This window comes from Megalops cyprinoides, chromosome 23 (assembly GCF_013368585.1).
Source record: "Megalops cyprinoides isolate fMegCyp1 chromosome 23, fMegCyp1.pri, whole genome shotgun sequence".
Taxonomy (NCBI): domain Eukaryota; kingdom Metazoa; phylum Chordata; class Actinopteri; order Elopiformes; family Megalopidae; genus Megalops; species Megalops cyprinoides.
Window position 1 is genome coordinate 18,375,945 of NC_050605.1, and position 122,728 is coordinate 18,498,672.

Here is a 122,728-nt window from a genome sequence, read left to right on the forward strand (position 1 = left end):
TCTAAGTGCAACAGACAGTATCAAACGATATGATTCAACTGACGCACAGCACAACAATTCTCGTTATCTTACTACTCAGTTCTGGCACAGAAATCCCTCGTACGAGGTCACTGTCAGGTGTGAGGTTTGCAGGAACAGTGCACTACGGTATTTCATTGCAGCACCTGTTAAAATCCTGTTGCTGACAGACGCCATCTGTAGACTAAGGCTTAATGAACAGTTAGAACGATCCCAAAGATTTTGTTTCAGAGTCAGATTGTGTCTGTCGCTCAGGACTGGGTAGTTACCGCCAAAGTGTTGACATAGCCGTGCGGGCACATGTCGTTCTCGGAAACACAGTGGGAGACCTCAGTCAGATTGCCGCTTGTGAGTCTCCGAGCTTCCTGAATGGTTAGGCACTGGTCCACAAACTCCAGGCACCTAAAGCTTACGAAGAACATGTTCTTGAACATGAAAACCGAAAGTGGCATTTTGTAAACATAAACCAGAAAACACCTGACCACGAGGACTGGCGCATTGACCAGGACGCCGGAGAGGAACCGAGACCAGATCCAGCGGTAACGCATCCGTGAAGCTGTCAGCTCGTGTAGCCACAGCACTGGGACAGCCAGAGCGAGGAAATAGACGGCGATGACCGTGTACTTCAAGTATACGGTTGGAATCTCGTTCTTCAACAGCATCTCGATCAAGGTGAAACTGTCCAACAGGTCTAGGAAGGTGCTCATGAAGCAACTTTGGGAATGGCAACGTGTCGCCCCGTGCAAGTCCTCAATGATAGAATTTATTAGGCAGTAGAGCAGAGGTGCTGGGAGCATCATTGTTATCTTAAAGCCGGTTACCCCCAAAGGCATCTTCAGCGCAATGAGGTCCAGGATGGAGGTTTCCAAAATGAGCACCATCTTAGGGGTACACGCTATGACGTAGATGAGCCAGGCCAGATAGGCGTAGGTGAACTCGCCGAGGTTGCTGCCAAATATGGAATTCTTTTGGTGAAAGCCGCAGGCGCGCTCCCGTTTGCACCTTGCGTTCTTCAGGAAGAAAATCCCCCAACCCGTCACGACCACCAGGTCGGTGGCTATCCACGAGCACCAGTACAAATCAGTGAACACGATAAGGTAGAAATCCAGTATGCCCCCTTGCAGGACCAGCACGAGAAAGCAGAGGATCTTGTAGACTAGATTACGCTTTGATCTCCGGACGAACAAGGGAGTGGTGTGCATAAATTCTCCCGATGACATGGTGTAGGCAGCTGCAGCAGCTTCGCGCGAAACCAGTGGCTCGGTGCTGCCTTCCTCTGGGTTCAAGCTGCCGGTGGAAGTCTGTGTATTTCTCCGGGACGAGCCGTTTCTGAGGAAGCTCTGCTCCTTCTCTGATGACGAGAAGACAGGCGACTCGGGGCAGATCACCGCTTCGGGCTGGGTGTCGTTGGCTCCGGAATTTTCGTTTACAGATGATGCGATCATTGTATATCTGCGTTCTCCTCTTCTCTCCCTTTTCCTACACTGATAGTGCTTCGAGGTGGAGCGGGGAAAAAGGATGCGTAAAACCCTGGCGTGGAATTTTCTTTTACGTTGGAATGGGGGTGTGCTGTCACACTTTCAAATATGTTTATACTTGGTCATGTTGGAATATATTTCATAAGTGTTACATTTGTTCTATTGCTTCGTTGTAGGCCTAATATCTAGTGGTTCGTATTAGAACGCGCGAGAATTCAAAATCCGTTTTTGATACAGTCCTGTGTGTCAAGACGGCACTTAAGTTGTTCGTAATGCAGGAACACATGTATAAAAATGATTTACTTCACCTCAGATAAGCAATACAGATTTCAGTTAAAAGGTAATATGAGAGCAAATATTGGCATCAAAAAGGCCCGACAGTTGTTTTTCCTTCCTGATAGTCACACGTGTAGTAAGACAAAGTAGGCTAAATCACTTTAACTGAATCAATCCAGCGGCATTTGTATGTTGATTGTACGTATAAATGAGTGGTTGTGGCTGAAACAGGACTCTTGGCGCATGCGAAGCCCTATTTCTGAGAGTTGATGGGATTGATATCCTTTCAAAACATTTTAAATGCGATAAAAAGTCCTGAAGAAATAATCCTGATCAAAGTCGAATTCCTCGTTTAGTTACAACAAAGTTCTACTTTTCGGAATTTAAAGTGATATACCAAGATTAGCATATTCTAATTATAAGCGCCACTCCGATCCCGCTGGCAACACACGTTGACCAATTCAATATCGTCCTAATTTGACAGGGAAAACGTTTGATATATTGTATATTAACCACGGCTGTTTTAATTTTACACATTGGGCTAAAAGTTATCATCGACTGTCCACTGTCAGCTTTGAGCTGAAGAGAACAGTTAAATTGCATTGCATAACCGGAGAGCCATAAAAACTTGTCACGATGTAAAAACTGTACTCTGTGATTGCCCCCCCCCCCCCCCCCCCCCCCCCCACCCCGAAGAGGTACAGTAAAAGAGTCCTGGCTAGCAATTCACCGATTATGCCTTTTTAATGATTCTGTTTAAGCTTTTTATGGAGTTTGTTTATTTTTTAAAGTCTGGATTGTATTATGTGCCCATTAATTTGGATCACAAAATGCGGGTGTCCAGGTTGAAACCTGTCACGTGAAATATTTACATGGATTCCTCATATTTAGCAACAGCAAATAAATTGTGTCAGTTCATTGTGGTGTGTACATGTGATTGATACTGAATTGCTATGCACTTTTTTTATCCATGCTACCACACAGATTGTGGGTATCAGTGATCACTGGGAAGCATCAGATCTGACACTAATGACAAAGAATGTAACAGTAACACGTGTGTCATCTATTAATGTTGCCAGCAATAAGATAATTTATGCTGTAATAACATTAAGGTTGATTGTTTCGTACTGGCGAAGGACCTTCACTCAGGACAGCAGTTACATGGGAAAATGAAACTATAATTCAATTTCTATTTCTTTTTTTTTTTTTTTTCTTTTTTTGACAGGGACAAGCTCCCCACTACAACATTTACCATCATAATTTCCTACGAGCTGAGCTGAGCTTTATAGATGCGCATTTGCCGCCATTTTTGCAGATATCAGTCATTAAATTATGCCAGCATGCTCGCAGATGACATGGGAAAGTAAATTCTCACAGTTTAAAGCCTGCAATGGGTTACATCTCTCTGTTTGCTTAGATACACTTTTCCTAAAATAAAAAAAATAATAATAAAAAAAAAAAACAGTCAGTTATTTCAGCTTTCAAACGGACACCCCCCACTCAAGAAGTGGTACATCCCACCAGGCATCGCGTGGCTTTAGAATTTTTTCCATCCATAATGTTCTTTATCACTCAGCAAAATGGGAAAGGTACAAGAAAAGCATACAGGCATTGCAATGTGAGAGACCAGATTGCAGAGATATCATAACACGGAGAGCCAGAATCAGAATAGTAAGTCTCTCAGAGTAGGTGCTACATTTTCTCCTGCCTCACTCCTTCAATCTGGTATCTTATTGACTGGTTCAAAGTGGGACAGCTGCTCCATACTGATAGTCACTCCAAGCCCCACAAAAACTGGCTGCAACCCAAAGTATGTGTCATGAGCAACAGTCTGAATGCAATCCTCTACTGATAAAGTCACTGTCTGGGATGGATCCTACAATATAGACCATCATGAGTGTGATACTCCAAGGCTGATTAAAAAAGCAAGGAGGAGAAGATGGTGTAGTAGGATTTTTAAAATGTTGTTTTGATCTGAGAGCACCCATAAACTGCATGTCAGTTTTAGATCCTAACACCTGATGCTAATGCTGTTGGTGTAGGAAATCAAAATCTAAACAAAGGTAAAAGGACAGTCTATCATACTCAGCCACATACTCTCATTCAATTATAATTAATAAAGCAGCCTGCATTTTCACGCTTGATTACTGAATTAACTTGGTGCTTAAATGGAATCAAAGTGGTTCCTGCAGGCTTACAGTTGGAAACAATGCCGTATTCTCCACTCATAGTCAAGATAATATCTAATAAATATTAGTTTTAACTCTCCACTTCTGGAACAAACTGCCATCTATATATAAACACCCCACAAAGCACAACCCGACTGTAACAACATTCACATTATGTCACAAAAACATATCTCCGCAAGCCAAGCCCCCCTCTAACTGAAACAGCTGTTGACTACATACTTACATCTGAAGTGCCATTTATGCTATCTGTCAGTTCATAATAAAAGACATAATAAGAGATTTTTCCCACTGTTATCAGTGAATCAACTGATCCAAACATTGATTTTGTCATACATTGTTAGATTGAGAATTATTGTGTTGATATTGATTGATTGATATTGATAATGATGCTATAAATCATTATGGAAACAAAGTTTTTTTTAAGACAGCAAAAAATGAGTTAAGTCTGCCTGCTGTAGGTGGACATAACCAGCATTTTCACTTGATGGGATTAGCTATGCAATTAGTCAATTCATTTTATTCTAGTTTTGGAATGCGTAGAAAGTGCTTCTGCATTCACAGAGGATCCTTAAATATATGATGGAGAACGGGAACATACTCAGTGCGCGTAATGACCCAGGGGATAACATATTCAGAAATAGGCAGATATTTATAATAATTCTTCAATTAAAATCCCCTTAAGTGAAAGGATAAGCGATAATACATGATCAAAACATGAGAGATTAGGATTCGCGCAAGTGTGTTAATTTATTAAAGACCGTAGCTAACCACGGTTCAGAGGATCTGAGACTAAAACCCCAGTAGGGCGTTTTTCAGATCGGTGATAACTTCAAACAGAGTATTCCTTAAAATAGGAGGCCTCCGGGGTTTTATGTATCTGACTGGAACCCTTTACATTGTTCATTTTAATAAATTTAGCTCAAGATTGTTTCCTCCTTCAGAATCTGATTTATTGATACCAAAATGAAAACCGTTTGGCTTGGCGTACAGTATTTATGAAATAATCAATAACTATCAATAACTACTTTGCTTCCAATCAAACTGCTTTTGATTAACTTCTGAAAATCTAATTCACGTTATGCTACCATGTAACAAAATCTATAGACATCGACATGCTTTAACAAATGTGTGTTCCAAACAATTGCTGCCTTTTCAAACAAATGTAAATGTGAAGGAGAGCCTTAGCTTGTCTTTCAAAAACAGAATGTTTTAATATCAATCCACTTTGAATCGATTATTTGCTGATCTACCTCAGTCAAATGCATTAAACAGTCAAGGGCGTAATTGCTGTCTGTAATTAAGACATTGTTCAATTGAACTGTAGTCAACCAGCCATTTTTATGAGCCTCACCTAACCAGTGAAACATAATTTTTATTAAGTACAGGTATGCGGTTACTACTAGAGTTGCACTGTTTAAATTAAAATAGTTTTTAAAATCTAATTATTGATCAGATTCACCATATTGAAACCCCAGCTTCAAAACTGCCTCCTAATTCCAAGACAACTGCCATAGCAAATCAGAAATTTTCTATTTCCCAATCTTAAATGACTTCTAGCTAATATGAGCAGCCTACTGTTTGGAGTCTTGCTTCAATACATGCAAAGTGCATAAAAGGGCTTGGATCTATGGACGTGTGCTGTCCAGTCTGAACATATTTGTAAATGTTTAAGTTGAGAAAACATCTTTTTTCCCGCTAGATGGCACTCAAGTTCTAGATTTTATCCTGTCGTCTGTTCGTTTCAGTTATTTTAATTTAGTCTTGCCTAATTCACCTCTGTGTAGATATTTTGCCATCATCCATATTCTGACATGACCTGATTCAATGATTATTTTTGTCTTTTCAATGATTCCCTAACATGTTTTGGTATGGGAAGACACAGACTGAATTTGTTCTGTTAGGCTCAAATTTCATTTGTTCATTTAATAAAATAATCGATATTTGTAATGAAATGCGAGACTGAATATTTGAATTCATTATTTTAACATGAAGGATCAAGATGCTACCAATATGTAACTCATTCATTGTCACACTAGTTAGCCCATGCAATACACAGAATGCATTTCTCCTCCAGATCTTCTTTTACAGGGTGAATGAAATCTCTTTGTCTCAATATCCATTTGGACCAACTCTGATAACAATGTGATTGTTAGTAACTATATGCTCACGGTGGTTGTGTGTGTACATGTGTGTCTGTGTGCACATATGTGCAACACATCCCCAAATGCCTGCCCATAATTAAACTGTTGCTGTTGAAAGAGACACCTCATTATTGCATCTTGGCTATTTGAAGCAGTCATTCCATTGCAATGAAAAGCACTCAAAACATCCGGGTTGAATATGATTAATATTCACACTTGTTACCTCAGAGGCATTTCAACACCTAGCTGTCAATTAATTGTTGAGGTAACAGAGACTCCGATCTCCCTTTTCCTCTCGGGCTCATACCCAAGATCAAATTACATTCTTACTAAATCTCTGCCTGTTTTTTCTCAGTGGATTGCAGGCTTGCTTCAGGACTGATTGAAGTGGTCCTGGATATGTTACTTTTGGGCACTAAGCATACCAAGTAATTCAGACTGCTTGGTACCATTTTAAGCAGTTTCTTGTTTGGAATTCCAGGGCTTATTATACAGTTGTCTAAATGCAGAGCACTGCTCCAGGTTGCTATAATGGGATAATCAGTGGTTTAGGCACATGCTGTGGAGGTTATCCAGATATTCTACAAGACTGAAGAGTTCCTTCTTCTTACCACAAGGGTGTGATTACTCACCTGCAAGCCACAGCACAGCTCCAAGTCTTTCACATGAAGAAAAGAATATACACTGTTCCCCATAATTATTTTTGTTTAAACATTCTTTCATCAGACTGTGCTAAAATAGATTTATAAATTGCCATATGAAGGTTTTGTCTGAATTAATCCTGGATTCTGTGCTGTCATTTTGCATATGCATAGGCTGCCTGAGCAGGTTGTAGTTCACCACAGGACCATACATACTAAGTCTTTTGCATGACCTAAGAGGCCCATACCCCACTGGTATCAGATCACAAATCTACAAGACTACATAACTGGTCCTTTTGCGGCAGTTACATGAAAGACATCTTCCACAGATAAGACACAGATGTCAAATGATATTGATGATATTGTATGTGTCATGTGAAATGTGAACTAGACCTTAGGACTAGTCCACATTTCACATGGACTAGACCTTACCTATTTGTGTGTTGCAGGATAGATGGACTATGGTTAAGAATACTTTCCATACCACCTACCTACCATTGCTGGATGTCTAACAAAGTGACTTCATTAAACCATTTTGTGGGAAATGTTGGCTAGCCTCTCCAGAGTAAGGTATTAATATGCTGAGTAACATGACATCATCTATGAGACACAAAACAAAATCACAGGAAAGCATTTTTTGTTGACTTGATGTGGTGAGTTACTTGTAAACACTTACCACTAGGTTACATTTGTGGAAAAACCTGCAAAAGAGCAGCTACATATTGGGGACATTATGTATAAATAGCTAATTTAATAAATATTAGTCCTGTTTGTTTATAGGTATCTCCTTATGTGCACCACTGAGCACAGAGAGGTTGCTTGTCCAAGTCAAAAACTTGCCCTGTAAAATTGCTATGCAATCCAGGTGTTATGTTTGCTTTCTGCATTGCAAAAAAACTGTACTCCTTATAACAAGTGCACAGTTAGCCATATTAATGAGCCAAATAGCATTTTATATACTTTTTTTCATCTGTGCCATTCAAAAACATTAATTTCATTTAAAAAAAATAATTAAGGGTTTTGAATCAGATAGATTGAACTAAGTAACACAAACAGTGGCAAATGTAATGTTTCAGGTCCAATCAAGCAACAAAACAGTTGGCTGGAACAGAAGAAGCAGCTGTAACAGAAGTGTTTTTCGGCCCACTTAGCTAAACAAACCTGTGGTCAAATTTATGAAGCATTCCTAGAAATGGTAGCAAATCTGTGAAGTGTAAATTAGAATGAGGGTGTGCAAACCAGGCAAGAGTTACAAACTCTGCTTGTGACCCACAGACTCATTTCTATGTACAAATCAGGCATATTCTATGACTGAGCACATGTAATGGTAAAAGTTATGGTGCAATGCTATACAACTACACAATGCATGAAGAAACTACCCCCTCCTCACCACTTACTCAACTCAGTTTCTGGTCTAGGCTGTGGTCATCTCCCACCTGGACCGCAGCAGCACCACCCTTTTTCTGCTGAATGTTTTGGACCTCTGACAACGATATTTCATTCACCAAGGAAAACATTCTGGTCTGTTAGTGTTTACAATGTTGGAAATTTTTTGTTACCATGTCATTAGAGCTGTCTTTTTTATGATTCTCAAATTACTTGCAACCCATTCAATTCTGATATTTGTTATTAATAGTTATTTCTTGACTTATTACATAGATCAGCAGTTACCTGTACCCGATGTTCAACTATATCTGTTGAACATCGGTATCTCTATCTGCCCAGTGTGAAATGCAAACATTTTCATCCAGGATGGATTTTCGTCCAATTCGAGGATGTGTCTCCATCTACTGTTACCTGGCTGTAAGTTTTGGGAACAAATGGAATAATTTTTAACTGTTTAAACGGTATGTTATTCTTAAACCAACACTCTGGTATTTTTAAATCATTAAAACAGATCTTATTTTTATGTCAATCCACACACAGGGTGTTGTTATTCAGAATATTTATGGAAGTAAATCATAAACTGATTCAATGTTTATTAAATCAAAACATATTTTAATTGTTTTATTTTTTTGATGATCTTTCTATATTTTAACCTGTTTTTCCAGAGATTATGAACGGTTTGATCCAAGGTAAGTACTGAAATGTCAACACACACATTCATGTAGGTGAGTTCATGTATCAAAGTAGACCTAAGAGATCCAATCGAAGATTTATCACACAGAGGTATGGCAAGTACAACAAAATCTATTTCAGGCACACAACTTGATTGTATCTTTAATCAAAGATTATATTCCGATTCAACTTGTCATTACGCTGCTTTTCCCTCAGGGGTAGAAGGTCATCCTCAGACGACATTTCCCACCGTCATCACTGTCGTCACTGTTTCCGTTTTCCCACTGTTTGTAGTGCAACGACAGCTCTGGTCTACAAAGCATCACGGGAATTGTAGTTTATCTGAAAATAGACGTTGGACTTCTATTACATTGTAGACTTTCTATCTCAAGATGTTGTCACATTGTCGCACAATTTGTATATTTGTTTATTAATATTTAAACGTATTTGTAAACTATATGGTGTATCTAAATTTCAAACAGTTTCATGCCATTAAATTATGTTTCCTCAATGACACTACGTTACCCATAATTCCTTAGTGACGTCAACCTGCGCACGCTCAGTGCGTTGTGAATAGTTGTACCCTCCCTCCTCCCTATTTCAATGTAAGATGGTGGCTAGAAGGCGCTGCTACTAAACACACAGAGGCTAAAAAGAAAAGGCAAGGCAATTTATCAACAAATCATTTCAGACCTGAAAGAACAAGACACAGGAAGATTTCAAAGTGCCTGCTTACACAGACCTTGGCGGTTTAGAAAGATAATAAATCCCCAGCCCCATTTGGTGTGACTATCCCGTGGAGAAGGAATACCAGCAGCAGAGACAGGGTGAGTATCCCACAAAACTATCGCCAGAAACTACAATCATAAAGGGGGATAGCAGGTGCTCCCTCTCTGTGTACGTAAAAATCCATATTTTAATTAAGAACACATCATTTCGCTTTGACACAAGTTGTAGGCAGGAGAAAAAGTCAAAATGTTGGCTGAGTCGAAGTGCCTCCTGGCTGTGATGGAGCCAGTTTGGAGGGAGAGTCGCAGGCTTTGCCGGGGCGCTATAGGCCGCGCTACCTCGAGTGCAAAACGCCTTGTTAGCAGGATTGCTAACTGCCTATCTGACATGTATTGGCGTGATTCTTGTTTAACGTCTGATCATCGCCTGTGGTAGGCTACTAAGCTAACTAACGTTACAAATGTTCAATTTTTGAAATGACAGGAAAAAAAGAGATCCGTGCCATAACAATATTAGTTGGCTAACGTTAGCTAGCCATTGTTTTTACTATCTGTTCAATTGTGTTGAGAGAGTTCGCCAAGTTAACTAGTTAACTAGATAGTCGGCTGTATGGCATATGAACTTGACCGGCTTTTTCGTATGACAAGTGTTTTTTTACGCTCAGATATGAACGACAGCAGCTAGATAGCTGGCTATGAACTTGGGCCATATAGGTAGCAGTACAACGTTAGCTAACAAAAATCAACATCCAACACTTGCGTAGTGCGAAATAAGCAAATAGCTTGCTAGCTAACATTATCAATTGAGTGACAGGCTGTCTAGTTAGCTGCTAAACTAGAGTGATCTGGAGTAACCGGGTAGTTGGTTACTTTACCATACACTAGATGTGAGAAGTTGGTGAGCTAACTAGGTAGAAGTGCTTGACTTGATAAACGCTAGCAAGCTAGCCGGCTAATGATGGCTACTCTGCCATTGGCCAGGGGCGCGATGAAAATACGTTTATCTGGCAGCCTAACAGTAGTGGGCAATAATGGGATATTCATTTTAGTTGACATTTTGTCTGGGTCTAGCGTGTTCGTGTGTTTAGCTTATAAACGATAATGTTTCTCTGAAACGTAGGGGAAAGACCAGCCAAACCTTATCTATCTAATAATAGCTAACTGGTTGGTATTTCCTCTTCCTCGTTGAAGCCTAGTTAGCAGGATAGCTGCCTAGCTGCATCAAGTCATTACGTTATGCTGATGTGGACGAAGCTAATCAATCCGCCAGATGGACTAACCTGGAGGGATTCATTTGAAACTAACACAGCTAGCTGGTTGCATTAAAACTAGCCAGCTGATTTCATGGATGAGCCAACGTTTGCTTTATAACGTAGCATGCTACACAACACAACTGAGACAGCTAGCGGGCTAGTTATCCGTTTGTGCTTGACTACATTTAGCTAACGAGATAAGTGAAAAGACCCACGTATCTGACGCCGCTTTCTTGGTTGTCAGTAAGATCTGCCTTGAGGGTACGTTGCTAACGTTTTTTAACCAGCTAGCTAGATAGCTTATCGCCTGAGTGTGTTTTACCTACGTTAGCTTGCTTGCTGGGTAGTCTGTAACTTACAATATAAAAGCATCTTGCTAACCAGAACACTGGCTTTATCAGACTTTATTTGGCTAATTAGCTTTTTAGCTAGGGATCCTAGCCTGGTAGCTAGTGCTGTACCTATGTAACTAGCCAACCTTAGATGGCTAACTGCGTGTATCTGGCCTTATTTTGAACGCTTGGGCAAAGTATTTCATCTGAATTGATCCAATGGTGATCCGATTCTGTACATTTTCAATGTACGCGTTATTTGTTGTAGTCCGATAAGGCCATCTGGGAAATGTGGCCCCAGTGTAGTGATAGCGCGTTCACTCAACTTTCCCGAAGGCAGCGATTCTGGCGGACTTGGCCGGTGTATGATAACACCCCCGAATCAGAAGTTGTCTGTCTTCCAGGCAAAAGAGATTTTTTTTTCAAGTGATATAAGAAGTAGGACATAGCTCAGTGTTGGAATTATTATGGTTGCCTTTCCTTGACGTTTTTCCAGATCATTAGGATATAGTTTCTGGAGGATGGGATGTGAAATGCGCCAGTGTATTCTGGATGGGGTCAGAGCTTGGTTCAGTTGTAGGGGTTCTGGCCCCCCCCCCCCCCCGACACCAATCATTTTTGTTTTGGCCGTCTTTCCTCTGAATCCATGTTCCATATTTCATTGTCTTTCTTCATCCATTATCAGATGAAGTACGCTTCAAATGAAGGACTGCACTTTAATTTTACCCATTATATTTATGTGTTCTTCCAAAGGTGTTACTAGAGGTGACTGATAAAATGTTTTATCAGGAGTCCTCTTAGGAAATGAATCCAGATCTATTATAAAGTAACTTCATGATCTGTACCCCTTATTTTTTAACATCAAAGCGCATTATTGCAGTATATTTTCCAGTGTTTATGTAATGACCTTTCTTCAGGTAACAAGTCTGTGGTATACTGCCATGAAGTTCCAGAAACATCCCTCACAACAGTATAACATTGCCTCAGGGATGAACTTTAGGGACAAGAAAGCTTCCTTTTTTTCTGCTTCTTTGTCTAATTGAAAATATTGAAGTTGCCCACCTGTTGCACCTAGTCTGATAGATTCTTGTGTAAAAATGCCACATCTTCTGCAGGTCCCTCCGGATGCCTCAGTGTCTGTAGGTCTTCACTCCTGCCAGGCAGTTAGCCACAAATGGACCAACTATCCTTTGTCTATACCACGTTCACAGTGGCAAATTTAACATGGAACACTGTGTTAGTGGACAGCAGGCTGGTGTAGGTTTGAGAGCAAAAGTACTTAGTATGTGGCTTTAGCTAGACTCTGGTAGCTTCTTTCAGGACCGCTGGAATAGTCCCTTCTGTTTCCTGCTGTACTCCTGGAAGACATGATGTCATTTGCAAAGGAATATGTCCTTCACTGGCTGTGCCACCATTTCATGACTTTCTTATTGTGGAGCAATGCACTTACGCTGCTTTCACATTCTGCATTATTTACGTTTGTATCCATGAACCCAGCTATAAAAGTTCAAGTTCAAGGGAGCAATTCCAAAGTGTGAAGTAGAATTCGGTGACCTGCAGCACTACCACTGACTGGTACTGTCTGGGTTGTTGAATTTTTATGCAAATGCATTTTCCTCAAGTGTGATGAGTTCTGTTGCTTCTTTCCCTTGGGTTTAAGAACAGCCAGTGTGAAATGTGGAGTGTGGGTGGAGTCTCAGTGAGAATGTTGTACCCCCCCCCCCCCCCCCCCATCACCTTGTGCTGGATCAGCTGAGAGTGATCCAGTGGCATTTAGTGAACCAGTGTAGCTTCACTTCCCCATGTACAAGTGAGTTACTGGTTTAAAGAGAGCTGCATATCTGCTTGATTGCGGTCGTCAAAGGACTTGACTTCAGCAGCCTTCCTTAGAATTAGGATATTGCTTTTAAGCCTCTGTGGTACAGCATATTTTTAAAGAAAGTGGTTTGAGAATCGAATGATCTGTATGTGACCAATTTGCATTGATGTGATCTGAAATGTTCTCACTCACTCTTCCCCCAGTCTTCAAACAAGAATATGACATGTGTTGTCATCACGTAGGGAAGGCTTACTGATAGCCTGGAAGACTCATGGTTGTTTACAGAAGGCTGCATGGCAAGGAAGGGCCAAGCCCAGCTTTCTGGTTTCTGCAATGGCAATGGTTTTTTGTGAAATGTTGTGATCTGAGATGAGTGCACACAAAGCTGATTCATATGTTAGTAACCAGGGACAGGAGCCACCGCTGGTACAGCACATTCATCCACTTTAGCTTTCGTTCAGGAAGTTAATGGAGCTACTGACGATGCAGCGTATCTCCGTGTCTGGAGGTAGACTTAAAAGTGGGCCGTATACTCTCACCTCTTGTATTATGTATTGCCATTATTGTTTGTTGTTTTGTTCGCAATAAAAAAAAATACAGTTGAGTCATATAAAGGCCACCACTGGAGATTTTCAGATGTCTGTCTGCAGTCAGAAAGACCTTTAATGTCTTAATTTTCTGTGCAGTGGCATATGAATAGATGGTATCAATAATGACTTCCTATACCTCAAATGGCTGTGGCAGTGTACAGTCCAGTCTGTTTTAAAGATTTTTGTTATTGGAGTTATTTACAGGTAATTTGTGCATAGAAATCCTTCCATCCACTGTTTGAGCTTGCTGAAGTCAGTCTAACTGAAGCCCTAAACCAAACTTTTCATTGGATGTACTCAACAAACGCCCCTCCTGTATTGATATGCTGTGGTATACGCTAGGTACGTTCCGTACCTGCAACCAATGTAATAATGATGAACTGGTGAAATCCACACCTTTACAGCGAAACCGATTTATCAGGCTATTTGCGCTGACTCACTTTGGTGGCGTTTTGTATATTGGTGAGGGGACTTTTAGTGTGGAATATCCCTTTGAGTCATGAAAAGAAATAACAGTACAGTAGATGCACGGTGCTGTCCAGCAGCCGTGTTAACAGGAAGAGAACTGATAAAAAGGCAAGAGTGAATAAGGCGGTATGGATTGTTGTGATCCTGTCCTAGCGGAAGCGCCACGCTGAGTAATCAGATTATGCGGTGTTGTATTTGCAAGTATGTGACCTCCGGTGGGGAGTCACTGGGATACCTGCCGTAACCTTGAGTGGCACTTGACACATTAGAAGCAAGAGGAATGCAAACGGGCTTTACACACGGGCTCCCTGAATGTTGACGGTGTGTGTATGCCTTTGTTGTTCGGTTCTTGGGATCCCTCTTGTCTGTTCCGTCACAGGTAACCATTTGTTTAGACTGTGACTAGCGATAGATAGGCTTGACAGGGTTCTGTTCTTTATTTTCAAGGTGTATCATCAGGGTTGTCTTTGGGACATGGTTCCTTGCTCCCCAGGAAAGCATGACATTTTGTCAGTTTGAGCACTTCAGATGAAAGAAGTAAACTATGTGTTTTCCATGTGAATCGGTCAAAAAAGGTTGAATACATAGCATCATGAGTTGTTTTTATTCAGGGTTCACATTATCAACAACTAAGTTACATATACACGTATTAACTAGTTTCTCCCCTTTGCTGATTTCCCTATATTTTTTTTTAACTGTGAGGTGTTTGTTCATTTTTACTTCTAAAAACATATAAATGTGTAAAAGTGTTGAACTGGTCTTCCAGTTGCTTTTATTTGTCTATATAAGACAGGCTGTATAATTTTATACTGCCTTGTACCTTGTCTGGTAAACTGTTGAAACTTGGTCATGCAACACTTCCAATATTGTGACGCCGTGTACGGCTTTCGCTTGTGTTGTACCCAGCTTCACTTGTAAGTCGCTTTGGATAACAGCGTCTGCCAAATGAATAAATGTCAATGTATAAATGTCATATTATGAATGTTTCTGTCAGCTGAGGTGTTTCATCCTGTGATTTATAGATTTATACCTACAGTCGCCTTGCAGTGTCAGTTAACTTGGCTTTCTCTTGAAAATAAACACGAGTATCTGCTCTAAGGAACTACATTTCCCAGATGTATATCAGTGGAAACCCCTTTACGTGCGAGTCATGTGTTTCTCTTAGCCTGTACGCTGAGGTAAGGTACCGGAAACCAGGCTGTTGGGAAGTGAAGAAGCCTGAGTAGAAATGGCAAAGAATGGACAAGTGCATAAGATGACGCAAGCTGTTATTTTCCTCCCCTGACCCATACTGACGTTTGTTTGATTTATTATTTATTGCCTTTCTCGTATGCTTTATTTGCGAGCCAGCAGGAGAAACATTTCCTTGAAATATTAGATTAGACAGTCTAAAGCTACACACATTTCTGATTAATTTGAGAAACATATGACTCACTTTTTAAATCGTCTGCCACTGATTGAACCCTGATGAAGAAAACGAGTTGTAAGATGTACTTCCTGAGTCTGTGTAGCAGAGCAGTTGTGAGGGCACTCTATCTATTCCTCATGCACTCTGTAATGGCCCCGTCGCTTGGCTTTATAATATGCCACCAGGGAATTTCCAGCTTTTTGTTTTTAACACATGTGAAATCTAACAGCAATACAAAACCAACAAGCTGTTTTTTTTTAAACCAGTGGTAATTTCTTTGTCAGACAGTGGGAGTTGTTAAGTTGATGTTTAACAATAAAAGTGCCTACCTGGAAAACCTTGCAGGTGAAACCTGTTCAGGTAGTTGGCCACTGTGATGATCATGATTTAGGATAAATGCTTTTTAATATGGACTTAATTCTTAAAATCTTAAATAATTTTAAGGTCTGATTTGTCCTATCACCCCTTTTGTAACAATGAATAATGAAGTGTGGACCGGCTCTAACTGCTCCGCATCAGGTCGTGGTTCCTTAGTGTCAGCAGAAAGGTTCACTGGCCCACTGAGGCCCTCTCCCCGGTATATAATTTGCAGAGACATTGGTCCAGTCTTACAGAAACACTACGGGGTCATTCTGTGTGAAGTGAGACTGACTTTGGCATGAGCCTTACGGATTTTCCCTGAGGTTTGCTCTGAAGAGATTCATACGTAGCCAACTTTTCCAATTCGCATTGTAATTGATTTTTTATGATATTTTTGAAAACTGACTACTTCAATTGTCCATGTTAATGTGCACCCTAGGCATCCTTTAAGGTAATGTACGATGCATTTACAGTTTGGTGTTATATAATTAATGTTTGTGTGCCCTGAAAAATGAATATGCAGTCATTTTCAGCAACCTTTAACCTTCAAATATGTACATATACATCAGCAAATTTGAGACTGCAGTTACTGGGTGAGGAGATTATCAAAGCTATTCAACATGAGAATATGATTGCCAGTACACTTTACATTTGCTCTTTTTAGATGCCTGTGAATTTACTTTGCAGATGTAATACGCACATGTGAAGCCATACCAGTGCCGTCCTCAGACGCATGGTAAGGCCTCCCTTTTAAAGGGTCTGCATTTGCCGGGGCTTGCTTCCGTCACTTCATAAGAATATCAGTAATCTTTAACAATGAAGAAGCTGGTCGAGCCGGATGGAGGAAATTTACTTTTACCTTGTATGTTGTGGAAAATTTTCTGTATTATTGCACAAGGACAAATCCTCTGATCTCTTCAAGGGCTGGTTTATACCAGCAATAGACACCCTGTGGTAATGATCTCCACATTACTAATGCATGTGCAGACCTTGAAGAAGACCTCAGAGGCCGTGTAAGGGTCGGTACTGTTTCACACAGAATTACCATTGGTCCCTCTGGGAGTCCCTGTGCAGCGCTGCTGGTTAGACAGGGTCCAGCCAGAAACGGGTCAACAAACCTGCACGGTCAGTTTTTTGTGGAGAGGGGAAGAGGTGTGTGTGTGTGTGTGTGTGTGTGTGTGTGTGTGTACACTCAGACAGGGAAAAGTGTTAGTCTTATGGGGAGTACGCCCTCCTTCAGCTGGTTCTTGCTTCATGCTCTGAATGTGTCTTATGTGGAGTGGACCAGCACTAGGCTGCAGTCTTATATGCATTTACAGCCAATAGACTGTGGAAAGCTTTGTCTTATAACTCTAATTCAGGAATTCAAAATCATTTCTAGAGGTGCACACAATTGCTGCTTACTATTGTTTTTTTTTTTTTTTGTAATCTCCTAGTCAATTGAATAACGTCAGCATTTGCTTGTCCTGGAATTTTGTTTTGATCTGTAGTTGGCTGTGGAATTGGAATTTCAAAACGTGAAATATCCGAAGAGTGTTTATGTAATTTCATGTATTCATATGCAGTTGTTAAACAGAGTTATGCCTCTAATTAAAAAAAAAAAAAAATAATGCTAAGTGTTAGGCTGCCATGTTGAATAAGCACTATTTGCATTCTTCATAGCACAGCATACCATAGCCCATAACCCTACAGAAAATAAAACACCGTGACAGAAAAGTACAAACAATTTTGACCCAACAAGAGGGCCGTGGTCTCAAAACTCCTCTTGCACCACAGCCCAGCACTTAAGCTAACCAGATTTCCTCCAGAAGAGCTGAATTTGTGCATTCCGTTATATGCTAGGTCAAAGGTCAGTCACTTGTATGAACCCCTGTCGTGTAAGTATGCACTCCCTTTGCAGATGGTCTCTGGTGTTGAGCAGCACCGAAACACTGCACAGCAGATAATCGGCACATTGATTTACTGTTTAACCAGTTCACCGGCACGGGAAAGCTTTGCCAAACCGCCGTCTGTTTGGTGGGTGTAGCTCCAGTAGTCCTGGTGCAGCGAATGGGCAGAGTGTGCAGCCGGTGGCATTATAGACCGGATGGTTTCATCTCGGCCAAGCTATCACTCCCATCACATGCCTTTGTGTGACTGTTTGCCAGCAGGCATGTGAACAGTAATCGGGGATGAACAACCTACTTGAAACAGTGACAGATACTTAGCTCTTCAAGCTTGTGTGCTGTTGCTTCTAAATTTCCCCAGTGGCTCCCAATTTGTGGGCTGCAGGAAAGCTGTGAATCTAATGCCATATTAGTTCATTTATAAGCAGTTAATGAAAAGGAAATAATGGAGAATGTTATGCAATTTTATTATAATGTTTGTAACACTACATGCTTTCTGTTAGATATATGACAGTAGGAACTCAACTGTTCAATAAATGGCATGTGGGTGTTTTTGAACAACTTTCTTTTTCCAGATCTTACTACATCAGTGTATATTTGGCTGGGTTTTCTAGAGTCTGCTGTAAAAATGTTTCTCCCTGAAACTTTCCATGAATCCTTTAACTGCTGCTTAAATCCAGGGACACAGAGCAACCTGTGGCACTGAGGAATGAACCCATCTTGAGCAAACTGATGGTAGCGGAGTGTTGCTTTTCTGTTTGGGAAGATACAGCTGAACACTGCGTCTCTGCACGCTGGCGCTGGAACTTCAGTTTTGATTGACAGCGCTCATTAACATTTTAACAAGTGACAAATGGAGGAAGAAAATGCATAAATGAATGATGAACACATCAGCAAGCCAATAAGATTGACCTGCTTACATTATTCATTCTTGTATTTGTAGGTGAATGTAAATGTGGTTGGGCTGATCTGTAAAGTTTGTAAAAAGTTAGTATCAGATGCTGTGTATTAACACAGCAGTTGTGAAAACGCCACTGCCCCCTAGTAGCCCTTTTTGCATGTTTCCTAAAAAAGGACCCCAACCTTGGGGCGGGGCTTTGCCTCTCTGACCTCTCGGCTGGGTGGAGGAAGGACCAATAGCGCTGAATGGAGACCAGGCGTGGGGAAGAGCCAGTGGCTATCTTGTGCCGTCTGTGCTTCCCTTTAAAGAGAGAATGAGGGCCGGCCCCTCCTCCCAAACCGTTCAGGGGACGGGGTATTTTTAGCCGGCACCCTTCCCCTCCTGGCACTTCCCTTGTGGAGGCTTTGTCCTCCAGGGTGGTGTGTGTGTGTGTGTGTGTTCAGGTGGTATTTACCGCTTAACTAGTTGGAACCATGGGAGGGTGTTATTAACCATTTAACCAGTTTGAACCATAGGACCAGGATCTATGGATCAGCAGTTAGTAAAACCCTGCTTTTTGCTGTTCTGAAACAGTGTGCTGCTCAGATGGAAGCGTTCCTACAATAGAAGTGCAGTGCAGAAGCCCAGCTGGAGTTGGCTGCACGCAGATTTGCTCCCTTTGATGGTGTGCACAACTTCTCACCACTTAACTAACTAGCCAGCTTGGTGGGAGGTGAAGAAATGGTGGCTATTTTTATTTATTTTTTAAAAAAAACTCCCACACAGTGTGAAATTTGTACACTGATATCTCCGCTGTGCTGTCCACTCTTGGCAATGGAAAAAACGAGGCCTATTGCCCTGAGTTAACCTCGCCACCCCTTTAAAGCAAACAATGGAAAGAGCAGACAGGCCGTTATCCTGAGTTTCTCTGTGTTTGGGTTTCCACAGTGGGAGAGGGAGTGGAGACATAACCGCACATGAAATCAGGCTTCAGTGAGGCCGAGTGGCAGCTCTAGGCTCCTTTTCAGTAATAGCAGTTTAACGTGATTGACCACACTCTTGGTTTTTTTTTATATACTTTTTGAAATCATCTGCATTTTATAGCATTTAATCTATGGTCCGTGCTGCCTTGGTTTAATAACTGCAGCAGACTTGTCAAAAATTAAACCCTTCAGACTATCATTGCACAATGAGCGAGTGCTTAAGGTATTCAAAATGGCACTTTAGGTCTTATCTATCTTTTTCTGATGTGCAGCGGTGTCTATTGAGACAAAAATAGACATGGGGGAAATTGTGCTACCCATTTTCAGTGGCCATAATCTGAGTGCCTACCCAAGCATTAACTAAAGTTACCTTGAATTACCCATTCCCCTGCCCCAATTAAAGGCCAGCTCTGAAGACACGTTTTTGTCTCACACAGCACAGTGACTCCGTGCTCCCCCACTGTCTTAGTTACCTCATTTCAGGCCTGGGCTCTCGCGTGGGGGGGCTGAATGAGCGCTTGATGAAGCGGAGCCAAATTGCCGCACACCCACTGTTTCAACGAGTGCGAAGAGAATTAATCAGCCTTTTAAGAGCGCCGATTATTTATGAATCGAGATCGGTGACTAAAAGTACCTCTACACGTGTAATTTTTTTTTTTCCCTCTTTCAGAGACGTCATATCAGGATCGGAAGCAAAATAGCCCGAGGCTTTGTGCGTTCTTATGCCGTGTCATTAGTCTGGATTGGCTCACAGTCATAGTTCGACCTTTCTTTGGAGTGTGTGGGTCGGGTTGATGCACTGATTTGCATCATATTGCCTACATCTTCTGGACTCCATCCACTAGCATCAGTCACCTCCTCTGATCCTCTTGTCATCACCGGGCATTCATTCCGTTGGCAGATGTATGCGTTCTGGGACGCTTGCATGGCTTGCCGTTGAATTTTTACAGGGGAAAAGCTGTTTGCACTGTCGAAACATGGAACTGTACTCTGAGCGTTTTGGTGAAGCTTGCCAGCCAGTTTTGGTGAAATCCATCAGCAATAGGCCCACCCTGCATACCACTGCAGTTCTACCAGATTAGTTCTGGGCAGCGGGCTATGGGTGTAAGGTGTGGGGCAGTTGTATCCATTTTTGCCATAAAAGCATCAGTAGACTTAAACCATGTACGGACACGGCCCAGGAATTGCTATATTGTGTGATATAGTCTTAAATGAAAATTACAGATTAAAACAAAACAAACTTGTGCAGGTTGCCTTGTGGTTAGCAGCTCCAAAGGGAAATCAGAAATATGTATGTTGGTGTTGAAATTTGTTCACCCTTATATTTAAGAGCATTGAGCTTTTTGGTTCTGTCTGCTGTATCACAGGTGACGTTGGAATTGCTTTGTCCTTGGAGCTGCTGCCGAGGCCCATGTGTTCTGATGACTCAGTAAGGGCTGCATTCAGTCTAACAGCAGTACACTTCGGCCTTGTCCTGGTTTAGCAAATTTTAGCAAGTGTTCCTTTTTTAATTGGTTTTTCGACAGATGCAGAGTATGGAAGGAAGCTGTCAGATGAGGAATAGGAATGTGAAAGTCGGCAAAGGAAAGTTTAAAAGAAGAGAACAACATTTTTCTGTTTCCTCAAACATTTTTTCATTTCATTTAATAATTAAGGTTCCGTTTCCTCAAATGTTTCCTCAGTTGACAATGCTACGTGTCCTTCATCGTTTCTTTTCCGCAGTAAGGGTTTCAGTTCTTTTTGTCTCATGTTTAAATTAATAAATATATTAATAAAATATATTAAAGTTCTGTTTATTAGAAAAAGTAGTAACAGAAAAGTTTGAAATTTATTGAGACTTTTGTCCCAGATTTCCTTCCTTGGCTGAAATCACTATATTGTGTAAGAAAGGAAAAAAAGGAACCCATGTTTAGATTCATCACACGTTGACAAGAGCAGCCTGCGTTGTGGTCAGGCTGAGGAAAAGCCGGAGCTTTGTAGCGGCCAGTCGGTGTCCAGGCGCTAGCGGAAACGCTCTAACTTCACCCTCTCTGTCCCGTCCCCCAGCCCTGCCACGCCCCGTGAGAAAGCCCGCCCCTTGCCACGCCGTAGGATGTCCCGCAGCCCCGAGGTGAAGGATGACCCCATGGAGTGCCCCCTCTGCATGGAGCCCCTGGAGATCGACGACATCAACTTCTTCCCCTGCACCTGCGGCTACCAGATCTGCCGCTTCTGCTGGCACCGAATCCGCACAGACGAGAACGGGCTGTGCCCCGCCTGCCGGAAGGTACCGCCCCTACGACACCGGTGTCGGGCTGTGAATGAACACCACTGTTCTGGGCGTGTTCTTTACGTTTACAGCCAGTAGCACTTACTTAAAGGTGGTATTTTCTAGTTCACCGCTTCAGCAGACCAGTGAGTGTGTCTCTCCGGCCTTTCCTGTTGACGTGACAGCTAAATATTTACAAAGTTATAAACAATGGCACGCTGTAGTAACTAACTGTAAACATCCAGTACATACCTTACCAAAACAGATTATTATTCGCAGCAGGGATTCACGCTGGTAATGAAGGTAAAATTAACTTTTAATGTGGGAGAGGCAACATCATCAAAGTCAGAGCCGTTCCGTTTCCTGCTCCCCAATGCTGACAAAGCACCACATCAGCTGTAGACTGTCCCTCTGTGTTCTCAGGACAGGGGTGTTAATATTCATTTACATTTACATTTACATTTATTTATTTAGCAGACGCTTTTATCCAAAGCGACTTACAAAAGTGATTCAGTATTAGATGATATTAATATTGTGCCAGATTTGATCAAGCTCTTTAATATTGCTATTAAGGGTGGGTGATACAGGGGAAAAAAGCTCTACCATGGGAGGGTCATGCTCCTATGCCTGCTGGTGGCAGTGGCTTATGTCAGATCACTTGAGTCTGAATCTGTTCCAAATCACGGAGGTTGAACCCTTTTTTGGAATGAGTATCTCCCCGGGGACCACAGCAGTTTTCCTGCTTCCCTCAGTGCTTCTTAGTGAAAGCGAATAAAGCAATACAGGACAAGAGCCCGTCGTACATTGTGCATATTGGCACGGCGAGGGGATGTTTTGGACAAGAAGAGACCAGGGCTTTGAGTGCTGTACAGCTTTATAAAACAGATCCATAGCTGGCTGAACTACAGGTTGGCTACTTAGTTACTTAAGTACTTGGAGAGGCCAAATGTAAAGTTTTGATTACATGAAACATCATTCTGCCAAAGAAAGTAGTTACCTAGTTTGTCACAGTACTGTTGCTATGGTAATGTTCCAAACATTATCTAGCTATGCTGCTAGATTTACGAGGTAGCAAGCCAGTGAGGGAGATAGCTAACAAAGTTGGCTTTTGAGAAGTCTTTATTTCTTAATGTTACAGTGTCAGTTGCTGGCTTACTACAGGAGCTCCTGACTGGTCTTTGTTGTAAACATTGCTTTGTACATTTCTATTTACAGCATAATTAGCTACTGAGACAAGAGTCCATGTCCTGGAAGTGCGTCTGTTTTTCTATCGGGGGGGTTCACCAGGTAGTGCACACATTTAGTCTCTAACAGACAAGGCAATACTCCTTTGTTTCTTGCTCTCAACTGATGCTTGCCAGTCGTTGGTCAGGTCTTTTGTCTTGTGGCCACTTAATGACAATATTTCCCTGGCTTGCAACCTGCTGGCAAGTTATGTTATGGATATCCTTATTATTGGCACAGCTAGGATGTGTTAGGCACGAAGCAAATTTATGTAGTCAGTAAAACTTGTTGTGAAATGAGGTCTCTTCTTACATTATGCAGTTAAGTAGCCAGCCTTGAGTTCAGCCAACTGTGGATTTATTTTTTGAGACTGCACTCTATGCACTAATAGTTATATTAAAATGATGTATGAATTTAGTGTACCGGTGCTGTATCCAGGACTGTTAGGCTGGATAACAAATTAGACCATTAGAAACAATGGATCTAATCAAATGTTTTGTAAGTTTAAAAAAAAAAAAAAAAGAAAACAAAACAAAAGTGGCCTCTCTGGTACCTCTCTCACTCAGCCTCAGCTAGCTTATACATGCTTCAGTTTGGCTAATACTGGTGTCATATGATTCTGGGTAGCAAGTGATTATAGGTAATTAAAAATGTTGCGGTGGAAATTATTATACCCCCGTCACCTGCCTGTCACCATTCAGTTTACAGCGGTTCGGCTTCCTTTTAGTAACACAATCCATCACCGTCGGTTGAAATATAATTACAGCTAAGTATTATATATTAACAGCATATTAGCTGGTTAGCAATCATACCTGGAATAGCTTTTCAGAAAAGTTTGAAGGGCAAGTGCCGTGGTTTGCAGGAAAAGGGTGTTGTGAAATGGTATTGGCGACTACATAAAAACCACCATATCCCCTACCCCTAATTGATATGGTAGCAGACTTTGAGAGCTACTACCATAAAAGATGAGTGGGGGAACCTGGACGCTGAACACTCATGGAATGAGTTCAGCGCTTTAAACTTCCACTGTGCACGTTTTCCCTCAGAATTCTGGCTAGTCAAACGTGATGAAGCGCTGCTGAAATGGTGCAGTAATTTTATCACATAGCAGAAGTGGTGCGGCAGTGGTGTGGCGTGGTGTTAGCCGGAGCCATGGCCCCCCTCCCGGAGTCCGCGCCTCTAACGCGGGTCGCCTTCCTTCCCTGTGGCGCAGCCTTACCCAGAAGACCCGGCAGTGTACAAGCCTCTCTCCCAGGAGGAGCTGCAGAGGATAAAGAACGAGAAGAAGCAGAAGCAGAACGAGCGCAAGCAGAAGATGACGGAGAACCGCAAGCACCTGGCCAGCGTGCGCGTGGTGCAGAGGAACCTGGTGTTCGTGGTGGGGCTGTCGCAGAGGCTGGCCGACCCCGAGGTGAGACCCCCCCCGCCCTTGCAAACGCTCCCTGGGCCGCTCGCTGGGATCAGAAAGAAACCCTGTGAAAGCGTTTGGTCGGACCCTACCGAGAATTTGTGACCCAGCCTTATAAGGCCTGTTGACTTGATGTCTGCTCTTTGGTTCATTTACTACATGTTCATATGGGGACTGACAAAATTAGAAGTTCATCTCGAGCGCTGATTAGATGTGCATGTCGTACGGTGTCTGTAAACCGGTCATTTTCTCAGAGAACGTCTTCAGGTGTTCTTTTAGCTCTAGTTCGTTTACCTGGTCTTCAGAAGAACCTGTTGTTTTTTAGTTTCCGCAGGAATTTGAAGAGGCATTTTAATCAAAACGCAGAAAAGCATCCAGGCCTCCGTTACCAGGGCGCTCTCGATGAAGCTGTTAGCAGGCTCAGTGTTGCGTGATGTATTCAGTATGCACAGGGTTTCTGAGGGTTTGGAGCAAGTCCAGTGGGTGAAACATGGCACAGTGCCTGGCAGCAGTGCCAGTGGGAGGTGTAGTCTATAATTTTATTTAATAAATATTAGGAATTTGCTCCGGACTTCATTTCCCATTATTGCTTCTTTGGAGTTTTACCCCTTTTTTTTGCCAGTTAATCCCAATTCAGTGTCAAACCTTTGGCCTTGTTACCCCCAGGTGCCTTTGAATTTCATCAGAATAAATATGTGAATCGTCTGAACAGAAGACTGTTTTTGCAGAGAGTTCTTGCTTGCCTTTTAGGGTTCGTTGAGGTTCGTTAGGCCTCGTTGAGGTTGAACACGGTGGCCTGCGTGAGGGCACGGTGCCGGTGCCGCGCTCCATGTCACTGCAAATGACGTCACGCACCACAAATAACAAATCATTCATTTTCTGGCCTCCTGAACAGTCTCGTGTTTCGCGTTTTGCGAATGAGATCGGAGCACAAAGCCGATGAAACGTTTGAAACTGAGCACATTAAGTGTTTTTGTTTTAACGGTTCGTTTTTAGTTGTGGACACATTCCTCCCCGCTTTTGCTTTGACTTGCTTGCTACGTGTTCGGGATTATGTGAGACCGCAGTTTACACGCTAGTCATGCTTTTGACAGAAACATTAGTCTTTCCGTCGTCAGCGTATGAGTGCCAGCATCCCTCGAGAGACAAACAGGCCAGTGCCACACCGTAAGGCTGACTGGAATCTCAGAGTACCCCACTGGAACCCAGCGGGAGGCCGCCGCCCACAGAGCCATCCTCCAAAGCCTGCAGATACACAGCTTCTAACTATCCTCTGTTTTCTGCATGCTTTTCTTTCCTGTCATTTGCATCTGAATGGCAGCATCTTATCATTAGCATCCCTGTAATCTCAACAGTAATTGTTGGAGCCATATTGAGCCATTGTGTTGATACTTAATGTAATGTGCATAATGATGCCTAATGTGTCTGTTTTGGTAGAGAACGCTCCCACAGTTATATTAAAGTATACCTCTTAGGAGAATTTTAGGGTGCATTTTGACCTTTATGTAGTTGTGTATCTTAGAAAGGAAAAGAATATAGTTCTGATGCTATTTTAAGTTAAAGAGGAGCAGAACAGTGTTTTACCGCAAGAGTCTCTCATAAGGATAACATAAGAGTAACTTGATCATAGGAGTCATATGTTTGTGTGTTGTAATGTGAAAGAAATTTACACATTGAAGCAGGCAGCATTAATTGATAGCAAGGACTGCCTGTATTTACATCAGTACATTTAACCACTGGCAGCCAGCTCTGTGTGAATTTTGTACAGTTTTCAAAACCAGAAATGAGCTGAAGGTTACGCTTTCAGAGTATATGAAAAATGATAAACGTGCATGTAGATATGGAGATTGAGAGATTTTCTTGGTAATGGTACATGCTTTGCAGTTTCTCTGGGATATTTAAACAGTATGGGAACTAAGCAGCTTCAGCTGACAAACCTTGGCTTCTCTTCCTATCAGCTCTACTGTGAAAAGCTTTGGCACCAGCTAAAACCCAGCCCTGAGTGTATCACCCTGCCATTTTAATTTGGCCCATTACCAAAATTCCCCTTTGAATTTCATTTGTAAAACATTCCCTGGCAGCCTTTGATTTGTCTGTAATGTTCTTGTTTCATGAATAATCAGCCCTTGACCAACCTGAAGCCATCAGGATTTGGTCAGGTGGAAAGGTGTATTTTCCCGTTGAGTACCTGTCATTTCAAACCCTTTTTGAGCAGTGTGTCGGCTGAAAGCAGCGGCAGGTGTGACTGCCAGCATCACGCTGTCTGACCCCTGTGCTCTCTCTCGCATCCCAGGTTCTAAAGAGGCCAGAGTACTTTGGGAAGTTTGGGAAAATCCATAAAGTGGTCATCAACAACAGCACTTCATATGCGGGCTCACAGGTAAGGGGCCGGACCTCCCGCTGTGATTGACAGGGTTGTGAAAAGTAACACCATTGTCTTACCCACAGTCATCACATTATATTTTATCATTTTTATCATATTTTCCTCATATAATGTTAACACAGAAGTTCATCCGAATATAATTCAGGCATACAGTGTTTTAGTCATAGTAATGCAGTCTGTTGTGAGAGGTTTGGCTACATCCATGTTTAACACACCACACGCAACATACCTAAATGAAGGTATAGTTATGCATGGTAGGCATTTTACTTTGTGAAGAGCTTGGCATATCCTGATGGCTGACCTGATTTTGCCCTTCTGTCGCCCCCAGGGTCCTAGTGCCAGTGCCTACGTCACCTACCTACGATCTGAAGATGCCCTTAGAGCTATACAATGTGTCAACAATGTAGTAGTCGATGGTAGGACACTTAAAGTAAGTGAAAGGAGAACCAGTAAAATGATTAAGTGCTACAGAGGCATGGAAAGACACTGCACTGGTAATTTATGACTTCATTACGCATAACCTCATTAACATGCGGAATCAAATTTGCTTTGCAGTTTTAAGTTGACCGTCAATAGAGCAGAGAGGACGGGTTTGCTACAGTCGCTTTATGTATAACACAAAGTGAATCGGCTGAGGAAAATGCAGCCTCCAGATGGGATTCATTCACATTGTAGAAATTCCTTTTTCGGTTGTAATTTGTTTGGGTCTGATTTGTGTGGAGCCACATGCTGTCCTGCTGTTGATGTCACTGCATGTTGTCTGGCGGTTTGACCTCCTGCGAAAAAGTTTCCTTTTGTTTGTGCTCCAGGCATCTTTAGGTACAACAAAATACTGCAGTTACTTTCTAAAAAGCATGCAGTGCCCCAAGCCAGACTGCATGTATCTACACGAGCTGGGGGACGAGGCAGCCAGTTTCACAAAAGAGGAGATGCAGGTGCGTTTTTTTCTTCATTTATTCTTTCAGTTCAACGCTTTAACACCTCCGGTGCTGGTTGACTCTGTGAGCTCTACTATAGAAATAGAATTTAAATAAAACTCGTGGCTCCAAAGTGCAAAAAACACAATGTTCTCGTCTGCTGCCAGACTAGGTTTGACACTTCTGTTATATACTTGAAGCGGAACTCCGATGAGTGTAGTGACTGCTTTCTGCTGGCCGTCCCAGCAGAGAGCTGTAAGTCCCTGAGTGAAAGCCTGGTGTGTGTCAGCGCTGCTGTTCGGTTGTCTCCCGGTGTCCAGGCGGGGAAGCACCAGGAGTATGAACAGAAGCTCCTTCAGGAACTCTACAAAATGAACCCCAACTTCTTACAGACCTCAGCAGGGGGAGGGGAGAAGACAAAGAACAAATCAGGCTCTTCACAGAGGTACCCCTCCTCCCACCTCCGGCAGAGTGCTTTCACACCTCGGTGCCTGCATCAGCACAGATACACAGCTCCAGCCTCACACACTGCACCTGTTCATGTCTGAATCTACCTGTCTGCATCAGCGAGGATACCCAGTTCTAACGTCGAACACAGCATCTGGCTACATTCATACCTCTCTCTCCGCATCAGTGATATACATCTAACCCTAAACACATCACATCTATAAAACCTACAGCAAATCAGGCAGCTGAGACAGCTGCAAATTTTTTTTTCTTATTTTAGCAACTTAGCAGTAGTCATATTACCCTTAAATCAGTCAGACAATGGGCAGGGGTTTGAGTACAATGCCAGGTCATATTACCTTATCGCTGTGAACCCAATCTGGGGACAGGAGAGGTTTGATTGCTGTGCCATAGGAGAACCGCTTACGTTTACAAACTCTAATTCATTTTGCAGGCAGGGATATGATTAAAAGTGCTGTAATCTGATGCCACCCATCCGATTTCAAGCGTCCCATGCTCCTGTGCTGTCTTGTGCTGTCCTGTGCTACTCGTGTGCTGTGGTCAGAAACATAATTTGAGTGTACCATTAAAGGCAGATTGTTTTGACAAACCATTTATCCTGGATTTAGCACCACTTGTTTTTTTTTTCCCCATGAATTGTTGAATGAGTAAATAAGCTGTTTAAGCCACTATTTTGTTTACCACTGTTAAACTGTTCAGTTAAAATCAGCGATTTGTGGCCAGTGCACCAGTGATGGCTCCGCCCCTTTTTTCATCAGCTACACGGGGCAACAGCGTAGCATAGAGGTTAAGGAGCAGGACTCGTAACTGAAAGGTTGCCGGTTCTGTTGCTGTACCCTTGGGCAAGGTACTTAACCCATGATTGCCACAGTAAATATCCAGCTGTATAAATGGATAACATTGTAAAAAAATGGTGCAAGTTACTCTGGATAAGAGTGTCTGCTAAATGCCAGTAATGTAAATAATGTAATGTACGCTCCTGCCAGTCTCCCGTTCTCCTTTTAAATGAGCTCTTTCCCATTCACTCCCACCCGCAGGCCCAATAGTAATAGCAAAGAGGCGTGGCCGTCGTTACAACCGGGCAAAACGACCAACGGGCTCACCACAGACCACCGCAAGACGCCCCCGCTTCTGGACGGGGGCTCGGACTCGGAGCACATGACCCCCGACGGGCCTGAGGTGGAGCTGGGGCTGGGCCTGGGACCGGCCGCCGCCCTCTCCCCCTTCTCCACGAACTGCGACCCCGCCAGGTACCCGGTCGGAGGGGAGGAAGCTGTGTGGAGGTCGTGGATTCCCGTGTTTTGTGGGAAGACGGGGGTGTTTAGTCTAGAAGCAGAGCGCTGAGGCCCGCATATCGCTGCTGCAGTGGCTGGTTTGGCACAGTGCCTTCATTGTTCATCTCTGTATTCTGTAGCCCATTAATAACATTGAGGCTTTTATGTTATCTGTTTTTTTTTTTTTTTTTTTTCCAGATTGAAAATGCAACTCTGGTATCCCCAAGCTAGTAGTCCGCATAGTTGCCTGGTATCTTTCTAGGAAGGCGCATGGTGTGGGATATTCCACATATTACATACATGAAAAGAGCTGAAATGTAATCCGGCCGCGTGAGTGGTAACATGAGACCAAAGCCGTTTGTTTTGAAATGAGTGCATGGGAAGGTTTTTGTTGGTGAATACACGAGAGAGTAGATGGTGTTGTATAGAATGATGTAGATCAGCTCCCCATTCTAGCTGTGGAAGGAAAGATCCTGCCTTTTGTTTTTTTATTTTTTTAAACCTCTGAGGCCACTTGCAATAATGGTATTTAGGCTTGCGAGTTGCTTTGCTGGAGTGTTTTACACTTACCTTCTATGTATTTAAAAATGCACATAAATACATACCACCTACTTCCATGTATCGTTTCTGCTATTTTAGCTATTTTATCTCAATGTTATCTCAAAGATAAGCGTAAATATACTAGTGTCACGTATTTAAACATCTGTGGTCGATGCACTGTCCTCCGAGCACACTATGCAACTCCCACACGCCTTGCTGCTGAGCTCCATTGATCTTCTGTTCTTGAGTCACATTTTCTGTTTGAACGTTTGAGGTTGTCACCATATGTTGGATGCATTAATTTCAAAAATTATTTCGTGTACTTTCTTGCAGCCCCAGCGACAAACCCCCAGAATCCATTAGTATAGGAAATGGTGAAACTATACAACAGGTAAGAGAGAATTCTTAATTTTTCTGACCACACACTAGTGGTTTACCTGTTTCTTAATGTTGTGTGCAGTTACAATAATGGCATCATAATTTGGGAATGGTTGGGTTTCTGGATACGGATCTGTAGAGCAGATGCAACCGTAAAACACTTTGTTGCATTTATACAAGGCATGTTACTCATCTCTGTTGGTTGAAAGGCTTTTGTAAACTGGCACATTGGAAGGGTTAGAAATCTGATCATTTTATGTGCTGAGAATAATGCTCTAGAATTCTCTCTCAATAGTTGAATTATTTAAATGAATCTGCTACTCATTCATTAGATGAACATAAAGCGCCATTAGAATGATCTTAGTCACAATTCCCTGAGTCATCACTTGATGTCACACCGCCTCCTCTCTCTCCCTCCTCTCTCCCCCTCTCTCCTCTCTCTCTGTCCTTCTCCTCTCTCCCTCTCTCTCTCCCCCCCACCCCCCCTCTCTCTCCCTCCCTCCCTCTCTCTCCAGATCCCAAATAGTGAATCCCCCTCGCCCCCTCCTGGCCTCCCCAAGCCCAGCCTGCTGGTTCCGATCAGCGTGTCAGACCTCACGGCACGCTCCCCCTTTGAGGGGGCGGCGGCTGAGTCGCAGTCCCTCTTTTCCGACAACAGCAACTTCCGGCACCCCAACCCCATTCCCAGCGGCCTGGCCCCGTTCCCCAGCTCCCCGCAAGGCCACCCAGATTGGCCCACGGCCCCCGAGCCCCAGAGCCTCTTCACATCAGGTAGGCGTTCGCCGACGGCGGCCGGCTCCACTCCTCCGCACGTTTAACGTCAGACGAAGTCCCATATTAACACATGAATTTGCTGTGCTGATGTGTTTGTCTGGGTGATTTACAGGTTTCATTTGAGATCTTGTCCCTTACACATGGAAATATTTTGTGGAGTACTACTCAACAAAGTGATCAAATTTGCCTATAATCATAGCTTGAAATTTATTTTGTTTACACCTCGAGTTTCGTGTTTCACAGTACCAGTTTAAGAACACTGTTAGTTACAGTAGCAGTACTAAAGAATTTCAGGCAACAGCCCTCCAAGCGGAACCCAGTTTCCTTCTACATAGCAATTTTGGCAGCAGGTTTGTAAGATTAATAACCCGCCCCCCCTCTTTTCCCTGCTGCCAGACACGATACCGGTGTCGTCATCTACAGATTGGCAAGCGGCCTTCGGCTTCGGCTCCTCCAAGCAGCAAGAGGACGATCTCGGGTTCGACCCCTTCGACATCACCCGCAAGGCGTTGGCCGACCTCATCGAGAAGGAGCTGTCCGTGCAGGACCCATCTCCCCTCCCGCCCGGGGTCCTCCACGGGCCCCTCCACGGCCCCCTCGCCAAAGGCGGCCCTGGAGCCGGCGGCCTGCCCCCCAACGCCCACTTCCCCAATTCGGGCCTGCCCCAGCACCTGTCGCAGTTCCAGCACCGGGCCGTGTACGGGTCGGTCAGCCTCCCCGGCCAGCACACCCGGCACCCCTGGATCGGACCGCCCACGCGTAATAACCTCGTGCACTTGAACCACACGGCGAATGCCACCTCAAATAGCAATTTCTTGGACTTAAATTTGCCAGGACAGCACAGTACGGGGCTCGGAGGGATCCCCATGACAGGTGAGGTGGGCTCTGATGTGCCGTGGGTGGAGGGGTTTCCGGGGATACCGAAACGTGATGCGTTTTCATCCAAAACTGTGGATGGGATGAGCCATCTACAAAAGATGATCTCTGTTTGGCATTTACAAGCAGTAATAACTTGTCAGTGCGTTTCTTTCCTTGAAGAGTGTGGCCCACGGTCATGGTGACTGCCGTTATGCAGGAAAAGCTGTCTTGCATGTTTGGCAGCTGTTTTTGTGTATATTGAGAGCATAGTTGACCGTAGGAGTTCTGATTGTTTGTGATGTCAGTGGATGAGTGGGTGAACCTCTGACTATGGGAAATGGTGTTACACATCTGTAGACCGATGTTACCATGTGTTATATCCTAAAGAAGGCATGCAACTCTGAGCTTTTGTTCTAAAATATCTTAATATTTAGGAAAATCGCCTTAAAATACAGACGGAGAAAAAGAAAGCAATATTTCTTTTGCTGGATTTGTTGTTTTTAAGATTTGAATATCTGTACACTGCAGTAAGGATGGTATTTATCACCCATTAACTCTTCACCAACGCCTCCTAGACAGGCTTCTTGTTAGGTAAAATGCTTAGTGATGAGTCTTTCGTTTGCAGCCAGGGTTTTCAGTAAATCATTTTCAGTAAAATTGTGTGTGTGTCATGTAATTTATATTTAAATCCATTTTCCTCTCTCTGACCCATAAATGTATATTGAAAAGAAATGATTTAGGTCATGATGTCAGTCTAGTATAATGCACCATGATGCTGTAACCAGTCACCTGGTCCACTATGCAGTTTCAGTTCACTGTATGACCACAAGGTGGCACTGCAGTACTGCCATGGCGTGGTGATGGAACCTGCTTAGATTGGATCTCTGACTACTGTAAAAAGGACACACATCTGAAAATAATACGGTAGAGAACTCCCTGATAGACACATCTATTTGCAGCTTTGTTTTATGGTTGTGGATTTGGCAGTTAAAATAACATTCATTGGAAACATCTGAAATATAAGTGGAATTTTGCATGGTTACTGATACTGTGTGTTGTCACATTAGTCTATATACAAGTCCGGTTCAATACTTCAGAGTTCAAGTACTTAGAAACAGTGTGCTTGGTGAATGTTGTCCTGCTGGTACATGGTACTGGTCAAGCAGGGTTCATCTAAACAAGGGAAAGTCTTCTATCTGTTACTTTTGGACTAACACGATATTATTAGTCAGATACATTTTGCCTGCGTTGGAGTTCGGTTGTCAGTGGAGACGGCCGGTGGGATTTGGAGTGTCAGTGCAAAATGACAGTGTTGTCAGTAGAGGGGCAGTGTTGTGAGTGTGGAAGGCTGGTGGGTTTGGAGTGTTGTCAGTTGAGGGGCAGTGTTGTGAGTGTGGAAGGCTGGTGGGTTTGAAGTGTTGTCAGTAGAGGGGCAGTGTTGTGAGTGTGGAAGGCTGATGGGTTTGAAGTGTTGTCAGTAGAGGGGCAGTGTTGTGAGTGTGGAAGGCTGGTGGGTTTGGAGTGTTGTCAGTTGAGGGGCAGTGTTGTGAGTGTGGAAGGCTGATGGGTTTGGAGTGTTGTGAGTAGAGGTGTAGTGTTGTGAGTGTAGAAGGCTGGTGGGTTTGGAGTGTTGTCAGTAGAGGGCAGTGTGGTTTATTTCTTCATGGATGGTCTGCAGGATGGTAGTGTCATTGGCTGCCCATGTCTGTGTGCTCATTGATTTTGGTTTAACTATTCCACACATCATTGCACCTGCAGTACTGCCTACTACACCAGAGCCCATAGTGTCTTAAAAAATTTGTGTGGATGACAGCTGAGATGTCCTTTTTGCCTTCCTGGCCATTTTGTGTCTAAAATCACTGGTTCTTAACACTGAACCTTGGTAAATTATTCCTGAGATTTTTGGATTGTAGCATGTGACATCTGGTAGGAAAATGGTTATGGAGATTTTATGTCAGACTCCTGTTTTGTCTATTCAAGCAGGTTAGACTTACTTGACAAATTAATTTATTAGTCTTTCAGAAATGAGTTTGTGAATTTGCATGATGGCTGCTAAATTCAGCTACATATCTGCTTCTCCAGACTATTACTTTTGGCTGTATATCTGTATATCTGTGTTTCATTTGAATTCTTTACACGCTTGACACGCAACAGCGTATGTGCAGAACAAAATGAAAACCCTTTCAGATCATGGGGTTTTATTTATATTACTGTGGCTATCGTATGCGTTGCGGAAAATCCAATTCAAATACCTGTGCACACCAGGAGACTGTTGGTCAAAGTTGTTTAGTGGATTCCAACACGCATTTGGGTCTGTGTCATACCAGGGCACTGCTATCTGTCCTGTACCCCTCTATTGGCTTCAAGCAAACAAGTCAGAATACCCTGAAACAAAAGGAGAAGAATGTCTCCTCGATAAGCATACCTCCTCTGTTGGATAAACATGCTTATCTCTGCCTGAAGCAGTGTATCTGCGCCTTGGCCACGCCGTGCACTGGGTAGCCAGCTGTACCTGCTTCAGAGCCCACCCCGTCTGCAGCCAGGCGTAATGAGCAGAAGTCTGGCCGAGCGAAGACGTGCTCTGTTGGAGCAGACCCGCTCCGAAAAACACTGATTTAATTCAGCAGTGTCCTCACACAATCACCTGCCTCAAACAAAGCAGTCTGCTGCCAGTCTAGCACTGAGCCCCGTTCACGTAGAGCACAGATTATTTACTCGGGATGGGAAATGTTGCCTCCCAAGGTCTGTCAGGAGGAGCCATTCTCCCCCCCCCCCATATGTGCAGTTTATAAGGTCTCGCTCCTTTCTCGAACTCCAATAATGTCTCAAACTCTATTTCCATTTTTATTACGCCCTACCCCGAGTCAGGTGTTAAACAAATTTATATTCAGGATTGTATGCAAGCAGGGAGAAGCTTAGAGGCCACCTGGAGTTGTTCTGCCTGAAAACCAAACCCAGGCACATCCGCATAAGTGCTGTCCTGGGGGTTGATTTAAATAAAACTTCAAATCCATTCCGTCGTCAAATCACATATAGCTACTCGTTAAACAACTGCAAGATCGCCTGCTAGTACTAGGTGCCCTTTAATTCTTTCTTTGATTCAGCCACGAAGTAGATCTCAAACTGGTTTTCTTATTTGAAAGTAAAATACTTCATGCAGTGAGGGATTTAAAATGCACCATGCGTAGCTCGGTGGGAAAATGAAATCCAGGGAAAGCCGTTGGTCATACCAAACAGTCACTGGCTTAAATCAGCCTTGCATACGGCACTGACTCTGTATGCATGGGGTTCTCCAAACAAGCCATCTTCCAGGGATTTATTTTTCAATACTTACCTTTTCCAGGAACTTTCAAATGAATTTGAAGCTCTAATTAGCTGTACATCTTTCACAGCTATTGTAAAGTAAATAACTGAGAGAGGCTTTAAATGTGTGATTCACTGCACTCTGTAGGCCTACCTCATCACCAGTGTAGCAGAACCCTGCAGTTAAGTTTATATGAACTCCTATCCTTTTCTTGTCTTACAGTTTGCAAAAGTAAAATGTATTCTTCCTCTGTTGAATGTAGCTGCAAGGAACTTTTGTAGAAATGTGCCTCAAATTATTTGCCTGTAATGGTTTGGGCCATAGTGTTTTTCATAGCTTTGCTTTGGAGCAACCATTTGCTCTGAAAACTACTTTACAGTGTGCTGATTTTATTGTGTTTAAGGGTTTATAACATCATTCTGCAGTTCAGTGTCACTTTGTATTGTCATAGAAGGACATTCAAACAATGTCAAAGAGTGTCAAAAGTATATTAATATTTGATATTGTTATGACATTTATGGATATTTTATAGAGTTGCTATAGAATTACAAGCCTTTTCTTAACATGCAGTAAAACAGTTGAAATAACCATAAATATGTATTTCCAGCTTGCAACTTTGTGGGAGATTTCCAAAGATGAAAACGTTGCCTTTAAAATCGTGTGTCTGTGTGCGGGGCGTAATTTGCCCTAGTGAAAATCTCATGAGCGCTTTAATTTGAATGCTATGTGTATAAATTGGATTGACAACGAAAAGGGATCATAGTAGATGGGGCGGGGGGGGTATATTGACAGGTGGCCTTCCCCTGTACAGCACTGCCATAAGCGGTATCATTAAAGGCCAGTGATATGATGTTGAGGAATTTCAGAACACTGCAGGAATTTCATTATACGGCTTGGTTGCAATTGATTTTGCAGCCAGCCCTTTCAATTCTATGAATAAAACATGAAGGTTCCTGTTTATCCAGACATGCAGACGCAGCATAGGTGATGATGTTAATGCCTGTCAGCCTCCAGTGTCTGGGTCGCTCTCGGGATCCCGGCTCCTCTTAAGGGCAAAACTGAAATTCTCTCTCCTGCCCTCTCGATGTAGATAAATACTGTTTTGTTTGACCACTGACCTTCTCTTTGTAAGCATAGTTTAAGCTGGGTCATCGCTGGATATATTCTTATAAAATGTATAAAACACAGTGGAAAGGCAGAGGATGTTAAAGGTTGCCAGTATTTAACCACAGAAAATTGAACCTGGCCTTTTACATGGTCTGCTTTAGCAGTCATTAATAATTAGGAAGGACTGTGCTAATTAATAATATTTCTATCAGTGCAGTAGAAGCCTCCAAAATGAATGAATCTGTGATAAGACTGTGGTCTTAACATGTCTAATGACACTTCATCAGACAGCAATAACTAGGACTTTTTTCAAACTGCAGTGTGATAACAACAAAGCCTTTTCATTGTCAGTTTATTTGTTCTGCTCTTCAGCCCTCAATTTTGCAACATGATTAGATATATATATATATAGTGTATATATATATATACAGTAAGTATATATATAGTAAGTATACTTATATACTTGGGCTCCACTTTAATTCTTCCATGCTCTTCCATGGTGATGATTCCAAAGTTCTGTCATTAATTCATCTTTTGGATATTTCACAGCCTGTGAATGGAGGTTGGTCCAGTGCTGTAGCCTTAGGGTCTGAGTCTGGTACCTTCACCATGTCTCAACAGTTCTGAATACAGTACCAGTCAAAGGTTTGGACATAATTGCCTTTCTTTGTTTTTACCATTTTTCACATTTTAGAATAATAGTAAAGACATCAAAACTATGAAACAACGCAAATGGAATTATGCAATGACCAAAAAAGTGTTATGAACAAGTTAAAAATCTATTATTTTAGATTCTTCAAAGTAGCCAAAAAAGATTTTTTTAAATGAATTTTTTTAGGAAAGGAATTCATAGGCATCAACTTCATGATTTATGAAGTTTTAAGCCTAAGTGTTTAGATCAAAATGTCTTTGAATGCATATTTCCCATTCTCTTAATCAGGTGCGTCCAAACTTTTGACCAGTTCTGTGTGTCAGTCATACAACATGTGATCACATGACAAAGTGATGTGTTCTTCCTGTTGAATGACATCACAACAGCATGTCATGATAGGGAAATTTTGCTCCTGTTGTACAAGTGTGTGCTTGTTTATCTTCTCCATCTAACGTAGCTCTGTCTCTGTGTCTCTCTCTGTGTCCAGAAAACAGCGCCTCTGTAGAAAGTATAAACATGAAAGAGTGGCAGGATGGCCTCCGAGCACTCCTACCCAACATCAACATCAACTTCGGGGGGCTGCCAAACTCTTCCTCCTCATCCTCCTCCTCATCCTCATCCTCCAGTGTCAACCACACGGGGGTGCCGGGCACCTCGAGGGGTGTCTCGCACAGTCTGAGCTGGGACGGGACAGCCAGCTGGATGGACCCCGCCATAATCACAGGTAACCAATCGGAGCTGAGGGGCGAGGACAGGGTGGGATGGTGCCAGAATCTACTCAGAGCCCCTGTAAAGCAGACCAATGCTGCCAGGGAGGAGTCAGTCAGTGGTGGGGTTTCCATGGTGATTTCACACGTAATAAAACATGTCTCTTTTCCCTTGTTCCTCTTTCCACACACGTTAAATGGAAGGGATGTGGCTTTTGATAAACATTGGCCTGTGCCTTAAGCTGTTGAAGTTGCATGAAGAATTTGCAATGTCAAATTCAGTTATGTTCTTATTAAAACTGCCATGATATCTCTTTCTTGAGGTGCTTCTTTGGCCCTTTTTTTGTAATGGTAAATATTAGGTTTGCAATATTGAAGCATTTTTACCTCAGAAGTGAGTATTGATATTTACATGTGTATAAACCTAACAGAGTCTACCGTAAGGTGCTTAGTGGACTGGTTGGGAAGAGGCTGACTGTATCCCGTTTTTGGATGATGGTCACCCCGGGGTCAGAGCAATCCGCTGGCACAGCGATGGCTTTGCAGTGTATGTGGAATGTAGGTCATAGGGGAGCTCAGATGGTCTGTCGAAGATGGCAGTGTAACAGTAACATTTTGTTTTTAAGCCAGTCATGATTCGTTTTGTCGTATTTAATGATTAGTACTGCAGTCTGGTACTGTGTTAGGCAGGTTGTGGCGTATATGTAGTCAGTTCAAATTCAAACAAGCTTTATTGGCATGTCCATAGGGATGCACAGTGTTACCAAAACAATTTTCACATAAATGGCTTAATTATACAAAATCATTATTTAAAAAAAAAAATAGATTACTAAACCAGGGAAAAATGGACAAAATTAAAGTACAAGAAATATTTCCTTCATATTGGAACTATAAATTATGTATCATGTAAGTATAATAGATATTATATAATTATCATGCTCAGCAAAAGTCTGTCTCTGTCTGAGACTGCAGAATAAATCTGTTCTCCTGGGAACCTGCACAGCCTCACAGGTACTTAATCTAATACATATCTAATTACACTTTGTGCTCTAGATTCATACTGGCTGTGTCTGTGCAGAAGGTTTTTAATCCAAAAGTTGTGAGTTGACTTTCTGGCCTTGGTCAATTGGGAGACGAAAAAAAGAGCATTTTTAACATAGTGGTGTTCCAGTTTGTCATAATAGAATGGTGTAAATTGAAAGTGAGGCAGAGGTGGCGTTAAAAAGTCTACTGAGCAGTCTGACTACACCCTCTCCCTTTCTGTACAGCGTCGGAGTCCCTAAATGAAACCGTGGCATTTCGCTGTGCCGGTGGTTCCTCCTTGCATGCTTTTAATGCGCAAGATCCCTGCAGAGAGTTCGTTCCCGATCAGCCCGCTGCTAGTCTGCAAACCAAATCACGTTGTCGATAGGCAAGCCAAAGGCCTGGCCCTGAAGGGGTCGATATCTCAATTAAAGATCGTACAGTTACAAATCCGCCCTCATAAAACACCCTCCTCCGCCCCCCCCCAAGCGGCCCTGAGTTCATAACCGTCTCCTGACACATAATAATTAGGAGGTTGTGCCTGGGGCAGCGGACTGCAGCGGCACTCAGACACGCATCCGGCAGGCGCGCAGCCCGCATCAGCATTGGAGTCACGAGCGTCGTCTGGTCGCACGGAGGAGGCAGCCTGTGGCATCCATTATCCACGGGAGGCAGCGAATTAATGGCTCGCAGCGGGGCGCCGGCCGGTGTGTGTGCGTGCCGGCTTCGCAGAATGGGGCGGAAACCGCCCGTAAAGTTCACTCCCGACGCAATTAGCCTGCAACCGCAGGCCCACCTCCGAACAGCCCCGGGGCAAAATGGACGACCGGCCCCTCCCTGATTAGCTGAAGTCCTCCTCTAAACATGTGGCGTGACAGCTGCTTCATCTACAGGGAACTGGACGCTGGGCCTGAACCTCTTACCTGGCCGTTCTCATGGCGTGTGCAGGTGTTGGACAAAGGAGAGAGGAGAGACTGATGGGATAGAACTGTCAGCCTCCTCTCATCTCGGTGCAGATGCAATAGTTTAAGTACTGTGCATTGTTTGTTTAAGAAAGTGCACAGGATAATACTGGTTGAATTTATGAAAATATATCATTTTGTATTTCTATGTGGTTCAGTAAAAAGGTTCAAGTGTTGGAACTACATTTTGATCCTGAGTCACTACATAATGTAGGTCATGGAAGTAACAGAGGTCAAATGAAAATTACACAAATTTTTAAATATTGTAATTTAACAATGTATCTGGTTTTGATTACATTCTTATAATTGTTCATTCTTAACATATTATCTTAAAGGAATTGACTGACATGAATGGACGTTCCCTCTCCCTCCCGCAGGTATCCCAGCATCCTCGGGAAACAGTCTGGACTCCCTCCAGGACGACAACCCGCCACACTGGCTCAAATCCCTGCAGGCGCTCACTGAGATGGACGCTCCGGGCTCCACAGCGCTCTCCCAGGCCCCGCACAGTGGCCCCTTCAGCAGTACACAGATCCCCCTCCACAGAGCCGGCTGGGCGCCCTACCCGCCCCCCACGCCCAGTTCCGCCAGCCAGTTTCACTCACCCCCGCCCGGATTCCAGACGGCCTTCAGACCCCCAGCCCAGCCCCCCACAGACCTGCTACAGACCGCAGGCATGGACCGCCACTAGGGGGCAGCACAAGCCATCCCAAACACAGACACAAAATCAGCAGATTACAAAACGAAACTATTAACAAAATAATAACAAGATTATATATTCTTTTTTTCCTCCTTATCTTCTGATCTGTTTCTGAAGACCTGTTTTTTTTTTTTCTTTTGTGAAACGCCCTATCCCAGCCCCACTGCCTGGTCTTGTCCTGCATCAATTTGATCACTGGTTTATTTGCTGCCGAAGCGGCGAGATTCCTGTCTGGGCAAGTATAGCTGACGTCTCGGTCCTGTGAAGCAAAGGATGAGGGAAAGCTAAGTCTGGCTTTAATTTAACGACAGGAGTGATAAGGAGACACTGGAGACTGCCTCATCGATGCTGTAGAAATTGCATGTGTAGAACCGCCAACGGAGGAAAAAATACTAGCTGGTTACATACAGATACCAGCATAGAATGGGGTGTTTCAGTGTAATCAGGATGAGAAAAGAAGTTAGTGACAAGTCTGCCTTTAAAGATATGCCAAATAATTGCTCTTTGTACTCTACCTGTACTGGCAGAACTGGTCCTGGCCAGTGCCAAAGGCCAAGTAGAGAGTCGGGTCTGGTGCCCAACAGTTATGAGGCTTAGATCATTTGACCAGGTTGGTACTCTGCATTACTTAATTTTACTGGATCAAAGAAACTTGGAAACTCTGAATCTGTTGGGCGCATTGGTTGTGTGAGCTTCACTACGAGTACTCTGATTGGTGGAGAGGGAGGGAGTGGCATTTAAAGGGTTCTGTCCCCCTTCCCCCCCCCCCCCCCCCCCCCCCCCCCAGCATGGCCACACAAAGAGCCGTACCTTTCCCTGACTGGCAGGGCTGCCGAAGAACCTACCCCCCTTTATTCTGGGGGGGGTCTGTAGGTGCAGCACCCAGGTTGGACGTCCCCTCCCCTTCTCAAAGCAACACTGCGGAGCCTCTGTATCAGAGAGCGGTGCATTGCCAGGTTGGAAGGGGGGTGGGGGGTGCTACCCAAGAGGGGAAGATGGGCGTACAGTTCTTTTAAGCACAGGGTGGCTTCAGGACTGGGTGCGCCACCGTGTGGCGGCCGCGGAAGTTGCACTCGTTCACAAAGCGTGACCCTCGGGGAGACCCTCGTCTCTCTCATGGCATTGTGTCGCCTCTACCCGTGGCGATGATGGCCTTTTTTTGGGAGCAAGACGCCCCCGGGGCCGGGCGAAGACCCCTCTGTAGAAAACCTCGACACAGACGGTGCTCATCTCCTGCAAGAATGTGAAGCTGTTGTTTCCTCCTCACTGAATGTGCTTCTTCATGACGGATGCAACGCAAGTTCTTAATGTTAGCTGGGTTTGGTTCAGTTTGGGATTAGATACATCAGGTATTCAATAAGGTAACAAGGCATGTGGTTTGAGTGGTTCAGAATCTTTGCTTTTATTTTCTTTTTTTGGCTCACTAAGGCAGGAATTGAAGTGACTCGGCGTTTTTTAAAAACAAGGATGTGGCTGCTTGATTACTGGCTTTAATGGGATCGACTGCTCCCTCAGTGTCGGGGCTGTGGGTTTTTGAGATGGCGCATGGCGGGATAGCGGCTTCATTGGGCAACAGAAGTGATCAGCAACACCAGGAGCTCACACCTCAGGCCTTTGCCATGGTTACTCTCCTCCCCCCCCCCCTTTACTTCTCTTTTGATGGTCTTAATTCTTCATCCTCTGTGTAGGTTCTCGCCAACTGTTCAGTATTCAGCAGTATTCAAGAGAAGAATAAATAAATTTATGGAAACCCTTGCTGTTAACCATGGGTTATACATGATGCTAAAAAAATACAAAGAGTTTCAAATGAAGAGCTGAAGGAATTGTACCTCCCTCTGCAGGTCTGGAAAAAAACTAAAGCTGAAATAAAAGAGAAAACACTTGACACTTGACTTGGGCCATTTTTGTTTCCTGTTTTGCTGCCTCCTCTGACACCCTCTGACACTTTTGACAGGGGTGAAAGTCCAGTACATTGCTGTTTGACCCGTGTCTGGGATTTTGCTTTTCTAATGAATGCTGCATGTTGAGCATTCGATTGCAGATACACTCTCTAGTCATAGGCTGTTCAGGCATCTAACGGTCGTGTATATTTTCAGTTTAATTTTGCTCGGTTTTTGAGGGCCACCTTTTGCTCTTCTTTTGACAGCAGTGCCTTACTAGGTACATCTTTCCATGCATAATAGAACAGAACTCAACTGTCAGGAGGAGCCAATATTTATACAACAAACAAAGCCCTGCCGTTGTGTGGTGGCAGTTTGGATATGCTGTGCCACAGCTGGTGAGACGGGGAACAGCTGTGGCTGCCGTACGATGGAAATGTTTTAGCCATAGTCACCAGCTGTAGCACCTTTTCCACCGGTTGTGGTTAAATCACCAAAGGTACCATGAGGTCTATGAAAGGCGCAGTGCAAATGCAGTTAATTATTATTCCTGCAATTGTTTCTGTTGATTTCTTAGCTGTCTCCTTTGGGGCTTGTGCAGCTCCTTACTGAGTGTGGGGTTTACTCTTTGCTCTGTCTGCAGTGGAGTGCGAAAAACACTGCTGTCTCAACACGAACATACATAGGTGGGATTCTGTTGCGTACTGTGTTGCTGTGTGGTTCATGCAGTACCTGTGAATGTCAAGGCAATTCACCAGATGATTAAGTAAAATTCTCACCTTCATGCAAAGTGACGATACAAAGTGTCAACGCACAGTGGTGGGCAGTATAAATTCTTGACTGGGCTTCATTTGTGGTACACATTCCCTCAACTGGAAATGACCTTTCACTGTTTTTTATCCCTTCATTGCATCTTGCCTAGTTCAGCATTCACTGAGTTCCAAGTGGCATTGCTGCTTGAAATGGATAATCTGTATATCATGTTGAATAATTATATTTCCACACACAGGCATATGAATTGGCAGCCTCTAGGGGGCACATTCTCCTTTACTGAATGTTCATCCAATTTTTTCTGTGTTTTTTTTTTTTTTTTTTTTTATAGCCTTATGGGGAGGGGGGCAGAGAGGTCAAAGGGCCCTGAGTGTCCCCCTACCCTTGGCCACCCAACTTGAGTCCATATACTGCTCTTTTATGTGTGCAAGTACCACACGGCAACCAATGTAAAAGAGACACCCTTGTGCTGTGAATACCATTTGTTACTAAGGGGTGTCGACACTGGCCTGGGTTCACAGGAGATCACTGGGAACGACTGACTTCAAATGATATCCATGTGAGCTAATTAACTTTCATCCAGGGCAAAAGGCGGCATCTCGCGGATAGTGTCAAGAGCGATTTAAGCTCTCGCACAGTGCCGCACGCGAGCGCTTGTTTCGGGGGGATGTTCTGCGGTGACATTATCGAGCTTCCGTTGGAATAAATTACCATCTCGCTGTGCTAATTGGCGAGGCATGCTGTGGACATCAAAGCACATTTGTGTTTACATATTTATTATGGGACTTGTAATTGATTTAGAAATTTCTGCTGTGGCCGTGTCGACTTGTGCTGTGAATATAATACAATAATTACATATTTAATAGCGTGTCTCCTTGTGAGTACTGCAGCATGCGTTGTCAGATGGAACAGCAGATAGGACACATGATGATCTAAACACATCATGAATCCCTAACAGAACTCAAGTTAATGTGATTCTAAATAGGAATGGCGTTTAACATTTTCTCCAACCTTTTAAAAAATAGTTGAAAATAACTTATCTTTTAATAAAAACCCTTGTTTTTTTTAAAATGTCATGTCATCTAATGAAGTTATTGGATCCTGTATGTAGGTACACTTCAGACAGCGTGTGTTCACCCACTGTGCGGGCCAGTGGGTCAAGGGGTTTTCAACAATTCCCTCAGACAAAAAAAAGTTATCAGAGACCGTGTTGCAGACTATAGCTAAAGTGTTTATTGATTTTGACCTCTGGCTGACATTCCAGCACTGTGTGTGTATAAGAATGAATAGCCCTCCATTAGTGTTGAAGCTACTTGTCTGTAATTAAATGACGGAACGTTTTTTTTTTTTTTCCCCCCGTTGTTAAACAAGGAGGGTATTTGAGATGGGGATGTCTTAATATATCTGGTCAGATCTCTTCCTCGTCTCAGCCGATGATTGTATTACCTGGCCAAAAAGGCCAAAAAGATAATATGAATAACTGCAGTATACAGTACTGAGGCACTAAACTGCCTAATTGTATCCGGAATGTCCTATTTTAAGAATTTTTGTCTGAATTTTTAAGAATGCTTTTTGTAGGTATGGGCCGAGTATCTGCCTGTATCAGTGAGAGGTATGGGCCGAGTATCTGCCTGTATCAGTGAGAGGTATGGGCCGAGTATCTGCCTGTATCAGAGAGCGGTATGGGCCGAGTATCTGCCTGTATCAGTGAGAGGTATGGGCCGAGTATCTGCCTGTATCAGAGAGCGGTATGGGCCGAGTATCTGCCTGTATCAGAGAGCGGTATGGGCCGAGTATCTGCCTGTATCAGAGAGCGGTATGGGCCGAGTATCTGCCTGTATCAGAGAGCGGTATGGGCCGAGTATCTGCCTGTATCAGAGAGCGGTATGGGTGAGTATCTGCCTGTATCAGAGAGCGGTATGGGCCGAGTATCTGCCTGTATCAGAGAGCGGTATGGGTGAGTATCTGCCTGTATCAGAGAGCGGTATGGGTGAGTATCTGCCTGTATCCGAGAGCGGTATGGGTGAGTATCTGCCTGTATCAGAGAGCGGTATGGGCCGAGTATCTGCCTGTATCAGAGAGCGGTATGGGTGAGTATCTGCCTGTATCAGAGAGCGGTATGGGTGAGTATCTGCCTGTATCAGAGAGCGGTATGGGTGAGTATCTGCCTGTATCAGAGAGCATTATGGGTGAGTATCTGCCTGTATCAGAGAGCGGTATGGGTGAGTATCTGCCTGTATCAGAGAGCGGTATGGGTGAGTATCTGCCTGTATCAGAGAGCGGTATGGGCCGAGTATCTGCCTGTATCAGAGAGCGGTATGGGCCGAGTATCTGCCTGTATCAGAGAGCGGTATGGGTGAGTATCTGCCTGTATCAGAGAGCGGTATGGGCCGAGTATCTGCCTGTATCAGAGAGCGGTATGGGTGAGTATCTGCCTGTATCAGAGAGCGGTATGGGTGAGTATCTGCCTGTATCAGAGAGCGGTATGGGTGAGTATCTGCCTGTATCAGAGAGCGGTATGGGTGAGTATCTGCCTGTATCAGAGAGCATTATGGGTGAGTATCTGCCTGTATCAGAGAGCGGTATGGGTGAGTATCTGCCTGTATCAGAGAGCGGTATGGGTGAGTATCTGCCTGTATCGGAGAGTGGTATGGGCCGAGTATCTGCCTGTATCAGAGAGCGGTATGGGCCGAGTATCTGCCTGTTGTCCTGCCCCTGCTTCCTGATTGGGCAGTAGTGAGAGCACAGCCATTGGTGGAATAATGCAGTAAGGAGTGACAATCGGAGTCAAAGTCATGAGTACTACCTCTGCTGACCTCTCAGTCCCTGAGTAAGAAAAGCAGTCCTCCTGGTTTCCCTTCCCTATCTTCATCTGCCATTAGAAATATTTGATTTTTTCCAAATTTGGAATAGAGGAACGCAGTTATGTTAATACCTGTCATCTGTTAACCTTGGGCTTGGGCCAGCCCAGACTATGCTGCACTCCAGAGCATTTTGTTTTTTGTATTAGTCTCCAAACTGTTAGGGTTTCTGTCAAAGCTGAAAACACCTTGTTTACTTTAGATTCATCTCTGAACAATTTGTGTAAATGTTCTGCAGATAGCATTTGATCTCAGAGATGCTATCTGAGTAAACACTTTCATGGTCAACCAAAAAAACTGCAGTCCTGCCGCGTAGGTGCTGACAATGAGCCGAAGTTGCACCTTTCATAACCGAGATCGATATATCCATGCATGACCTTCCTAAATACTTTCAGAAAGTATTCTTTAAGCACCGCGGCTTGCTGTTTCATCTTGCTCGAATGAATCCATTAGTCTCCGTGTTATCTCTCTCATTGTACTTTGGCAGCTTAAGTGGAACAAAATCAATTTCTTCCACCTCCAGATTAAGCACTGCAAGCTAATACCCTGATTGATTTGATCAAGTAGATTTGATTTTTCCTGTCAGGGTCAATCTCAATACGCACATTTATTCCATCCTAATTGCATAGCGACAGACTTGGGAGGCTTTTGTTTACTTGAGTGTCACGTAAACCCACCACCTATTCCAGAAGGTATAAACTTAAAGGATTCATTAACTGCAGCTGTAGTCACTGTTGTTTTCAACAAATCTGCAAGTACAACATGGCCCCTCTCTCCTCAGCTGTGATTTTTACTTGTTTTGAGAACCTTTGGTAATGGTAAGAATGTTAACTTGTGAATGGATCGTCTAGGCAATGGTGCTGTAATGTAGCAGGCACAGTAAGTAAACACACCAATGAGATTTTATTTGTATGATTTTACATTCCACAGTTGGACATTTCCAGGACTTTTTTTTTTCTTTGTTTTTTTTTTTTCTTTGCTCTTTTTGTTTACTCAACAGACACATTACTGATGTAAAAGGTTGACAGATCTGCAGTTTTTAAAATTTGTTTGACTGAAAGGTGCAGCATCTCTGTTTCTGGATACCTCAAGTTCTATTTTACACCATCAAAAAAATACACGTATCCCATAGTGCCAATTTCATGACATTGCCTTCAGCTCAGGACATTCAAGTTCCATTCCATTCTGTGGTGCTTTCTTTTGTCTTCTCAGAACTCCAGCTTTTCATGACAGTTCATATGATCAGCAGCTTTCACTGTGATAGATTCAATTTCAGTTATAATTCCAGCACATCATTTTTTTCCCCAGTGAATTTCCTTATGTTAGTGACTCAATGTCTTTAAAGTACATAAGGATTTAGTGTTAAATTGGGAGGAATACAAGGTTATTTGATGATGCATTACATATATTTTTCTAGTGTTCCACTACCATTTTCTTCACCAGGGATGATGAGAGAGGTTTGCTCTTCCCTTCACTGGGTCCTTCTCTTTCAGCACTGATTGTGATGCCATTAATTACACACATGATGGTGAACCCAGACTGAACACAGCCCACTATATTTCCCTGATAATTATAATCTTTTCAACTGTAAATGAGAAACATTAAGTTTGGTGTGTTTGTCACCCATGGCCAAGGATGTATTTCATAGAATGAAACAAATACTTACATGCCAATTCTCTACTTTTGACTGTCTTGTTTTGCAAGCTTCATGGACTTGTGTGTTTTCACATGGCTGTGAAAAGGAGTACATGTCATAAAACGTCATAAAACAAGACACTTTTGGGGTTTTTCCTGCATATTTCCTTCTGCAGCCACAGTAATTGGATAACACTCATTTTGTTGCAGTATTTTCCAAAATTTTCCGTTGGAATAAGCCTGCTTTTATCTTCAGCAGTTGCTCCGAGGAAGAGGAAAAAATTTGTACGCTACGTGAAGTGTGTCCAGTTAAGTTATTATAATTTCACGCTCAATCGCATTCTCCACTTGCGCCAAAAAGAGAGCCTTTTTTTTTAAATGTCTCAGCCCTGAAGTGCAAATTAAGAAGGACCCAACTTCTCAAAATACCACTTTAGTTCACTCCTCTCTTTCCACATGCTACCATCTCACACTTATGCAGATATTCACTGCGCTACTTTTGGACTGAGGCTTATGCAGGAAGGAGCCAGAACAGAGGGTGGATTTGAAGGTCAATCAGTGAAACCTGCCCACTCCTCCACTCTCCCCAGTCAGGGCACGGAGGATTGCTTCTTCATTTTGAATAAGAGCCTTATCGGTGATCGCACTGCGTTGGGAGCCCAACAGGAATGAAGCATGCCTCTGCTTATCGGCCGTAGGAGACGAAGACATGAAGCGCTAAATTTTGCAGAGGCGCCTACGCTAGAAATACCACACGAGTACAAACCGGGATGACAGACTGTAGCTCAGGCTAGAGGCAGCCGTGACAAATAATGTCATATGTCTAGGCCAGGAAGTTGACACATTTTTCACTTGACAAGAGTTCTGAATCTCGCTACCCAGGTCCTGTTTTTGGGAGATTGCAGTGTCTGCGGGCTCTCATTCCAGACGGGCACTCACTTACTCACTCACTCAGTCCTTCACCAGAAGCAACAAATGATTGCCTTGATAGATGCCTCTCGCCATCTGCTCCACCCCGCTCCAGCCCAGGCTCTCAGTGCATCCCATCTGCACTACTGCAGTTTGACGTCAGTGTGTCTTCCTGCCTATAGCCTTGCACCACTTTGGCTCATCCAGAGCGCTACAGGGCGGCAGCGTAGCATAGTGGTTAAGGAGCGGGACTCGTAGCCGAAAGGTTACCGGTTCGATTCCTCACTGGGGCACTGCTGCTGTACCCTGCAAAGTACTTAAACCACAACTGCCTCAGTAAATATCCAGCTGTATAAATGGATAACATCGTAAGGAAAAAAACCTGTAATTGATGTAAGTTACTCTGGATAAGAGCGTCTGCTAAATGCCAATAATGTAATCTAATGCTACTGCCGGCTGGTCTTCAGTCTAAATACGTCCACTTGCCCGTGTCTCACTTCGCTGGCTTCTGATTACTGTTCCCATTCAGTGCTGCCTTACAGGGCAGCCGAGGGCACTGCCCTCCTCCTACCTTCAATCCATCACCACACCCAACACCCTTCATCAGAATTCGTCAGCGCAGACTAGAAACGCACCTGCTGGGATTTTCCTGATGTGAATGCCCGAATTTCCCGAAGTGAATCCTGATGTACTGAAATGTCGCCCCTTCAGGGCATTGATACTGGTTGTGAGTATGGTCATACGATTCAAATCAACAGTGCTGTTGTGAATTATTGTTTGGCGCCATGTACACTATGACTTAGAACAACGCTGCTTGTGTAGATCGTTATTAAGCTCTTTATTCACTTTAGTGTGACATAAGTAGACTGCTCTTTAGTTTTTACAGTTGCCTTCTCGTATTCTAATTCTGGTTTTCATCTTAATGCCTATTTATGGTACTTCTGACTGTTCTGCGCTTATGCCATTCTGTTCTGTTTTCTCCTTTGATAGGCATTATTCCATATTCCTTACAAGCACGTCGAAAAGAAATACGAAGCAGAGCGTTTCCAAAACGATGTCCATTTCCAATTTCGTTTCAGATTTTGTTGTCGGCTTTTTAAATTTGGCTCAGATTAGCCTCTCTGTAAAACAGTGCAGGGGGAGCACCTCGCCAAGCGATGTCCATCTGCAGCCATTCTTTCACTTTTGCATTCGCCTTTCCGTTCTGACACAAATCGCAAATCCACACAAAACCGACTGCGAAGGGGAGTGATAGGAGAAAGCCAGCATTAGCATAATAAACAATCTGTCAGGACATCCGACAGAGGCTCAACACAACAAATTCTCAGATGTGTTTGTCAGGGTCTCCAGAATGCAACGGGGGGCGGGGGAGGGGGAGACTGTGTATAGCTTTTCAATGTTTTTTAAAATAGGCCTTTACTATCAGCACACAAAAGTGTACACCACACATGAGTGGGCTACGGCGCAGTTATTGTACCTCTCCGGAAAATATTAACAGTTCACTTTCCTATGATTGTTTTGTGTTGCATCAGTATGAGTTTTGGAAGTGAAGGCCCCTGGAGCAATTTAATAAGCATTGGATGGTGTTTTTGTGAACGTACCATGAACTCATCAAATATTGATCTTCATGAAGCTGATTTTTACATGCTTGGTACATCCTATTTTAGAAGTGAGGCCTCTCAGCCTTTGAGTAGGATATAGAGCGAAAACGCTGTTGAAAAGGTAAAAGAAATCGTTTCCTCCCCTGTGGTAGCTGAAAACATTTTTAGATCTCTTTTTTTTTCCCCCTCACATTGATCCCTGGAAGAGTGACAGTCTGTGCTCCCATCAGATGTAATGAGTGTCACCTCACAGAGCTGCTGAGGGCACCGACGCTGTGATGCCAGAGCCTTCTCCACCAGTCTGTTAAAAGCTCTTTGAGGAGACCTCAAAGGCGAGACGAGACGTGTTGCACTAACAGGATACTGCATCTTGCCTTTTTCTGATCACGAAATGCCCTGCCTTTTCCCCTAAGGCAAGTGTTTTTTTTTTTTTTTTTTTAAACTATCATTATTATCATTTTTACAACTTTTTTTTTCTACAGAGATTGTAAAACACCCACACACACTTACCTCTATGACTGTGGACTGAAAAACAACTCCCGCACAACACATGCACACACACACTCGCTCATTCACGCACGCACACATGCATTCAGGGATGGGTTTTTTAAGGAAAAATAACAATGTGAAATAACCACACAAATATGGCTGTCCCAAATTAAGACCAGGGTTATTCAGATAGGATTGTGCCAGACTTGGACATATCCACTTACCGGTGCCAGACAGTCACGAAAGCAGCTATGTAAGTAAATGGCACAACTTTAATTCGTGCTCGTAACCAATATGTGGACATGTCATAGTCTGCTGTAACCTTATGCTGATAATCCTGGTTAGGGCTCGGAAGAATGGAATGTCTTCGGAAAATGAAAACGTTCAAATATGGAGTAGCGGTTTTTCGATTTTCTGTAATATTCTTTACAGTTTTGTACAAGGGTAAGCCCTGGTGAGCGCCCCGGTCCTAGTGCTTTCAGGAGAAAAGAAGTCACCTCCGAAAGCTCAGCTACAGCGCAACGAGCCAATGGCGGGTTTGCAAACCTCACATCTGTTTCCCTCAGTCAAATCGAATTTTGTCAGTTCTCGCTTTTTTGTGCCGCGTAGGGGGAGGACCCGCGACACCCTCCCTGTTTCTAAAGTGTCTGTTAACATCAGGGATTTCGTTCTGGCAGTTCGCAGCCAAAACCTGCCTCCCTGCCCCGTTTCGGCGTGTCAGCCGCAGCCATCTGTCACGGCAGTATGTGCCGTGTGAGTGGCAGCGATCTCACTGTTCGTGCTGCGCGGTGGCAGTGGCAGGGCCGGGAGCACTGGGTGGACAGGAAGACTGCGGCGGGTTCCTCTTCCAGGTGAGCTCTGCGCTCCCAGAAGGTGTCACTGTGAATTCTCAATCACCCCACATGTCCCTCTGTCCTCTGTCCCCTGCCCCCCAACCCCCCGCTCCTCCTCTCCTTTGGATCCGGGGATGGCTTATGTTCTCTGGTGCAAAATAAAGACTCTGTGGGGGCAAGGTAGCCCCCCCCCCCCCCCCCCCCCGTAGCACACTTTGAGCACCTGTTAATCTGAATTCCCGCACGATCGTCTGATCGATCAAGCAGTTTTTGTAACATTTGCCACAGATTCATAATGTCTATTTTATGAGACCAGATAGAGATCCCCCCATTTTATACACACACACAATATAAAATACCGATTTCTGCATCCGTATCCAGGAGAGATCGGAAATGACTCTAAAGTTATGCGTGTTAGTGTTTCTCCTCACACTGCTCGGTGTCCCCGTAAGCGGGCAGGGTGTCCCCTGCTCTCAGCGGCGGCGTCGGCCTGGCGGCCCTCAGCACACCGTGCCGTTCTCGGGCCGGGACTTGGGGCAGGTGGAGCGGGGCAGGGGCTGGATGGAGGGGGCCAGGGTGCAGAAGAAGCCGGCGATGAGGGTGAGGCCCAGACCCCCCCAGGCGCAGAACATAGACCAGCCGTACCCGTGGCCGATGTCGTCAGGGAGCCCATACAGGTAGCGGGGGTAGCGGGAGAGCTCGAAGTTAATGCCAGCCACGCAGGTGCACAGAGAGATAATGCAGAAAGTACCTGCAAAGACACAAAGTTTAACAACATTATAATAACTTGTTATTACTATGTAATAATAAGTAATAGTAGTTGTTGCACTTATACAGTATGATTATTTATAGTTTATGCAATAATCCTGACTGTGACAGATTATATTATCATGATTTTATTCTTGGTGTTGTTTACCATATGTACTTCAGTTTTGGCATTGAACAGCTATTGCAGGTGATGACATGATTGCAGTGATAAGTTGATAAGTTTTTGATTGCATTTTTTGAGAGGGTTAATTGCTGCGATGTCAGGTGAGCATTCATATTTAAAAAATCCTTACAAGAGTCCCATGGAGTGTCTATTTATAACAAAGATTGTATGCTGGCTGTGATCAGTTGTTACAGATGACTTGTCTCAGGCAACAAAATAATAGTGATGTACTGATGTTACTGAATTAAGCAGGGTCAGGAATGCATGAAATATTATGTTTGATGCTTGCATATTTCCAAAGAGTTTGTAGATTATGTCACTGTAAATCACCGACTTACAGAGTATCTCCTGTTTCAGTGCAAATCGTCCTTGTCCTGAAGAGAATAGTGTTTTTTTTTAATCAGTTCACTCTAAATTTAGGGTCTTTTTATATCCTGCGTAACTTCTCACAGCATTGCAGCTGGGGTTTGGCCACTGTAATCTCACCCCATGGATTCCATAAACCTTCATTTTATTACTGAGCATCTTTTAATTGCCTATTCATTATGCATGCACATGGCATAACATTAATCCGGTGCCCATCTTAATTGCGTCTCCAACACTCCAGAGCCGTGCGCTGACGGTCACGTCAGGGGAACGCACTTCAGCTTTTCTCCGTGTTATAAAATATTAGGCTTTTTGGGTACGGAGTCCTGTATTCATGCATTAACCAAAAGCTACTCTCACTAATGACTGCTCCCAAATTACGTCTAAGTGTATGCAAGCTGCTCCAGATTTCCTCAGCGGCAAACTAATGAAGGCGCTGTGACCTGGCGCTGTATCCAGTATTGCTAAACTTATTTTTGGTGGCAGTGGTGTCCACTGGAGGTACATGTGTTTCTTGTTTTAAATCGGGCATTAAGTATATAATTAAAGTCACTGACCGGAAGGAAACTTGAATCATCTGCTGTATTTTTGTTCAATCACCTGCTGGCTAAAAAAATGCCTCAGTTATCAGAAGCATTGATCTTTCTGACCAGGAGTTGCATTTATCCTTTCATAACTGGTTCTGAACTTGTGTGTTCTCTGAACTTGTGTGTCACTATCTTTAAAAGAGTTCAGACGTTTCAATTATTGCATTACATTACATTGTTGGAATTTAGCAGACACTCTTATCCAGCACAAAAGGAAAGAAGTGTATCCATTGAAACTGATTGAGCAACATTCCCAGACCAGTGAGTGCAAGCATAACACTATTTTGTGAGCACTGAACGCCTGTTCAGCCAATGATGGGTCAAAAAGAGCTCAATCTGAAATGAACTGATGTTCATCGAGGCTGAAAACTGAAATGACACGTAATATTTGGCATGCTGTCTGGGCCTAATTGGTTGCCAGGTTGGCAGAGACTCACCTCCCATGAGGAAGAGCAGACCGGCCACGTACTGCATGAGACCCCGGTCCCAGCAGCATCCCAGCACCCCGATGCTCCACCCGAACAGGATGATGGCCACCGCCATGCCCATGAAGCCTGCTGTCATCCGCCGCAGATCTGGGGGAGGGGCAGAGAAACAGAACGGTGAGCTGGAGATGTCAGTCAAGCAGCCAAATCCGAGAACACCAACATTAGATTACATTATGGGCATTTAGCAGACGCTCTTATCCGGAGCGACTTATATTACAATATTTACATGTTATCCATTTATACCACTGATTATTTACTGGGGCAATTCTGGGTTAACTACTTTTCCCAAGGGTACAACAGTGGTGCCCCAGAGGGGAACTGAACCGGCAACCTTTTGGTTACGAGTCCTGCTCCTTAACACTGTACTGCACTGCCACCCCTGTCTCCCCCACCACTGCCACACCGGCCCACAACACGCAGCTCTCTTAGCTTTAAAACTGGAGGGTGTTATCATTCCAGTTCGGTGTCTCAGCCCCAGGTTCAGAGGCAGAAGAAACCTGATACATTGTTTGGCTGGCAGCATCTTGACCCACTATCCTCAGATTTTGGTTTCGCTGCTACGGTGTTAGAAGGGATGCCGCTTTGGGATGACAGCTGAAGTGTGATGCTGTAAAACTCTACCTCACTGTGTAAACATCAGGGACTCAGCGATCAGCCAGTGGGCAGGTCACTGGGGGCCCTTGTCATGAGTCAAAAATGATTGTTTCTTTTTTATTTTTCAATGGGCTCCGGCTTCATTAGCAGTTCAGTCAGGTGTGAGGACACTGCCAGCCTGCTATGTGAACAAACTGGAGTTGACAGGTCAACGTGGGGCTGTCCGCCGGGACGGAGCTCCCGATGGAGGGAGCTTAATAACGATGACAGGCAGGGCAGCTGCCAGGGTGACGGCGTCGGAAAAACGCCGCTGACCGGTTTGCAGGACCTCACGTTTTGGTGCGAAACCTCCAACAGCAGGCGGTGTGCTGTTATCAGAGTCACAGATTTCGGACCAAGCTGGAAGCTGAATGAGAACTCAACAGGTTCATTAAGCAGCATAGATGTGCATAGACACACAATTACTTGATTGGTGAAAACTACAGAGAGCAACAGTTTAATACGCAACCCTACTGTAGAAGGATAGTCATCTGAATAAGTAATAGATTGATATTGTTTTGTAAAAAGCCCCATAGTGTGGTTTCCCAGGGTATTCCTCCATTAAGGGTGAAACACTGCATAAGTATAATCAGACTGATTGCTTTATGTCATCCTATCCTATTTATATGCTTGTGTCCCACCTGGCGAACTGAGTTCTATAATGGAGGCCAAACCCATCACTGGTGTCCTCCAGTACCCTGAGTCATTTGGTCATAATGAAAGGGTCAATGTAATGAAACCCCTTGAACAAAGAAAATGGGGTATAATTTCACTGGGAATGGACTTGGTCATTTGGCACAGCAGGTTTTGTGGCAAACTTTTTGTAACTTTCCACAATGCAAAGCGAGCTGAGCGCGTTTCAGCTCAAAGGCGACTGTTTGGAATATACTCAAACAGCACATTGCATCAATGCAAGATTAAAAAATAATGCACTCACAGACATTTCTCCAAATAGCCTTATAATGTATTAGTGAATCAGTTTTTGTGCTGTGTGCTGTGTATCTGACATGCCCAGCTGCATTCAGTTTCTTTCTGTGGGCTGCCACCCACAGAGAGGCGACTCCCACTAGGACTGCTTGTCAAGTTGCTTGTCACTCCTTAGTTCTGCGGGGCCTGACCTTTGACCCCTCAGGACACCACACACACAAGGGATTGTGTTGTCCTCTGACAGATACAGTAGCAGTACCTTACACTGATCTATCTCTGAGGTGGCAAAGCATTCACGTGAAATGTAAGCACTCTGGCTTCAATATTCTGTCATTCCAAGGTAAATGGCTACTGTTGTTATCATTGCTGCACTTCCCCTGTAAAAGGCAAATAACAGATTTTCCTTCTTCTTTTGTGTCAGCATCCCTTAAAAAGGTGACATACTACAAGCTGAATTTTACTGTGAACGTGCTCTGCATGCAGTGGTGGGATTGCACGTTTCTGCATGCACAAACTATAACACTTATAGTTAAGTATTACTGACTGGAAGCAGAAAAATGTGAGACTTTAGGTGTACAGAACCGTCACTGTATGCCTTCTTTCAAAGACGACGAAGGGAGTGTGGATCTTGTTGGAGCAACATGTGAAGTAAACTCCCCGAACTACGTTTTTTGTTTTCTACCGAAAACAAACAGGGCTGAAGCGGAGGATTCACCTAGCAGGGAGCTGAACTTTTTGTTCTGCTTTCTCTGCCCATTCTCTTTTTTAATCATTTAAAACAACCCCCCCCCCTTACCCACAGCGGCTTGTCTCTTGCATTGTTTATGAATAATCCATTCATATAACTGGATATTTGCTGAGGTAGCCCAGCGGTGTTCAACCCAAGACTCCAATCTGTTGCATTCTTCACTCCGCTCTCGGTTTCCTCCAGCGTGGTGCTGCGCTACCTCTCGCACACACAGTGGGCCTGTAACCACGGCACCGCCGCACCTGCGCTGTGGCGACGGAGGAAGAATAATGCGCCGGGAGCTGCGGAGAATCTTCGTGGCTCGCTGCGGCCTCCCCGGGTAATTTGTCCCGCGCTCCCGGCGGCGCAATTAATACCGTTCAGCACCTGGTGGCACCGGCTTCATCAGCCCCAGCAAAAACAACAGAGCAGGGAGAGGTCATGGCTGGAGGAGGCTGATATATTCCATCAGAAGTTCCTCTCTGCCCCCCCCCCCAAAAACATATTTCTCACACGGCCTAGCGTGAAACAGGTGCAGTTTCATCGGGGGTTAAGGTCACGTTGACTTCTCCGCGTAATGAAAAATGGGCTCGGAGATTATTTTTGGGAGAATTAATTAACGCCGCAACCGGCGTCTGCAACCATAAAAGAGAAGTGCCGGTAATTGATAGTCTAATCCACGGTGCGTTAAAAGAGAGACAAATCTCTGTGTCTCATTTAGCAGAACACATGCACGTACTTTACTACGGCTCCCAAATTAACTGCGGCTGCAGCGACGGATGTTTTTTGTTAGGCAGATTGACATTTCCAATCGTGGATCCCCGCACAAAAATGAATTCAGAAGTACAATCAGCACAACAATGTCTTCCGCAAAAGAGTGTTGAGGTCTTTGTTCCATTCATTAAGATTCAATGCAAAATTAAACCAGTTGTATTTTCAGTTCTACATGTCATTTAAAAAAAAAAAAACACTACAATAGCAATAGTTTCAATTGTGTATTTTCAGACATTGCAATTTAATCTTTTTTGTCAGCGTATGACAGCAGAGACCAGGCGCTCAGACCCTATCAGTCACTGCAATGGCTGTCAAACACTCTGTGTAGGAAAACGGGAGAAAATACGTGGCCTCTAACGGCACTGAAGCTACATCAGCATTTCCCACACACAGAATGTTAAATTGACAGAGAGTGGAAAAAAACAGAGCCCCTGTCAGTCATTGCCTTGGCCCGGGGCCAGAATCTTCAACCCAACACTCACTTCTGTTTGATAGTCCTGTGGTTTTGATCATTCACAGCTCCAGGTTTAGCACAGAAAATAAAGCCTCTAGTAAACTCCAAACCTTGATTTATTCTTTTTCAAAATCCTTGTTTAAAAAGCTGTTTCTTTTGCAGTTCTTTCTTTCTTTGGACGATGTTTGTTTGTACGACTTGACCGGCTTCTGAATAAGTTTTGTATTATGAAAAGGGTAGGCTGTACAAAGCAATTTCACTAGGACTTCAATACCCATCAATTCAGCTTCCCTGAAATAACTGTTGATAGATGCTGAAATAAGGCTTTATTTTCTTGACTGTCAATTTGCTGTAGCATTAAGAAGAAGTGGGTTGCTTTGGGTAAAAACCCCCTGCCTATAAACAAGCTAAAAAAAAAATCTGCTTTTCAGGCTTATGTTAACCATGTGCCATTGATTACCATAGAGTCTTTCAGCTTCACGCTAATGAGGTCCCTGTAATCAGGGAGGTTTATGATCCTCCGTTCTGTAATTGACAATCCAGTCTGTGATGGTGCGGGGCTTATTTTTGGTGCTCATCTTTACTTCTCATTCACTGCTTGTCTGCCCTGCGACATTATTTTAGCGTAGTCCCTTTTTCTCCATTCTCACCCTGTAATCCTGGTTTCCACATTCTTCCCCAAGTTTTTTTTTTCCCCCCCCATGAAAATTGAATGACGGCAGCCGCTGAGAATTAAGTACAACTTCATAAAGCATACATAAACCTTACATAAGCATGGCATAATTGTTGCATTAAACATTCATCCTGCTTTGTACATGATACATGACGCATGTCATAACATGTGTTATGAATGCTTAATGCAGCTGTTATGGCATGTACAATGTCATATATGTACCATGTGTTCACGTTTTCATTGGAATGAGTTTCCTGTTTCCTTCCCGAAGGTTTTCTAGCATGAGATGCAGCCCTAATGAATGCAACTGCGGGGTCTGAGGTCACTGGGGGAAGGGGCTTGCCTTCAGTCACACCTGGGCTCATTCGATCACCTAGGCTTCAGTAACCGGCAGCTGGCAGAGACCGTGCTCGTGTTTAAAATTCGCTGCCCTCTTCAGATCCTGAAGGTAACGGCTAGGTGTGAATTTTCGCTTCGTATTATTCATGAGCACAAACATGACTGCCCTTCGTCTCGGACGCGGTCAGAGAGATGCGCAGTGCGGTTTCTTCATACCCCCCGTGTCAGGGTCCAAACCCACAGCCTCTGGCCAGAAGGCTTCATTGACATGCTTTACATTTTATTGGCATTAAATCATTATAACAGACATGTTCTTACACCAAAAAAAAGTGTGCTGTAGGTACATATGTAAACATGTGTATACTGAAGCTTGTCGATACAAATGCATACTGCTCTGCTGGAATGAATTGGTATGCCTGCATGTGTGTTTGTGTGTGTGTGTTAGCAACAGACCTGATTGATATGATGTTCTGTTGTTCTTCACCTTCAGGGTATTAAACCTCTCTCTGAGATTAATTACTTAACTATTACGTGTAAAGTACCTCACACTCTATTTTTTTTTTATTTATTCATTGTAATATATATTTATTTATCTGCTAATTACTACTTTATTAATTTGTACCAATAGATTTTCTTATCAATTTATTAACTTATTTGTCATAATTGCTAAGACATTTCCTTTACTCTTACACACGTTTTTTTGTATATACTTATACATGTTCCTTTATTCTTATACATGCAAACACTCTGCATGGTAGAAAACAACCACGGAGCACGTGAAATGCATTTCTTTCTCAAGTGTGCAACCGAGGTTATGCACGAGTGGTCTGGGCAAATACTAAATTAACAGCATTTCCTACTGCCTATGTGAATTACCAAGGAAAGTGAGCCAACGTATGCAAAGCTAGTGTATTGTGCCCTTTCTTGCATACACCCAACAGTCTCCTACACGTGTATTGCTTCTGACATGTGTTCTGCAATGAATTTATAGTTATGAATTCCAGGCCCCTTTTGTATGGTTATTCTGTCTGACAGTAGACTCTGATGTTACTACATATCCATCCATCACACTTTCCAGGGAAGAGGTGTTTGCCACTCGGACGTAAATGGTCCCCACAGAAAAAAAAAAAAAAAAAAAACACAAAATGAAAAACACTTTAAAATGCAGGGGAAAATGGTGTTGTCGTTCCCCCCCTGCCCCAGTGAAGACCAGTTGATGAAATAACATGACATCGTTTCAGAGAGAGAACAGTGTTAGGGAAACGGTTTCATTTTTCAGGGCAAGCACACTGCCACATACAGAACAAACAACATGAAGACCACTAATTGAAATGTCAGACCGTGTCATGAATAGCAAAGTTAGTGGAGGGGAAAGAATTGTTGGGCTCCAGGTATCCATGATAGATCCCTGCTGCCCTATTAGTCACTGGTAAGGTACCTCGTGACAGAGACTCAGATATGCTGTAAAGGGTACCGGGGGTGGCAGCTCCCAGCTCGGAAAATTTAGTGCACATAACTCTACTGCTGTTCTGCTACGAAGCCAATGCAAACCTTGGATTTTACACATTTTTGTAATAACGGGGTTATGAAAATGTTCTGTGTGATACGTGTGCGAGCACTGTGGTCTCGCAACAAATAACGAACAACATTTTTTTTTCTTCGGAAATTGCGTTGATTTTATTGTATTTCATTCAAAATGTGGCTGTTTACGTCAAGGTGCACATAAAAGGGGATCTTGGCCTGTTCTCTGAGAAGTGATTAATAGGCTAGTTTACTTTGCAATTATCACTTCGTGTTTTAACACCAGTGGTAATTGGTGAGCTTTAAATTACAGTGGCAGAAATTGTCACCTTTAAACTAATTGGTTTGGGTTTTTTTGTTTCATATTCATGATCGGCAAGTGTGCCATTTACCTCAATAATCACTATGGACTGGCCTTTCCCTTATGTTATTGTGTCACATGTGGTGGCATTGTTTTTTTTCTCACATCACCATTCATCAGTCAAGCTAAAGGCAGCACATTTAACAGTGAGTCATTATTTCCTGTAAATGCACATTTCGATGGCAAAGCGCAACCAAAAGAAGCAAACAAACTCCCTTCAGAAGCACGGCAAAGATTTCACCTGCAAAATCTTCACGGCATCAGCGCGGCCCGCTTTTGGGCACGGCGAACGAAGGGTAAACGTTTCCACAAGGTCAAACAATTGGCAGACGTGTGCAAATGATGCGCAGTGCTGTGACACGAAGAAAGGCAACCCCCGCCATAAGACACGGTTAGAGGAAACAGAACGGCTTTCATACTGGTATGGATTGTTCCACTAATTCACTGCTCAGTTGTCAGTCATGGAAAACAGGGTGCGGGAAATGATGGGTTGAAAGGAGAAGATTTCTGTGTCCTCTATGCTGAGCTCACACCATCACAGATGAACACTGGGAGTTAGAATAGCAGAAAGGGGGGGGGGGGGGGGAGAGGATATTCATTAACTATTGACTGCAGTTAATAACGCTGATAGAGTGGTTTATGGCATGACTGTGGAATGAAATCCCTTCATTTAAAACAATAGATTTCTCTCCCTTTGTTTCCCGTCACACTGCACCCCCCCCTAAAACTACAACTGCGGCTCTCTCTCTCTCTCTTATCTGTCTGAAAGGCAGTCCAACAGTGCTGGGATAATCCAGAAGGAATGCCATTGTGCGTGAGTCATTTTCCTACAGTACTGATGGAGAGATAATTTCGACACTTACTCATAAGATTTGCATGCTCATCTTTATTACAATCCCTGCAAATTAAGATTCAAGGTTTTCTGGCCCGGAATAGCTCGGTATTCAAAGACGGCACCTGAGACGTTCTGTTCTCTCCATTGTCACTGTACCGAGCAGAGAATTATTTGACAAAGCCGTGGTGAGAATGTTCCCCCGGTCTCGATTTAATATTAATCAGTGTATCGGGGAGTTGGCGTCTGACGCTGTCATCGTGTGTTGCCCTCTTTTTGAGAGCTGTAACTCCCGGCTGGCCAGCTCTGAGCTATGTGTGCTGCCTGTTTGCGTGCCTGTAGCTACCTGTTCATGGGATATCTGTTTAGATTAATGCTGTCCTTGTCATTACTGCTGAGAATCGGGTATAACAAAGCCAACCCGAAATCTCACAATGTTTCACATGAGCACCTGCTAGCTGTGATGTGCATGTGCGGCGAGTCTTGTAGTAGTTTAAATGATGCTCATAAGCTAACGCCAAACTACATTATCTCTATCTCTAGCAATGGTATTCCATATTAAAGATGCTCTATATTAACAAGATATTAGATGGTTTATCGCTCTCTCTCTCCCTTTCTATATATATGTATATACTCATAAAAAAGCAAGCCTCTGCACTTTGTGGTTAATGGAAGTGAATCAGCTATTGACATGCTGTTGTTCTATTGGTTATTGGAGTCTATTGTTCTGGTTTGTACCACTATTCCCTTTCAATTATATTCCTCAGATCTAGGTCGATTTTGCCACTAAAAGGTTTTTGGAAAAGAAAATAGCTTTGTGACTGGCATTTCTAACAAATCTCCCCAAAGGACAGCTGCATTAATGGGTTCTGACAGCCATTCAAAAGCTTACAACTACATATTGATGCACTGTTCTAAAGCTGTATTTTATTGTCCACTGGAAGATGTCCCCCCAAATGAAGAGGCTTTGTTGTGTCTTTGTGCCCCGCGCATCTGCTGGTTTTATTCCCCCTGACTCAGCGACTAAGAAAACGCCCTTTTGTTCTTGAAGGTCAGCCTTTAGTCTTCTGTGTTGTCAAGGAGGACAGTCTGCAGAGTTCACGAGAAGTGGGGGGGGGGGGGGCAATGAGGCTCGATTTCATTATCTGTGTCAAACACCACGAGGAGGGGAACAGCATGGAGAATATAATTAGAATTCTGAGGGTCTGGATAGTATGATACATATGCGCTGTCGGCTGCAAAGAGGCTTGAGTTGATGGGCTTTCCAATATGCCTGACCTACAAGCCAGCCTTTCAGTATTTCCCACTCATCAGCTTCATGGCGAGAGGTTGGCCTGTCCAGAACTCCTGACGAGGCAGCCCGTAATGTAGCTCTCACTGGCAGCGGTAGCATCGGTGGGCACAAGCTGGGCATGCACGGTGCCCCATCCAAGAATAAAGACCATGTATGCAATTATACAATAGAATAAACGTTTTCATGCATTGACATGAAATAAACCCTCAGTTGTCCAACTTACATGTCAAAGAAAGAAACGTTGGACATACCCGTGTTTTCATTCAACAATTGTGCATAACACTGTACAAACACTTTTTTTTCCCTTATTTAAATTCATTTAAGTGATGAACATGGTAAACTTTAGAAAAATTCAATGTGTACTGAACTATGAGTCAGAATTAAGTGCAATTATCACTTTTCAGTGAGTTTTCAGTTTCAGTGGGCATTTTTGAATTCATATTGGTGATTGTTAAACTCACTAAAACATGCTAGTGGGAAAAAAGTTATACTCCTGAGTTGAAATGGAGGAGAAAGAATAACTTAATGGGTAGGGGGTTTGTTTGGATGCAAATGGGGGGTCCCACCACTGCATCAGGCACGGGGCCCACAGCTGACAAACGCTGCCACCGCTCCATTGGACAGCGTTCTGTGACTGGGAGAGGAGGTTACACAGAGGAGGGGCAGGATGTCCTGGCTGAAGATTACACAAGGGGCCTGGATGGGTACAGATGTACCCAAGAGGAAGGCGCTGTCAGGGCTGTTAGAAGCAGGGGGGTCCCTGGGGGTGCAGAGGTGGTGAGGAACCTGCCCATCATCCCTCAGTGAGGGAGGGGGAGGGTTGCTTTGGAGCACCCCACAGGGGGACAGAAGGATGGGACAACCTGACAGATGGGGACTCTCACGGCGGTGACACATTTTTATCGCTTGTTCATCAGTAGGTCTGGGATGACAGGGCAAAATGTGACTGACGGCAAACGTGGCAAGTCAAGTAGAGCGCATTTACAGTCATGGTGAGTGTATCTGGTCATCCGCTGTTATCAGGGTTATGTAAATCATTTTCAGTTGTGTTTGTGTGGCAATGGGAGTACAGTATCAGTACCAATGTCATGAATTTCCACACTTATTATTTTTTTTTGTGCTTGATCCTCTTATAGTGTTGTCAGGATTTTGCTACTCAGAGATTCTGCTGCTTGTAAGATTGAATATTACATTAGATTATTGTCATTTAGCTGAAGCTCTTAGCCAGAGTGAAATAGGCTACAATTTTATAAATTTGTTCAGCTGGGTATTAATGTGGCAATTGTGGGTAGCAGTGCCCCAAACAGGAATCAAACAAGTTTATAAGATTTGATCCTTACCATTACACCATGCTGCTGCTACAATAAGTTGATGTAACCAAAAGGTTATGTGTTGCATTGAATTCAAAGACCTATGCTGATACTATACTGTACCCTGTGTTCTCTGAAACAATGCCACTGCTTATTACCAAGAAAAGTAAAAAAAAAAAAAAAAAAACGCAGCTGTACCACATTTTTGCATCACAGAAGTTATTCCCAGTATTTCATAAACTGTCATAAAAGATATCTCATGCAATTCTATGAGGAAATGAAACCCCAGGGTAAGAGTACTGTATTCAACAAAATAATTTCCCTTGGGTTCCTTGCTTGCTGAAATACTTCCTTGATTTCTACAAAACATTAAAAATACATGGTACATGGTAACTGAAAAGTAAACCACCGATTTTTGGATAACAGCTCTAAAAACCACTTCGAAAGAAAACATTACTGCAATATATTAATTTGCCAAGTAGTAATCATTTATTTTAGCAATGTTTTTAAATCCTTGTGTTGGAGTACCCTTGTGTGTTTGTTCTTTTCAACTGAGCTAAATTAATTAGTTTGATTAAGCTGTTAATTGAATACTGATCTCATTATTTTTGGAAATCTGCTGTGAGTTCTTCAAAAATGAAATGTGTTGTTGGAGGTGCATTTGTTCTGGTAAATTTATCACAGGAAGACTGTTTCTGAACTTGTTTGGTTAATGGTGTCACATTTCTGTCTTCCAAAATACAAAACACTTAACTGAGAATTAAATGATGTTTATAGAGCATTTTTTTTAACATTTGGAATTACTTAGACAAAATATCCAGGGTGGATCAGTGGAAATGTTGTGTTTTCTGGGCAGTGGTATTTACAGGATAATGATTGTAATGTCACTGAAGACGCTTTAAGGCCAAAGTCTGAGGCTCTTTATTGTGACACACACACACCCATGCTTCTTTGTGGGGTGAGTAAAAGTATGGCAAGTATGGCTCAACTTCAGCTCAGCACTGTAATACTGTTCATACAGTAGCAGCCAAGGAGTAATGTTAGCCAGTCATCAAAGATTTGCACTTGTAAAGAGGAAGGCCATGCTCAGAGGTCACATCCATTTTGAAGAATATGTGGTGTTGTTTTGTAGTTTGAATTTGTGGTTGAATGTTATTGGGAGGTCAGTGCTGAAAAACCACTGTAGATCAACTAACTGTAAGTGTAGAAGGATATATTCAGATCTTTACCCATTTATATCCTTGTGCACAGAGTACTTTCAGATGTCTTAATTTTGGCTCAGGGTAGTCTACTTTAAGTTAATCACGAAACTTTCTTTAGAGAGGAGAAGTGTATGCAGCTTTTAAGAGAGAAGAATGTTTAGCTGATTAATGAAGGATAATGGAACTCCGCTCTCCATATAAAGGTGCTGGTGCTTTTCAAAATATTTTTCATTTATATTCAACATGTACTTGATTTCCCATTTTGCTATTCATGCAATGTTCCTCTCATAAGATGTCTTTTTTGATCAAATGCAGATGTTGACAGGTTTTATGGAGATGCTGGCAATACTGATACTACTTACTGAAGACAGAGCTGGCAGGCTATCCATCAGGCAACCACAATATTGCACCGTACATCATTAAAAGGCCCCCAGAGTAGTTCTATCAGGAAATATATCCCCGGGAAAGTGTTTGGTCGGATATCCCAGCGCTTTATAAATCTGCCTAACAGCGACACTGACACACTGTGAGCTTGGCTCATTCGCATAAACACCTTCCCTGGGGTCATTTTCAAATACTTATCATTTATTCAGAAAACTTTAAATTAATGTCAAGCTCAAATTATAAATTCTTGTTTTAAAAAACTATTTTAAAACAAACTCATAAATTTCTAACCAACAATAGATACCATTTAAAGTGCTTATTTTTTATTAATCTTTATTTAACTAGGTAGGTTTGACTGAGACAAAGTCTGTTTTGCAAGTATCCTTGGCTAAGTAGAAAAATAAAAGAAATAAGTGTTTACCCTACGATTTTCTATGACCCTCAGCCAAAACGCAATAGACTTTGTTAAAGAGACAGTTTTAACAATAAAGGCAGGCTTCACATGAGGCATGCTTAATCACTGACATTTACAGAAGAGCATGCTTCATGTTACTGTGCCTGTGTGTGGTAAAATAAATTGTTTACTCCTTTCATATTTGTTTTCACTCAAAGTGCTGTGGGTGCAGAGAGCTGTGGGACAGAAACTATTACTCTGGGTGCGAGAGTGACTCTGATCTGACTCCACGACGTGTAAACACTTCAATCTTGTCCCAAACCAGTTTAGACCCAGCGTCAAATAAATCATATGAGGCTGCCCTGCAGGCAGTGTGGGAATACCAGCCATAACATTGTGGTATTTTCTGAAAAACTGAAGAAATAATTTGTGACCAATACTGAAGAGGGATATGGGGCCATAAATCAGCTTTGCCGCTGTGAATTCTTCTTAATGGCACAGACGAAGTGGGAGCAATACTAATGTCTGCTGTCAGTCACTGTCACTTCCTCGCATCTGGGATTGCAGTGTAAGCACAACAACAAGCACAGGGATGTTGCAATAAAAAAAAAAAGATAGTGTGATCTGTCTCAATGCACACGCTGCATTGTTCTAGCAAGCAAGCCGAGGCGAAATCTTTTGATGTACGCATGGTAATACTCTTAACTTGTTAATTATATTTTTGCAGGCTGGTGCTTAATGCTTCGCTAATCCAAGGCTGGCTTTCCCCTCACCGCAGTTGGGACGGGGGCGTGCAAGAGGGGGGGTGCGGCGGAGAAATATGAGCTCCGTTCTGTCAGTTGTGAGGGAAGATTAAATGCTGCGTGTTTACGCGGCTTTGTGAATTGGGCCAGTACAACGGAAACTCATGCTGACACTGGATTTGCATACAGAGCAGAGCGTGTGCTTGGGTAAATGGTGTCTTGTCTGGCGGTGGCAGATATCTGTTGTTAATAACATGAGATCTGCTGAAGACATTAGAGAGTGTTGTTCTGGGATGTAGGCTTAGTGTTTCTCATATGGTGCATTTCTCTGGTAAAAAAAAAAAAGTATCAATAGGTTACTTTAATATTCTTACTGTTTGACATTTACGCATGGGAACTTATAATATTTTTATTAGGTTCCTGGCAACAGATGATAAGAACCAGAAACTTAAAGCCAGGAAACGTGTTTAGTGGAACATACCAATTATTTACAGGGCACGTTTAAAATGCCTGGCACTGTATGTCCCACCGGTTACATCTACTGGGTCTTGTTTTCTCAGAAAGAGAGGAGAATGTGTGTGGGTGTGTTGAGGTAAAGGGCACATGGGTAATGCTGACTGCAAATATTGCAAATGCAATGAGCTTTGCTGTGACATCACCCCCCCCCCCCCCCCACCCCCCGAGATCTGTGCTATGATCAGATCTCAGCGGCTTTATCTGATTGTGTCTAAGTGCTGACTCACTCTCATTGTTTTCTCATGTGTACCATCTTCACTATGAGCTTTGCCAGGACAGAGCCCCTAATGTGAGGAGCTGATCATATTATGCACGGCTCAAACATATGTCCACGCAGGCACACAGTTCATACGTGCCTGCTGATCCACATCTGTTTAATAACCTGCCGATATATACGGGGGTTCAAGGGAGGGTCATCCAACGGAGCGAAAAATAATATGGTGATAAATTTACATTGAGCTCTGCAGAAAAATTAATATCAGTGATGCATGAGACAGCGCGGCGGACAGGTGGTGCGCCGCCCCTGTCAGCGCGAAAAGCGCTGGAGTCGATAACGCCGTGGGTTTGCTTGCGAGCCGATGAAAGCTAACGGGAAATGCCCGTGACCATATGGTAATTCAAGACGCCCACTGGTAGACCGCCAGACTCGCGGTCCTCTTGGACGGAGCTGATCCTGGCTGTGGCTCTTCCTATCCCCCCCTCCCCTCGCGCCCCCCCGCCTGGACGTTAAGCTGTCACATCCTCAGCGGCTCATGGTGAGGGGGGGGGGGAATAGGGGGGAATAGGGGGGTGGCAAGCTCAGTGGAAAATTGAATGCAGTCAGAGGATAGGGGGGCCTGGCAGCACTTTTTGTTTAACCTATAGGATATGCGTCATGTGACCCATGTTCATTTTTCTGGCTCTTGGGACATACACATTCACAGCATGCAGGTGCATTGGGGCAAAAGCTGTCGACAGGGGGGTGGAGGGAGGGGCTGCTTTGTGCCTGGCGGCCATTGCTTACAAGCAACAATGCATAGACCAGGGGAGAAGCCCATGATGCAGGTATGTAGGCTAGAAGCCATTCGGTACCCATAGAGCGTCTACCCCACTCTGGGATGGTTGAGTCCAAGACTTTTATCTTTATTCCTCCTCTACCTATGATGCTGATCTGTCCAACACAGTTATTTAGGTATGGCCCACAGCTCTCTAAAGCCTGAAAGGCATCTAGTTATAACTCCAAGTTTAATTCTTCCATTAACATCATTTGTATCAGAAGGAAAATCACCTTTATTTTCCAGGTCAAAGACACCAGGTGATTGAATGACTTTAGTAAGAACCACTGCATCCTGCTCCTTTGCGGAACTGAGTTGTCCTGATCCCGACAGCGGAAGCTTATATGGACAGTAAGTACAATGAATTTAATCAACAGTTAGATGCTCTACTCCGAGGGAAATTCCACTGGAATAATTCCTGCTATACACGGCTAAGTTATTCGAAACCACTTTCATGCTGTGCCATGAACACACCTGAGCTACCCATCCAGCACCACTTATATCCAGCACTCTACGACAGTGGAGTATCAGTAATGTAGCTGGACCAGATGGCCCCCGCTTTGAATCCTTCGTGGGACACAGCCGATGGTCCCCTTGAGAAGCATATCTCAATCACTTCAACGAATGCTATACCTAACTGTCTGAATGGATAAAATGCAAGCTAATGCAAGTCTCTCTGGACAAGGGCATCTACTAAGCAAGTAAATAACGTAATCTAATTATGTCAGGGGCAGAAAGGGCTGAGGTCCTGTGGATTTCTCTGTATTGCTTTCTTCCAGGGAATGGGAACTAACCTGAAACCAATGGGACCGGGCAGGAAGAGGGCTATTTAAGAAAAAAGTAATTACGTCTAAACTTTTTTTGTGAGAGAGATTAGGGGCCGTAATGCCGGTGAAGTAAATCCCTTCGGCTTTGCCGCGAATGGCCGCCGCAGGAATTTAGATAGGCATTGCCTTTACAGTTTTGTGGGCTGAGCTAATCAAACTGAGCTGTTCAGCTGGGCTGATGAATTAACACTTTTAAGAGCGCCGTAATTACACTGCTGCCTAATTAATGCTGAGAACGTAATTGGCTCTACGCGGGCTCTGAATACCCTTAAAGATAAGAGATTCTGGGCACATGCCTGGCCAACAGTGTGGTAGTCGAATTTTTTATCAGACAGAGGGCCTGTTTTTTATAGCACCAAAACGTGACGCTGTTGAACAGCTGTTTTTTTGGAAAATTAATGTCAGAACAGTTGGCAAAGATGACAATAGTGAAAAGACTACAAATTTTGCCCTGACTGTTTTAGTGCTTTTCCCAGGTGGAGGATGGTGATGGGTGGTAGTTGATGAATTATATTTGTGGTTGTGAGTATTTGGGGCGCAGTGGTAGTCTGGAGGCAAAGCAGTGGGCATTACCTTTGCCTTTTGCCTGTAGATGCCATCTGACAGCTGGTAGAAAGCAGTCTCTCATGAATATTTGACAGGGGGGTCTACGATCAGCAATAAGGGTAAACTGTGAGAGGTACATGCAAGCAATGTTATTAATTTCAATGACAGCACTGGCTGTTGAAATTCACAGGCAATATTAATAATAACATAACATTATTCTGTATTCTCCAAAAACCCCTTTATTAACCTTGTATGTCTAATTGGAGCTTGAAAACTTTTTAACACAAAATTAAGTAATATTTGAAAAAATACCCCCAGGAAGGATGTTTAATGAGCTCTTAGAACTGCATGCCTAGCCAAATCCTTTTCAAAGGTTTGATTTTTTTATTTTTAGTTTTGGAATGAAAAAAAAACAGCTGAAAAAGCCTCTCTTGTGAAGGATTTGTGTTAAAAGTTAAACCTTTTTACAAAGTGGTGGTTTTTACATCAGGGCAAAGTCAGGCCACCATGCATTTTGGCTGTCATACTCCTGGTTCACCTCAGCTGTTTGACACCAGGCTCACATGAAAAGGAAATCCTTCCTTCCTTTGGTTTCACTGCCAAAAAAGAAAGAATTTACTCTAAGAATTTACTCTAAGTTTTACTCCTACGATCTCATGCCAAGCGTTTTAGTTGGCATTGCGGATGCTGTGGTTGATGTGGGCCTCGTACTGGCGATTTGTCATAGGAAGCTTTCTCATGTTTACGTGGCCACAAATGGCCCTTTCTGCACCAGACAGCAAAACAATCTGTTTTCCCAGATTGAAAGGCTCGAGGCCGCAACCCTGCCGCCCTTAGTTTGCTACCCGTTACATTATTTATTTGCTTAGTGGAGTGTCATGACTTGTGCAGTCACTGTTCCAATTAGTATTCACACGGAGTCATGCATAATGCATTGATACAAACATGAAATGGTGTGAATGTAGCGATTTTAAGATACTGTTTGCTAATGAATGCTAGTCATTTTTAAAGAACTTTTTTTTGTCATTGGCTATTGTTACAGATCTGAACATCTGCTGTTAGTTTATGCCACATGACATACAGTACCAATCAAAAGTTTGGATCCACCAGTTTAAGATAATGGGGAACATGCATTCAGAGAAATTTTGATCTAAAGACTTCTGCTTAAATGTTTGGAATTTGTTTCTTAGCCATCAACTTCACTATTTGCCTTTGTCTATGCATGAATTTCTTTCCAAAAAAGTATTTTAAAAATATTTCCTGGCTACTTTGGAAGGATGTAATATCTACGATAGTTTTGATTTACATTTATTCATTTAGCAGACGCTTTTATCCAAAGCGACTTACATAGGTTACAGTTCTTTACAATGTTATCCATTTATACAGCTGGATATTTACTGAGGCAATTGTGGGTTGCCCAAGGGTACAACAGCAGCGTCCTAGCGGGGATCAAACCGGCAACCTTTCGGTTATGAGTCCTGCTCCTTAACCACTATGCTACACTGCCGCTCCATTTGTTTAAAGCTTTTTTTTTATCCCTGCATAATTCCATTTGTGTTATTTCATAGCTTTGATGTCGTTACTATCATCATAAAATGTGGAAGATTGTAAAAATGAAGAAAAACCCTTCTATGAGTGGTGTGTCCAAACTTTTGACTGGTACTGTAAGTGTAAAATGGTTGTTTCTTCACTGTCCTGGGCAGTGGCTACTATGCGGTTTCTTCAGGTGATCCTGAGTCTTGGCGGCTTCTGCCTTGTTTCTGACTTGACACAAAAGCCCAAGTGGACAGTGACCAAGTGCATTAACAATGGAGAGCATGCCGGAGAACTCCTGACCTCTCTCTCCAGGTTGGAAAAGCACATAGAAACACCAGAGCTTTGGTGAGTGTCTTCATTGTTTTCTTTTTACACTGCTAAGGATACTCCACTGTACCCTAACCTGGAACAAAACTCATTTTAAACCCAACCATAACTAACTCTGCCTGTAATTACATACGTTTTTACTCAAGCGGCAGGCAACAGTTCTTGTGAAACTTTTCTTCCTGTACTTTATGCAAGAAAAGAGTGTGACCAGGATTTGAAGTGCAGTTAGCCTGGATGTAGTGAGGATGTGCTGATTTCTGTTACTGTTAGCTGTTAGGCATGGCTTTGCATCTTAAGCATTCACTTAATTAAGCCAGCCTGCTCAGGATGAGAATTTATAAAACTTGTTTACTACAACGTGTGAGCTGCATTGTGAACACTGCTGACAACTTTGATGGTCATATTATCACCATCAGTAGTAACTATAGCTGATTTTCAAGAGGACATGAGGGATCTCAATGAGGATTTCGGTGATTCTTTTTTTGAGATCCTGTGATTTAATGACAAATCAGACCCGCTTCTTGAATTTGCTGGACAACTTTGGGGGGAGGGGCATTGCAGACTGAGCAGACTAGCATACAGATGAGGGTGCCTGCCACCCTTCTCTGACTTCTGTTTTCAGACTTTAGTATCAGAGCTGTGGACAAAATTATAAATATAACAAAAAAGAACTGGACAGAATAAATCCCGTGGGAAACGGAATGTTTAGTCCTTGATGTGCTCAGCGTGCACACACACACACACGCGCACGCACACACACACCATGAGGCGATTGCATCAGTGTCCAGAATAAAGCAGCACCTTGTCTGCCATGCCCTCCGCCTGCCTGGTGGCGGAATGAGATGACCTTGGTTCCGGAACATTCCTCCGGATGGTGGAACATTATTCCGGTGTGTGCGGTGCAGATAAGGAAGCGGCTGCCGACTTGACTGCCAATCGAGAGCAGGTTATGAAACTCTGCCTCCGTCAACGCAGCTGACAGACAAAGGCAGCCAGGATTTATACTCCAGCAATAACAGAGGCTTTTATGAGGGCCAGGTACTGTACAGACCCCTACCCCCAGAAAATGACTTTATCCTGTTTCTACCTTGTAAAACCTTTACTCTGAATCAGATGTTGACAGTCACTGTTTTTTGTTTGTTTTCTTTTTGGTTTAAATGGATGGTGTATCATTTTGAATATGGAGACTCTTTAATTAAATTGCACAGTTTGAAATCCCTGAGCTCCGAAGAGGTACATGAGGCCAATATTCTGGCTTGTTCTGGCAAAGATGTATTGCTCTCTGCTCGTGAACTGTTCGACCTCTGTGAAAGCAGAGAAGTGATTGTTAGCTGGGCACAAGCTCCAGCACAATACCTCTGTGGTCACATTTCACACGAGAGTGAACCTCAGTTAACAAAAGTGGTTGGCTAACCACAACCCACAGGTAACAGTTTTATTGTTGGAACTTGATCCCATACAAGAAAATAATATTTGAGTATATAAATTGAGAATATATTTTAGCTAATTTTTCAGTATACTGTAATTACTTAAATTATTGCTGTTTTGGATATTGCAATATATTTGCTATGCTTTGTGCATTTTTAAATGTGCTTGCAGAACAACATATTTCTCAATATATTACAATATATCTCAGTGTCCTTCCTAAAGTCACTTCAATTTTCTCATCCATAAGGATTCCAGAGCATACATCACGCTTGCTTTTCTCAGAGCGTTTTGCTATGCCAACATCAACAGTGTCTGTTTGCAACACTGTTGTGTAAACTAATATAACTGCAATGTCCTTTACAGGCTATATGTTAGTATGCTACACATACTACACATTTTTTCAAAGACAGCAAGAATGGCTATTCAAAATGCAAGAACCCTGGAAAAGTATTTGGACAAAAATACTTAGTTTTTCAATACACTTGAGAGAGCCAAGGTTTTCATTCTTTTACAGAATTTAAAATTTTAAGCTCCAACCACAGATGCATGCTAAATAACAATGTTAAGAATAGTTTTTTAAAAAGTACCATTTTGCTTTCATTTTTAAATTCAGTATTTATCTCCTTGTGCAACAGACAATGGGCAAACGTGGTACAAGCACACGGCTCACCACTTACTCTGAAATACATTGTTCTAGCCTGAAAGGAAGACAGCTTGAGACCAGCTGCGTGCCAGGGGAACTAAGCCACCAAGAGACTTACTGGAGTGAGATCGGAATATCAACGTTTAATCAGTCCAGGAGTCAGACTGTAAATCCGGCGTAATCCAGACAACGGTAGTCCACCCCATCTCAGAGCATTATTTCTAAGCATATTACGTTATTGACATTATTTACTTTGCTAGGCAGATGTCCTTATCCAAGTCAGACTCATAATGGTTCTAATTTTACATCTTTTAAATCTATGTGTAGAGATGGATTTCTCCTCAAATACATAAATGGAATACCTTAATCAGGCAAGCAGACCCCCTCAGAATCCCTCTGCTTCAGTCCTTTGAAATTCAATGAATACTCCTTGATATGTCGTCCCATTATAGAAATGCTGAGCGTTGGACCTGCCTTCATTCCAAATGATAAATGTTTGAATATCAGACATCTGCATATCAGCAGTGCTGTAATGGGGAATTAAATCAATTTAATAAATTAAACAAATTCAATATCATTACCTTGCATTCACCAGTATTAGGCCCATAAATCCATACATCATGCCAGTTATCCAGCCATGATATTGTTTACCTGTTATTGAATTTGTAGATTTAATTACAGATGTTAAATTGCTGCACCGTGCCCCATCTTCCTCTCAGCTCAAGGACTCGAAAGGTTCCAGCTTTTCCCTCATGTAGTGTTGTTACTGGCAATAGACTACACACATACTTTTTAATGGCTTAATGCAGCTGATTATGGTGAAAATATTTTTTCTCTGAAATTGAGCATTGGGTTTACTGTTAAGATACAATATTGTTTAAAAATATTTATATATTTGTGTTGTATATATTTATTTTGTGTGCATGTATATCTATGCATGTATGTATGTATGTATCTATTTATATATATATAGGAAGAGAGAGAGAGAAAGAGAGTACACAATATCTGTATAAATACAAAAATATACAAAATATTGATGATAAATAAAAAAAGAGGTACACAGCCATTTTGACTTCAGCAGAAAGGCTGCTTGGTGCTTCATTTGAACTCTTAACAAACGAATGGCAGGCCGTATTACTCCGCCCTCTCTCTCCTGTTGCGTTTGATGGTCTGCACACCTTCTCTCCTTGCGTCAGAGGACGCTTGCCCACACGGTCTGCCTGTCAGCCCTCGGCCATGCAGGTTATGAGCCAAATCCTCCCTGTGAATCGATAAACCTTTCCTTTACCCTGTCTTATCAGGCGATGTCGCCTGTCACCCCTGAAGTTCTAATTACATCAACGGCATGTCAGGCACTCTAAAATAACCTTGAAATTTGGAGGTCGTTTCAGATAAAATGTTTAATATCTTCTGGTACGCCGTGTTTAATTTGCATGCAGGTATGACTAAATTATTCATCAGAGCGTGGGAATGGGTCTCTCATGTAGCAAATACAACGGAGCATGGTGCTGTTGATGTGACACAGAAAGGCTTTCCATTGGCTACTGCCTAAAGCACCTCCTCTACCAAACTGGCCGTAGTGTCCTGCTGTTATTTATTAACTTTGCAATAAATCAATACGGGAAACGAACAGTCCATGCAGAGCTTTGAAATGTGGGCTTGTAATGTGAAGTGACCGTGCAAAGCCATTACTGTTATTAATCACTGTGATGTATGAGGAAAGGATTTAGCATGTGGTGCCCTCAGCCTGTCTGATTGGCAGGTTGTTTTGCGTTTTTTTTTTTCTCCTTGTTAAATGGTGACATATCCTTTCAGGCTTTTCAAGGCATTTTGAAGAGTGTTGAGTACCGGCAAAACTCCTCATTGCTGTCAATGGCAACAGTGTACATTCCAATGCTTGAAAATTGTTGCAATGTGTTGTTTTGTACATACAACATACATACATACATACTACGTATGATAGAAGATAGAAGCAAATCCTCTGCCTTTTGAAATGGACTCCGGTGAAAGGTTCTCACAGATAAGCAAGAACATTGTGAAAACAAAAGCACCAAAGAGTGTTTCCCCACAACAGGACTTTGGCTTGATTTAATATTTCTTCTTCAGTATTTTCTTTGTTAATTTGTTCAGGGAGCCCATTATGAGGAATGACCACAGGTCTTATCTCTTTTGATATAAATGATTAAGTAGCGTTCTCACTCAGTTCCAGAATGAAAGCCAGTCCATAGTGCATGATAATTGTCCCTTCTGGCTTCCTATCTGATCCCTCCTGAGCCAGCACCAGGGTGATGTGTAACACTTACTTATTTTAAAATTTGCTTATTTATCTGCTATTTGCGTTGTCTACTAGCAGTTGCAAATTGTCATGCTGCGCTATTCGTAGACCTACACAACCCAAACTGGAGCCATACCCTCACCCTAGAGGCTGAGAAAAAAAACTTAAACCGCAGTGAGCATAACGTATGTTGGAGACGGGTATGATCATGTTATGCAATGTTTACCACAAGAAGTTTTTGCATCTGTATTTGATTTATTTAACTAATGTATCAAATAATTACATCCACAAATGATAAATGTTTGCAAACATGTCATATTCTTGTGTTAATAATCTGTGTCATATCTGCAGCAATGACACATGCTTTGCTGAAAAGGGTCCTGTAGTATTTTACTTCTGCTGAAGCTTGTTTCCATGGAAAACCGCATTTATGAAATTGTGAGTGGTACATAACAATATATCCATTGCCTGATTTACACTATATGGACAAAAGTATTTGGCCAGGCTAGGCCCCTTATCTCCAGTGAAGGGCAATCTTAATGCTTCAGCATACCAAGATATTTTGGACAATGCTATGCTTGGGGAAGGCCCTTTTCTATTCCAACATGACTGTGCCCCAGTAAACAAAGCAGGGACTATAAAGACATGGTTTGATGAGTTTGATGTGGAAGAACTTGACTGGCCCGCACAGAGCCCTGACGTCAACCCCATCGAGCACCTTTGGGATGGACTGGAACGGAGAATGCGAGCCAGGCCTTCTCGTCCAACATCAGTGCCTGACCTCATAAATGCTCTACAGAATGAATGGGCACAAATTCCCACAGAAACACTCCAGAATCTTGTGGAAAGCCTTCCAAGAAGAGTGAAAGCTGTTACAGCTGCAAAAGGGGGACCAACTCCATATTAAAGTATATGTATTTGAATACAATGTCCCTGTTGGTGTAATGGTCAGACGTCCGAATACTTTTGTCCATATAATGTATGTCTGTATGAAATCAGAATCTTTCCCTCAGAAAGAAATGCTGTAAACCCCAACTTTTTATTTTCTTGCTCCTTGCAGGTACAAGACACGCAGGAGACTTCAGAGCAAGGTTCTCAATGATGAATGTAAGTATTTGAAACACTTCATACTAAATATACTCTTTGACAGAAATTCTTTAACTTGAAGATTGCCTGTCTGCTATTTTCCTTACCATCACTTTTATCTGGTTCCAGCACATTAACATTAACACATATCAGGATTCACCTCCTGTTCTACAGTTGATTCCTAAGAGAGCTATGAAATGTATGGTATTCCTTCACTGATGTTCTTATCCAGGGCAACTTAATACTCGGTAGCAGAACCTGTAACACATTCCCAATGGATACAGCTGTATTTTATTTACCGAAGTAACTCAGGCATGCAATAACTCGAAGGCGTTCAGGATTCTAATCAAAACCCCTGCAAAGCCACTCTGCGGTTTTTGCACTAACACTCCCCACCGCTGTATCATGGGATTGCATTAACAACGCAGACATGCAACACATCCACTTACTTGGCCCTTACAGCTGTGGTGATTTTGGGACACTGAACCAAAGCTGGCACAGCTCCAAGCCCTGTGATCTGCTCTGGAGATTATGGCTGCGTGGGTGTGTATTGCCAGCTTTATATCATAGACCTCTCTTCCCTGTGGGCGTTAGATTTACCTGACGCCCTCTCAAATCAGCAGGACCACTAGCACCATGCCAGGCGTAATGTACATATCACTCATAGCTGGACTTCCGATGCTCCCATTTTTTGGCTCAGAGCTGAAGAGGGTTTGTGGAACTGGAAGCAGGTGACTTCCCTTTATTAGCAGGAGAAGAGGCTTTCCATTCTGCACACAGAGGGAGAGATGCTATCTGAAAGACCCATGCAGTTTAGCACTGTAGACAGTCACCCTACACGACACTAAACACTCACAAACCTGACTGACATCTTTGCATCACACTGCTCCATGTGACTATTCCATTTCTGACTCCACCTTGGTCACTTCTTGTCCCTTTGCCTGTTCATTTACATCCAGTATTACTTTTGACACAGTCTAATTTGCTTTCATTGTTTCCCTCCTGTTTCTCTGATGCTGACCTGTTAATCTGAGATTAACCTCCCAAAGTCTTAACCTCTCATTCCCAAATTTGTTGCTGTTCTCACTTGGTCACACTGCTGCTGTGTCATCAGCCTGCCCAGCCCTACAACATGCAATATATTCTCAGCGCTATCTATCTGATTCATTCACTACTTAACTTATATGAAGAAGGATACTACTACTGATGTTCCATCATATTCTTATGTTTGAAATGAGTGTGTATGAATGTGTATGAAATGAGTTATACTTACATTACAGTAGCTTAGCAGATGGTCTCATCCTGAATGATTTACAAAGCTTACATTATTTTTGGCTCTAGGGTGAGTTCATGGCTTACATGGTATCCATTTATACAGCTGGATATTTACTGGAATACTTTACATTGAACACATTCCTAGATGTTCCAGAATGCAACTGATATATTTGAAGTTATGAAATAATCAAGATAATTTTCCCAGAGAGTGAACGATATAAAAAATAGCAAATGAATAATGAAGATCAACCTTTGCAATGACATGAATAAATATTTTAACTGAGCATCCTGTCTTCTATAAGCGTTGCTTATTTTGAATAACACTGTCACTCAGTTTTGTTTTGAAATCCCTTATAACGTTTTCATAGTGCTAAGAATGTGGAGTGTCCGCCTGTCTTGGTGCTGTTTCCCTCTGTGCACACTATCACTTCTGGTAAAGTGATTAAAAAAAAACTGGTCCAGGTGATAATGGTTCTTTTCTCTCTCCCCTCCTTCTCTCCCTCTCTCTCATTGCCAGTGTGTCTGCAGACTACGGTCCCATCTTCTCAGCTTGGTGGAATGGGGAAGAGATATATCCACCCCTTCTCTGCCTGGAGTCCTTTAGAAGCTACGCCCTCAGAGAGGGAGGGAACGAACCAGGCACCATGCACACATCCCACACCTGCTGTGAGGCGGGGCAGCAGGATTCAGAATAATACACGGCTCAGTCTGACCACGGATTTAAAAGCTGGGGCTTCATGAATATTAATGCCAGGGTGGCTCATTATTGTAATTTTTCATGGTGACCTAAATATTTACAGCTTAATTTCCCTCATTCTCATTCTTACCTCTTACTGAAAACAGATGCAACAGAACTACACTGGTGTTGAAAAAGCATGGAAACCGGATAACCTGTAACCAGTTACATGTCCATGTATTTTTTTTAATGGTTATGTAATCTCTTACTAATTGCATCTCAGTCGGACAGAATATTTTGCACAGCTGTTCTGAGGGTAAGTAGTTCTTAGAAGTTAAGTAACATGAGTGACATCATGTACTGAAAAGTGGAAATTCTTCTCACAGTTGTGGAAAAAAGTATGGACTCCAAATATAGAACTAGATATGAAAATAGGAAACCTGGGCCAAATCTTTCACAATTGGTCAATATCAGTTAATCTCAGCTCAAAGTAGTACTGGATTCTACAGGCCTTAAACATAACCATAATAAACAGAGCAACACATGGTGAAGCAACTCGCAACTCATTCATTCTGGTTAGTTTTCACCCACGGGTGTCTGTGCCGTCCATGTGGGCAAAATACATTACAGGATTAAGGTGTACCTGTCGTTCCACGACTCAGCCTCCATCGCCCTCTCACAAGAGGAGGAGGGGGAGGGGTGGGAGCCTTCAGTATGGAGGTACAGAAGAACAACTGAAAACGCAAGGTGAGCTGAAACTATGAAACGATGGAGGCTAAACATGCTACACAGCCAGGTTCTCCAACCTACCTGGAGAGAGTCTGCTCGTGCACTCTAAGGCTTGGAGATTTGTCCATGTGTCCATTTGTGATCACCATCCACTGGGGTGAGGGAAGCTAGTCATGGCTGAGGACCCTGCATTCCAAAGACCTTTTCGTTTTGGATCTGGAATCAAAGCCCTCTGTTGCCTTTGGCAGTGCTTTTGTGGATCACCAGCTTCCAACCGTCGAATGCATGGTCTGATGTATTGGAACTGACCCCCCCCCGCGACTCCTGTCTCCCTGCAGACCTACTGCACCCCCACCTCATCTTACATGCTGCGGACTGTGTTTGCATAATGACAAACATCGATCCAACAATGCAACCCGTGTGTTGTTTTTCCCATTAATTATGCTTGATTGTACTTTCCATCAATCATTTAAAACAAGGGGGTTTTAATCTTTCAACGAGGTCTGCTGTTATTGGTCTTTTATGGGCTTTGTGTGGGATGTGGTCAATCAACCCATTCCACAAAACATGGTTTCTGAAAATAGGTGCAACACACTTTTGCTGTTATGAATATTGGAAATGATTAGCTTGGGCTGTGGTAAGGTTTTAAAGAAGCATATTCATAATTTAGCTGCTCAAGAGCGAACAAACTGGTCACATTTTCAAGTACCTTGTTCATACCATATGTTCTGGCTTGCTGTAAATCTGTTAAAAATGCTTGTAAAATTTTTTCCCCTCTCTCAAGACCTTCCCTAAAGTATACAAGAATTTGATGGATATTATATGTATAATAATTAACATATAGTAATGAATTTAGCATCTTTGTTGGCTAGACCATGAGAATCAAGTACCATTGTGTAATGACCGTCCAAAACAGAGGGCCTCAATTCCCTTACTCCACCCCCAGCCTGGCCACCCCTTCATTTCAGTATCTGCCTTGCAATGGGACTCAGACAGAAACAGTAATGTTCACTCTGACATCTGAAAAAGAGCCATATATTTCAGTCATTTACCACAAAACAGCAGAGCTGATGACCTGGCAGGAACATTACGGTGATGTTGTACTAATAACCTTGTTTTCTTCGATTTCCGCTGGCCTGTTTCTTTTCAGAGATGGAGGGGAGGGAAAAAGCACATTGGAAAAGAGAAGCTCAGGGGACTTTTCACTAAGATGTCAGGGCCTATAATTATTCCGCCGGTCCTTGTTAGAAGCCCTGACACTTTATCTAAGATGTCCTACGAAGAGGCTAACATCCCCATTTGACTCCAGGGAATATTGCGATTAGATGGTGTTAAATGCTACACTATGTCCTGTCGATACTCCTACCTCCAGCTCGGCTCCTTAACTTGTTTTTAAATATTGTGTTAATTTTTTACGGGTTGTGACAAACCATTAATTAAAATAAATAAATTCTAAAAAGTCACAATCAATAAAGAACAACAACAACAGAATTAAACTGCAGTGTGCTTTTTCATCTGATCCCAGAGTAATGAATGGGTGCAGTGTTCTTTTTAAGTTACAAGCTGTTATTCAGACGAAGAGGGTGATGGACAGGCACTGTAATAAAATTGGCTGATTATTTTAAGACACACTAGTGTAACCTGTTCGCACGCACACTCGCTCTACTTGTCAGAATAGGTACAGCTTCTCAGTATCTTCCATGGAAATGTTGTTTTGTGACGATAAACGTTTCTCCACAAAGGGGCAGAGGGAGCATTCCTGCTGCGTACTACTGTCAGAGCTACAGGGGTGTGAGTGGCTGATGAAGCTCATCGTGAAGCAGTGTCTCTTGAAGTCTTGCCAGCTCTCCTCCACCTGTTTGCCACTAACGCAAAGTGCTTGGGATGTTTCTCTGAACGCCTTTTAAAAGGTTGACAAGTGACAAAATTCCACGCCTAGGGTAGCAGTCAAACTGCCTGACAGTGCGCAGAGAAAGGCAGACAACCCAGCCGCAGGGATTTAGGCCAATCATGGAGAAAGACAGCCCGAATTCACCGTTTTTTGGAGGTTCAAAGCAGTGATCCTGACAAAGCCGTTTAATGGCGCTGAATCTCAGCTTTAAGTTAAATCTGAGTCGCGTGTAGACCTTTTGTACATTGACCCACTTGTTTTGTAATGAGTGCGCTGTGGTCGCCAGTGATCAATAGAATCGGATTTAAAACGCACAGCTAACCTGCAAACAATGAAACACTATGACATATTTCAACACACCCCGGAATTATCCTGTGCCATGTTCAATGTGTGGTTTTGTCTGTTACTTTTGTGGCTCCTTTTGATGTTACTAAGCTCTGGTAAGTATTTAAGATAATGTTTAAGAAAAAAAAAAGTTTAAGCAGGAATATACAGAGGTTTTGCACAGTTACAAAGAGGCAGGGGTGTGTTAATAAATTTAGCATATTCAGGTTTTCCTTTGATGTTCAGTTACAATAGAAAATGTTTTATCCCACCATTATTCCTGCCAAAAACCAACTGGGTATTGTATTTTTCTTGTCTTGCTTGAAACAATGGTGGTATGATTTTGGAGTTCTTTCAGAAATCTATCACGGCACCAAAAGCTATGTATAAGCATACCATGATTCAGTTTCGTGTAGCCAGTAAAAGTCAGGTTCTTGGACAAACTCTGTACACCACAGATGAAGGATGAAGAATAGCGGGCACCAGCATAACCTTGGTAATCGCAGCTGCACACCTGGCAGAGATGGCGGCTCTTTTTGGAGGTTTCCTCTTCTTGAGGGATCCTGCCTCAGATGCAGGTTGTTGCAATCTGATAGCAGTGGGCTTGTCAAAGCCTTGATTCAGAATGATCCCTGGATGTTTGTATTGATTTGACTGTGAAAGGAGAGGGAAAAAAATCTCCCCCTTCATCAAGCAATCTGCTTTGTTCATTTTTCTTTGTGTTTTGGTTCACGTCCCATGTGACGGCACGTCAATCGTGGTTGAATGTTCCACTGAAAGGTAGATCTGCGGCTGGTAGAAGAGATATTGCACATGCTTAACAGCACAGCAAACCGGTTCTGGAGCTGCTCTTGCAAAAAGAGGGTTGCGGGTTCAGATCCTGGCTGAAATATTGCTGTTGCTCTAAAGGAACATAAACATTAACTATTAGCCAATATCCAGCTGGATAAATTGTATGGAAACAATGCCTCCAATGCTTATATGCTGATATGTCCATGTTAGCTACCTGATAGTGAATTAATTAAAAGTGGTGGATAAATGTTCAAAGGTAAGCTGTTCTATCTTTCATCTGAGTTGCTTCTGACAACTCAGAAAATAGGATTCACCAGCTTTTAAATATATGAATATATACAGCCAGAAAAATCTGCATGTTCAGTCATATAGATGAGATGCCATTTTGACAGCACCTTTGCTTAAAGGAAAAAAAAAAAACCAAACACTGCTGTTTTCAGTCTTCAGATATTCATATATGCAAATGTCTTAAAGAGACATTTGACACAAATCCAGTAGACAAAGCTGCACAGATTACTTTAAATTTGAAACATAATAATGAAAAAAATGGGTCTGAAAACATTCCTCAATATGGGGAGTATTCATTTTTCATCGGGAGTACTTGATTGTGCTCAGCTCTTTTTACAAGATACCATTTACATGGCCACCTCTTATGTAACCTGATCTGGGAGAGAGGCTCTGAAAGGTTTGGGTTAAAAAGGTGCACTTTCGCAGTCACCTGACAGAGTGGTTTTCTCTGGCTCAGTGAATCGCAAAGCGCTGACAGTTTCAGGCCATCCAGTACACAGCTCACTGACTGCCTGAGCTCACCGACTTGCTTCCCATCCACTTCAAACCCTCATTCCTCCCCGAGGATGTCCTCCTCATAGATATAAAGCTACGACATCGGACACGGCTTTCTGTGCACATTTTTAAATTCACATTCAGTGGATGCACGCAAGGTAACTGATATCCCAGAGCATCCAATGGAATCAAAACAGTTTCTATCATGGATTGAGGCAGTCTTCTCAATCCAGTATATTTGGGATGTCCAGGATATCTTACATCTATCCCATTATTACTTTAAATTGGAGTTTGCAATCTAGTCTGTCTATACCTATGGTCATTACAGTCCAATAATAGCAAAGCCTCCTGGTGCTATGTCTGAGACAGAACACCCTCAAAAGTGTGTGTGTGTGTTTTGCAGGAATCAGATACTAATCTGTGTCTCTTTTTTAATATGTCTAAAAGAAGGTAAGGTCAACACTTACCATTAAAAAGGTAAGCCAGATGATTTACTAAGGATGAATTAATTAATGAGACGGTTGGGGATGAAATTGTCCTCAGAGAGATATAAATTGCAAACTGAACAACAGAATTTTTTCCCCTCTGTTTTAATTTTTTTCTGTGGTCACCTGAATTAAAAATAAACTTCACCAAACCAACGGGCAGAATCAATATACTACAATTACACTGCACTGGGGACTGCAAATGCTACTGTTGAGTCGTTTTTCATTTTCTCATGTTCAGACTTTATTTTATGCAGATAACACCCCTTTCACATTAGCAACATACTGGACTAGATACTTGAGAGGGATTTTAAATGAGGGCCAAATGGTTTATTCAAATAAGCAACATGAATTATTATCAAACAAATGGCTCATTGTAAGAGGCTATTTTTATTGGGTGTACCCTTGCATGTACGAGTAAGTTCTTCCCGACCTTTCATTGTTTACAAGTAGCATTATTCATGATACTATAGGCCTACCTAATTACAGACCCATGTCCTTGACTAAACTAGAATACAACCGCCCTCGAGCACAAGGATAAAACGGCATCTCTCTCAAGAGGTGAAACCCCATTCCTTTTAATTGTGGCACGGTGAAGGCAATTTTTACCCTGTGAAAATTGTTTTTGTCAAAACCATATTTATCTTGTTTCCTTTTCATTGTAGCGTCTCGAAGCCAAACTGCCACCTGCACAGAGCTGTGAGCTTGGTCGATGGCTCTGCAGAAAAGTGAATAAAAGCTATCTCACTTACGCAGGGAGTGCCACTCGTCCTGACGGATGGTCTTTGTGATGTTGTAGGAGAGGTTCTTCGGTATCATGGCCGACGAGTAATGGTACTTGATGAAGGAACATCTAGTGATAACACCTGCAACACATACACAAACATACACAGTGAGTTTATGATATAGCCCCCAGGCTTTCAGTGCAGGTCTCCAGGCTGTAGAGCTTTGCCAGAGCCCATTACAGCTGCACAGACACTCAGTACTTTTACATCCTTTTTTCATTTTGAAAATCATTCTAATCCTACCTATTTTTCCAATTTATTTTGTTTTTACAGATTACACACCTGACACAGACTGCAGCTGCAGAGGTTTTCTCCCCACCAAGGATGCGGAATTGTAAAAATGACTGGATTGAAATGTTTCCATTGTACATAAATGCTACTTACAGTTTGACATCAGATATTCAGATCGGCTTCCCAACGGTATTTTCCACTGGGGACATTTGCTTATTTATGTTTTATCTCTTTCACCACACAGAAGGCCTTCCTTCTATGGAGCGTAGAGTCTCATCTCACACCATGCGCCCCATTCAAGTCAAAACGACAGGCCCGATCAATCTGCCCGGCCGTCCACCCCAGTGAAAGCTTCGAGGTCATTGTCAAGTGACAACGCACTCACTGTGTTACAGCCTCCAGTCTTCAGGAAAACAACAGGTATGTGTTTCTGATTGCATCTATGCTCCCAGCCAGCATGCATCTCTGATTGCATTAGTCTGTGTTGGGTAACAGCTACAACACCAGGCTCCACACAAAAGAATTTTCCCTGATTTTTTTTTCCCCCCTACCCTACGCTGCTCAGCAACCGAGCTCCCATGAGGCACTGCTCCTGGGCCTTTACGATTTACCTGAAGGGCAAATGATCACGTTGTTAGGAACAATGCCGAGAGCTCCCTCTTCCTCCCCAGTCTCTTTCATTCAAGGCCTGTGACTCACACTATGTCCTATTAATCCCCTCCAAGCTCCACTGTCTGTGGCTTTCAGTGTCATTTTTCCCCAAACCTGAAATGTTCTTTTTTTTAATATATATATATATATACTGCTCAGTTTGAATGCTACTCCTGCGTGTCACCTCCTGTAGGTGACGCCGTAATAGCATTACATGTAAACACTGCTCTGCCCGGGCTCAGTTGGGGGGGGTGGGGGGGGGGGGGTTCAGTGTAACTGCATTAGGGCTGGCCTTGGAAGACTTGCGCTGTGCAAACACAGCTGAGATAACCTCCTACCACCCACTTCACTGTCGGGGGGTAATTATTCATTTAACGCCATCCCTGAAAGCGAGAGTCGTCTACAGCGTAAACAGACTGGACTTGCCTCCATATGTTCACTCTGCCCACAAGGCTGCTAAATGGAGGGATGGCTCGGGGTGCTGGCCCTATGTCCTGAAGGTCATGGGTTCGAATCTCACATGGAAAGGTAAGGCTGGACTCTACGAAAGATAAGCAGAGCTGAGAATTCTGCTTTTAGGCACTTGCGAACCAGAGATGATGGATTTGAAGTGTTATGGATGAGCTGATGGAGATGGCACATGCCATTGACTGACATATGAATGAGGATGTGTTTGAAGCCCCTGCATTATCCCATCAAAGGTGGATTTCCTATTCTTTTTTCCTCCTCCTTACTCTATTGGTTGATTTACTTTTCCATCCACCAGCCATGCAGGCCACCAGACGGGTGTTTAAATAGTACATAAAAAGTATAATTAAGCTATTATCTCATATTATAAGGACACCACAAGGGCATTAAGTGCCCTGATGATCTGGTATTGAGAGCACTGCCAACTTTAAAACTCCCATGAAAGACAGAGAGTACCTCTGTGCATTTTTAGTGGGTGATGACGTGTGAACATCTACCAGCTTCCACCAGTGGGCTTTACTCAGAGTACTCCTGTAATATATGATCTGCTTGCACCTACGTGTACGACTTATGTCCTGCATATTGGTAAAGATCCGTTCACAGACTACGTTACACGGAAACACTGATTTGAAGCCTGATATTGATATAGATACATCATGGCAGTGTAGCATAGTGGTAAGGAGCTGGGCTTATAACTGAAAGGTTTCCGGTTCGATTCCCTGCTGGGCCACTGCTGTTGTACCCTAGGGAAATGGACATATACCACAATTGCCTCAGTAAATATCCAGCTGTATAAATGGATAACATGCAATAATGGCAACCTATGTACCTCGCTCTGGATAAGAGCTTCTGTTAAATGACAGTAATGTAATGTAATGCAAACTCTGCTTAGTATATCTTGGGATAGCGCAGACAGAGTGGCAAGCCTCCTGGTAAAGATAAGTGGAGGGTGATACCCCTCTGTGGTAAGTGTAGCTTGACAGCGATTTTCTGAGGACTACAGGACCTCTAAAAATGGGAATGATTTCAAATGAAGACTTGTGCTGGCTGAGTATGAAACAAATGGCAAGTGGATTTTTTTTTTTTGTCTGTTTTTTTTTTTTTTTTAAAGACAAGCTACCACCACAGCGTGTATTGGGTATTGAAATGCCCACAGAGCGAATAATTCTAGGCTTTGATGCTTTGATTTCATGCCGCGCAGGGACTGACTGTTCAAGGCCACACCAGCGATGTCCAGCCCCGCCTTTCCGAGGCCTTACAGCCCGGCAATGTTTCCAGCTCTAATTAAGTGATAAACAGTCACAACTGAGAAGAGCGATTCAGATGATTCAGTTAAACAGGGTGATTAGCTATATCCTGGCTGGACGTTTGTGATGTAGTCTAAAACTGAGGTTACTGTACACGCCTAGAGACAATGCGAGGATTGAAAATATTTCTCCTTTGCAAGGAAAAGGCAATTGACAGACTCTGCCTGAACAGTGCTGTCTATTCACAAAGCAAACTTGGTGAGGCTGACCCACCCGAAAAGGACATCATCCCCTGGGGGTATTTGGCCTCCTTCTCACAGGCCCAGAACTGGCACTTCCCACATGTTTCCCCCAGGGAGCGTTTAGTCTGCAGCAGACTGAATGTCTGTTGCATGCTCACAAAAAACAAATAAGTAAATAAAAAAAAAAAAAACTTTTCAAGATCCCAGCAGCCTGTTTGTTCCCGACAACATGCACAAGACATCTAAATTCCCCAAACGGCTGTTTATGGCACTCCTTGAAGCCTCTGTGTGCCTGAGGGATTTCTTTAATTCTGTCTTTCGTATTTGTTTTTATCTACAGAGCCTCTGTCAGAGGCTGTTGCTTTCTGCCAGTCTGTCTCCACAGGGCTTTGTCCCAGAACTTTGTCAGCAATATCACCTGCTTTCCTTTCCTTTCTGAGGATACCCAGCTGTAACGCATGAAGTCGTTGAGGCTGATAATTGTACCCATCTGCAAGTAAATACAAGAACATCTGTAATAAGACTAAACTGACATTGATGTACTCTTGGGAGTTTTAGGTTGTATACATCCATATTACTAAGTTGGCACTGACTTAAACAGATTCATCTGTAGTTACTACCTTGTGTTTGTCCATACACGTACAGCTAAATAATTGTTACTTTGTCCTGAGAGGAAGTAACATCATTAAATACTTTAAATAGTTTCTTTATTTCTCTTTTTTTTTGAAGAAATGTAGGTTAAATCTTTATTGAACACTTGATTGATGTCTTCCTTTGTAAGAGCAGCAATTTCAGGTTTGACTAGTTCAAGATAGTGTGTAGAGCATTCATATGACCAAAAACAATGCTGTAAGTCAGCTCAGGGATCTGTTGCATCTCAGGTAACAAACACACGGCTGTGTGTGTAACTGTGTGAAGACATGAAACTCTAACCTAGCTGTAATTATGGTCATGGCTCCAAACGGCAACCAACTGAATTACCATTCTGTTCTGTGTTGTGAATGCTCAAAATACTCAATCAATTTGTTTGATCTGCAACCAGCTGCATAACCAGTTCAGTCTACTCTGCGCTCGGTACATTTCTTAAATGACGTCTGTGCCTCGTATTTCTAAAAAGATCTGGCAATCTGAAGAACACTTAGAACAGCACACATTTTCCAAGCTTTGTACTCAAAGCAATTTCTAAATGCACCTACCTGGAAAAAAAAACAAAAAACTTCCTCATCTGGAACTTATGCCAGAGCAGATTAAGGTGAGAATGAAACAGACAGATCTGTGATGCATACTGGTAGGGATTTGTGCACAATATTACTTTGGTTTGTGCAATCCTATTAAGATTGAAGTACATTGAATTTGGTTAAATTAAAGTTATCAAATGCATTCATTTCCTGTGATAACAGGTTCTTTCTTCCTATTTAATCAAGGATATGAATCAAACCAGAGGGCTACACACACACACACACACACACACACACACTATTTATATATATATATATATATATATATATATATGCATAAAATAGTTTACTTTGAAAAGCCTGTAAGTGTACCAGCAACTGTTAATGCACCTGTCTTTCATCCAGCTAAAAGCCATTTCCTACAATCAAAAAGCTTTCTGAGTCAGTCTGATCACATGTAAATCAGACAATAATGGCACAGACTCCCACCATGCCGCTTCTGACATGCTTATAAACCACCAATGAACTCTGAAGACATCCTTGGGGAAATGGATGCCACGTCTGGCAAAATGCATTAAAGCTAAACCCTTTTCATTTACGACACTTTCAGACATTCCGCAAACCACCAGTCTGAGTGCAAAAGGGAAGGAGGTATCTTAATTGCTTGTGGTAATGAGTTTAATGGTGGCTGGTTTTAGCCCAGTGCATTACTTGCAGATGAAGAGTGGTATAGTACAGCCACATGGAACCTGATCCACTTCACCCACATGAATGAGCTGAAATGCATGCATTCTCCTGCCTGCCTGATTTTTTTAAAAATTGGTCTTAATATTCAGTTCTTCAGAAGACTAATTGCAATACTACTGCTGTCACCACCTCCACCACTACTATAGTAGTATAATTTATAATAATTAGCTTAATTTTTGGCAGTATAATTATTTAACCCTACTACTTTCAGAAGATACAACTAATAAGAAAGCAGAAGAACAGCCAATGGCATACTTTAGTAAGACACAAGATAATTTTGTCCGTACAGCAGTTCATTCAGACCAGGAATCATGGGTGATTTGATTATCCATTCTACTGAGCACCTGTGATGCATATTTTCTCCTTCAGCCTATTTGCCTTATTGCTCCAGGTCTTGATTACGCTTTTTGCCTTTGCTATTGAAATTCAATTTGTGACATTTCAATATGCCTCGGTTAATTTATTCAAATATGAACATCTCAACCTTTCATTTTTTTGCTTGTAGAAATAACTTCCACCAGAAAATTAGACAATGCAGTGCAGATAGCAGGTGAGGGAAAGATAGTGGCTTTCAGGGCAACAACAGGTTCATCTTAAAGAATCTGGCAGGAAAGACAGATTCGTTGTATCCTCAAAAATATGGGTCAAGCATTTGGTGAGCAGTTTACTGAATATAATGATGACAAAGATGCTTCAGTAACATGGAGTTGTCACCGAGAATAATATATTTTTATGCATATTCTTTTTCAACAGATTTTTCTTTCTAAGAAAATCTCATTACTGTCCTGTGTAAAGCATTCAATCATTCTCCACCATTCTTTTAACAATAATGTTGGGCATGTTTTTGAAGACAGTTTGATATATTGTAAACAAAGCCAGCATGGGGCTATGGGGAACAAAGGCCTCAAGATGGCAAATGACAGTCGAGTGAGAAATAAGCAAGCATCTATCTTTTTTTCTGAGCTTCTAAATGACGCTGAGTATGTCTCTCAAAAAGCACTCAAACAGCTGCTTGCAGGAAGCCGGCATAATGCGCTTCAACCTCTCCGATCTACCTCAGGCAGCGTTGCAAGACTGACTGCCAGTGAGGTTGAAAGTCAGTAGCTGCTCACTTCTGCTCTTCTGTCTAAAGCTATTTGTGTACTTCTTGAAGGAATCACATAGTAAGGAACGTCAGTAAGCATACTGTGCAGCTGGAAGTGGCATTGTTGCTGCTCAGGAACGAAACGGCGTGGATGTTGGTAGAGCGATGCAGGGCTTTGTTTCCGCTAGCTGCTGTTATGCAGTCTGGGGAAGGATGCCTTGTGACCACATATGCACCTCCCTGTGTTTTCAAACATTGCATTACATTACATCACATTACATTATTGGCATTCAGCAGATGCCCTTATCCAGAGCGACTTACACAGGTTACAATTTTACACGTTAACCATTTCTACAGCCAGACATTTTCTGAGGCATTTTCTGTGGATTAAGTAGTTTTCCCAAGGGTACAGCAGCAGCACCCCGGTGGGGCATCGAACCGGCAACCTCTTGGTCACGAGCCCTGGTCCCACAGACAAAGGACAGTAGAACAGGGCTTTGTCATGTCTAGGCTGACCCGAGCAGCTATGTCAAACCTCTGCCATTGTGTTGGACCAGACTTCAACCCCAAAAACGCTTGTTATCCTGTGAGCATGGCATGAGGCAACTCTAGTGACTATCCCAGGCCTGGAGGAGGGCCAAAAACACACTAGTGGTCTGGACCTTCAACTGTATGCCTGTCCATCATGGGGCAACTGCAACAGCAAGTTAGAGTGATCCTTCAGCCATAAATCCTTTTGATCATGCTGTCATACAGAAGGAAGGGATATATATACTGTATATAAATTACCTATCCTACCTTAATTACCTAGCGTGGTATAGTGGTAAGGAGCAGGGCTTGCAACCCTATGGGAGCTGGTTCACTTCCCAGCAGCCAGGTAGGCTGCTGCTTTTATGTCTTGGGAAAGGTACTTAACCCAAATTACCACAGTAAATATCCAGCTATATAAACGGGTACCATAAAAAAATGTAAGTTGCTCTGGATCAGAGCATCTGCTGAGCAACATGTAATGTCTTTTATTGTGATCTTCCCTTCCGCATACTGTAAATTTCCTTGAGATGTGTGTTATTACTATGATTACGATTACTACTGCTACTAATAACCTCTAAATTGTAGGTCTGCATTATACAGTGGTGTACTTGCGAAGGTGGCAGGATTCTCTCATTAATGCAGCAGAACAGAGAATTTATCCAGCCATTAATCCCTAAGGGTTGTGAATCAAGCTTTTGTTTGTTTTGAAGGACTGCACCATTATGCAGAAACAATGCAAAAGGTAAAAATTCTGAACAGCACCATTAATAACAAAACAAGCAAAGTTAGCCAACGGAGACAGGGCAATATTGCGTTTGCACAAAAGTTTGCAGACTGGAAAGAATAACTGGTTATGGAGGCATTATCATTATCTACTGGGGGGGAGCTAATGTAGCCTAAAGGGGCCCATTATATTCTGACAGCATCTGCAACAAGGGAATTTAGCATTTAATTAAATGTAAACGACTGTAAAACAGGCCTTCCTTCACCTTGGAAGGCTTTGGCAGAGGCCTTTCCAGGACATGTTATGCTTATCTCTGCAAAACTTTGGAGACCTACTCCAATGTTGTTGTTTTCATTTAAAACTACAGGAACATGAACAAGAGAATCTATTTTGTTTTTATCCAGTAAAATCCATGATTAAAGCAAAAAGCTTTAAAATTCAGACAGCCTGAGATCACTGGGAAATGTACCTCAGGCAATTGGGCAGTGGTGTTATTCATTAAAACATGGCACATAGTAATACACACAGAAGGCTGAAACTGTTTGACCCAACATATTTTAATACCTAATTAAAAAACCTAATGCCATCCTTACTTGCAACATATAGTACCATTCAAGCTTGACTACACCTACTTAAAATTAAAAATTTTTTGGAAAAAAAATCATACCAATTTCAAGCATTTAACCATCATGCATGTTTCCCATTATCTTAATCAGATGTTTCCAAATTTTTGACTGGTACTGTATAAAAATGACAGTTAAAGGAGGAGTTAAACACTCCACAAGGAGTTAAAAAACTCGTTCTCTTAAACAAGCACCCCGAAGCACATGGCCAGAAACTGAACGCGGGGGTGTCCGTTTTTCCTTTTGTCCTGTGACACTTTGGTGGGTGGACAAGTGAGGCCTTGGACAGCTCCATCTCGGAGGAAGCTCCTTAAAGCTGCAGCCAAAGCTGCCAATGGAGAGTGGGAAGCTGTCTGGCGCCGAAGCCAGGAGGCAGCTGAAAGGCATATGCTCGTCACCTGGCTGTCTGTGCTTTGCTCGTCGACGGGTGGCCGTGTTAGAAGTGGAAGGCATGGCGCCTTGGGGAGAGGTACCTGAGTTAGCATTCATGCTAACTGCTCACTGTGCTGCTTTACTGAACACACAAAAGGCTGCTGGTCTGACTCCCAGGTGGGGTTATTGTACCCTTGAGCAAGCTATTTTTCCCAAAAATCTTCACTAACTATCCAGCTATATATAAACAAAGCAAGCTATGTGAAGGGCTCTGGGGACAGGCATCTTCTAAGCATATGAATGTGAATGTAATGATCTAAATGAACAGGCACAGTGGTACTGTCCTTCCCAGGAGCCCGTACCTGCAACTTTCCACTTCTAAGCCCCAGAAAAGTTTGTTAACTTATAACATAACTTATATCAAATTGGCACCCTGAACTGATCACAGAGTAGACTGCCCAGACATGGAGCCTTACAAATGTCTGATTTTCATTGTAGTATCACATGTTGGGGCCTCGAAGGTTTATCAATAAGAGTCAAACCGGCACCTCCCAAAGCTGCTCTTTGAAGTGTGAACAACAAGAGACCCAACAGATATTAACTGGTGTAGAAACCCTTCACTTTCATGGCCTGGGGTGCCCGCCATTCCATCCACAGACAGTGGAAGTGACCCACACGGCACTGTTCTCTGTTTCACTGGGCTAACACACCTTGTCCCTGAGCTACGCACACAGTGCACTGCACACATTGAGGCTCAAATATTTCCGACAGTGGCAGCTCAGAGCCATTTGTTTTAGTCGGAGCTTGTTTATTAGCTTCTGTTGGGTCCCTCCAAAGGTTTACACACAATGCGTTCTTTTCGTCCGTGGATCCTCTAAATAGAGAGCGCCCTGTCGGAAACGCCGAACTTTCACTGAAACGGTCTGCAAATCGGGCCACATTTTGCCACAAAGTTTCCAACCAAAGTTCTCTTGAGTGCTAACAGCAACACAACACATGTGCTTTGAGCGAAAGGAATGCTTTCATTGTCTAGAGACCAGACAGTTCACTGCGGTCGTGTTGAAGATCTTGTTGCCAGCGAATACAGTTGCTTTATAATGTTATGCATGAGTAGACTGACAACACAGAAGTGCCTCAGCGCACTATGGTGTGCTAGGAGCCTATTGGAGGATGGGGGTAGCTTCACTGACATCATCTGAGCATCCTGCAGACGCCTGAAGAGTCGCAGAGTGCCTGAGAATGGTGCGACGAGTAACCTCTGCCAATATACCCACCCCAAACCCAGCTGAACAAAGCCAATTTGTTCCGCTGTTGCAGGCTCCCGGTCGGCTGTCGGCTGATGACGCGGCTGGGATCAAACCCAGGCCAAAGAGCTGCAGAGAGAGCTTTCAGGACAACATCTGTGTGAAAATATGGTGTCATGTGTGATGTGACTTTTGACTTGTCTCAGTCACACTGTTGGATATGGTCCAATGTAAGCCATATATCTGTACAAATAAAAGAAATGACACTGCTGGGATGTATAAAATAGTTACATAGATGCACTTTGGGGGGTGTAGGGTAAATCACTTGTTTTGCTCTCCTTTGTGTCATTGAACATGGAGAGCCAAACCTTTTCTGAGACAATTTGCAGAGCACTCTTTCCAAAAGATCCTTGCTGTTGCATAATGTACTAAAAACTTTGCAGCATTGTTTATATTGACTCAGAGGGAACTATTCAGAGGTAGCCTCTATGAACAGCGTCATTCTGTGTAACCTGTCTGCTGTGCTATACCTGGCCAGGGCTGCAAGATGAAAAGGTTGCCTCTAGCTCAGGGCCAGGCTTGACATTATATTTTAAAAAGCACAAAGTCACTGGTTTTCACACTTCATTTGGCCAGGGCTGCTAGTATTCACATTTGAAAACGTATAGAGATTTGAGAAGACAAAAAAACGTTTGCGGAGAAATTTGTTTTATTTCTTTTTTTTTTTTTTTTTTTCCCCCTGCCAAACCTGCCAACCGACTACATAGTATTTGCCCTGAAGCGATGCATTGAGAACTTGGCAGGTATCGCATACAGAGTAATAGAAACATATCCTACTGTGTCAGCCAAGTTGGCATACTCAGCATTGATCTCAGCAACATTTCAAAATCCTGTGTTTTCGAATCCTTTTAAACTACAAATTTCAGTGCCTTCAAGTATAAAGTAAATTGCTGTAATTAGTTTGCATCTGAATAGCAGGATCTTTCTTGGTCTATGTTTCTTCCGAGAACTGAAGTGGTTTTTAAGGTAGCTATGCTAAAGACCAAACAATTAAGAGGAGAGTCTTAATTAGTTAAGTGTGTTAAAATAAGATTCAGAAATAACATTTTCCGACTCATGACACACTGTTAGCATGGACAGTGCTTGCTGTATGTTGAGGATGGAATGAAAACTTATCAAAACAAGGGGAATTATTCTGCCCTATCTTCTTGTCATGAACTGTTATTAATGTGTGCACACACAGTTGAGGTCACTCAATTCTGGGGTCAGCTGTAGCCACAATTTACAATCCACAATTCACTATGGTCTTGTCCACGCCGTAACAAATGTATATACTTTGATTGGCTGGGCTCTAGAAAATTGTAATTGACCATTAAACCCTGAAAATCAATGCAATCAATTTGATAATTAACCCTATGGTCCTTTTTCTCTCATTCCTAGGGTGGAGGGGTCGAGAAGCTCAATAATCCTTGCTGACTATGTGCTCTGTCAATCTTTGACAAATTTGGCTATATAATCCATTCTAAGAAAGCAAAATGCAAGCACTTAGGAGACTACTAATTAAATGATTTGTAAAGCCATGTGTGCTCCGGTCTGCCTGCATTCACTAATTTCTTGGACTAGATGTCTTATTTTCAGATGCAACCCGGATCATTTAAGGCTGCCGTCTGTTCCGGTGAGGTGTGATTTTCGGAGGTGCTTTTATCTGGGACAGGCTTGCCTGCTGAGATGAATGTATTCTCCTTTTCTTCCAGATAAGGGCTCCACTTTCAAATGGCTCAATTAGCCACATCAATCCATGATAAAAATCTAATGGAATCAAAAGGTTGACCCAGTAGTTAATGACAGACGGTTAACCGCTTCCTAATAGCCAATCCGGTCAGAGGTTAATGACATTCATCTATAATTTCAGCCCGTTTTTCCCGCAAAGCAATTTGCATGCGGGTCAAAGCTTTCAACCGAATTTATGAAAATCCCATTGCAGAAGGGGGGGGGGGCACATTGTAGAAAGGGGGGCCTTATTGTGGAAAGAGATGGAAGGTTATTGCAGTAGGCGGTTACTGTAGTTTGGGGGGTATTGCAGGCTATTACACAGCAGAAGGGAGGTTATTTGCTGTAGGAGGGAGGTTGCTATAGATTGGTGGTGGGAGGGTTTATTGGTTTGGCTCTCTGAATACACATTGCTGTGGAGCGGCACGCCACGTCCTCTGTGGCTCATACGGCCAGATTTTCCTCCTCTGCAGGATAATTCATCTCTGGTACTGACGGCCGCTCTGCACGACACATGGCAGGATCTCATTTTTGTTGCCGTGGACCTCCCCCTCGCGTGACTTGCTTGCGCCGGACTCTGCGGAGGGGACCGGGAAGAGGTCGTTTCAGGTGACTCCACCCAGCGAGAGGCAGAGACATGAGCGGGGCCCTGTCATTTGATTACTCTGTTAATGAATGGAATCCCGTTACAGGTCACCCTCCTCCCCCCCTACCGCCACAGCGGGGGGAAAGCCGTTCGCCGGCCTAATTGAGGCCTATCCACGGGGGGAGAGGGGCGGGGGATGAGGGCCCTAATTGATCCATCTCCTCGCAAATTTCAGGAGCAGAAAAATCCTGACCGGTCAGTCAATCCCGCTGTAACTGCCTGCCACAGGAGTCGTCTCCGGGCCGTCTCCAGAGAAACTGTCGATGACTTCATTTCGATCATGTCCCATAGGTATGCTGACGCTCACGTTCTCTCTCTCTTCTACACATCCAAACCGTGTTGCCTTCAGCCCGGGGCTAATTACCCTCAATCTTACTGGTTCCTTCCATCCCCTGTTCACTTCATATTCCTCTTTATTAGATTTGTCATCATAAAGATGGGTTTGATTACAATCATCTTCATGTTGTTTTCCTCCTGCCTCGGCAGAGCGACGTTTGTTCTTAGGGACCCGGGACTCACGATCACAAGGTTTCACAATCAATATCTTTGGCGTAGCACTACTGCTGTACCCTTGAGCAAAAATGACTTATTTGCTTCTGACTGATTTGCTTCTGTGAATAAATCCGGCTATGCATGCTACCCTGGATATGGCTGCCTGCTAAGCATACAAATATTTTTATATTAATGCATTTTCCTGGACAGAAAAGACAAAATGCAATTTTAATGATGAGTACTGCGTAATTGAGCTTTTAAAGTCTTATAACCTTTTTATAGGTTACGAAATGCACGTCTTCTACTGGTGGGCACAGACATCATTGTGGGAGATTTCATACTACATGCTGCATTTTTTATTTGTTGGCAATGTAATATACTTAAATAATAAAATACTCGCTCATTGCTCCCATGGATGTCATTCCATATTAACGTTATGTTGCGCTGACTTTTCCATTTAACTGGATATTAAATCGAGTTATACTGCATGTGCAGTAGAGTTGCATTAACACCAGAGCAGTCATCCTAATGATGCAAAGTTAGGATAGAAAATACAGAAGGAAACTGAACATATATAGATTCAGAGCTGAACAGGACTGCACAGCTGCCACTGAAATCCTTACAATGAAAGTATGAAATGGTTGGACGTCTTACATACGTCTTTATAAACTAAATTGCTATCTTGATGATCTTGTGCTGATACTCAAATGATCATCTTAGTAGTACCTTATTTAACTGTCCATAGTAACTTAATACTTTTAGTAGCATTTAGTTTAACTTAAATATAAAGAACACATGTCAGGTATGTTTTACCTAACCTGAAAGAGCTTAATGAACCTGATGGACTTCTTACACTGTTTGGCCTCAAAGGTGACCACACAGCAACTAAAACTCAGGTGCAGGTGAGGTAATTACCCAGGAGATCCCCTGATTCCTCCACAGTTAGAGAAATAGCCGAAGGCTGGATTTTATCAGTCTCTGTTCATCATGGAACACAAGTAGCACCTCTTGCCCCTTTTCCCTCTGTCTCCCTCAGATAGGAGTCCCGATTTACTGCCACGCTGATACGCTGGAGGTCGAACGGAAAGAGCATGTGACCTCGTTTTTATGAGGCCGCTCCTAAATTAAGTTGCCGTGATATATTCCTGATGGATTGATGTTTGTTGGTTTATCGGGGTGAGAGGACTGGGGATGGACTGGGGGGACCGCGGAGAGGGTTAAGGGGTGACTGGGAATGCTACTGAATCAAATGTTCAGAAGAATTAACCGACACGGTTATTTTTTATATGCCTATATAATCATTTCAAAGCCTTAACAGTCCTTCAGATTATTATCTACATCGTATTTACCATATTTAGCAAGAATGTTTCTGGTGGGTAGGGTGAGGAAGAGAAAGTACTGTTTGGAAATGGTGACTCTGTCAGCTTAATATCCCTTAGGACTTCATATCAAGGAGACTGACAACCAGATAACTGATTGCGAAGTTCTGCCTGCCCCGAACAAAATTTAAATTCCCCTGCTGCTGTGTCTTTGGAGAGCGGAAAAAAAAACGATGTAACCGTTCGTCCTTCTTTCAGTAATTCGCTTATCATAAATTCAATTACGTGTAATCTGGAAATCAATGGAGCGGATGGGAGATGGGATAAGCAGTAGATTTTCACCTAATAAAGATGGCAAAGTGGTGCTGCTCTGGGCTTTGGTCAGATCCCCAAGGTCGGGCGAGAGCGCTTGCGCGTCTGCCAGGCCATAACTTGACCCCCGTGGGTCGGAGTACATGGTGCCTACATGTATGTACATTAGCAAAGCATCCCATCACAAAAGGTGTATAAATTCCTCCCCTTGGCGAGAAAGATGAGGTGGGCAACATTGCTGTGGAGGAAGGGTTAGAATGCTAATGGGGAGGGGTCAGGGGTAAGAATTCTGTTCTGGGCACTGTTGTGATTCCCTTCATGAAAATACAACACTTCAATTGCTTTGGTGCAACCCACTTATCTGGCTGAGTCACGGATTGTGTAAGACGGTGCTTACTCACTGTACGGACATACGCTCCACACAGTGTAACCTTGTGCTAGAAGGAAAACAAGAGAGGACCTGGATAGGTTCTTGCGTTCCATCTACTTCAGCTTTAAGTAGTCCCAGCCCGGGACAGTGCCTGTTGCATCAGCAGTGAGTATGTCCCTGAATGTAACACTTCTCACTCCTACTCCCTCGCTCCCTTGCAATGTCATACACAGACAGTGACGTGGGTAGATCATCACACTGAGTACAAGCCTGAGTCATGGGAGGAGTGAACGACAGCACAGTGTACTGACATGTGGGATACAGCCCCAGCAGATCGCCCTTACAATGGTATCTGATAAATGCTTTATATGTCCAACTGACTACTTGCCCTGGGTTTATGTATTTCAAACGGCCAGAGACTCATTTCATTTACCACAAGTTATGTCCATATTTTCACTCGAGACTTTTTTACATATCTCCCTTTCTTCATTTTTTTTTCCATATTTCCAAAACAAGGTAGATCCCAGACAGCACAAGACAGAGGAGATGCTGCTCAAAATTATATTTTGTTGTGATGAGAATACACAAACAAGTTAATCATATATGTTCTTATTTTAAAATAACCATTCTTACATTTACTCATTCATCTTTTACCGTGCCTTATGGCTAAAGCTCACTATGAGTTCCCTGTCCTTCAAGCATATATCCAATAAGGCTCAGAGAGAGTGTGAGGACAAAGAAGCACAAAGGAGGACATTGTAGCCCCTTTTATAGGGATGTTTGAATGCGCGCACTGTGAGTAAGGCCAGCGGTGAGGGGGTAGTTAAGTGTTCAGTTTGCAAGTTTGCTCCCAATTTTGAGAAACAAGCTTGAGTACAACACACAGACACAATGTATAGCAGATATACAACACAGTGCTCATACTGTACCATTCCCTTTGCATATAACATGCATTCTTGCAATGCCATTATGGCACTGGCTGCATAACAGCACCTATAACATTATCACGATTAACTATACGCATGGCAGGCACCTTTAGCACCTTTAGAACACCTGATATGGAAAGGAAATATTAAGTGGGATTTTTATGGTTGAAGATAGGGTGGTTTGTCTAGGTTTGGTTAATTGCTCAGGGATTGTTGCAAATTCACCTTCCAAATTTTTGTCTGGAGCTTAAATTACTGCTGTGCCGGTTGCAGTCAGCCACAGCATACAGTACAGTCCTTTTGCTTTCCGCCTGGCCATTTTCTCCTACTTAGCCTTTCAACACAAAATGTTACGTCCGCTAAATGAATAAAGAGCTTACTTAAGCGTATTCCACTGTGCAAATTATTTTTATATCGAAACCACTTTCAAAAGGCATCCCTTGTCTTGTTTGGCTCATTTCTTTGCTTTATGTCAATTTAATTCACCTCACGAATATAAAAGTGAAAAAAAAAAAACTTGCACTCACTTAATCATACATCAGTAACACTGCACCAGATAGCCACATCGCCTTTGCACATTACCCAGGTGAAAAAGGAGTTGTTGCACAGAATATATATTGACTTCTTTGATGGGAATGTATCTGTTCCATAATTTATTCTGACAACAAAAAAAAAAGGTGAGAGGCGCTTATCCAATGGGGCAAGCTCTCCTCAACTCCAACAGCATCAAAGAGATAAGCGGAGGGGCTGAGAGACAGTAACACTGATAGTAACAGAGAGTGAGGGAGGTTACAGCAACTGAGAGACTGCAATGCTGAGAGTAACAGCAGTTAGAACAAACAGAGTAACACTGATAGTAAGAGAGTGAGGGTGGTTACAGCAACTGAGAGACTGCAATGCTGAGAGTAACAGCAGTTAGAACAGACAAAGGACAGTAACACTGATAGTAACAGAGAGCGGTTAGAGCCGACGAGGGCCAGTAACACTGAGGGTAACTGCCGGTAACAGTAAGGGCAGTTAGAAGAGACGAGAAGGGGCAGTAACACTGATAGCGACGGAGAGTGAGAGTGGTTAGAGTCCGTGACGGACAGTAACAGTTTATAGTAAGAGAGAGTCAGAGCAGTTACAGCAACCGAAGGGCAGTAGCACTGGCAGTAACAGAATGTCCGTGTGCAGCGTGCAAGTGCTGTGTGCAGATTTGCTCTGCAAAGGGCAGCCTCTTCCTCGCCCTCCAGCCTGATGGAATGATGTGCATGCGGGCATGTCATGTCATAGGCAGCATGATGTCATCTGGTATTTTCTAGCACCAAACCAAAGTTACTCTGTTGAGAATTGGTGAGAAAGGTCGGCAACAGTGGTTTTGACCTGCAGCACAACAACAGGTCCAAAAAAAAAAAAAAGGCGCCAGCACACACAAATGGATCCTGAGGGACATCAGAAGGACAAGCTGAGGGACATTATTCTTTAAATGCAGAGAGGTCTATCATCAAGTAAGTAAATTCTGACGTGTAGCAGTGCTGGAATTTGAACAGAAGGGGAAAAAAACAGACATGAAGCCAAAAGAAAAAAAAATGAGGCTGGGGTATCAAGACAAATAATGTGAGCGGTGTGCTGGAGAGAGAGGCCTTGGAAGGCTGTTTTTGAAAAGAAGGATGGGTTTTTGTTGGGAAGATTGCCTTTGGCGTTTTCGGCACAGGAGCACAGATGCAACAGAACATAAATCCCAGCTGCCGTACCTTCAAATGGCAGAGCGGGGGTGGGGCGAGGGGGAGAGTTCGGCCTCTGTTTCCGGAGAACGGGAGATCTGAGGAGAACATCCTCAGCAGATCTCTTCAAGGAGTATGACTGCGTCTACCGTTTGAACAGAGTCCAATGTGGAGGATCATTCCGCTGCACTGCAGTGAGCACAGCACTGGCGTGGTGAATGGCATTTCAAGAAGAAAGGTTTGGACTCAGGCTCCAAATATCTGATATCACTTCATAAGAACCTGTCTGGTATATTGGTTGTTTGGTTGGCTTTTTAATTTTCTCTCCACATTCCTTAATGTGTAAAGAAAATAAAACAGAAACAAATAACTCTTAGTACAGTAGCAGATGATTCCTAAAATGGGGGCTGCAGATTAATTTTTGCCATAGTCCTGGCTGGAAGAATAGTTGGTTATACACAGGATAATGTTTAATGCTGTGAGCATATACAGAATATGCAACAATGACGAAATTACACTGTTTTCAACACAGAAAAAACTGAAGCTAACAAAAAAACAATTCAAGGAATCAAACAAAGGTGTCAAGCAGGGAACGTAGGACAAAGTTATTTGAAATATTTTACAAGGCAAGTTCTTGCTTTGAGTCCTAAAACATCAGCAGGAAAGATACAAATGCAAGCTGATTTCTTAGAAGACAATAAGGAATCAATGTTACACATTTATTCATGAATGAATTCCTAGAAACAAGGAGTTTGTTCTTTGTTTTCTGTCAAATGCTTCAAATAGGGGAAAAAAAATCAAGGAGGCAGGCATTTCGTAACTGGTGTTCTGTATGCCATGGCTGGATATCGCCACAAACACAATGACGTTCTCTGCCAACACCCCGTGCGTCTGATATGAAGCAAACCTGCACACCGGCCAGCTTTGTGCGGTTGAAAAAGCAGTTGAAACACAACCTGGAAACCTGCTGGTGAACTCAGCTGGACCTCAGGTAGCGCTGAGCCTGGACCCAGTCCAGCACCGTAATGGAAAACAAGTATTACTCATCCGAATTCTGGCTCACCTGTCAGGCATGGACTGTACACGTGTGCAACCTGTTTGCCATGACTGTTGGTCTCTGGCCATGGCCAGTCAGGCCCAATACATTTGTAAAGCAAGACTGTTATGTAACTTTTCACAGCAGTGGTCAAATTTTGGGTAATTTTGGATATATAAAATTATCGCCAGCTTTAAAATATAGCAATCTTAACTGCTGAAGCTTGCCCAAAAGGCAAATAGAACCATTATCTCCAGATAATTACATTTTCTAAGCAAGATTTGTGCTTACATTTTGTTAGCATTAACTCATTCAAGGCTATCTGCCATATTTCTCAAACATTGTCTTCAGATGCACTTTTGGCCACAGGTCAAGGTCAGTAGTCAGTGGCTTGTCTAAAACCTTGTGTCACAGTTGGCAGTCTTCTGACACCAACAACAGCGACTGATGGCAATGCCAACAAAATGCATTATGGGGAAGTTGTGACGGACCTATCACTGACTGTCAGGGGGGAGGCCTGGTCAGATCATTTTTACAGAGATGGGTGTCATACAAATGCCGTTACAGTGAACCACTCAATCTCACGTGCACATGCTAGGTTTTTAATTAAAACATTGTCGCAAGTCTGGATTTAAAGAATAAACACTTGAGAAAACAAAATCACGCCTGGGTCTACAGGCTCTGGAAATTGTGCATATGCCTCCCTGTCCGTGTGACCATACCACTACATAGCCCAGGCAACCACCTTCACTCTTCCTCCACAAAGGATTCAGTCTGTGAGTCTATTAAACAGCTCACCTCTTGATGCATGTAACATGCATTCTTGCAATGATATTACGGCACTGGCTGCATAACAGCACCTATTGTGACACTGATACCTACTGTGACACTGCAAGAATGGTGCAGACGAGGTCTGGTGCTATTATTTTTCGACTTGTGTTTGTGTCGCATGTATGGGAACAATGGCATTGCCCCTGTGCACAGGAAAATGGCTTTGCTCTGCCCTAGTAAAAGCTGCACCTCGCTACCTTGCTGCACTGAATGGCTTGTCTCTTGATGTCCCTGCCATTTCTCAGCGCTATCTCCATGCCTATCTTGCCTCCAGCACATTCTCTCAGAGAGGAAAACCGGAACATTGCGTACCTGATACGAGCTCATAAACATAACCCATCTGCGATGTCGATACCAATATTTCATACGCATGCAAACCAGGGGTTGCATTCATATGAAACTGATGCGATACAGCCACTCCAAGTCCTGTGTATGGTTCACCTGAGTTCCACACTATCTATGGGAGTTTATAAAAGACACTGAAACCTCTGTCAGCTATGAAAAAATACATAAATTCAGTTGCGCATTTAAATTACTAACACAATACTGCGCCCTTTTACCATCATTTGGCCACAGACCACTAAATGCATTTCCATTGGACATTTCCGTATTTCAGTTCCCGTATTGTAAGTTCCTGCACAGCTCCTGAATGCCTCTACTGTTCTGAGACACCTGCTCTTAACACGCACTTGATTTGAGACCTCATCTTTGTACCCTTAACAAGTGGCCAGTCATTGGCAGGTTAAATGGAAGCACCTGCACTTATTTCCCACAATGTGCCCTATAAAAATTCCACTGTTTTGATTAGGTGTTGAGTGAAAATTCAGTAAAAAATGGAATCTGGGAACAAAATAAAAAGCGCACACAGTAACCAAATAACCTAAGTTCATGAGACTCTTTGTTGCAGTCAATTAGGAATTGGAAACTGGGCCAGAGATTAAAGCTGGCCTATCGGTGTTTTGACACTAGGTGAATTTAAAACCACTAAATATTTAATCTCCAAGGAGATAATAGTACACTAAACACAGGTTCTGGCTGCCAGCTCCCTCAGTGTGAGTATCAAGTCAATGTTGGATGGCCTGTTAATCTGAGGGCTGTTTGCTTTCAGCATTAGCTGAGTAAAAGTGGTGTAGATAGATTCTGCCCCCAAGCAATGAGCCTGGATCAGAATCCGATGTTTTCACATAATGCTTTGTGTCAGGATTACCCTTGGCTAGGCTGATCCTGGTTCACATGTTAAAGAGGAGAATCATAGGAGCCGTGAATGGGCTGTGTGCGGGGTTAGAAGGTGAGGGTGTGATCCATCACAGTATGCAGCAGATTCGACATCATTATTCTGGAATGAAGCAAAAATACTTCGTGTCAGTATCCATTACTAACTGGGGAACTAGGCCTCTGACCTGTGAGCTGCAGGTGCAAATCCAGGCAGGGAAACTTTTGATATACCCTTAAAGCAAGGAACCTGAATTATTTCAGCAAATATCAAGTTATATAAGCCATAGCATGCTAAAAATACGCTTTTAAATTTGCCCTGGGTAAGCAACTTTACAAAGCAAATAAATTATGTAAAGAAACAAAATAGATGTTCAAAGATGACTTGTTCATAATGAGATGGTAATTTCACTTATTTGGGTCACACTAAGGGCTTTATACCGACAGCGAGTTATTTCCACTTCATATTAACTTCCACAGTACTGGACATCTGTAATAATGTATAATACAAGTTTGTAATTAGTAATATTTGGAATAATCATAAAACAATGTGTATCATAATAATCAACAACACCTGCTACACAGACTATATATATCAGGAACTGAAATACAAACCATACTGTTCATGATCCTTATAGTAGGCTGATATCCATATCTCTCTGCTTCCTATATTAAATCTTTTCTGCTCACATTACAGCACCCTTCAGCCCTTTACAGAGTGCACTAGAAAGGTTTATGATAATGAACATGATTGCTCAGGCTAATGATGGCATGCATTCTGGAACTCCCAATGGCCAATCAAGCTCAACTTGTCGCCATGGAGATGTCACACTTGTAACTGCCTGGATACAAGAGCTGTATGAATGGACATGAAGGGAGGGGGGGGTTCTGCTTTTAAGCAATGCACCTGCAGCTGCCGCTGCCTCCTCCCTTGTCTACTTATCCTGGTGATTTCACAGAAAAGAGACGCCTCTGTGTCCGCGTCTGAGGATCTGAGCAGGTCCTCTCGTTTCCTCACACTAGCGGCTTTGCTCTTTGTTTTCGCCTGCCAGACATCCTTGGCTGCTCGGCTCTGGCCCCTGAAGGGCTGTGTTGTCTGCAGGCTTTCATTCCGGCCTGGCACTTGACCAATTGCTTCTAGTCACGCCAACGCTACTAATCATTAGCGTGATTGGGAGAAAAAAAAAAAAATCTTCCCCCTCCTCCGTGCTGTCCTGAGAGTGTCAGTGGTTTAAAGAGTGCCAAAAACCCTCTTTGGATTGCAAGTGTCCTCAGGCAGCCTGGCCAATCATAAAGTGGATCTATGGAACAATGTCAAAACTACCCAACCCCTACGACACTGTAAGCTGAAGGACACCTAATATATCTAATTGGTGCTTTAAATAAATGTTTGTGCATTTGCAACTTGTGTTCTCCTAGGGAATGTTTTGCTAGATGACATATTTGCACATTTTATTGCAAATATTTACAGTTTATACTTTCATAAAACCCATCATTACTATTAATATTACTACAGCATATTTTTTCTAGAAGACTAGCTAAATGCAAACTGTTACAGGCAAGTGCCACGACATTAACCATACATACCTAACTGTTTTCTGCTCACAGTGTGGGAAAGTGTGACAACTACTGGAAAAAAAAAAGTTATAAAGGCAGTGGGACAGAAAACAAATGATTAATATATTCTTAATATTTGTCTTAAAATTATTCTTAGTATTTTTCTCAATTACCCTTTTTATTCTCTTTACAACATCCAAACATTACAATTACTCAAGACCTAATTAAATCTTGCTTTTGTAAATATTTTCTTTGGCTACCAGCTAAAACCACAACCATACAGTCTACATACAGAGGGGTCCGCTCACTGCATTACATTACATTATATTACATTATTCTCATTTAGCAGACATTGGAGCAGACACACTTTCATATGTTACAATGTTATCCATTTTATACAGCTGGATATTTACTGAGACAATTGCGGGTAAAGTACCTTACCCAGCAACAGTGCCCCAGTGGGGAACGGAACTGGCAACCTTTTGGTTATGGGCCCTGATCCTTACCACTACACTACACTGCTACCCATATATGCCATAAAAGTTTTATTAAATAGCATATTTATAGAGGAACCCTTCCAATATTACCGCCTATGTGCCAAAATGCATTGTTAGAATGTTGTCTGCAGTGCCTAGTCCCTACGGCGACAGTTCTCCCTTGTAGAAGCACATATTGACAATCTGGTGGACGTGTCCCCTGCTCAGGTACTACAGCAGCACTGACGTATCCCAGGTACCGCGCATGATGTCCCCTGCTCGGCTTCGCCGATGACCCGTCTGCTCTCCCTGTACCGCCATATGTCAAAAGGGAACTTGCTGTCTGCTGTTCGAGAGGCTTGCGATTACATTTGCATAATTTCAAAAGCACAGAAGTGAGTTCCATCTGCGACTAGTACTGTATGCTGCCTGTTGATTTGCCCGTGTGATTCTTCGAGACAGGGATGCACTTTGGCCGGCTTTGATGATAGAAGGGCCTTGATTCTTTTTCATTGTTCTTCTTTTTATGTAAATGATTAAACAGGGCAGCTGCGCATAAACCACACCTCAAAACAACGAGTGCACTATACCAAGCCCAGATTCCTTGTTATATAGTTACATTGTTATATTGTTATATAGAGTCATTGTTGTGCAGCTTAAGACAATTTGAGCTCTTCTATCAGTCACAGAAAAGAAATGTGACTTACGCTTTTACCTTAGCTTTCTAACTTACTCACAGAATGATCACAGTGTAATGTACCTTCTCAACTTAAGTTTGAAACTATACCAGAGGGTAATACATTAAATTACAAGTGATTTTGGGGAAATCATCCAAATGTATATTTAATCAGAGGACTTTTTAAGTAGAAATAGAACTCCTAGGCAACCACAGCAATTAAATTGTCAAAAAGTCAGTGATTTCTCTCTTCCAAAGCTAGCAGACGTGAGGTATTTACTGCTTGTATAATCACCAATTTGCATAACAGAAGACAAAATAACTGTCTAACAAACACACAAAAAAAAATCCCAAAGTGAAGCCTGACTCATTTTGTTAATAAGATAATTTATGTCCCTTCAGGACAAACTTTGAGTCACAAGGGTTTTGCGTGCCTTCCCTCGGTGCCCAATTTAGACCTCCACATAGGGAGATGACATCCCACGGGAGGGAGTAATCCAGTCTTAGTTTAACCAGTGCACTGTATTCTTCTCCTTGCACAGTGGCGCTGGAGAGACCTCTTTAGCCCCTACTTAGCAGAGCTTTTCCCATGAGCCAGTTCTATGCCTTGCCGTGCCATACTTTCCCTTATTTGAGCCGCACCATTTAAAAAATCCTCTTTCCCAACGGCCCCGATGGGCCTCGTAGGGGAAGAGGAAACAGGGGGAGCGATGCGGGAGGGGCAGATGGTAGGGGTCGGGGAACAAGGCCAAATGACGAATCGGAGAGCCTCCGCCCTCCTCTCTCCCCCCTGGCTCCTGGACGCCTCATCGGTGGTGACAGGGCTGGAGTGCACACCAAGTGCAGCGACTCCCCAGGGATCGGAGAAGCCGTGTCGTGTCTCGTCAGCGGATTCTGAACAAACAGATGCTGGCTGTCCGTACGACACCCGACCCCCTCCCACTAGTGGCTGATGACCTGCCACTGACACAGATGCACACTCAGAAGCATATACGCAGATACACAAGGCTACACCCTGATCAGCCTACTGGATCAGCCACTGATCAGACAGATGGATTTATAACCAGAGGGTCATGGTCTTGAATCCTGAGTTTGTTCCTGCTGTTTTAATCTTGAGTAAGGTGCATAGGTATATTCCTCCTGTAAATCTCCATCTGAACTAAAGAGATAATGCTGTGTGAGGTGAACGCTGGTCTGGGTAAGAGGGTCTGATAAGCAAATGCGCAGTTATCCCTTTAGAAGGCATCCCGATGACATCACTGCTGATGACATTACCAAACATCATTAAGACATCGATACAGAAGAACAGGGTCCCCTGGTGTGGCTGCTGCTGCTCTTGTGAACAGCCATTTTCCCAACCTTTACCCTGCCAGAGGTGCACATGAGTCAGAGAGCACTGAATCGCACTGTGCCATCGCCTCGCAGCGGGTCACGCTGTATGCGGTTTACGATTTGGTAGCGAACGTGTTGCAGAGTGCCAAATATTTAGGACAGTAGTACAGCAAAGACCATTCAATCATTCAATCCCAAAGCGAAGCTCAGCGGCAGTTTCACCATTCTACACGTCGCTCACTCTGGATTGGCCCCCGAGTTTAACCATTAACCACATTCAGATCCTTGATACGAAGCATGACTGTCTACTCCGAAACGGAGTTGAAATACCGCGTTCCTGTTGGTTTGATAACACTGTAATCGAGAATCGGTATTTGACTGAAGCCTGGATGTTTGCGGAAGGGCTTGTGTCTGCCATTCCGACTGATTATACATAATAGTCCATTTATAATTGTTTACATAGACTGCGAGTGCGAGAACAAGATGCCCTACCAAAGGAGAGTGCACGTGTCCTACTAAAATTGCATTAAATTTAGACTTCAAGGAAGGACATCTATAAAAGGAGTGAACACTGTCATTATTCAGCCTCTCAATGTGCTGTTAGATACTACTAAATTGTGGATGTAATCCACTCAGTACTGTTTCTGCAGTGGAGACTGCTTAAACAACGCTTCAGTTCCTCTTAATCTATCATCAGAAACTGTGTCCGACACGAGACACGTTACAATTTTCTGTCAGATCTACTAAATTTCCCATTTCCTTCCAAATAGTTTTTATGATGTGTGTATTCAAGAGAAAAAAACAGCCACAAAGCCACCGATGCACGGCGTTATTTTTGACGTCCAAGTTCCTGTCCCACATACCTTTCCGAATGAGGTCCTCGATGTCCTGGTCGAATCCCAGCCGATGGCATTTGCTCCACAGCCCCATGTTGGTGGAGTTATACCGCCTGCTGCACTCGTCCGCCGCACTCATGGCGAACAGCTGCCGCCGATTCCGCGCCAGCAGCAGCTTCTCCTCCCAGCGGTCCAGCCTCGACCTGCTCGCCCGCAGCGGGAGGCTGTTGTTGGGGATATAAATAAAGCCCGGGTCGTTCCTGCGGCTGGAGAAACTTCGGCACCGTTCCCTGTACCGTCGGGCGTCCGTCTCGTACCAGTGGTCGGAGCAGATAGCCACGGCCAGCATCCCAAGGGCGCAGAGTGAGAGAGAGAGGCCGGCGTACAGCAGCAGTCTCCCGGCAGCCATGCTAGCGTCTCAGACCCGCATCAGCACCTCAACTAGCGCGGACAGCTCCTCGGAAGTGCACCCGCGTGGAATTATGCACTTTACATCACCTTGCGGGACTGTATTTACCTTGCCGAGCCGGTAAACATTTAAGCGAAGTTAAACGTAGGTTGCGACCATAAATCCCGCGTTGGATGCTTGGAGTGAGGGTGTTGTAGCTTTGTACGTGTACGGTGTGTGTGCGTATGTGTGTGAGAGAGAGGGAGATAGGGAGAGAGAGAGAGCTGCAGCGGCTGTGCAAAGTGAAAAGATGCTTATCTCATTCCTCCCTCCACGGTCATCCGTTGCGTTTCCCTTGCAATTCGTCGGAACGTGCCGAGACAGGGGATGCTTGACTCAAAACGGCGTTCAAACTCTCTCGCTTGCACAAAACCTTAGATCCAAAACAAAGAAGGTAAATGCGTTAGTCATCAAATACGTCATTTTCCTTTCATTTATTTTTCTGCATGGAAGTTTACATGTGCAGGCTAATCACACACCTTTAGCTCATAAACGATTAGTGCAGGGATACGAATAGTGAAACAGGCAGCGGAAGTAATAATAGGCTAATAAGACATTTATTATTATTATTATTATTATTATTAGTTTTTTTATTATTTATTATTATAAGTTTTTGTTGCTGTTGTTGTTGTCTCTTGGTTTATTGGTTGGTTTACTGGTGGTAGTCTACTACGCAAAAATCGGTCATGCTTTGTTGTCTGTTGATACCGTCCCACCCCACCCCTCTCTATTTCCCACATCTGTCTGTTGTATACACCAGAGTGAATGCTTTCTAAACCATTTTAGTACAAGTATGAGCATAGGAACCACACGCAGACATTCTGTGCTGTACGCTATAAATAATACAATTACGAGGCAGCGCACACAGTCTGGGCTCTTGAAGAATGTTGTAAATATTGTACTGCCATCTCTGCAGATAGCATTTTATTTAAAGGTGATAGTAATACGTTTGGACTGTCAGTTTTAAGTTACTGAATTTATGAGTTCCAGAGGGCTAATTCTGCCTGTAATTTATTCCAAGATATAGTTAGGTTTGTTTTCATTAATATACGTTAGAACATGAATAAGGCCGGATATTTAAAATATGAACACACTCACCGACAGTAAAGAGCATTCCGTGGTGTAGTCTATTCCATAATGTGAAAGGCCTCAGAATTATAGAGACTTTTAAAAAGAACTTCAGCTTTCTGGAATCCGAGCTTCCGTTTTACGGGACATGTAGATTTTTAATTGTTATTTTAGGTCAATTTCGTATTTACTGTCTTCTCCCACAGTCTTTAGAGGAACGGAATTGAACATATCTTTTATGGTACAATTGTGTGAGGGTATAAAAAAACAGACGTCGGCTTCATACAAACGTTGTTGCGAAGAATGAGCCAGTCTTCAACAGTCACCGCAGAAACAGATGCCCTTTGGAGACGAGATGTTCCTCCTCTCCTTTGGCCAAGCTACAGACGGGAATGTTGGTGTGCACATCACTCCTCTTTGTCTCGAGAAAAAGAGCAAATTCGAGAAATACAGAAATGCCGTTGTCATGTGGCGTTCAACCTTGCAGTTATGATACACCGCTGTGTGCAGATTCCTCTCGGAAAGATACAGTGGTGATGTCATCCTGTCAACGTGAGAGTCATCTCTTATTAACACCTTCTTAAAGTCGTACCGCTGCCCACGGCTGGCAAAGACAAAAAAAACTCAAAAGACAGATTTTTTTTCCTTCGTTTTGTACCCTTACACTCACATGAGCTGAAAGACGTCCACGCCCATTTTCAACGCTGCATCTGTTCGGCGTTTGTCATTAATGCATCGGCGCGGAAGGCGGGGGAGGCTCGCTCTGTCGCTCTGAACCCTCGACGACACAAATGTCTTTATCTGTGACTGGAGCCGATAAATTATTTATCCACTTGCCAATGCCCAGCTGTGTCACAACAATGCAAATCCAAGATAGACAGCACCAGGAGGTACAGAGGGAAAGCCATTGCAATAATCTCATTTGTGATGTTTGCCATTACATTGATAGTAACATTAAACAGCATCCTATATGTTTTCTCCTGTTATAACTGTCTTGCTCTTAAATGCTGTTACAGAGTTTTGTACATATACATCAGAGAGAATGTCTTCTAAACCATGTTAGTACAAGTATGATCATATAAAGCACACAGACAAGGTGTGATATGTGTTATACATAACAGAATAACTAGGTGGTGCGCATAATGTGTGCTCTTGTTTTTTCTTGTTTCTTAATTGGTTAGCTGTAGACTATGGACTGTTCTTTTGAAAGTGGTTCTCTGTATACTGAAAATGTTTTTATTTTATTTTATATTAAAGCAGCTGTTTGTTATCAGGGTGAGCACACCACTAATACAGGATTGATACCTGTTATAATACAATTCTGAATATGACTGATGAGTGTCAATTTGATCAGGATCTTCTGACTGGCCTTGGGAATATGTATGACTTCTGTAACCAAGCATTCACCTCATCAGTGCCTCCAAGGGTGTTAGTGCTTGGCCCCCTATGTTTGCCTGTTTTAGCAATCCTTCTCTTATGGGAATGAGGGAGAGATCATTCTTGTCCTCTAAGGCCACAGGACCAGCTGGGTTTTGTATGTCAGATGAGGATTGTTCTGTGGATTGTGGGTTTTCATTGGGCAGGACTAATGAGTCAGGTGGAAGCCAGCAGCTAACTGAACGGTGGTTCTGAAACCTGGATACCACCTGTCAACGATATTCTCCCCCTCCCCCGCCTCTGGTCCTTTGAACTGGCTGCAATTCAGCAGCTTTTCCCAGGTTTCACTGAGCTGAACTGCAAACACTCCCAGCGGACAGGGAGGGAGGCTAACCTGATTCTGTAAAGACAGTGATCAGCTGAATGAGGTGCTTGAGTGCCCCGGCTGTAATGAAAGCCTGCAGACTCGGTTGGACCTCAGGGACCGGAGGCTGAGTGGCCTTTTCAGCATGGATGTGCATCTCTGACCCCCCCTGGACTCCCAGTCTGTGGACGCTGATTGTAGTTTAATAGACTGCAACAGGGGGCAGGATTCTGAAGAACACACAGAGTCATGTACCGTAACCCGATGCAGCATCTCACGAGAGGCCCAGTGAAAGAAATATAAACAGAAACACAACAAATGTAATTCAAGGAATCAAAATTTCTTTTCCCTTAGAATACTGGACATGCCTTCCTTATTTATACTCCTTCATAGTCCCGTTATAATTATTTTGAGAAAAACAATTTAAAATAAAATCAAACTATGCTGCTCTTTTTAGAGCTGTTGGTAATATATTCCAGGATTTTCCCTGTCGAATCATATTTTGTTTTAACTTTTAACAGGTGTAATTTATTGAAGTTCCAAACGGAGATTCAGGAGGACAATCTTCCCTTCCCTTTCTTCAAGACAATCCCTACACAATTAACAAACCCATCCCACCCACAATCCCGTGAAAGCTTTTCCTGTCCTTTGACCTAAAGGCATACTGTAAAGCATCACTACTGCCATTACAGCAGGCATTTTGATTTTAAGCTCTCATTACAATCACCTCAGAACTGGCACGTGGCTTTGAGAAATTAAATTAAAGAGAAATTAAAGAGTATATGAAAATGCTGCTGCATGAGACACACTTCCCTTGCAAAACACTAAATATCTGTGATTTAAGAGATACATGTTAATAATGGGTCCCGCTAAGATCCAATGTGTTTTACATGATCCCCCAGAAAAGCTGGTTACATACTCATACTGTCAGTCTAAATAAAATACAAACCCTCACTACTTGTTTACTGCTCATGATGATTGAGTCTGAAGTTGGGAAGTACAAGGGTGATGATTGCTTTCACAAAGTTAGATTGACAAGGATAAATATGGAACAAGTAGCATAACAACCAAATTATTATCCAATTATATTAATAAGAAAATTAAAATAATGGCCTGCACTGTAACTTAAATACATCTCAATACAAAATTTGGTGAAATGACACACTGATTTAGATTTGCAAGAGGAAACAAGGTGAGATTCCCAAGAGCAGATCAGCGCACAAAGGTTTCTTCGGTGTGAGACTGTGGTGTCACTGCCTTTCAACCTGTGGCTCTGAGGAGTGAAGAAAGAACCATCCCTCTTCATGTAACCCAGTGAAACGGAAGGTCTTGAAACATGAAAAGAGACCAGTGGAGGAGGTGACAGAACAGCGGATTGTTAAGGTTACCAAGAGTGGTAGACGAAACGTAGTAAAGGACAGTGTGTTTTTTTTTTTTCCTGTTGGCTGTTAGCCTCGTCTGACACTGTTGCTCGTTTAAATTGAATGGATAAACTGATTTTCTACTGTGCTGGAAATTGAACTTGATAAGAGTCTCTTAAATGCTTGTAATGTAAAGTAATGGTTGTGACACTCAGTGAGAGGTTAGACTGAGTCTCTAAGCTGTTTGGGGTATGTTATTTTTCTGTTGAGAGGACAGGGACCAACGGATAATCGGACCCACAACATGAAGAAAAGAAGTGCTTCTCTGCCTTATCACCGAATAGCTGTGAGTTTTGAAGAAGACATTAATAATACATAAACACAAACAGAAGCAGGCACAGCTGACACAACTATAAGTAATGATAGCACTGGCATTCTCTACCTCAGTACTCATTTGTTATTGAATATAAGTGTTTCTATATATGAAAAAAGATGCTCCAAATGATTTTCAGTGCTATTATATCTTTATAATATATACAAATTCTGGCTTTACATATCCCATCAATCCATCTATTTAAATAGGAAGAGAAGCAGACAGATAAAGATGTATCATGTTATATTCAGTGTGTATATAGTTGAAATACAGTGTGGGTCTTCTCTCTTTATCTCTGTCCATCCCTGTGCGATTGAAATGAAAAATAAATGCCCAGAAGCTCTGGTGTTATTTCAGGTTTCTGCATTCTCTAGAGCATTACAGTTACTTGAAACTTTCCATCAATGTTGAAAAGCACACACATTCAATATTTCTGCGTTGTTTTTTTTTTTCTCTTCCTTGAAACTGCTGATTTTTGAGAATTTTGGGGAGGCATTTTTTCCACTCAAAGTAGGTTTTTAATAGAGTAGACAGTCTGTGACTGATTGCTGCCTTCAATCATCAGTGGGCTTGTCATCTCTGAATTTACTCACTTACACAATACATTAACTTTCCTTTCACTGTTGAGGACATGAGTTATCTCTTTAAATTTTTTATCTCTTGACTTGTGTTAATGGATACATTCTGTGCTTGGAAAGAAAGGACGTGCGCGCAATACTAATACTGTTTACGGTCAGTCTTTCATTTTCTGCGCCCACACCGTCACCTAGTGGTTGACTGGACTGAGTGATGGAGAGATATAAAAACACTATGAAACATTCAGACAACGTAACATGTATCCAGTTATGATCATTAATATTGCACTTGATATGAAACCAGCTAGTGTAGTATTTCACATTGTGTGGGGTGCTTCCAGACAGCACTTTCTTATTGGGCATTGATCTCTTCTAACACAGGGTATATTGCCTCCTTTTCCTTGCTCTTCTTTGATTTTCACCAGGTTAAATCACCTGTAAAATCACCAGCAGGTTAAAACACCTGTATCACCTGTACCCAGTCACCTATAATGAGGTGATGCAGTGCTTCTACAGTGGTCAAAGTCAACAAGCTTATCAAGGTCAATCATGCATGATAAATCCAAGATTTAAATCAAATTTACCCCTTAAATATTTAATCAAAACCTCATTTCCATCCAGTTTATTTTTCAAAAAACATACATATACCCATATTGATATTTCTTATGATGCTCAATATGAAAATATATTAAATATGTATCCTGATAAATTAAGCATAACAATGCATTATTATAATAAAACCCAAACTTTAAGGAAAAGGAAAGGAAAAATATTAAAATGTGCAAAAAAAAAATGAAGAAGGAATGACCAGGTTAACTGCACAGGTAGAATACCTGCTCATAGAGTTGCTAACTTATAAAACCAGCCTGAAAAGAAGAGTCTTTACTTCCCTTGCAAAAGACTAACTATCTGACTACAGATTATGGAGGGTGTAGGGTGTGGCATTCCACAGATGGGGTCCTTGGCTGAAAAGCAGGCAGGTGGGGGGGGGGGGGGGGGGGGGGGCTGACCTGGAGATGCCAGTGTGTGGATGGAGAGGCTGGCTGAGGTAACAGGGTGCAACACCCTGAAAGCCATACAGGCATGTGAACAGCAGCACATGAAATAGTTTCAATATCCCAGCAAGAGGGAAGAGCTCACTCTGACGCTCTTGCAAAATTAAGTAGTGAAAATGATGATATCAATGCATGTTCCTGAGGGATTCATCTTGCAAAGAAAGGGAACCAATTAGGATTCGGCTTTAACAGAGTGGATATTTTGTGGAGTTTTGCCAGGAGCCAGGTTGATCTGCATAGGCAAACAGCTGTTCTGATCATGGTTTAGCTCTAGCTTCTTATTAATGGTAGTGAAAAGGACTCTTGGATTGCGATCTCCTTTCTCACTGACAGATGACTATTAATCAGATTTATCTGACTTCAGCAGCATTAGTTTAACTGAGTTGCTCTCGCTGTAGTACATATGACATATGATATATATATGGTCAGTGAGACCTGATTGTTTCCCTGGAATTCCAGCCAAGACCCTGTAAGAACCAGTTATCCAACTTGTTAGGTGCAGTTTCAGTACAGCAGACCATCCATCTGTCCTTATGCCAGCAGTAGTCCCTGAATTGGGAGGACACATTGGGTCATGGAAGAATAAAAATCCATCTAAATGATGCACTCGCCGGGCACAGAACTCGCTGAACCTGAGCCAGCCAAGACTGTCTCACATTCCCTCAAGCCGCATGTTGTTCTGAATGTAAGAATATGGGCCTCACAGTGACTCATGCTCAATGAGAGACGTTGTGTCATTGTCTTCCACTTGCCCACTCACATTCTTGTTTCCCTGACTTTGTCATTATCATCTGAACAGGGGTGGGTGTTAGATGCTTCCTCTCTGGTGGGAACGGCAGTTGGTTGGATTTATATAACTTCCTTTGGCATCTCTTCCCCTGGAGGAAGTGCTGGGGTAGACGCTGTACATCCGTCAGCAGAGGTGACAGCTGCTGCAACATTACCCTCATCCCACGGGTGCTGCAATTAACTCAGTATGCCTAAGTCTGTCTGTCTGTTCGCAGCAAAGAAACGCTATAGCGACGTTTCACCACTGGAGGGCGTGGGTGACTCAAAGGGATGAGAGGGTCTGCAATCTTCAGCTGCACTTCACTGTATGAGATGAGGTGAGTGGCCTACAGAGACTACACCAGTAGCCTTTGATACTGCTGAAAGTAGAGGTATGATGCCCAGCCTGAGGCTAATGGTACTCAATGCTAGTGGTTTAGCTCAAACCTCTATAAAATTGTCCATATATCAGAATTAAGGACAGCATTTTGTGATGGAATATATTTTTGATGAGAGACAATTGAGACTCTTCACAGAGCCATATTTAAATGGTCATAACAAATCAACTACTTAGCCCAGTTACACTTAATGAAACTGAATATCTCATCACTTGAAAGCGTGTGTCTCTGCACATATAAGAAGGTAAATGTTAGCTCACTGCCATGTCATTATAAAAGCATAATGAAAAAACAAGCCTGAAGTACACATCACCTCCAAAGCATCACTCGCTCGTTCTCACTATTTAATTCCAACTTCAAGATGTGCCTGATGGGAACTTTCAATAGTGTTCCTGTATTCTGCTGCCCCCTGCTGGATTGGAGTGTTACGTTTCTGTTCTTGACAGGAAGGTATGTTGGGGCAGTGTGCTCACAAGAAAATCCACTTTCTATCAGCCTACTATATGCCTTCCTATTGGCTGGGTTGGTGTGCATGGTGGTTTGTTAAAGGTTTTCCATTTTAACGAGCTATGAAACAAAAAGTTTAACACAGAATTGATCTAAATATGCATGAAAAACCTTCTTTTATAAATAGCTTTTTTCAGTGTCAGTGCCCAGCAGAAAATAAATGATCATCACAACACAATTGCTTAGAACATTCAATGTCTGAAAGAATCTTTTCAAAGCTAAGTCTCATGGGACCCTCACTCTGCAGATAAAAAGTATCCAGCAAAATCAATAACAGCCAAAGCTCTCTTGCACTAGTAACACTAAAGGCTTTAGATGATGTCACTGCACTTGAGGTAACTGCAATAAGCGCTGTGTTGGGAATACATGGCCAGCTTTTTCTCAGCTATAAACCAACAGTGCTTACTACCACTTAATACTTAATTGTAATGTTATTATCCATCACTGAATGCTTAATTCAGAAGGGAAATTATTAGATTTAGATCTAAGTTATTTTAGATGGAAATGACAAAACTGTCCAAATAAATAATGTTGTGGCACCGCTGGTTAAGGTGAATAAGTTTCCTGGACATTGTCTGTGTCAGCAGCTTACATACACTCTGTGTCACTTCCACTCTGCTACCACAGGAGATGATGCTGTCTCTGAATGGCAGGCTGCAGCGTCCTTACACCCTCTCAGTTTTTTTTCCTCAATTGCTGGAAGATGAGCTGTCAGCTTCTGGGCTTACTTCTGGCATAAAGAACCTCTTCATTCTTTCCTGTTATTTTTCAGAGTTTCAGGCTCACCCACCAGCGCTGTGAGAAAGGCACAGAAGCTGAGGACACAATGCCAATAAGAATGGAAATTAATGACTGGAAAGTACATGCAGCTCGACAAGAGAGAGCATGCCTTATTTATGCCAGTTCGTACTTTCAGAAATACAGGCTGCATATTTGCATGACCAATTAAGAGAAAATATATATGTATAAGGTACGATGAGAGATGTTGAAATAGGAGTTATATTGCAGTATAAGGGGGGGGGGGGGGGGGGGGGGTTGAAAGAAAGGCAGTATAGTGATAAGGAGTAGGTATAGTGAGAGAAATGAGAGATAGGAGATGCGGCAAGAGAGAACAGAAAGGGGGCGACAGAGAGCAGATACAGTGAGAGAGAAGTAATGGAGTGAGAGAGAGGAGGTATAACGAGAGAAGAGAGAGGAATTGAGAAAGAGGAGGTTTGGTGAGATTGGGAGTAATGGTGAGTTATTATGCTCTTTATTTCAACGAGTGCATATGAAATTTGTGTTAAGAGCCAAACAAATTTCCAAATAAAAGAAAACAAAAGGTTTACTTGATTTTAATATTTACAAGGTTTTCTTCATCATGGTTTCTTAAAATGTACTCAATGTTTCCCCCTTACACTGAACTATCTTTAACTTATATAACAAGACAAAATATAACAAACTGACAAGACTTAGCAACATTATAAACAAACAGCTATTTCTGGCATTGCCATCCCTTTTCACTGATCTTATTCTATCCGCTCAGTTGAATTATGTATTAGATGGTGGGTGTGTGCCCAGTGATGGACACCAATTGGCCCAGTCTGGGAGCCTGGCCATGCTGCTGCATGGATTATTTCCATGAGAGTTTGCAGGCTTGCAGTGGTGTACAGGAGTGAGATGTATGTCACATGAACACTATGCACCAGCTCACAAATTTTCATACAGCTGGAAAATGGAAAATATCAACAAGATGCCAAGGATGCCTTCTACCCTTCTGGCAAAGATTAGAAAGATGAAACTGTACAACAACATACGATAAAAACAAGTTATTTAAGTTATTTAAGAATCCACAAATAAATGAAAGACAATTAAGAGGGACCTGTAGAGCCCAAAATGAACAGGCAAGCCAGTGTCTGGTTGCTGTGCTTTGTGTTTTAAGCAGATCGCCATAATTTGGAACGGCAGCACAGGGCTTGCCTGCGCTGGAGGGCTTTGGCGTGCGAGGAAAAAAGGAGACAGAGATTGGGAAACACAGGAGAGGAAATGCTTAGGTTGATCCTAGCAGTTCTCGGGCTCTGCAGACAAGCCCGCAAACCCCTTAAGAGGGCTGAGCTGATCACATGGTCGCCTGCAGCTGTGCGATAGGGCCACAGACTCTGCCTCTGGTCTGCATTGGGCTGCCTGCTGGGCGGCTGTCCATGGTGCTGAACTGTCTGACTGTCACGGGGGTGCTGAAGAGACAGCTCCCACACCCACTGCTGCTGTCTCTCCTGGTACCACAATCACGCACTGATAAAAACACTGCCAATTGTATGCGCTTCCTCAGTTTTGCTCTTTTAAAAGTCTATTCTCACAGAAAAGTAAATTGAATGATAATACAGTAGGCTTCAACATTTAACAAGGAAAATCCTCCTGTTGATAGTACGTGTTAGTTTATGTTAATTACAAAAATAACATCCAAAGGCAACACTTTCCCACACCTCTTCAGCAATAGTCCGGTACAGGTTTTTGTCATTATTTAATTGGCATAGTGTACTGGCAGTGGTCCATGAGACTTTACGACTGGTCCATGACACTTCAGTGAACTACCACACAAGTTTCCAAAACTGGTTCAGAACTCTAGCTAACTGGACCATTAGCCAGTGTGACCTAGACCATGGACCACTGAATGGCGTTCTTAAAGTCAGTCTACATAAACAAATTATGGCTTCTATACAATTGCCAAGTGTCAGTAGAGGGAAAGAAGGGAAAAGGCATCTGAGAATAAATGTATTCATTACAGTTACTGGTTGAAATGATGAGAATCACGTATGAATATGTATATATATATATCAAAAATACTATATTTAAATGTTTGCATAACTAAGCAATTGCTTGCATCTTGTAAGAAGCAGCTCTGTCTTCTTCTTGCAGTTCCACCTGCCATCCATCTACACCCCAAGAGGATGTTCACAGGTTCACACTGAAGACCATGAGAGTGGATTTATTTTGCTAAATATCTGCAGTGTAGCCAATCTTAATGTATCCGTTAAAGGCAATACATGCCACAACACTTAGCTGCTAGCTACTGCCATCTAGTGGGCTGGTATAGAATGGGAGGCCATTGTGGGTATTCTGGGTAAGAATATTCCATTTTCGAAACACATTTCGAATTTCTCTTTTCGTATGTTTGTAAAAGCAGTAAGGCACTTGCCAACTTGGTATATGTTTTTAAAATTTGCTGTGGTTTTAGCGTTTGAGGTTTGAGGCTTCAAATGGCTCCAAGCTTTGTAAATATTCCTGATGCACCATAGCTTCATGTGCTATTGTACTTTAATATAACTGTATCTTATCCTGATTTCATTGGTGTTCAGTTAGTTGTGAAGTTCCAGTTGTGAAGAACAGAAGAAGAACATTTTGCAAATGCGCTTATCCAGAGCAGCTCACAAGGCTTTTCAAACAATAGATGCATTACTTAAATCACAGAGTGGATGTGACAACAGTGCTAGAGCATGTAGAATTACAATTAAATAATCATTGAGGTGAGAAACAATAAAAAACAGCATTTTTAAAAAAATTACTGGTTAGCAGCTAGCTTGCTACAAGGACTGCAGAGTAAAAGCTCATTGTTGGCAACTCTGTTGGGCAAGCAGCCTACTTCTGCTCTGTGAACCTGTGTAAATATGGTCTACATTTTCTTCAGTGGATTTATTGATGAATCCCAAATGAAGTAATGCATAGGCTGCCATAGAAAACGCTTGCTGATTCCTGCCCAGACTTCTCCTGCTACACAATTTGTTTGCAACACAACTTCCTCGGGACAGGGCCTGCAAATCAAATACTTCCGATTCGCTCATGTTTCCCAGAAGCCCCTGTAATTGTAGACTACAGTATTAAGGCAAACAGAGATGCAGTCAATGACTTTCAGTTTATGTGAGAGCAGCTTAATCGATAATTATTAATGTGTTGCTTTAATTATAGACATTTTTGGTTTCTCCATTGTAGTCAATGGAAGAAGAATGTTTCTGCTCCACACATTCCAGCATCACATTGAATCATCAATAGAAATCTCTTGGGAGACCCTGATCATCTCTTTCCTTCCTTAACATAAACCACGGACCTGCTATACAACTTCCTTTCAGATTTTATTGCAATACATCATGTTTGTCCCAAAAGGAGTATCTTCTTGCCCTAGCCTTGCCTAGTCTGAGGAGATTCTTGGCAGACATTTAAACAGATATTAATTTTCTGTATTCATGTGTGTGTGTGTGTGTGTAAAGCCATGCAGAAAGAGAGTAAGGGCAAACCACTAGAGTGGAATGCCACCTGAAATAACTAAAACAGACCGGAAAACATTAAAGGATGTGGAGCGGTGTGTACCGTCAAAAGTTACCAGGCACTGGAATGAGGTCCAGATTATAATGATGCCTAAAAAGGCAACCTAAGGGAATGCAACAATTAAGCAGAGTAATACCACTATCAGAACATGGGGAAGTCTGGACTACGATCCTTTTAGAAAGACTATAATATTTATAAAGAAAGAATGAAAACTAAAAGCAGTCTTAGAAATACAGACGAGGGACTAACAAGTGGGCCTCAGGAATGACAGATCCAATTCAGACCAGATAACAACACTATGTAACATAGCTGACTTTTGACTTATGACTTTTGAATGCCTGCATCATAAAATTGTGACCTTGGCAATTTGACAGCCTGGACCAAAACATATTGGAAGCCCCTGTGACATGACAGGGATACCAGAAACAAATTAGCAACAAATTAGCTTTATTCCGAGGCTGGTGGGTCGGCCAGGGTGTCCTTGTCTCACGGCCCTCAGGGACCCCGATTTGTCAGATGCGTGCAGGTTTCTCAGAAAATGTCAGTGGAGTAGAGTCTATCCTCAATCATTGGCCACTTCACTGTAGTAGTGTACTGTAGGACTTGTGGTGTGAAAAAGAGGGGTTGGCTGTGTGCATCTGTGTTAGAGGATTACATTCATCCTGCTTTAACACTCTTGCACATGTGTAAAAGTTGTCATGGTGAGACATTTGTCACGTGCTCCAAGTACAATTGCCATTTAAATTGGATTGCATGAAGGGGGTAAACCATAGAACAAAAAAGGCTGAAACATGGACTTGCAGTGGCAACTGGTCTATCTAGACTTTGCTGACAACCTTTTCTGACATCACATCCATGCTACAGTGCAAGTACTCTTGATTAGAAGCAACTTCAGCTCAGATAGGGCTCACTGTCAACGGGGACATAATAAAGGTTTGTGTTGCCCACAATGTAGGGGTTTTTTTCAGTGGGAAAGATCAAACA

The 122,728-nt window shown here is 42.8% G+C and overlaps 3 protein-coding genes across 3 annotated transcripts; 1 reads left to right on the top strand and 2 right to left on the bottom strand.

Moving 5' to 3' along the window:
• Window positions 1–269: 269 nt before the first annotated feature.
• On the bottom strand, window positions 270–1,513 carry LOC118770084 (transmembrane protein 121B-like). The gene has a single exon (XM_036517507.1). It carries the CDS (start codon window positions 1,461–1,463, stop codon window positions 270–272), a length of 1,194 nt encoding a protein of 397 aa, XP_036373400.1. The 5' UTR covers window positions 1,464–1,513.
• A 7,892-nt stretch (window positions 1,514–9,405) lies between these two features.
• On the top strand, window positions 9,406–41,204 carry LOC118770573 (CCR4-NOT transcription complex subunit 4-like). The gene is made up of 13 exons (XM_036518321.1): window positions 9,406–9,628; window positions 21,555–21,774; window positions 24,194–24,391; window positions 26,682–26,768; window positions 27,100–27,201; window positions 27,581–27,706; window positions 28,009–28,133; window positions 29,194–29,406; window positions 30,304–30,361; window positions 30,864–31,119; window positions 31,519–31,995; window positions 37,531–37,767; window positions 40,113–41,204. Exons 2-13 carry the CDS (start codon window positions 21,601–21,603, stop codon window positions 40,424–40,426), a joined length of 2,367 nt encoding a protein of 788 aa, XP_036374214.1. The 5' UTR covers window positions 9,406–9,628; window positions 21,555–21,600; the 3' UTR covers window positions 40,427–41,204.
• A 10,462-nt stretch (window positions 41,205–51,666) lies between these two features.
• On the bottom strand, window positions 51,667–111,147 carry LOC118770450 (transmembrane protein 178B-like). The gene is made up of 5 exons (XM_036518117.1): window positions 110,698–111,147; window positions 109,179–109,972; window positions 84,280–84,393; window positions 53,736–53,873; window positions 51,667–52,165 (listed from the first exon to the last, which is right to left on the bottom strand). The coding sequence occupies exons 2-5, from the start codon at window positions 109,558–109,560 to the stop codon at window positions 51,915–51,917; spliced, it is 885 nt and encodes a 294-aa protein (XP_036374010.1). The 5' UTR covers window positions 109,561–109,972; window positions 110,698–111,147; the 3' UTR covers window positions 51,667–51,914.
• Window positions 111,148–122,728: the final 11,581 nt, after the last annotated feature.

Bases quoted from the DNA above. Each gene is read 5' to 3' on its own strand.
- LOC118770084 (XM_036517507.1), bottom strand. From the start codon at position 1,463: ATGATCGCATCATCTGTAAACGAAAATTCCGGAGCCAACGACACCCAG.
- LOC118770573 (XM_036518321.1), top strand. From the start codon at position 21,601: ATGTCCCGCAGCCCCGAGGTGAAGGATGACCCCATGGAGTGCCCCCTC. The intron at 27,707-28,008 runs GTGCGTTTTTTT...CCCGGTGTCCAG, and splicing joins TCACAAAAGAGGAGATGCAG to GCGGGGAAGCACCAGGAGTA. The intron at 31,996-37,530 runs GTGAGGTGGGCT...CTCTGTGTCCAG, and splicing joins CGGAGGGATCCCCATGACAG to AAAACAGCGCCTCTGTAGAA.
- LOC118770450 (XM_036518117.1), bottom strand. From the start codon at position 109,560: ATGGCTGCCGGGAGACTGCTGCTGTACGCCGGCCTCTCTCTCTCACTC. The intron at 84,394-109,178 runs GTATGTGGGACA...TATGTGTTGCAG, and splicing joins CGAGGACCTCATTCGGAAAG to GTGTTATCACTAGATGTTCC. The intron at 53,874-84,279 runs GTAAGTGAGATA...CCCCTCCCCCAG, and splicing joins GGACGAGTGGCACTCCCTGC to ATCTGCGGCGGATGACAGCA.